This window comes from Malaclemys terrapin, chromosome 3 (genome assembly GCF_027887155.1).
Source record: "Malaclemys terrapin pileata isolate rMalTer1 chromosome 3, rMalTer1.hap1, whole genome shotgun sequence".
In the NCBI taxonomy this organism is placed as follows: Eukaryota; Metazoa; Chordata; order Testudines; family Emydidae; genus Malaclemys; species Malaclemys terrapin.
In genome coordinates, this window is record NC_071507.1 from 31,763,858 (window position 1) to 31,908,036 (window position 144,179).

Genomic DNA, 144,179 nt, shown 5'->3' on the forward strand with positions numbered 1-144,179 from the left:
ACGTCTGCTCTGCAAAAACCTCAGACTTTGACTCTTATTTAAAAAATCCACCCAGAGGCAGTGTTGCCAACTTAGCAATTTTGTTGCTAAATTTAGTGACTTTTTTATTTCCCTAGCGAGGAAATATGTGTCAAAGCAACCAGCAACAGATCTAGCAGCTTTCACTGCCGATTACAGTGATACTCAGAGAAGGAAGCCACCAATTTGTTGCTGGCAGCCCTCAGCCCTGAGCTGTGGAAGAGGGAAAAGTCTCCGGACCAGCAAACCCACTGAGCTGAGGGAGGTCTAAGCAACGGCAGCCAAGATGTTGATCCGCAGGTGCAGCAGGGCCTGGAGTTGCTGCATCTCCAGCAGATGAACAGCTCGGTGCTCCCCCTGTCAGTCCTGGGAAGGCCAGGATCAGGTGAGGAGGGAGGAGGCTGGGGAAGGGAGCTGCTCAGCTGAGTAGACATAGCAGAACCAGAGCAGAGGAAATTACCTTGAATGACCTTGAGTGGTCAATGCAGACTACGTGGCTCTGGGAAGAAGGATAAAGGAGTTTGAGGCACAAGTCGTGTTCTCATCCATCCTCCCCGTTGAAGGAAAAGGTGATTGGGGGAGGTCCCGGATGTTTGGGAAAAGGCGAATATAGTGCTCATCTTTAAAAAAGAGAAGGAGAATCCGGGGAACTACAGACCGGTCAGCCTCACTTCAATCCCTGGAAAAATCCTGGTTCAGTATTCTTGCCATCAAGTTAAAAGAGTATGGATTGGATGAATGAACTATAAGGTGGATAGAAAGATGGCTAGATCATTGGGCTCAACAGGTAGTGATCAATGGCTTAATGTCTAGTTGGCAGCCAGTAACAAGCGGCGTGCCACAGGGGTCAGTCCTGGGGCTGGTTTTGTTCAACATCTTTATTAATGATTTGGATGATGGGATGGATTGCACCCTCAGCAAGTTCGTGGATGACACTAAGCTGGGGGGGGAGAGGTAGATCCACTGGAGGGTAGGAATGGAGTCCAGGGTGACCAAGACAAATTGAAGGATTGGGCCAAAAGAAATCTGATGAGGTTCAACAAGGACAAGTGCAGAGTCCTGCACTTAGGATGGAAGAATTCCGTGCACCGCTACAGACTGGGGACCGACTGGCTAAGCAGCAATTCTGCAGAAAAGGACCTGGGGATTACAGTGGACGAAAAGCTGGATATGAGTCAACAGTGTGCCTTTGTTGCCAAGAAGGCCAACGACATATTGGGCTGCATTAGTAGGAGCATTGCCAGCAGATTGAGGGAAGTGATTATTCCCCTCTATTCGGCATTGTTGAGGCCACATCTGGAGTATTGTGTCCAGTTTGGTGCTCCCCCACTACAGAACGGATGTGGACAAATTGGAGAGAGTCCACCAGAGGGCAACAAAAATGATTAGGGGGCTGGAGCACATGAGTTACAAGGAGAGGCTGAGGGAACTGGGGTTATTTAGTCTGCAGAAGACAAGAGTGAGGGGGGATTTGATAGCAGCCTTCAACTACCTGAAGGGGGGTTCCAAAGAGGATAGAGCTAGGATGTTCTCAGTGGTGATAGATGACAGAACAAGGAGCAATGATCTCAAGTTGCAGTGGGGTAGTCTAGGTTGGCTATTAGGAAAAACTATTTCACTAGCAGGGTGTTAAAGCACTGGAATGGGTTACCTAGGGAGGTGGTGGAATCTCCATCCTTAGAGGTTTTTACGTCCATCTTGACAAAGCCCTGGCTGGGATGATTTAGTTGGGATTGGTCCTGGTTTGAGCAGGGGGTTGGACTACATGACCTCCTGAGTTCCCTTCCAACTCTAATCTTCTATGATTCTATAATAAGATGGTGTCTCAGCTGCCACCTCCCAAGGTCTGGGAGAACCAATGCCTTGCGGGCACCATGGCAGCTGCCTTCCAGTGAGTCCACACACCCCTCCCAGGGATACTCCCTTGGAGATGCAATAAAAAGTGCCCATCTCACATGAGGGCAATATCTCTCCCCTCAATGAGCGAGGGGTGCCCAGGACAACATCAGAGGGAGGGAGTCTCTCCCACTGTGGGCAGGAGGGAGCTGGGGTAGGTGAGCTGGGGGTCAGGGCTGGGTTTGTGTGAGGTATCTCCCCTCCAGCGAGGGAGGGCAGGGTAATGGGGGGGACTCCCTCACATGGAACCTGACCCACCCACCCCAGACTCTGCCCCAGCTCACCCCATCCGGGGGAGAGACTCCCTCACTCCAGTGTTGCCTTGGGTGCCCCTTGCTCATTGAGGGGAGAGATATTCCCCTCATGTGAGATGGGCACTTCTTATTGCATCTGTCTGAAAGGTTCCCTCATATAGGTTACATAGCGACATCTAGTGACTTTTCAGGGTTTCTCTGACAACTTCCTGTTATGTGGAGTTGGCAACAGACAACCAAAAAAGAGGACATGTCTGGGAACCCTACCAATGACTACAGGTTTAGCTATCATAAGGTATAATATAGATGCCCATATTTCAAGTAAGCATGTGACTTTGGTGGAATTCCAAAAATATGCTGTAGCTCTACAAAGATATGTGAAAACAAATGTTTGCAGTATTGCTAACTCCAAACATTCAAAACATGAGACAGGCATTCAAAACTAATTAGACTGGCATACAAATCATGAGATTAGTTTTTAAAATAATAAATTTTGGGTTCTTTTATTTCCCTTCTGGTTTCTGAGCCCTTGGGTTCCACTTGCTTTATGTTCTCAAGCTTTTCTCCACAACCATGAGGGTTGGAAACAAACATATTTTAAAAATGAAAGGTGAGATTCTCATGCAATCTCTTGATTCCAACAGCTGTGGCTTTTAAGAAAAACATTAAATACTGCGAAAGTCACAATAAAATCGTAAGAGTTGGCCATGCTGGTTTGATTAAATTTTCCTACCTATGCATGTGTCTACAGCTCACCGGTTAATATATTTTATAATGAGCAATTCAAAAGGGGCCTTTAGTTCTGGACCATAGCCTTTGGCAGCACTGAAAAATACCAGATATTGCTGTGCTCCAGCTGTGCTTACTCAGTACTAATATAATTCAGGGAACTACCATGTCACAGCAATGAATGCAGTGTTCAGTGGAGATACAACACTACCAATCTTACCTCAGCCCATAGCATACAAAAGTAAACACTTCTGATAGCATTACAAATGCAGAATAAGCAGCATACAAGGCTTACCACAGCCCTATCCGTGCATTAGCTAAGGCAACCAGGACGAACAAAGTTAAATGTGTCCCTATGAGTCAACAGCCTGCATGGATTCCTGGTACCCTTTTCCATCACCCTCAAGGGCTTCATGAATAAAGATAAGATAGACAAACAAACACTCTCCATCTACTTTTTCCCCAACACCATTGCATGTGCACACTTAATAAACGTTCTTATCTCTTTTGGTAGGAATGACCTGAAAGAGTCAACAAATCCACAGCTTGAATAGTTTAAAAATACCCAGACAAATATCTGAGAAAAATGATAAGGGGATGTTTAGCTGACATTGGCAGATCAACATAAACTTATCTTTAGGAAACAATACAATCAGTGAATGTAGGATGTCAACAACAACAAAAATTCCATCGTATAACAATCAAACAAAAGTTACCTTGACTTTTCTGTTTGGCATGCTATGATTTGCAATGAAATGCTGGCAGGTATGAAAGAACCAAAAAATGCTGAAAATATTCAAGACTTGCTATCATTTTGTAATGTATGGATTAGGGTTTTAAACGTAACATGAGTTTTAAGATTTGGATCAGTTCATGCAATTTGGTATAAATTTAAGTAGAGCATCAGTTTAACATTTGAAACATAGTCCATCTGGAAAATATATCATGTGTTTTCAGGGATATAATCTCAGGGGTCTCTTCCATTTATAGCTTCTATGACCTGTGCCTATGCAACTTCTGCAAAGCAACCTATCTCACTGCAAACAAACATACCATTAGTATGAACAGAAAGGGAGATGAAGGAAATATTATACTTCTCTACAGAGTTACATCAGCATTTGATAGTCTGATTTTCAGAGTGACTCAGCATACACAAATCCCACTGAAATCAACAGGACATAGAGGTGCTCAATATCTTTGAAAATCAAGCTATGAGTATTCAAGTCAGGCTCAGGGCCTGACTTGAATACTCTCCTAACTCTCCTGGTGGGCCTGGGGTTATTAGACTTTGTGGGGCCCCTGAAGGTTTGGCGTGGGGGAGTGGGCTCAGAGCTGGAGCAGGGGAATAGGGACTGGAGGGGGTGCAGCTCCAGCTGGGGGGAGGAGGCTCTGGGGTGGAGACAGGGATGGGATAGGGGGTTGGGGTGTAGGAGGGAGTGCAGGGTGCAGGATCTGGCTGGGAGGCGCTTACCAGAGATGGTTCCTGGTCAGTGGTGCAGCAGGGCTAATGCAGGATCCCTGCCTGCCCTGGTGTAGGCCAAAAGCCTAATGGGAAGAAATTGTCTCAAGTAAATTGTACTCCATTTTGCTTATTTTCTTTATACTCCATTTTGCTAGCTTTGAATTAGTAAGAAGGAATTGTAGCCTTGAATTAGTAAGAAGAAATTGTTTTGAGGTTATTCTTTACTGATTGTGTTAATGACTGTTCTTAGAAGGACAGAAGTTTTATGGCTGTAATTATTGCCTTATTTACTGTTTGGTATGTGAATGAAGAATATATGGTAATTAACTGAGAAAAAACAGCTGGGCCAGATGGTCAAGAAGGGAATGAAGAAGTCGAGAGGCACCAACTTTATTATCAGAATCACCGGATGGCAGATTGACGACCCTAAAGCAAAGGCATACACCCCAAGGACAAGATAAAGGGTGGAGCCAGAGGGACGAGATAAGAAACAGCTGCGGATACTCCCAGTAACAACCCAAATAATGCTGATTGGGAGCAACCCTGACTACCTCATGATTAATAGCTCCGGTGACACTGCAAGGTCCATAAACTTGTATGGGAACTTATTACTATAAAAGAAGGGAGTATTGCCATAGCACTTTGGGTTCATTCTGCATCAACATCAGAGCTTTGAATGTATTCGACAGAGGCTCAGCTCCCCTCCCTGGTGTGCAATTTCAGCTGGCCACTGGAACTGAATGAGTAACACTAAGGACTGGTAACTATAAAACTCTGTCCCCATATCTACTCTGGCAACAGCATCAGAGGACCCAACCACATCAGCCACACCATCAGGGGCTCATTCACCTGCACATCCTCTAATGTCATATATGCCATCATGTGCCAGCAATGCCCCTCTGCCATGTACATTGGCCAAACGGGACAGTCCCTCCGCAAAAGAATAAATGGACACAAATCGGACATCAGGAATGGTAACATACATAAGCCAGTAAGTGAACACTTCAATCTCCCTGGTCATTCTATTACAGATTTAAAAGTCACTATCATTGAACAAAAAAACTTCAGAAACAGACTTCAAAGAGAAACAGCAGAACTAAAATTCATTTGCAAATTCAACACCATTAATCTGGGCTTGAATAGGGACTGGGAGTGGCTGGCTCACTACAGAAGCAGCTTTTCCTCTCCTGGAATTGACACCTCCTCATCTATTATTGGGAGTGGACTACATCCACCCTGATTGAATTGGCCCTGTCAACACTGGTTCTCCACTTGTGAAGTAACTCCCTGCTCTCCATGTGTCTGTATATAATGCCTGCATCTGTAACTTTCACTCTATGCATCCGAAGAAGTGAGGTTTTTACTCACGAAAGCTTATGCCCAAATAAATCTGTTAGTCTTTAAGGTGCCACCAGACTCCTTGTTGTTTTTGTAGATACAGACTAACACGGCTACCCCCTGATACTTGACACCATGCAAGGCACTAAATTTAGCCGTATGGAGTGGAAATCCATCAACCTCAACAAAAAACTTGCACAGATACAGACAGACATCATCTTCCTCTCCAAATGCAAACAGATGGACATCATACCAAAAGGACTGAAGGTAAAAAATCCATTGCAATCAACATACTACACTGAGTATGGTGAGAGACTGTGCCACACACTCTCAAAGAAACAGAGGAACCACCTGATCAGCATCCTGTACAGCAGACAGGAGAAGATCAAGAATGAGCTCTCAGAACTGGAGACTCTCATACAATACCAGCCTTCTACACAAACTTCCACGTGGCTGGATTTTACAAAAATGAGACAAGCCATTTACAATGCACACTTCACTTCTCTACAGAGGAAAAAGGACTGTAAGCTATCTAAACTAATACCTGCCACTGGGGGCTATAACAATGGTACCCTCAACTCATCTAACAACATTGTCAATCTTTCCAACCACACACTTAGCCCAGCAGAAGAGTCTGTCCTATCTCGGGGACTCTCTTTCTGTCCCACCATCCCCACGAACATGATACAGTTCTGCGGTGATCTGGAAGCCTACTTTCGTCGTCTCCGACTCAAGGAATATTTTCAACGCACCACTGAACAGTGCACTGACCCACAGGAACCCTCCTACCAACACTACAAGAAGAAGAACTCTGCGTGGACTCCTCCTGACGGTCGAAATGACAGACTGGACCTCTACATAGAGTGTTTCCGCAGACGTGCACAGGCTGAAATTGTGGACAAACAACATCACTTGTCCCATAACCTCAGCCGTACAGAACGCAATGCCATCCACAGCCTCAGAAACAACTCTGACATTATCATCAAAGGGGCTGACAAAGGAGGTGCTGTAGTCATAATGAACAGGTCAGATTATGAACAGGAGGCTGCCAGGCAACTCTCCAAGACCACATTCTACAGGCCACTATCCTCTGTTCCCACTGAGGAATACCAAAAGAAACTACACCATCTGCTCAAGAAACTCCCAGCTACAGTACGGGAACAAATCTACATGGACACACCCGCAGAACCCCGACCAGGGGTATTCTATCTGCTACCCAAGATCCATAAACCCGGAAACCCTGGACGCCCCATCATCTCAGGCATTGGCACTCTGACAGCAGGATTATCTGGCTATTTGGACTCTCTCCTCAGACCCTATGCTACCAGCACTCCCAGCTATCTTCGAGACACCACCGACTTCCTAAGGAAACTACAATGCATTGATGTTCTTCCTGAAAACACCATCCTGGCCACCATGGATGTAGAAGCGCTTTATACCAATATTCCACATGAGGATGGACTACAAGCTGTCAGGAACAGTATCCCTGATGAGGCCACAGCAAGCCTGGTGGCTGAGCTTTGTGACTTTGTCCTCACCCACAACCACTTCAGATTTGGGGACAACTTATACCTTCAAGTCAGTGGCACTGCTATGGGTACTCGCATGGCCCCACAGTATGCCAACATTTTTATGGCTGACTTAGAACAACGCTTCCTCAGCTCTCGTCCCCTAATGCCCCTCCTCTACTTGCGCTATATTGATGACATCTTCATCATATGGACCCACGGAAAGGAGGCCCTTGAAGAATTCCACCTGGACTTCAACAATTTCCACCCCACCATCAACTTCAGCCTGGACCAGTCCACACAAGAGATCCACTTCCTGGACACTACAGTACAAATAATTGATGGTCACATAAACACCACCCTATACCGGAAACCTACTGACCGCTATACGTACTTACATGCCTCCAGCTTCCATCCAAGACACATCACACGATCCATTGTCTACAGCCAAGCCCTAAGATACAACCGAATTTGCTCCAACCCCTCAGACAGAGACAAACACCTACAAGATCTTTATCATGCATTCGTAAAACTACAATACCCACCTGGGGAAGTGAGGAAACAGATTGACAGAGCAAGACGGGTACCCAGAAATCACTTACTGCAGGACAGGCCCAACAAGGACAATAACAGAACACCACTGGCCATCACATACAGCCCCCAGCTAAAACCTCTCCAGCGCATTATCCACGATCTACAACCTATCCTGGAAAATGATCCCTCACTCTCACAGACCTTGGGAGGCGGGCCGGTCCTCGCTTACAGACAACCCCCCAACCTGAAGCAAATACTCACCAGCAACTACACACCACACCACAGAAACACCAACCCAGGAACCTATCCCTGTAGCAAACCTCGTTGCCTACTCTGTCCCCATATCTACTCTGGCAACAGCATCAGAGGACCCAACCACATCAGCCACACCATCAGGGGCTCATTCACCTGCACATCCTCTAATGTCATATATGCCATCATGTGCCAGCAATGCCCCTCTGCCATGTACATTGGCCAAACGGGACAGTCCCTCCGCAAAAGAATAAATGGACACAAATCGGACATCAGGAATGGTAACATACATAAGCCAGTAAGTGAACACTTCAATCTCCCTGGTCATTCTATTACAGATTTAAAAGTCACTATCATTGAACAAAAAAACTTCAGAAACAGACTTCAAAGAGAAACAGCAGAACTAAAATTCATTTGCAAATTCAACACCATTAATCTGGGCTTGAATAGGGACTGGGAGTGGCTGGCTCACTACAGAAGCAGCTTTTCCTCTCCTGGAATTGACACCTCCTCATCTATTATTGGGAGTGGACTACATCCACCCTGATTGAATTGGCCCTGTCAACACTGGTTCTCCACTTGTGAAGTAACTCCCTGCTCTCCATGTGTCTGTATATAATGCCTGCATCTGTAACTTTCACTCTATGCGTCCGAAGAAGTGAGGTTTTTACTCACGAAAGCTTATGCCCAAATAAATCTGTTAGTCTTTAAGGTGCCACCAGACTCCTTGTTGTTTTTATAAAATCCAGCTGCAGAACCTTTTTTGGTGTGTGTGTGTGTGTGTGTGTGTGTGAGAGAGAGAGAGAGAATGGAAGCATATGCTGATTTTAATTCTTAAATTGGACTCTCAATAAACACGGTGTATTGCCTTATCCCCTTCCAAAAAAGATTACATGTGCTTCTTATGAGCATAACACTGGCTCTGCGCTACTCTGCTCCTCAAGGTGGCTGGCATGTCCAGCCCCTAGGCAGAGGGACCAGGCTGCTCTGCACGGTGCACGCTGCCCTTGCCTGCAGGCACTGCCCCCGCAGCTCCCATTGGCCATGGTACCTGGCCAATGGGAGCTGTAGAGCCAGTGCTGGGGGTGGCGGCAGCACGCAGAGATTCCCTGAACACCCCTCACCTAGGGGCCGCAACGGCACATCAGTGAGCCAGCACTCGTGGCTACAGCCTCGGGGTGGGGGGGAAGCTGAGGCTCGGAGACCGGTGTCCGGATCACAGCACGGAGACTTGCCATGGGTCAGATGAAAAGAAGCAGTGGGCCGCATCCAGCCAAAAGGCCTGCAGAGCTCCCCTTAGTCCAAGGCCCTGGGCTGCAGCCCCTAAAGCCCCTGCATTAATCTGGCCCTGCTCAGGCTGGAGAGTGAGGAACTTGTAATGGTAGTTTTTCAAGATCCAGTGTTTTTGCATGAACAGCTTCTATTCAAAATCATGCTGAAGCTTTCCTTTAAGAATATCTTTGAGGCCAGATTTTCAGAAAAATTTTGTACCCAAATGTTCCCATCTGAGGACCTAAATGAAGTGTCCAGGTTTTCAGAAGAGCCAAGGACCAGTAGCTCCATTGTTTTCACTTAATATAGGTGCTTAAAAGGCAACAGCAGCCTAACAATTGAGAACATTGGGAGCTGCTAGGGGCAGAACACTTTAGAGCAACTGGTCCTTTAAGTCGCCTCCTTTTGTGTAGCTTTAATTCATGCACATTTCTTTGCATTCCTTATTTATTAAGATACATTTTCAACTTGAAGACCTACAAAGGCATATTTTCAGAAGAGCTCACTCACAAAATAAATACCCACATCTTTTCGGAAATATCTAGAGCAGTGGTGGGCTTTCCGCAGCTCCTCTTGGCTGGGAATGGCGAACCGTGGCCACTGGGAGCCTGTGGACAGTCAACTTCAGCAAAATGTCTCATGGCCCGCAATCAGATTACCCTGATGGGCTGCATGTGGCCTGCGGCCTGCAGGTTGCCCCCCCACTGATCTAGAGTGCCTTTGTAACATGACCAAGGCCAGGATCAAAAGTTCTGTATGCTCAAAAGTCCCCATGGAAGGCATTAATTATTTTGAAGTCACTTGAAGTTACTGGGTGCTTGACACTTTTGAAAATCACATCATTTATTTAGGAGCCTAAATATGGATTTAGGAGCCTAACTTTAATAGCCTCCCTATTGTTTAAGATTTTGGCCCAGGGTGATTCCGATCCATCACCTAGCAATTAAAATTAGGGCAGGTACACAACAATTGACTTTTTACATTTTACTCCCTTTAGTGTATGTGTTATATCTCTTATGTTCAACAGACTTGAGGGTGTCGTGGGCTTCTTGTCCATTTTCATGTAGCTGGCACCTGCTCTCCTTCCTTGATTTATCCTAATTGCTTAGAGTGTTACTTTAACTTGCAAGATTCCTTTGGTACAAGCTCTTGTTCTCCTCCAGAACCCAGACACTATAGCTTCTGCTTCTTCCCCTTCAGCTCTCAATATGCTATAAAATATTTGCTTCTATGCTACTGACCCAGCATGATGTGTCACAAGTTGCCACGAATATGCTCCTTATGACCTGCATCATCAAGACAAGCTGTCAGATTAATTGACAACCTTTTCCTCCCTTTCTTGTCACTAGTTTATTACTGAGTCTCTGTCATCAGATTCACCTAAGTAAGTACTAAACAGTGCAAAGCCCAAATGTCATAGATGGAGATGTGCTCCCTGTTCCCATTCGGAGTTTTCACATTCTGGTATGGTTGGGGGATGCATGTGGGGAGGGGTGAATGGAGAGAACAGAAACACACATTATCTGTATCTATATAAAAACCTTCTCAGCTCTAAAGACTGCTGAACATCAACCCGCAGAAAATGCTATGAAAGTAATTACTGAAATACTGGAGAAGTCAGGCAGAAAAAGTAAAAAAAAAAAATAATAATAATAATCCTGCCATCATATCTCAGGAAGAATGAAACATGCAGGATGTAAAGTGGAGCAAAGCAGAATGGCTTGAGGGAGCAGACAATAGATCCAGGACCATTGATTAATCTACATGGGGCCAAATGCAGTATTAATTAGTCGGATCAGTCATCACACAGTGTGCATGAAAGCGGGCATCAAAAGGAGGGGAGTCAGCTGCTTGGAAACCAAGGTAGCCATGAAGAGGCCATAGTAATAGCACTGGAGAGACATTACAAATCAAAAGTAGGGGAATTGGAGTTAGATCGAGTTTAACAGTAGAAATACACCAGTTTTCATGACCACATTCATTCTATATATCTTTGAATGGATACAGGCTACCAAACTAGAAATGGTGCTGGCCCACCTACAAGTCAGTGCTCTCTCTGAGAATTCACCTAGCAACACATGAGTAAGGCACTAATCAGTCGCTCCTCTGTGCTTATCCACTATGGAGCATCAAGACTTTTGCCATGTTAACAGTCATTCTCAGAACTACCATCACCATTTCAAATAGTGAAGAACAGGGATTGAATTGTTCATCATGGCATGGTTCATGGGTAGCCATTTGGATACAATTACTTAGCCATACCAAAGAAGCAGTTCATCCATCACTTCTACAAAAAAATACCACCTCTAGAAAGATCTCAGGAATCTTCTTCAGTGATGTGAATCCTACACTGATAGCTAGCAATTTATAAATAAACCTCATAGGCAAAATATCCCATCATTTTTCTGACCTCCAGCACCCATTCTATTTCATAAGCTTCTGGTGATCAATACTGCACATTAGGCCCAACTCTACTTTACACCTGTCAGGTAAAAGGAGATTTCTGCATGTCATGAATTATGTATGAGGACATCTGATTTTTCTTTAATTGAAGAGGTAGCCTGCCATTTATAGGTAGGAGAGAAATACATAATTGAATTATCATTTCTGAGCTGGATCAAATGGAATATATCATTGTTAAAATTATATTTATTGAGAAGAATCTTAGAAACAATTGCATGTTTCATCATCAAAAAGAAACATAATTGCTCTTACAAAAAAGCTTATTTAATCAAATGAAATCAAGAAAGCTGTGGGGAAAAGGACGTTTTGCTCACTGCATAGGGGCAGATATATTATTTTAGCCAGCTCAAAGAGGTTCTGGAAACCATAAAACACACACATTTCAGAACTACTGGAGAGTTCTTGAAAAAGATAAGACACAAAGCCATTTAAAACAATTTTGCTCTGTCAAAAGTGAAATGAACTAGAAAGTATCTCCAGGTGTGACATTTTTACTGGGATCTTTGTGGAAGACAATTTGCCTCTGGCAGCAGTGAGAGCAGATCCTCTGTAGCATTTAATGAAGTATTTAGTCATCCCAGCCTGGTTAAGCTCTCTTGCCCTTAATTGTCAGGCTGATATTGCATTTGTGTGAAGCCATTCCCAGCCCTACACAGTAACAGTACATACACGTCTCCAAGGGTACAGCTACACAACCCAAAAAAAGCAACAACAAAAAAATCCCACAGCAGCAAGTCTCAGAGCCTGGATCAACTGACTCAGATTAATGGGGATCACAATACAAGGCTAAAATTAGCTGTGTAGACATTCTCATTCAGACTGGAGCCCAGGCTCTGAGACCCATCCCCCTTGCCAGGTTTCAGAGCCCGGGCTCCAGCCAGGCCAAGTTGGGAATGCCTACGCTACTATTTTTAGACCTGTAGCACAAGCCCTTGTCAGTTGACCTGGGCTCTGAGGCTTACTGCCCCATGGGATTTTTTGCTGCGTAGACAAACTGTGATAGACCCAGGCCAGTTGGGTACAGCAAAATAGCAGAAGGCAGAGATACTGGCCACTGGATTAACAGTTTTCTGTTCCCTGACCAACCAGCACAGGGGCTGCTCCAGGCTAATGAGAACACCTGACTCCAATTAACCTGCAAAGAGTCTGGTGAGGCCATTAAGCTAATGTGACCACCTGACTCTAATTAAGGCCTGCTGATACTATAAAAAGGGCTCACTCCAGTCAGGGAGAGGAGAGCCAGGGGAGAGGAAGTGTGGCTGAAGGGCTGGTTAATGAAGACACCTGCAAATTATTGATAAGGGAGCCCCAAGGTAAGGGTGAAGAAGAGAGATGCAGGAGAGCTGTGGGGAAGTGGCCCAGGGAAAGGTAGCAACTCTGGCAGTGAAAGGTTGGCTGCCAACAGCTGCTACTATTATGGTCCCTGGGCCGGAACCCAGAGTAGAAGGCGGGCCCGGGTTCCCCCCAACCCACCACTACAGGAATATCTCCTGGGAGGGGAAGTCAGGCCCCTGTCAGGACAGGAGGCTAAACTGTTCTAAAACAAGCCCCCTAGAGACAGCAGAGACTGTGGGAGTTATCTCACCAACCTCCTTGCTGGCCTATGATGAAAAGGGCTCAGTAGACTGTAACCCTGGCCCTAGAAAGAGAAGGGCTACGTGGAGGGTCACAGTGAGCCACTGAGGCTAGCATATACCGCCTAGAAGCACAGGACTCACGGGGGCAAGGTCAGAGTTCTGCCACATAAACATAAAGGTTTTTATTTCTTTTTAGGTGTGTGCCTGGCCACAAACCCATGGATGAAACAAACTTGGGACCCAAATGCTTTATTGCTATTAAGGCTAGCTATTTAACCAATTCTACCACAAATTGTGGTGGGACAATGGAGATTAAAACAGTTGACTTGTTTTGGGGCATTTTTATTGTGCTTCGCTGATTTGAAGATGCTTTTCCTTTCATCAAATTTCATTTTGAAATGATGAGGTCACAATACGATGGGCTAAATCCTTCCTTGTGGTCAGAGAGCCTTTGCCCTGCAAAATGCACTTGCACAGAAGCACCAGAGCAGTATACGTAACAAACACATGGAGGAGCAATATGGTCCAAAACCTATAGAATTTAACTGAAAGACTTCTACTGGCTTTAGTGGGTTCTGAACTAGGCTCTGTGACCCCAAACCCCTTTAAAACCAACTGGCAAGGGCATTACAGAAATGTCCTGATTCTGGTATGCACATTCTAGTTCACCTAGGAGAACAGGATGAAGGAGGCCTCAGGAGCAAAGCTAACTGCCATGATGCTAAAAATTTCTGCACTCTGCCGCAACTGCAGCTTAACATGCTAGTAATAACACTTAGAGCTGCACCCACACTATACACCAAATATAGATGGGACTTGGCAGATTACATGGGCTCTAGATGCGAGATTAGATGCTCAGGTCATTGGTGCAGTACAGATCTATAGACAGCAAGATATGACCAGATAGGGAAGGGGAAAGGTGATTGGAGATTGTATTTTACAAAATAAGAATAAAGAGTACAGGTCAGCCAAAATGCAAACAAATAGGGACATTTAAAATACCAGCTACATATTCTCTCCTTCAGACACGAAAAGGTGTGAAAGGAGTAGGACTACCCTCTGAAGATGTGCCTCTCCTACCAGCAGATAGAACCTGTTCTGTTGCATCATCCCCTCTGAGAGACGGGTCCCCAGCAGTACAGAACAGGTTAGGGGAATGTGGAGGTTGGGGTACCACATGAGCAGCACACATCCCCTTGGCCTTTGCACATGTCTGGCCCCTGATCTGCACATTACAAAACTGTCCACATGGTTTGGCTCAACTCTGCATTATTTTTAGACTTATCTTCAGGGAATCTCTGTACTGAGATGAATGTGGTTTGTTGTATACTAAGCTTTGGAGGAAAAGGAGAGGGCAATGTGTAAGGAAGCACTTCCTTGCATTGCATGTGCCTCTCAACAGCATTATCAACCTCTCAGTTTTCTGAGTACTAAAAACACATGCTTTTTTTCTTTTTTTTTTTTAAGAAGACAAGAAAACAGTCCAAAGAAAGCAGCCCAAACCAAATCAAACCTCTAGACCTGAACAGCCCTGAACTTTGGAGAAGTTCAGATCTGGATGCTAACTTCATAGCTTGGCTCCAACTCTGCTTAAAAAAAAAAAAAGACAAGATAGACACAAATAACACTTGGCTGAGTTCACCATAGAGTGCATTCTACCTTCTCCAACAATTTATTCTTGAAAAATTTCCTGGGCTTAGCTCTAGAACAGTAGTCCCCAACTTTTTTCATCTGGCGGGCACCAGATGATGAGCCATGGAGGACCATGGTGTAGGAGCTGGATTTTATAATGTACTATGAGAATTAATGTATGATTTGATTTCATCCTGTCAGCCACCCTTTTTGAATAGCAGAAAGGAATGACAGACCAGAACAATCCTTATAACTAATTATGGTCCCCCTTTTGTTTTAGGATAAGTTATAATGTCTACTATGGTTTCCTATATGTATTACAAATTAGGCACTCTAGTTAAATATACATTTCTTTGTTTTAAGGTTTTAGTAAGTAAGAGACAGGATCTTGTATTGTATCTATGTTAAGGAGATTAGAGAAATGTTGAGGGCCTGAAGCCCCAATGTAAACTGTAGGCTTGATACACTCTGCTGAATATAAAATGCTGTCTGTATACCTTTGAAGGTTTCTGTAAGAGATCGTTTGTGTGAATGAGGAATGCATGCATCAGGAAAAGATAAGATTTGAAGGCCGTTGTTATAGCCAGATGGCCAAGGAAGGAGTGAAGAGGGACATCAAAGGTGTGTGTGTGTGTGTGTGTGTGTGTGTGAGAGAGAGAGAGAGAGACTGAAAAGCATATGCTACCTGTTGTATTTTCAATAAATGCTGAGTATTTGCCTTCCTCTATAAAGATCCCGTGTGCTTTGTATGAGAATAACAGAGGTGGTGGACGAGCATCCGCCGAAATGCTGCCGACAAGCGGTGTCATCCAGAGGCGTCGTTCGGCGGCATTTTGGCAGATGCTCATCTGCTAGCCAGTACGTGGGCACACTTAGCCGCCCTGGCGGGTGCCACGGCACCCATGGGCACTGCCTTGGGGACCCCTGCTCTAGAAGGTACTAGCATGCCTTTGAACATTGGAGAAATTAGAATCTTTTTCTAAGAGAAAGTCAGACTATGTATGTGTAGGTTGCCTATGTTGTTTTGTTAATCTCATCTGAGTGCTTGGGAAGGTTTATCCATCTGCCTTGTCTGTGGGCAATTTTTAAAATTACATATTATATACATTCTATGTAAATTGTTACAAGCTCAAATGCAGAACTAAGGCCTGGTCTACACTAGGCGTTTATGTCGAAGTTAGCGCCGTTACATCGAATTAACCCTGCACCCGTCCACACCGCGAAGGTATTTAGTTCGATATAGAGGTCTCTTTAATTCGACTTCTGTACTCCTCCCCGACGAGGGGAGTAGCGCTAAATTCGACATGGCCATGTCGAATTAGGCTAGGTGTGGATGGAAATCGACGCTAATAGCTCCGGGAGCTATCCCACAGTGCACCACTCTGTTGACGCTCTGGACAGCAGTACGAGCTCGGATGCTCTGAACAGCCACACAGGAAAAGCCCCGGGAAAATTTGAATTTGAATTCCTTTTCCTGTCTGGCCAGTTTGAATCTCATTTCCTGTCTGGACATTGTGGCGAGCTCAGCAGCACTGGCAATGATGCAGAGCTCTCCAGCAGTGATGGCCGTGCAATCTCAGAATAGAAAGAGGGCCCCAGCATGGACTGATCGGGAAGTCTTGGATCTCATCGCTGTGTGGGGTGATGAGTCCGTGCTTTCCGAGCTGCGCTCCAAGAAACGGAATGCAAAGATCTACGAGAAGATCTCTAAAGACATGTCAGAGAGAGGATACAGCCGGGATGCAACGCAGTGCCGCGTGAAAATCAAGGAGCTGAGACAAGGCTACCAGAAGACCAAAGAGGCAAACGGACGCTCCGGATCCCATCCCCAGACATCCCGTTTCTACGAGGCACTGCATTCCATCCTAGGTGCGGCCGCCACCACTACCCCACCAGTGACCGTGGACTCTGAGGATGGGATATTGTCCACGGCCGGATCCTCGGACATGTTAGCGGACGGGGAAGATGAGGAAGGAGAAGAGGTGGACGAGGCAGTCGACAGCACTCACAACGCTGGTTTCCCCGACAGCCAGGATCTCTTCATCACCCTTACAGAGATCCCCTACCAACCGTCCCCAGCCGTTACCCCGGACACAGAATCTGGGGAAGGATCAGCCAGTAAGTGTTGTAAACATCTAAACATTTATTTTTAACAGAACAGGAATATTAACAATTAAAAAAATGGGTTTCTCATGATTAGTTTGCCCTAGGCGCTTAACGGTTCAGTCATGGGCAGTGCAACTATTGAAAAAAAAATCTAGCAATGTCCAGTTTTGCATGATTGTCCTGCCCAAGCCGCTCTACTGTTTAGTCACTGCTACAGCAGCTACAGTAAAATGCGGTCTATATGTCCGGGGATGGAGCAGAAATCTTCCTGTGACATCTCAAGGAAGCTCTCCTGGAGGTAATTGGAAATCCGTTGCATTAGGTTCCTGGGGAGAGCGGCCTTATTGGGTCCTCCATAGTACGACACGTTGCCGCGCCATGAGACAAGCAAGTACTCGGGAATCATTGCTCTGCACAGCAGGGCGGCATACGGCCCTGGTCTTTGGAGGCTTTCCCGGAGCATTCTCTCTTTCTCGCTGTCAGAGATCCTCATGAGGGTGATGTCGCTCATGGTGACCTGCTTTGAATGAGGTAGGGGAATGTTAGTGTTGGGACTGCTTTACCGTTCCTTTACAGAACTGTAACCGCTGGTTTGCAGCCACGCGGTGGAGGCGGGAGAGGGGCAGCCGAAAGGGATCGTTCCCGGGGACAGCCGCGAGGGTGTGGGACAGGAGCAGAGTTCCTGCTTGCCGGATTGCTGGCAGCAGGGACCGACATTGATTTCAATGTGAAATGAGGCCATTGCTAATATAAAAGTTTTAAGCTGCCACGAGTCTACGGCTTACCATGTCTGCCTGCAACAGAAATTCCGTTGTCCTGACACGGTTCTCAAATGTGCTGTGCAAGACCCCAGGCACTGAATGCGAAGGCCGAGAATTCGACCTTGTGCTGAGTGCGCATGTGATAGGTGCTGTGCATGGTCTTGTTCACAGAGAAAGACTATGTTCTTTGTTCACAACTACATTTATCTTTCTGAGGAATTCACTCCCTTTTTCCCATTCCCACAGCCCCATCTGCGACTGTCTCACAACCTAGCCTGGCATCACACTCCCAGAGGCTAGCGAGGATTAGGCATAGGAAGAAGAGGACACGGGAGGACATGTTCTCAGAGCTTATGGCCTGCTCCCGAGCCCAGGCAGCACAGCAGACCCAGTGGCGGGAGAACTTGTCCCAAATGCAGCAAGCAAACATGGATCGGGAGGAGAGGTGGCGGCAGGAAGACCAGCAGGCGACTCAAACCCTGCTTGGACTACTGAGGGAGCAAACGGACACGCTCCGGCGCCTTGTGGATGTTCTGCAGGAGGACAGAGCCCCACTGCAGTCCATCTCTAACCGCCCTCCCCCGCCACCAAGTCCCATACCCCCCTCACCCAAAGTGCACAGAAGGAGAGGCGGCAGAGTCCACGCCAACTCTCACTCCACCCCTGCAGAGAGCTCTAGTAGCAGAAGGCTCTCATTCCCCAAAATTTGACAAGTTCTTTCCTTCCCGCCTGACACAAGCCCCCGTCCAAGTTTCACCTCCCAGTTCCATGTGTAGTTGATAATAAAAAATATGTTTCTGTTAACTAATGTTTCCATCATGTTCTTTTGGAGGAGGGGGGGAAAGGGGGATGGTAATTGGACAGGACAGTCACCTTTGGCAGGGTACATAGGCGGGGGCAGGTACAGCAGCAGGGCACATACACAGTGCAGTGACTAGTTGCCCTGGTCAGTCTGGGAGGTGGTTTTCATGTTCTGTAGTGGGGGGTGGGTTGCTCTGTGACTTTGTGGCGGGGGAGGGCAGTTACAGATCTTAAGCGGCGGTCCTTATGCAGGATCACAGAGCCACACAGCAGGAGATCTGTAACCGTCCTCCCCCTGCCACAAAGTCACATAGCCCCCCCATACACACAGTCCCGATCAGGAGGGGTGACAGGCTCCGTTGAAAGAACCAGCCCACCACAGCGGAGCCTGTCAATCCTTGAGTTTAGAAGCTTTCTTTGCGTCACTACACTACACCCGCTCCGCACCACAATCCGCGTCCCAGTTTTAAAAAATTCCCGCGAAAACAGTAGTAAAGAAAACGGTGTTCATTAACAAAGTAGAACTGATTTTATTTCGAAACGTGTGTTGGAAGGGGGGGAGAAGGGGGTATGTAACTGGAGAGGATAGTCAACATAAACTGGGTAAAGAAACGGGGGCAGGTTCGGCTTCTCTGTACACAAACTTTACAGTCACAGGTTACCCTGCTCACTCAGGAACTTAGCTTTCAAAGCCTCCCGGATGCACAGCGCGTCCCGCTGGTCTCTTCTAATCGCCCGGCTGTCTGGCTGTGCGTAATCAGAAGCCAGGCTATTTTCCTCAACCTCCCACCCCGCCATAAAGGTCTCCCCCTTGCTCTCACAGAGATTGTGGAGCACACAGCAAACTGCTATAACAATGGGGATATTGGTTTCGCTGAGATCACAGCGAGTCAGCAAGCTTCTCCATCTCCCCTTGAGACGGCCAAAAGCACACTCCACCACCATTCTGCACTTGCTCAGCCGGTAGTTGAAGAGTTCTTTTTCACTGTCCAGGGTGCCAGTATAGGGCTTCATGAGCCAGGGCATTAGCGGGTAGGCTGGGTCCCCGAGGATGACTATAGGCATCTCCACATCCCCAACAGTTATTTTGTGGTCCGGGAAGTAAATACCTTGCTGCAGCCGTCTAAACAGACCACAGTTCCTGAAAACACGAGCGTCATGAACCTTGCCCGGCCATCCGACGTAGATGTTTGTAAAACGTCCCCTGTGGTCCACCAGTGCTTGCAGCACCATGGAAAAGTAGCCCTTTCTGTTAATGTACTGGCTGGCCTGGTGGTCCGGTGCCAGGATAGGGATGTGAGTTCCATCTATGGCCCCACCGCAGTTTGGGAATCCCATCGCTGCGAAGCCATCTATGATCGCCTCCACGTTTCCCAGGGTCACTACCTTTGGCAGCAGTACATCAATGATTGCCTTGGCTACTTGCATCACAACAACCCCCACAGTAGATTTGCCCACCCCAAACTGGTTCGCGACTGACCGGTAGCTGTCTGGCGTTGCAAGCTTCCAGAGGGCTATGGCCACTCGCTTCTGGACAGTCAGGGCTACTCGCATCCGGGTGTCATTGCGCTTCAGGGCAGGGGACAGCAACTCACAAAGTTCCAGGAAAGTTCCCTTCCGCATGCGAAAGTTTCGCAGCCACTGGGATTCATCCCAGACCTGCAGCACTATGCGGTCCCACCACTCAGTGCTTGTTTCCCGTGCCCAGAATCGCCGTTCCACGGCATCAACATGACCCATTGCGACCATGATGTCCTCGGCGCTGGGTCCCCTGCTTTCTGAGAGGTCTGTGCTACTCTCGGACTTCAGGCCATCACCGCGGTGACGTAGCCTCCTCGCCTGACTTATCTGCATCTGCCTCAGGGAAAGGTGTATGATAAGCTGCGAGGCGTTGAGAGCGGCCACAACTGCAGCGATGGTCGCAGTGTGCTCCATGCTCGCAGTGCTGTGGCGTCCGCGCTGTCACTGACTAGAAAAGTGCGCGAACTGATTTCCCGCCGGCGCTTTCAGGGAGGGAGGGCGGGAGTGATGGACGGATGACGACAGTTACCCAAAAGCACCCTGGACACATTTTTTTTACCCAGAAGGCATTTGCGGCTCCACCCAGAATTCCAATGGGCAGCGGGGACTCCGGGAACTGTGGGATAGCTGCCCACAGTGCACAGCTTCCAATGTCGACGCTTTCCCCGTTAGTGTGGACTCACAAAGTCGAATTACTGTCCTTAGTGTGGACACACACGTTCGACTTTGCAATATCGATTCCAAAAATTCGATTTAAGTAAAATCGAACTACTCTCGTAGTGTAGACAAGGCCTAAGTAACTTCAGCAACTTTTGCTGTTAAATGGAAAATAGAAGAGGGCAAAAATATACACACATTTTCACGGATTGTTAAAAAAAGTTGTTAAAACATTTTTATTTGCCTTGAGCCATCATCTATATCTTCTATGGAAACATCCCCAGTTACACAAGATAACACAGATACTCTGAGACACGTAGACCAGATTCTGAACCTGCCCAGTTCGTACTGACATCAGTTAAGAGTTTTGACACAAATTTTGAATGGGAGCTGGATCCAGCCTCAGTTTGGGCTTCAGTGCTCACCTTTGCCTTTGTCTGCATAATGACTGAATTCTTTTCAAAGTAATGGACTCTTCCAAGCAATATTTTTAGTCATTTTAGGATCCGTTTTGATTATTTTATACTCAGCAGAGTGACTTTGTGCAAACAGTATCTTCTTTTTCAATGTAACTGTCCCACATGTCTGAGTCATAGCTACTTCCTTACAAAGGCAAATATTGTTACTAAACCCCACTAGACCAAGCCAGATTCTGCCTCAGGTGTCATCAACTGTTAAGTTCTGTTTGAAGTCTTTACTAGCAGTGATGACATAAGAGGCAGAAAGAACATTGTCTGATATTTCAGGTTGGGTTTGCAGTTAGTTTCATTGTAAACTTGACTAATTTAACATGAGAGAGAATAAATATTGCACTGCAGTGTGCTATTTTTAGGGACTCTTTATTGACTATCATCATACTTTGAGACATTCCTGTAACAAACAACTTCAGGCTCAGTCCTGCCCTTTCCACCACAGCAGCAGCACAAAGGAGATCTAAAGCTGGCAGCTGAGGATTCCTCCAGCACAGTGGAATCTTAAATTGGCTCTGCCACCTGCCCTCCAATAGCAGATGAGGAGGGACTGTGCCATGAAAAAGGGGACCTTCATTCCAAAAGGCAAGTAGACTTGCTAAGTGATAGCAGTGTACATACCTACCACAGAGACAAAGTGGGTGAGATAATAGCTTTTGTTGAATCAACTTCCGTTGGTGAGAGACACACTTTCAAGCTACACAGAGCTCTTCTTCAGGTCTTCTTTTTCTGTGGAGCTTGAAAGCCTATCTCTTTCAGCACTGAAGCTGTCCTAAGGTGCACTGTGATACTAGCAGGATGGGCCGGTGTGCTTGTGTGTAAAGGTCACTTAAAAGCCACCTTTGAACCCTTCCTTCCCGAGCTGTGCTAAGCGCTGCTCTGGCCTTGCCCATTTACCCCACCCCACCATATATTTCTGTTGGTTCAAACCAGGGTGACGGAACGGGGGGACAGAGGGCCATGGGCCCATCACTTTTTACTGGCCGTAAGGGGGAGGGAGGGAGAGGAGTGAGCAGGGGGGCAAGTCTTGTGGGGAAGAGGCAGCGCGGGAGCAGGGCCCAGGGGAAGGAGCAATACGAGGGCAGGGCCTTGGGGGGAATAAGTGGCATGAAAGCAGTGGCCACAGTTTGGGCGACAATGGCCCCCCATTTTTACAACGCTTCTGCCACTCCTGGTGCAACCCATGTCTACAAAACACATTTTAGCAATACAGTTCTAATCTGGCTTTGAAATAGATCCAGTGGGAGAAGCTGTACCAAAGCAGAGATATAAGCAATCCATTTTAAGAAACTAACAACTGTCTATAAATTTCCTCACACAAGAAAACAGGACTTGAATGAGAACTTTGAAATAATATTCCTGGATTTAACCAGAATATTTCATTGCATACATATGTGTGTGTGTGTGTGTGTGTGTGTGTGTGTGTGTGTGTGTAACAAAGCTCAGTTTCTTCATATTCATCTCAAAACATTTTCATATTGTTGCTGCATCGCCACATAGAGTAAGCTTTGTTTGTTCACTTGCATGTCCCCACAGTGAACACTCTAGATCACAGCAGAAAAGTCCTTTTTTTTTTTTTTTTTTTGTGCTGTATATTAAGGTGGTGCCTTATTTAATAACTGCTGACTCCCACAGACAAAATGGGGAGCTCAGCTGGGGGGTCCCCACACCGCCTGCAGTGACTAGGCAGCTGCAGGGGAACGCTAGGAGCTCCAGGAGTCCCACCACGCATGGCAGCCAGGAACTGCAGGGTAACTTCCGGCCACCATAGGGGGACCCTGCAGCTCCCAGCTGAAGTCACGGAGGTCACTGGAAGTCCAGTTTCCGTGACTTCCACAACCTCCATGGAAAAAAACGTAGCCTTATATATAATCTCTCATTGACCTTCCTGAAGTCATAACCCCTACAAGATCTAGCAGTAGCATCCAATATTTGACAGTGAGTTCTTCATTCTAGCAGACAAAAATATAACAAGGTCTATGGTTGGAAGATGAAATTAGATAAATTCAGACTGGAAATAAGGCATACATTTTTAGTAGTGAGGGTATCTATCAATTTACCGAAGATCATAGTAGATTCTCCACCATTGGTAATATTTAAATCAAGATTGGATTTTTTTTCTAAATGATACTATCTAGTTCAAACAGGAATTATTTTGGGGAAGTTCTGCGGCCTTTGTTATACAAGAGGTCAGACTAGATAATCACAGTGGTCCAGTCTGGCTTTATATTCACAGATTCTATGTTTGCTTTTAAATGTATGTCTACACTGCAAGTGAAGGTGTGGTTGTAGCATTGGTAGACATTCCCATGCTAGCTTTTATCTAACACAGGTAACAATAGTGAGGATGTGGCAAGACAAGCTTCAGATTGTGCTAGCAACTGAAGTATGTACCTGGGCTTCCGCTGGGCTTGAACTTGGGTGGCTCACCCAAATACAAGCCCATGTCATCATGTCTTCACTATTAATTGTTACCCATGCTACCTAGATTAAAGCTAGCATTGGTATGCCTACCATTGCTACAATCACTCCTTCACATGTTGTGTTAGCATACCCTCAAACTGAACTTTTAACTTTCAATACCCAATACAGAAAACAAGTCTGGGTAGATTTCCATTTTAGAGTTAGCAAGCAGGAAAAATGGCAATTGACAAAGAAAAGATTATATTTAAAGTAGAAGAGTAATTTCGTATCTTGCTCCTTCTTACCACTTTTCATATGGAGGCAAAAATATGTGTTTTCATTCAGTCAGGCTCTCATAATCATCTTGCCATTTGCAGCTCATCAGGGGGGCAATCTGCTTCAAAGAGGGAAAAGAGGAAGATGGAAATAAGTAGCCAGAGGCCTGACTGGAGATACAGAAGTGTTTAGTAATATATACTCATTAAAAAAAGCTCTGCAGAAAAACAGCAAGATAAATTCTTTTCAAATGATATGTAGTCAAATTACAAAAAAAACCCTAAAAGTTAAAAAATTATAATTATCCACATGCCCCCAAATTTTAGTATTGTTGTACTGTGACTAATAAACCACTTAAAGCAAAACTACCTATGCGTTACTCATTAACTGCAGTTTTCATAGTTGTTAGAAAATGTTTACATATTACCGACTTCATCTTCAGCCACAGTCTTAACTATGAAATCTTGTAACAAACCAAAAGTTTGTTCCTTTTCTAGTTAAAGGCACAGTCACACTACATAAAATACAGACAACTTCTAATTAAGCTATTATAGAATACTCCCATACAATAATGTACACTATTCACTGGCTATTGCAGAAAGCAGTGTCTCACTAAAGGGTTTTAACAGAAGAAACAAAACAAAAAACACAAACCACACACATGCATATATGTAATGCCACACACTTCAGGTCCATTGGTGGAAGTTCTAATGTAGACAAGGTTCCAGTGTTTAAAGTGCAAAGAGTCATTATTAACATATATCAAATCACATCAACCAATATTTATATATTTTCCAGTATATGACACAAAACTGGCATATGCTTTCCTGAATGTCAATAAAGTTAACAAAGTCCAACTGTCCAAATGGACAGTTCTGATGTTCAGATTACCTTTCAGTAACATGAATATTATGTACTGCAGTAATTAGATAGACTGTACTAAATATATCCTAGGGAACTAAGTTATGACACAGTTGCACAGGAAATACCATGAGGTAAAGGATCGTGTTCAACATGTACATGAACCAAGAAATCTGATTAATTTGCTGATCAGCCAGAACCCGCCTGATAAATTAGGTGTTTGTATTGTTGAAATTAGTGGTGGCTAATAAGCCTGCCACTAGATATTCCAAGGGGGGTTAAACAAGGAAGTCAAGCTTAATGGCTAAAACTCCATAAGAAAATCCTGCTCCTTTCCAGTTAAGGGAAAGCTGAAAATACAAGGGTGAATTCAGCTGGCACACTTCTCCCTGCAGCTTCTGAGCAACCAATTATTAAAATGACCAGGACTAGCAAAAAAAAAACCCAACACCAAAATCAGCTCCACCAGAAGGATTCAAGTGTGCAGTTTCAGCTGCCAGGGAATTCAGTTTTATTTCCGTTTGCTGCCTCACTTACAGAGAACCTCTCCTTGAGGAATGATGCACTCAAAGGAGAGAAAAAAGAGCAGGTAGAGGAAAAGGGAGAGAGCTGAGCAAGCAGTTCAGTCACAAGAGCAGGAATTGGAAACTCCAGGTCCTGTCCCTTTACAAAACTCAGGCCTGTAGGAGGCGCTAAATCTGCAGGCCTTACTCAGTCAAATCCACAGAAGATTGCTAATAACATAGTGCAATAATCAAATAAACTCAGCAAGTTCGTTTTGGTCAAGGAATCTAATGAGTAACAAACCATGGATCTATCCCACTTTGTCCCAGCAACAACGCCTGTTTTGAGCATGAAGGAGGTTGGGAGGAAATATCCGGCTACCAGATGAAATGTACAGAAAGCATAGCCAAATTAGAAGACCCTTCAGGAAAAGATAGTGTATGTCTTGTTTAATTATGCAAAGAAGCTTTTCATCTGTCCACATGATTCTCCATTTTCAGAGCATGACATCAGGTTTAACAACAACTAAGGTGCTAATGGGTCTCCCCAGAACCACTTGGTTAGCATATCACCACATTTGCCAAGTTAGCTTAGAACATAAGAATGGTCTTTCTGGGTCCATCTAGCCCAGCACCAGATGCTTCAAGGGAATGAACAGAACAGGGCAATTATCAAGTGATCCATTTCCTGTCAAGCGCCAGCTTCTGGCAGTCAGAGGCTTAGGACACCCAGAGCATGTGATTGCATCCCTGACATCTTGGCTAATAGCTATTGATAGACATACTCCCCATGAACTTATCTAATTCTTTTTTTTAACTCAGTAATGCCTTTGGCCTTCACAATATCCCTTGGCAACAAGATCCACAGGTTGACTGTGTGTTATGGGATGAAGTACTACTTTGTTTTAAATCTGCTCCCTATTAATTTCATTGGGTGACCCCTGGTTCTTCTGTTATGTGAAGGGATAAATAACACTTCCTTATTCACATTCTCCACACCATTCTTATGTTTATAGACCTGTATCATATCCCACCCCCCTTAGTCATCTCTTTTCTAAGCAGAACAGTCCCAGTCTTTTTAATTTCTCCTCATATGGAAACTGCTTCATATCTAATCATTTTTGTTGCCCTATTTCCAATTCTAATATATCTTTTTGAATTGGGGCAACCAGAACTTTAAACTAGGTTTGACGGGGACAGGTGAGCAAAGCCCACAGGTAAGTGAGGAACATGGAGACCTGGGAGATGGGTCGGAAATGAGAGGGAGTGTGGGCTATCTTGGCAGAGAGAAAGGAGGGTCAGGACAAAACTGGGAGGAAAGATCAAACCAGTATCTTAGATGCCTATATACAAATGCGAGAAGTATGGGTAATAAGCAGGAGGAACTGGAAGTGCTAATAAATAAATACAACTATGACACTGTTGGCATTACTGAAACTTGGTGAGATAATACACATGATTGCAATGTTGGTGTGGATGGGTACAGCTTGCTCAGGAAGGATAGACGGGAAAAAGGGAGGAGGTATTGCCTTATATATTAAAAATGTACACACTTGGACTGAGGTAGAGATGGACATAGGAGATGGAAGTGTTGAGAGTCTCTGGGTTAGGCTAAAAGGGGTAAAAAACAAGGGTGATGTCATGCTAGGAGTCTACTACAGGCCACCTAACCAGGTGGAAGAGGTGGAGGAGGCTTTTTTTAAACAACTAACAAAATCATCCAAAGCCCAAGATTTGGTGGTGATGGGGAACTTCAACTATCCGGATATATGCTGGGAAAATAACACAGCGGGGCACAGACTATCCAACAAATTCTTGGACTGCATTGCAGACAACTTTTTATTTCAGAAGGTTGAAAAAGCTACTGGGGGGAAGCTGTTCTAGACTTGATTTTAACAAATAGGGAGGAACTCATTGAGAATTTGAAAGTAGAAGGCAGCTTGGGTGAAAGTGATCATGAAATCATAGAGTTTGCAATTCTAAGGAACGGTAGAAGGGAGAACAGCAAAATAGAGACAATGGATTTCAGGAAGGCAGATTTTGGTAAGCTCAGAGAGCTGATAGGTAAGGTCCCATGGGAATCAAGACTGAGGGGAAAAACAACAGAGGAGAGTTGGCAGTTTTTCAAAGGGACACTATTAAGGGCCCAAAAGCAAACTATTCTGCTGGTTAGGAAAGATAGAAAATGTGGCAAAAGACCACCTTGGCTTAACCACAAGATCTTGCATGATCTAAAAAATAAAAAGGAGTCATATAAAAAATAGAAACTAGGACAGATTACAAAGGATGAATATAGGTAAACAACACAGGAACGCAGGGGCAAGATTAGAAAGGCAAAGGCACAAAATGAGCTCAAACTAGCTACAGGAGTAAAGGGAAACAAGAAGACTTTTTATCAATACATTAGGGACCCTTGGGAGACACTGCTATTTTCCTCTCTCTATTCTGAAAACTGACTATTTATTCCTATTCTTTTTTCCTGTCTTTTAACCAGTTACTGATCCATTAGAGGATCTTCCCTCTTATCCCATGACTGCTTAGTTTGCTTAAGTGCCTTTGATGAGGGATCTTGTCAAAGGCTTTCTCAAAGTCCAAGTAAACTATATCCACAGGATGACCCTTGTCCACATCTTTGTTGATACCCTCAGAGAATTCTAATAGATTGGCGAGGCATGATCCCTTTACAAAACCTGTGTTGACTCTTCCCGAACATATTGTGTTCATCTATGTGTCTGATAATTCTGTTCTTTACAACAATTTCAACCAATTTACCTTGTACTGAAATTAGGCTTACTGGCCTGTAACTGCCAGGATCGCCTCTGTAGCCTTTTTTAAATATTCGTGTCACATTAACTATTCTCCAGTCATCTGGTACAGAAGGTAATTTAAATCATATGTTACATACTACAGCTAGTACCATGGTTGGATCTTCCAGTGTCTACTGCACCTTCTGGCATCTCTCAGGGGTCTTTGAGAAATACCTGCCACTGACAGAATAACTCTGAGGTAGTATCTAGATAGGAGTATCAACCGCTCTGTGCCTCAATATCCTCTTTAATAAAATATGGATAATCATTTTTATGTACCTCTGAGAGGTTACATCAGGGTAAACTAGATGTTTGTAAAGCACTCTGAGAACATTACATTGCTGATGTTTATAGTGAGATACTATCAGCTGTAGTCAGTACAGAGATGTATAGACATAATTAATAAACTCCCAAGGCAGTTACCAGAATGCACTGGGCATATATTAAAACATGGATATGTTTTCTGGAGCCACTCTCTTCTTTGGTTTCTCTCAACTCTTGGTTGGGAATATTGTCAGGATATTACATATGTCTTTCTTGAAGGATGGAGGATCCTGCTGCAATATCAACATCACCTTTGAAAAGTGCATTGCCAATTAAGCTTTGATATGGGGCTCATGGCTGAGTCAATATCCAGTTTCCCCAAAGTGTACAAGAAAGCAAGTTCCCATTCTTAGGAATTACATTCACATTATGTCCTCTTGGCCCTCTGATTCCTATATAAAATGAACATTTTATTCTTTAAAAATGGCTTTTAAACATGCTTTAGTTATAGAGCTGTCAAAAACAGTATTATGTAAAAAAGAAATCAGTAGCTTCAGACAAATATTTGACTCACTTTAACTAAAAATGGCTCTATATTTCTTTGTGATCCACTCCAGCAGTCCCTGAAGAATCTATTTTTACTCAAAGATATTCACTCTAACACTTTCTGCTCCTTGCAGCAACAAAGCAACCATTTAGAGGGAGAAAAATAATGGAAATAGACATTTAAAAAGGGAACTGGTGTAAGCTTTTTGAGATTCTCAAGATAATCTTTTAAGCATCTCTCTAATGCAGTAGAAATAATTCTCCTTGGACATCATCATCTGCCCCCTTGAGAATTACATTTCTCCCACCAGGGGAGAATAGCACCCCTTTTGGCATCTGTTATTCTCTCTCTCTAATACATTTGTGTCTGATAGTTTGAGCTTCATTACCCTTTCCTTCTGTTTGCATAACTCCTCTACCTTAGAGAAGTGAGTGATGTATTCTCTTACAGGACAGTTATTATGTACAATATCTTCAACACGACTTCCCTCTGTGCAGGAGACACTAATTATAAGCCACTTTTAATTAAAAAAAAAATATGGTGAAAGTCTACATAATTCTTAAGTGGTGCTTTAGACTAGCAAACACGAGTGCTAAATTGCAACATCTACATTATGTACATTGCAAACGTTATGTTTTATGGTTTGTCTATTGGATACATACACTAGTAGAATAGCAGGCACTAGTAAAATGATAATAGGCCTCATGGTTAATCAGGGAAAGTAAAAACATAAGTCTTTGTGCAGCAGTCTGCCAGGTTTACTTACCAAGCTGTAACTGCCCCATGGCATAACAGCAAGTAACTGCCCTGTGGGTCACTGTTTTCTTTGAAAGCACATGCAAAGCCTTTATTTTGCAATTACCAGACTGATTTGTAGTAATCTGGGGAGCAAGTCCTTTTATTCTATCATCATTTTGTGTAGCATTTACAAGAGATGTACATGTCATAAGCTTCTAAGCCAAGGTCGCTCTTGTAGGTAGGCGGACCCACACAGCTGAAAAGGAGGCCATGCAGGAGGGAGAAGCACCTGAGTCTGACCCCCACCCTAACGCTTCTGAACCAGTAGAGTCAACAGAGACTGGGCCCCTAGATCTTGGGCAGATTAGCCCCGGGAGAGGAAATTTTGGATGGGACCAGGCAGAAGACCCAAGATATGACAACATTAGGAAAGAGGTGACTGAAATAGATGGGGTCCCCATGGAAGGACCAGGACCCTACCTCATAATGAAGAAGGATCTCTTATACCGGGTTGCACCAGTACAGGGGCAGAAGGTACAGCAGATCCTAGTACCTCAAAAACACCAGAACGCTGTATTAAGTCTGGCTCATAGTCCTCTTTTTGGGGGGCATTTGGGGGTAGGGAAGACCCTGGCACGAGTCCTACGACAGTTCTTCTGGCCCGGAGTACATGAAGAAGTGCGGAGGTATTGTGCCTCCTGCCCGGAGTGTCAGCTGCACAGTCCCCGTCCCCACTTGAGGGCACCTTTAGTACCCCTTCCCATCATAGAGGTCCCCTTCGAGCGAATAGCCATGGACCTAGTGGGACCCCTGGAGAAGACGGCTCGGGGCCACCAGTATATACTTGTTGTTTTGGACTATGCTACTCGCTACCCAGAAGCTGTCCCCCTGCGGAACACGGCCTCTAAAACTATAGTCAAAGAGCTGGTGGGGATCTTTGCTCGAATGGGGCTACCGAAGGAGATATTAACCAACCAAGGAACCCCATTTATGTCGAAGCTAATGAAGGATCTCTGTATGCTACTCCATATACATACCCTGAGAACTTCGGTCTAACATCCGCAGACTGATGGGTTGGTAGAAAGGTTTAGCCGAACCCTCAAGGCTATGATAAGGAAGGTGGTAAGTTGGGACGGAAAGGATTGGGACACCCTACTACCCTACCTTATGTTCGCTTTCTGGGAGGTACCCCAGGCCTCAACTGGGTTTTCCCCCTTTGAGTTATTATACGGGTGTCACCCCCATGGCATACTAGATATCGCCAAAGAGATCTGGGAAGAGGAACCCAATGAGGGGAGAAATATAATAGAACATGTAATGCAGATGCGAGACCGGATAGCCCGGGTTACCCCTATTGTACGGGAACATTTGGAGAAGGCCCAGGAGGCCCAGCGAACCCATTACAATCGCCAGGCAAAAGTGCGACAGTTCCAACCAGGGGATCGGGTTATGGTGTTGGTACCCATGGCAGAAAGCAAGCTTCTGGCCCAATGGCAGGGGCCCTATGAGGTGGTTCAACCCGTGGGGGAAGTAACCTACAAGGTGCGGCAGCCAGGACGCAGAAAACAAGAACAGATTTTTCACGTTAACCTTCTGAAACCCTGGCATGCACAAGAGGCATGCACAATGGTCCAAAAAGACCTAACCCAGGAAAACAAGCCTTCCAAACAGGTGAGAGTGTCTCCCGATTTACCACCAGACCAGAAGAATGGGGTGTCTGAGATGATCTTCCGGAACCAAGATGTGTTCTTGACAAAACCGGGTCGAACAACTGAGACATATCACCACATCGTCACGAACCCTGGGGCCATTTAACAATGAGGCCCTATCAGATGCCAGCGGCAAAAAGGGAGGAAATAAAAGCAGAAGTAAAAAAAATGCTGGAGTTGGGGATCATCGAAGAATCCCACAGTCAGTGGTCCAGCCCAATTGTGCTGGTGCCCAAACCTGATGGCACCACAAGATTTTGCAACGACTTCCGGCGTCTAAACAAAGTATCCCAGTTCGACACGTACCCCGTACCTCGCATAGATGAGCTAGTGGACCGTCTGGGTAATGCCGGTACTTGACTACCCTAGACTTGACAAAGGGGTACTGGCAGATTCCCCTTGCAGAAGACGCAAAGGAAAAGACTGCGTTCTCTACACCAGAGGGTCTTTTTCAATATACTGTCCTCCCTTTTGGACTACATGGGGCCCCAGCTACCTTCCAGCGCCTCATGGACAAGCTATTACGCCCGCATAACAGTTAGGCTGCTGCCTACTTGGACAATGTGGTCATTCATACCCCAGTCTGGGAAACCCACCTGGAGAAGGTGGAGGCAGTCCTCGATACCTTCAGATGAGCTGGCCTTACAGCAAACCCTGCCAAGTGCGCTGTAGGGTTTACAGAGGCGAAATATCTTGGCTACATTGTGGGAAAAGGTCTGGTAAAACCCCAAGTGAACAAGTTAGAGGCCATCTAAAATTGGCCCCAACCAAGTCGCAAGAAACAAGTCCGGGCGTTCCTAGGTGTGGTGGGGTATTACCGATGATTTATCCCCCACTTTGCCACAAGGGCAAGCCCCCTGACAGACCTAGTGAAAGCCCGTGGACCTGATCTGGTGAGATGGTCTGACGCAGCAGAGGACGCATTCACAGACCTACAGACTGCCCTCTGCAGTAACCCCGTACTGATAGCCCCTGATTTAACCAAGGAGTTTATCCTGCAGACGGATGCATCGGAAGTAGGGTTGCGGGCCGTTCCATCACAGATGGTCGGGGAGGAGGAACACCCAATTCTATACCTCAGTTGGAAACTCCTTCCAAGGGAACAAAAATATGCAGTGGTGGAGAGAGAATGCCTCGCTGTAAAATGGGCCATGGAAACATTGTGCTACTACCTGCTCGGGCACAGATTTGTCCTCATGACCTACCATGCCCCCTTCAATGGATGCAGTGGAACAAGGAGAAGAACACAAGGGTGACCAGATGGTTCTTATCCCTCCAACCTTTCCAGTTCCGTGTGCAACACAGATCAGGGAGCCGTCATGGCACTGTCTGGCGTCCCAAGCTGCCCAACCCCTTGGCATTGAGCAGGGGGAGGGATATGTGACAGACCCAGACCAGTGGGGTACAGGAGTCTTGGTAGAGGGCAAATATACTGGTCACTGGATGAGTAGTTTTCTATTCCCTGAGTGACCAGAGCAGGGGCTGCACTAGAATAATCAGGAACCTCCTAGAACCAGTTAAGGCAGGCAGGCTAATTAGGACACCTGGAGCCAATTAAGAAGAAGCTTCTAGAAACAATTAAGGCAGGCTAATCAGGGCACCTGGGTTTTAAAAGGAGCTCACTTCAGTTTGTGGTGCGAGTGTAAGGAGCTGGGAGCAAGAGGCGCAAAGAGCTGAGAGTGAGAGGGTGTGCTGCTGGAGGACTGAGGAGCACAAGCATTATCAGACACCAGGAGGAAGGTCCTGTGGTGAGAACAAGGAAGGTGTTTTGAGGAGGCCATGGGGAAGTAGCCCAGGGAGTTGTAGCTGTCATGCAGCTGTTACAGGAGGTACCATAGACAGCTGCAGTCCACAGGGCCCTGGGCTGGAACCCGGAGTAGAGGCCCGGATTCCCCCCCAAATCTCCCAATTGACCTGGACTGTGGGTTCTTCCAGAGGGGAAGGTCTCTGGGGTGTTCCCCAAACCACATGGTGAATCTCTGAGGCAAGAAAATCCGCCAATAAGTGCAGGACCCACCAAGATAGAGGAGGAACTTTGTCACAACACCCTTTGCAAAGAATTTTAAATGTTAATGAAGCTGCCAGTATAATTTGCATATCACTGCTTAACACTACATTTTGCTTTGTAATTTTTGCCTTGATGATTCAAAAACTCATATTCCAGTAGTCTGGCTTTTGACACAACTTGCTCATGTAGGTTTGTTGGTCACACCAAAATGAAGGATTCTCACACTTCCATAAATGATCACAGTCCAATAATTCCTTGTTTAAAAATGACTCACTTCTCATTGTGCCCATTAACAGTGATGAATCAAAGAGGAAAACAAAATCTTTTGAAAAACAGAGGAGCACATATGCAATAGAAAATAATGCACCTATTCAAGGGAGAAACACAAATTTCCAGTAAACAAATTAGAGCAGATTAGGAACAACCTTAAAATGAATGTTATTCCTTTGACTGTGATGGGTTGGATCACAGAAACCCCCTTGGGAGCTGCCACCCGATGTGCAAAGACTACCGCTGCTTCTGTTTTCCCTGCCAGCTCAGGACTCCAGCACCCTGTCTTGCTGAGCCAGACACTCCCGTCTGGCTCCAGCCACAGACCCAGGGTCTGAATCACTTGCCCCAAAGCTGCAGGTTTACCTGAAGACAGCTCACAGTAGTGTGCTTGTCTTTAGCACTCAGATGCCCAACTCCCAATGGGGTCTAAACCCAGATAAATCCGTTTTACCCTGCATAAAGCTTATGCAGGGCAAACTCATAAATTGTTCGCCCTCTATAACACTGATAGAGAGATATGCACAGTTGTTTGCTCCCCCAGGTATTAATACATATCCATTAATACATACTCTGAGTGAATTACTAAATAAAAAATGATTTTATTAAATACAGACAGTAGGATTTAAGTGGTTCAAAGTAGTAACAGACAGAACAAAGTAAGTCACCAAGCAAAATAAAATAAAATGTGCTAATCTATGTCTAATCAAACTGAATACAGATAATCTCACCCTCAGAAATGCTTCAGTAAGTTTTTTCTCAGACTGGACACCTTCCAGGCCTGGGCACAATTCTTTCCCCTGGTAAAGCTCTTGTTCCAGCTCAGGTGATAGCTAGGGGATTCTTCATGATGGCTCCTCTCTCTCTGTTCTCTTCCCCCCTTTATATATCTTTTGCATAAGGCGGGAACTCTTTGTCTCTCTGGGTTTCCACCCCCCCTCACTGGAAAAGCACTAGGTTAAAGATGGATTCCAGTTCAGGTGACATGATCACATGTCACTGCAAGACTTCATTACTCACTTGCCAGCACACACATATACAGGAAGACTCACAGGTAAATACAGCCATCTGCAGACCATGGGAGTCATCAAGATTCCAAACCATCATTAATGGTCCACACTTTACACAATTACAATAGGCCCTCAGAGTTACATTTTATATTTCTAGTTTTAGATACAAGAGTGGTACATTTATACAAATCAGATGATCATACTCAGTAGATTATAAGCTTTGTAATGATACCTTACAAGAGACCTTTTGCATGAAGCATATCCCAGTTACGTTACATTCACTTATTACCGTATTTTCTCTAAAACTATCTCAGTTACATTATATTGACTTATTATCAAGTTTTTATAAAACCATATAGACTGCACAACGTCACTGAATGTTATTCCTTTGTGTGACGCTATACTGTATTTACTGCTCTGGAGTGCATTAACTGACTCTACAACAGTCCGTGCACTAGGAGGTGTTCAGATACTAAGGCGATGGGTGTCATTAAAAAAAATCCAGATAGATGTTGGAGATCACTAGTCACTGTCTTCTTAACAGCCAGTCAGGTGTTGAGAGAGTCCTCCATGTTCTGAATTATAGCATGGAATAAGCACACCAGGCCCTTCACGGTCTCCCCACAAAATCTTAGTTATATTCATTCTTTAGATTAACCTTTTAAAACAAAGCCATTTTGTGTACATGTGCTGAATAGCCAAGTAAATGCCTAACTCGGTATGTGTGTAACTTTTGTGCTTTGTTCCATTACCTACTCTGTGCTGTTCGTCTTCCTTTATAACATCACAACTTTATTAAGGCCTCGATCCTGCAAGGAGATCTGAAGGAACAGATGCTTCCTCCCGGGCAGAGTCTCAGTGAAGTCAATGAAGAATGTTTGCAGATCTCTGTACGGAATCAGAACTTGGGACTGTAAAGGGGTCAGTAAACATTTGTTGTTGACTGACTTCACTGAGATCTTGCATGAGAGAACCAGAGCATGGGACTGTAAACTGAGTGGGGCAGGGAGTTACTCTTTTCTAAGTCTGTAAAACAACTATCATGCTATAGGAACTATCCAAATAATAGTAACCAAATGCAGTTTTCAGATGTACAAATTAAGCCCCTGTTGCATTATTTTGTTGCTTCTAATGTCCTCTCTACAGCTCTTGTGAAAGTGAATCCTCATTGCCTGGTGAGAATAGTAGAACTGTAGGGCTGGAAGGGACCTCGAGTCATCAAGTTCAGCCCCTGCACTATGGCAGGACCAGGTAAACCTAGACCAACTTTGACAGGCTTTTGTGCAACTTGTTTTTAAAAGCTTCCTATGATGGGCACTCCGCGACCTCCCTTGATGTTTGATTTCTAGCTGGGGGAAAAACCCAGGCCCGCCCTCTACTCCGGGTTCCAGCCCAGGGCTCTATGGACTGCAGCTGTCTATAGTGCCTCCTGTAACAGCTGCATGACAGCTACAACTCCCTGGGCTACTTCCCCATGGCCTCCTCCAAACACCTTCCTTATTCTCAGCACAGGACCTTCCTCCTGGTGTCTGATAACGCTTGTGCTCCTCAATCCTCCAGCAGCACAGCACACCCTCTCACTCTCAGCTCCTTGCGCCTCTTGCTCCCAGCGCCTCACACTCACACCACAAACTGAAGTGAGCACCTTTTTAAAACCCAGGTGCCCGGATTAGCCTGCCTTAATTGATTCTAGAAGCTTCTTCTTAATTGGCTCCAGGTGTCCTAATTAGCCTACCTGCCTTAACTGGTTCTAGCAGGTTCCTGATTACTCTAGTGCAGCCCATGCTCTGGTCACTTAGGGAACAGAAAACTACTCATCCAGTGACCGGTATATTTGCCCTCTACATTCTCCTGTACCCCACTGGTCTGGGTCTGTCACAGTGTGTGTATGTAACAAATATATATTAAAGCAAGTGGGGATTGTTTTACAAATGGCAGAATTTCTACCAAACTCCCAAAGATCAACTAAACATGATGGTTAGACAATAAAACAGAAAACAATAAATAGAATATTATCAAGATCTCAATTGCCAAGACTTATTTTAAACCTACAAAGAATTCAGTCTACATTTATTTGCAGATTTTAAAAGATACAAAATGAATTTTAAAAAATCACACCACCACATAACATGAAAATAATCTAACAAATAGAAATACAAAACTAACCAGAATTTTGGAGCCCTATTTTTTATAAATCACATGGTTTTCTGATAACTATTCATCTGGTCAGTCGGGAATTTTTGTCACCCAATTCCAGTACAAAACTTCTAGCTCTACCTATTTATGCAGGAATAGGCAGAGGATTTTAGAGAAGTAGGCAAAGCAGATATGGGGCATATAGGTAAAACTTAGGAGTCACAATTTCATCACCATGACAGCCAAGGAGTTTAGCTTCCACATGACAATATTAAATTTATCCAACAACTTCAGGAAAGTAAAACAAAAATAAAGATCTGAAAAAATAAAGTTAATGCACAAGAGAAATATTAAGGGCTTAAGCCTCCTCTCACTTACATCAGCATAAGTCAGGAGATCAGTAAGAACTAGATTATGTACCTTTAGGCACAGCCCTGACCAGGGGAGCATCTGACCTGAAGGACCAGCCCCAGGAAGCATTGTTCAGACATACCTGTAAGACACAATTCCTCTCCTGCTTCGTCCTGCCTGGGGGTGGGAAGTAGTAAATTGATGTTGGCAGCAGTAAATTACTATTTCCTCTTCCCTCTCCCCTCCACTCCCAAAACTAACTCAGTTACTCCAGCAAAGGCTCTGCCCACTCCCTGACCCTTCTCTCTGGGGGAAGAGTACGCTAGCAAACAGTTTACTTCAGCACACCTCAGGTATGGGTAGTCCACATAGAGATGCAAGGAGGGCCTATTACTGCTCCTTTGCACAGGTATGTAGTACAAGACAGAGTAAGGTCTAAATCTGCAAGAGGAGAATAAGACTAAGCATGTGGTCCATGGATAAACCTATTACCTTGTTATGCACTAGCTGGATAAGTTAATAGGCCTTAACATGAAAATGCCATTAGCTATTTGATCCTCAGCTGATGTGTTATTCCTGGGGGAATTCCATGCCAAAAATAAAAAATTCTGCACCAAAACAATAAAAATTCTGTGCATAATATTTTAAAATGCTGCATATTTTATTGTCAAAATGGTACAATATAGTCATGCCAGTTTCAATTATTTTGGTAATTTATTTCAAAATACCCGTCAGCAAGTATGTCTGTAACAATACACCTCTACCCTGATATAACGCTGTCCTCAGGAACCAAAAAATCTTACCGCGTAATAGGTGAAACCGCGTTATATCGAACTTGCCTTGATCCGCCGGAGTGCGCAGCCCCGTCCCCCCTCCCCCCCGGAACGCTGCTTTACCGCATTATATCTAAATTCATGTTATATCGGGTCGCGTTATATCGAGGTAGAGGTGTACATACAAAAAAAAAAGATTCAGGAACATTTTTTTGACAAATAGAGTCCTTACCAGGCATATTAATATAGAACTTTGAGTAATTCATTTAAACTACAATACAGAACCATATTTCCCACACCACTCAGAAGTAGTGCAAAGGCTTGTTGGAGTCAGGAGTAATGAGGGAGAGGGAAGGAGCCTGGGAGTGAACCTTGAGGGTTGTTAGGTGTGTCCCTGCAGCCCCCCTCCACCCTGTCCCCCTGTGTCCATGCACACCCCTCCCCTATCCCTGTGTCCCCGAAGTCCCCTCCCCCATCCCCCTGTGGCCCTGCACCCCCTACCCTCCATCCCCATATGGCTCTGCAGCCCCACTTCCATTCAGCTCCTGGCTTAATGCTGTCATCCCACTAGCTCCTGAGCCTGCACCCCAGTCTGTCCCCCCACTAACCCTTCTGAACCCCAGTCCGTGACCTCCGAAGCAGCCCCATGTGCCCCCACTCTATCCATCCTCTGCCTCCTCACCTGGTGCCTCTGTGAGGTACACAGCCTCTCCAGCTGGCTGCCCTCTCTTCTGGTTCCACAGCAGCCCCAGGTGGGTGGAAAGTGTAACTGCAGTGCCTCTCCATCAGAATCTATATTCTGTGAGAGAGAAAAAAATCTGTGGGGAGACATGAATTCTGCATGTGTGCAGTGGCACAGAATTCCCCCTGCAGTAATATGTAGGCAGCTAAGCCAGGCCATCACGCACACCATAATTGCTAAAGTGTCACAGGGAGAGAGAGAGAATTTATTACTTAACTGGGATTACAATAAGCCCAGGTGTAGCTTGATACTGGTGTCCTACTCTACCACTATTCTACACGCTAATCTTTTACACCTCTGCTTCTGTCCTCCTGCATCTCATCTTTTAATGCAGAGGATGCATTTAATGTAGAGGGGTTCATTAATGCAGAGGAAGCAAAAAACTGGTAGAAGTCTTTGCAAAATGGAGAAAATAGAAGGTCAATATCTTCTGCTCTGTCAAATCTCTGTGCATGTTAGATGTGTGGTCAGGTGGCATCTTGGGGTATGTCTACCCTGCAGCTGGGAGTGTTCCTCCCAGCCTGGATAGACAGACCCAGGATGGAGAGGGTAATCAGGAGCTTTCCCTGGACCAGGGCCTGTTGCAGTCACAGCCCCTGTGATCAGAGGATTGTAGGGATAGCATCTTGTGTGCGTGTCCCCCCTATTACCATCACCACAAGGAGGTAGGTTCTACCCTATCCCTATCCCAAAGGATGGTGAAGTTTGCAAACACATTCCCCTTGCACAGTGGGGACATTCCTTGAGGAACACTCCTTCCATGAGGAACACTGCTTCCATGAGTTCCTTTGTGGGGATAGGGTCTGCACAATCCCTAATGCAAGTCAGTGCCGCTCTGACAAAATGCAAGTCAATGCCCCTCTGCCCCTCTGAGCCCGAATCTCAGAGCTCATCTGGCTGAATAGATACAGTCAAAGTGACAAAGCAGGAGGACAGTTTCCACATTGTTTAGAATGTGGATCAACCCCCACTCTCCGAACATATGGAGCTGTGCTCTCACACACACACTTCACTCATTCTGAAGTCTATTTCAAGCAACATTGTATGTCACCTGTCAGAGTAAATGCAGAGAGTCAAATTGATTGACCTGAAGGGATAAATGTAGTACAAGTTTTGGGCAATATCCTGTTTCAATGACATTGGTTTGATTAGAGAGACAAGATGGGTGAGGTAATATATTTTATTAGACCAACTTCTGTTAGTGAGAGAGACGTGGTCACGGGGCTAAAGATAACCAAGCTGATTGTGATGAGTAGGTGTCCATATAAATCTATATACTGGTAATCCAAACTTCACAAAGAGGCAGACCCTACCAGGGAAATACAGGAGACCAGCATACAGTGAAGCCTACAGTGAGCAGGGGGTTGGACTAGATGACCTCCTGAGGCCCCTTCCAACCCTGATATTCTATGATTCTACACCTTCCTGCTCCCTTGCCTAGCTGCATGCTCCTTATCCACCTCAATCCTTTGGTCACTCTGTGTCTCTCCTTCCCCTTAACAATCTGCTGTGGGAGGAGGGAGAAATTGTATCTCTGCACTGGGGCTAAAGAATACAAGATGCAGAGCAACTGATCTCAGTGTCCCATCACAGGCTCACCGGCAGCAGAGCTCAAGAACGGTGGGCAGGAAAGCAGGTCATCACTCCCTCGTCCCTTCACTTCATGTCTCCTACCTGCTCCTTCCGATCTATTTTGGAGGGCTGCTTCCTCCTCCCTCCAAGTTCCATGTAAGTAGCTACACTCCTGCCAATAAGAACATAAGAACTGCCATACTGGGTCAGACCAAAGGTCCATCTAGCCCAGTATCCTGTCTACTGACAGTGGCCAATGCCAGGTGCCCCAGAGAGAGTGAACCTAACAGGTAATGATCAAGTGATCTCTCTCCTGCCATCCATCTCCACCCTCTGACACACAGAGGCTAGGGACACCATTCCTTACCCATCATGGCTAATAGCCATTATTGGACTTAACCTCCATGAATTTATCCAGTTTTCTTTTAAATGCTATTATAGCTCTAACCTTCACAACTTCCTCAGGTAAGGAGTTCCACAAGTTGACTGTGCGCTGTGTGAAGAAGAACTTCCTTTTATTTGTTTTAAACCTGCTGCCTATTAATTTCATTTGGTGACCCCTAGTTCTTGTATTATGGGAATAAGTAAATAACTTTTCCTTATCTACTTTCTCTACATCACTCATAATTTTATATACCTCTATCATATCCCCACTTAGTCTCCTCTTTTCCAAGCTGAAAAGTCCTAGCCTCTTTAATCTCTCCTCATATGGGACCCTCTCCAAACCCCTAATCATTTTAGTTGCCCTTCTCTGAACCTTTTCTAATGCCAGTATATCTTTTTTGAGATGAGGAGACCACATCTTTTTTGAGATGAGGAGACACGCAGTATTCAAGATGTGGGTATACCATCAATTTATATAAGGGCAATAATATATTCTCTGTCTTATTCTCTATCCCCTTTTTAATGATTCCTAACATCCTGTTTGCTTTTTTGACCGCCTCTGCACATTGCGTGGACATCTTCAGAGAACTATCCACGATGACTCCAAGATCTTTTTCCTGATTTGTTGTAGCTAAATTAGCCCCCATCATATTGTATGTATACTTGGGATTATTTTTCCCAATGTGCATTACTTTACATTTGTCCACATTAAATTTCATTTGCCATTTTGTTGCCCAATCACTTAGTTTTGTGAGATCTTTTTGAAGTTCTTCACAGTCTGCTTTGCTCTTAACTATCTTGAGCAGTTTAGTATCATCTGCAAACTTTGCCACCTCACTTTTTATCCCTTTCTTCAGATCATTTATGAATAAGTTGAATAGGACTGGTCCTAGGACTGACCCTTGGGGAACACCACTAGTTACCCTTCTCCATTCTGAGAATTTACCATTAATTTCTACCCTTTGTTCCCTGTCTTTTAACCAGTTCTCAATCCATGCTCAAACCACTGAGCATTGGCCTACTAAACCCAGGGTTGTGAGTTCAATCCTTGAGGGGGCCATCTGGGGCAAAAATCAGTACTTGGTCCTGCTAGTGAAGGCAGGGGGCTGGACTCAATGACCTTTCAAGGTCCCTTCCAATTCTATGAGATAGACATAATAATCAGAGGAAACTTTCCATTGGCATCTTTGGGCCGTGGGTCAGGCCTATAGCAACCATTTTGCAGCAGAGGCAGGCCTTCTCCACAAAAATCAGGTGAGTCTGAGGGACATTGACATGGTTGCATTTTATTTTTATTAATGTTTTCTTTTTAAAGCGCTGTAGGCTGCACCATGACCTTCATTTTCATGCAAAGTAAGAGTTACCAACAAAAGATTCCAGTTAAAAATATAAAATCATTTTTAAAGCCAAAACCTGTTCTATTTCTCAGCTTCTGAGAGCTTTTCATCAAACATATTAAAGGGCTATGTTTCAACAGAATCATAATGTCACTGTTAGGAATTCACTCTTAGGAATGGTCGACTGTCTTACTAATCTATTAGTGTAAGTAGATGTCGCCCTAGCAGACATTTGTTTTTCCATTTCCCATGGTGGATGCTAAGGTTCTCTGCTCAAAAAATAATAATCTCGCTCCAAATGCTTTGTGATGCCCTGAAGGTATTGTTCATTAACTTAAAATGTACACCTAGTAACAAGAGACTCTTGTCAGCCTTGTAATATATTCTGCTCCTCAGAGATCTCCAAGGGAAATGGTACACTAAAGCGGCCTCTGTGTTAGAAGTGAAATTTTTTGGCAGTTGGTATATGAATATTCCCTAAAAATTCACGTCATTTATCCACCTGTGCTTCCAAGTCAAGCTGAGGTAAAAATAACTCTTCTTTGTCCTACCTGGATCAATATCTGTGTCACCTTATTTAACACTGTCACAAGGTGAGTATATGCCTACACTGAAAGGGCATAAATCTATGAGGCTACTGAAGGAGGAGATTCAAATATTCACAAGCTATCTCTACAACAGGAAATTGAAGCACTGGTAGTTGAACCAGTGCGATAGCACCAGTCTAAGTATCAATGGTGCAGTGTTTCCACATTAAACCAAAACAGCATTTCTAAGTTTTGCCCTGCCATCAATACTAGTGCAGTATTACACCACTTCAGTTGCATTGGTAAATGTGAAGTGGTCTTTCTTCCCAAACCTATCACCTTTCCTCTTGCTCACTGTTAGTCACTCTGCCTACCCCTGAGGCCTGTAACTTGTGGGTAACTTTTGCTCCTCTCCCTCCTTTTCCCCTTCCTCATTCACGTAGTCATTAAATCCTGCTAGTTCTTCCTCTAGATTTCTAGAACCTGCCCTTTACTCTCCATTGCCACCACCAAACCCTTGTCCAGGTGCTGGTTATGTCTGAGGTAGTCCACATGAATCTCCTCCTGGACTCATAAATGGCCCTTTCAACCTCCCTTCAATCTACCCCCAGTTTTGTCCAAAAAATAAAACCCTTTTATCCCGCCTAGCACTCGGCCCACATTGGTCCACTCCTCAAATCCCTTCCCTGGCATTCCAGAGACAGTGCAGCAAAAAACCTGTGCAGAGGTGGGCAAAATAAAAAAGCAAATACAACGTTACAATGTAGAAGAAAGGAGATTGAAACATAATACTGGAAATGCTATATATGCCATTCTATTCATAACATGCTGCACCTGGAAAGCTGTGTGGACTTCCCAGCACCCTTTCTCAGGAAAGAAACAGCAAAAATTGGAAGAGGTATACAAAGAGGCAGTGAAAATTAGAGATTTGGAACTTCATTGTGGGAGAGAGTGAAAAGACTGGAGCTGTTTTTTGTTAGAGAGGAGACATATAAGAGGGGATATTATAATTAATGTCATTAGGGTAAATCGGGAGCTTCTATCTACCCTCTTTCACAATACAAGATCAAGGGGACAGTCAACAAAACAGAAGTAAAAAGAACACTGATAAAAGGAAATCCCTCTTCACACAATGTATAATCACCCTATGGAACTCACTGTCACAAGATATTACTGAGACCAAGAGCTTAGAAGGATTTTTATGACTAGCTATTTATATGGAGAATTAACATCCACAGTTACATTAGACAGCATTTAACCATTTTTAGATGGACTATAAACTCTCATGGCTTTAGGGAATAACCCAGCCTCTATGGTATGTGCCTGAGGAAGAGACTTTCTCTAAGGACAGATTTTATGCTAAATGTCCTTCACAGGATTTCCTGCACCTTCCTCTGCAATACCAGCTACCAGCCACTTTAAGAAAAAGAATACTGGATTAGAGGCACCATAGGCCTGTTTCAATGGGTCTACAATCTCTGAGCATGCCCCCTTGTTGCATAGCATGCCACTGCAGCCCCTGCCTCCTGGAATTAATTCAGTCACAGAAAAGGTCTTTGGAAACAATATTCCCACTCTTGTGGGGGTCTAATTTATTCAATATCATTCAGCTCCCAAAAAGGCCCCTTTCCGATTACTCCTCAGGTTTATGATTCATATTCCCCTAACGTCGGACTGTGGCTTTAAGTCCTGGCTTCCTTGGCCCATAACTCACTCCTCAAGTTTAGGATCTCTCAGTTTTCCTTCTTGGAACTGTGTTTCAAATCCTGTCCTGTAGACCAGGACTGTAAAACCCTCAAGTTTAGGGTTTCACAGCCCCCCTGCTTCGAGCTGTGTCCCAGCAGAGTTCTCCCTCTCAAGAGTACCTTCTGCAGCTCTCTCCCTGACTGGGCTTGGAGCCTCCTTTGGAGTCACCTACCTAGTTAACTAATCAGTCTCTTGATACTCCCTAGATGGGTCTAATAACCCCCAAAGACTGTCTGCACTGGCTGGGAGAGACGGGAACCTTGCCTCCTCACACTACAAGGTTCCTGGTCCCAGGTCTCTAAAGGAAAGTCCTATACCTTCCCTCTTCCAGACACTAATTGCTCCCCAGGACCAACTTCCTCTTTCCCAATGCTACTTCATTTCCTTCCCTGAACAGGTGGAATGGTAACCACTCTCTCAAATCATTTCCTCAGGCCAGGGGCCCAGTATACTCTAATAAGATATATTCCTATATTCCACATCAAAAATAAAATTCTTGTGCCAGCCCTGGAGCCCCTGCAAAGCCTGCTCCTGCCTACTTCTCTGTTCTCATCTCACCCTTTTCATGGCACATAGTGAGTTCTTCATGTCTTTTTCCCATTATTGAGCATAATCTTGGACTCACCTAAGTCAATAGCAAAACTCCCACTGACTTCAGTAGGGCCAAGATTTAACCCCTTGCATCCAGGCCTTTCTCCCCACCATCCCTTCTGCCTGAAACTCGTCCCCATCTCAGCCCACAATGCTTCCACCCTCTTCTCTTTCAAGACCCTCTTTAAAACACATCTTCCAATAGACCTATAAACCAAGAGAGAAACATAACCTAAGAGAGAAAAATCCAAACAAAATTAACAGCGCTAGCCAGACTCACTGTTCTATCCCATGGTTTTTCATTGCATCCAATCATAGTGCGGCCAACAATCTTGATTTTTATTACAAGTTTTACAATATTAGATGTTTTTCTTAAAACTCCAACTCCAGCAGTCACAAGAACAGGTGAGAATCATCTGTAATTAAAAAGAGGTTTCTAAGTCTTTGTGTTTGTGGAGAACAGTTTGAAAGTGAACCATAAAGGTTCAAAGCTAGAAGGTTAATAAAAAGAAATACATATATTTAGCCCATCTCATGATTCTGGGGGACATGATGCAGGAATTTTTTAATCAATTGGGGTTGACAGTGTTGCAATTCTCCTCCCCTCATTTGCACATAGTTTATGTAGGGCCTGATCTGCAAAATATACTCTTGAATGTAATACTGATCTACTCACAGTAGCAAGGTTTTACACCCAGTAGTAAGCAGCTGAAGGACTGAGCCCTAAAGGTATGTTACACTGCAGTTGGGACTATGCTTCCCATTTTGGGTAGACAGACATACCCTAGGTCTGGTTAAGCTAGCATGCTAAAAATAGCAGTGTAGTCAGGGATACCATGGATGGCAACTCAGGCTGGCCACCTGAGTCCAACATCCCAGATATACATGCATGAGGTTAACCCAAGCCACCACCCATGTGTCTGCTGGCCACCTGGCTATTTATAGCACACAAGCTTGTGCAGACCTAGGGTATGTCTACACTACGAAATTAGGTCGAATTTATAGAAGCCGATTTTATAAAATGCTCTAAGTGCATGAAGTCAGCGGACCGCGTCCACAGTACCGAAGCTAGCATCGACTTCCGGAGCGTTGCACTATGGGTAGCTATCCCACAGTTCCCGCAGTCTCCGCCACCCATTGGAATTCTGGGTTGAGATCCCAAGGCCTGAATGATGCAAAACAGTGTCGCGGGGGGTTCTGGGTACATGTCATCAGGCACCTCCCCCTCCGTCAGAGCAACGGCAGACAATCGATTCGCACCTTTTTACCTGGGTTACCTGTGCAGACAACATACCACGCCAAGCATGGAGCCCACTCAGCTCAGCTCACCATCACCATATGTCCTCTGGGTGCCGGCAGACGTGGTACTGCATTGCTACACAGCAGCAGCTAATTGCCTTTTGGCAGTAGATGGTGCAGTATGACTGGTAGCCTTCATCAGCGATCTGGGTGCTGGCAGACGTGGAGCTGGCAGACGTGGGGCTGCATTGCACACAACAGCAGCCCCTTGCCTTTTGGTAGAAGATGGTATATTATGACTGGTATCCGTCGTCATCGTACTGCAGTGGCTGTGAATCATGGGCACCTGGGCAGTCTCAACGATGATGGCTATCAGTCGTAGTATGCTATTTTCTGCCAAGCGCCCAGTATTTTCTGCCAAGCACCCAGAAGATGCCGAGGGCTATCAGTCATGCTGCACTGTCGTCTGCCAGCTTAAGATGTAAAAAATAGATTTGTTCTGTATTCATTTGCTTCCCCCTCCCTCCGTGAAATCAACGGCCTGCTAAACCCAGGGTTTTGAGTTTAATCTTTGGGGGGGGGCCATTCTGTGTGACAGTTGTTTGTGTTTCTCCCTGATGCACAGCCACCTTTGTTGATTTTAATTCCCTGTACCTGTACGCCATGTCGTCACTCACCCCTCCCTCCCTCCGTCAGATACTAGTTTTGCGCCTTTTTTCCGATCAGATGCCATAGCACTGGGATCATGGAGCCCGCTCAGATCACTGCGACAATTATGAGCACTATGAACACCACGCGCATTGTCCTGGAGTATATGCAGAGCCAAGACATGCCAAAGCAAAACCAGGACCAGCCAAGGAGGCGATTGCAGCGCGGCGACGAGAGTGATGAGGAAATTGATATGGACATAGACCTCTCACAAAGTACAGGCCCCAGCAATGTGCAAATCATGGTGTTACTGGGGCAGGTTCATGCCGTGGAAGGCCAATTCTGGGCCCGGGAAACAAGCAGACTGGTGGGACCGCATCATGCTGCAGGTGTGGGACGATTCCCAGTGGCTGCGAAACTTTCGCATGTGTAAGGGCACTTTCATGGAACTTTGTGACTTGCTTTCCCCTGCCCTGAAGTGCCAGAATACCAGGATGAGAGCAGCCCTCACAGTTGAGAAGCGAGTGGCGATAGCCCTGTGGAAGCTTGCAACGCCAGACAGCTACCGGTCAGTCGGGAATCAATTTGGAGTGGGCAAATCTACTGTGGGGGCTGCTGTGATCCAAGTTGCCAGGGCAATGAAAGACCTGGTGATATCAAGGGTAGTGACTCTGGGAAACGTGCAGGCCATAGTGGATGGGTTTGCTGCAATGGGATTCCCAAACTGTGGTGGGGCGATAGACGGAACCCATATCCCTATCTTGGCACCGGAGCACCAAGCCACCGAGTACATAAACCGCGAGGGGTACTTTTCAATGCTGCTGCAAGCCCTGGTGGATCACAAGGGACGTTTCACCAACATCAACGTTGGATGGCCGGGAAAGGTACATGATGCTTGCGTCTTCAGGAACTCTGGTCTGTTTCGAAAGCTGGAGGAAGGGATTTTCTTCCCGGACCAGAAAATAACCATTGGGGATATTGAAATGCCTATAGTTATCCTTGGGGACCCAGCCTACCCCTTAATGCCATGGCTCATGAAGCCGTACACAGGCTGCCTGGACAGTAGTCAGGACCTGTTCAACTACAGGCTGAGCAAGTGCCGAATGGTGGTGGAATGTGCATGTGGACATTTAAAAGCGCGTTGGCGCAGCTTACTGACTCGCTCAGACCTCAGCGAAAAGAATATCCCCATTGTTATTGCTGCTTCCTGTGCGCTCCACAATATCTGTGAGAGTAAGAGACATTTATGGTGGGGTGGGAGGTTGAGGCACATCGCCTGGCCACTGATTACACGCAGCCAGACACCAGGGCAGTTAGAAGAGCACAGCAGGGTGCGGTGCACATCAGAGAAACTTTGAAAACGAGTTTTGTGACTGGCCAGACTACGGTGTGAAACTTCTGTTTGTTTCTCCTTGATGAACCCTCCGCCCCACCTCCCCCACCCAGTTCACTCTACTTCCCTGTAAACCAAAAACCCCACCCTCCCCTCCCCCTTCGAGCACGGCTTGCAGAGGCAATAAAGTCATTGTTACTTCACATTCATGCATTCTTTATTAATTCATCACACAACTAGGGGGATAATTGCCAAGGTAGCCCAGGATGGGTGGGGGAGGAGAGAAGGAAAAGGACACACTGCAATTTAAAACTTTAACTCTTATTGAAGGCCAGCCTTCTGATGCTCGGGCAATCATCTGAGGTGGAGTGACTGGGTGGCCGGAGGCCCCCCCACTATGTTCTTGGGCATCTGGGTGAGGAGACTATGGAACTTGGGGAGGAAGGCTGTTGGTTACACAGGGGCTGTAGCGGCGGTCTCTGCTCCTGCTGCCTTTCCTGCAGCTCAGCCATACGCTGGAGCATATCAGTTTGATGCTCCAGCAGCCGGAGCATCGACTCTTGCCTTCTGTCTGCAAGCTAACACCACCTATCATCTTCAGCCTGCCACTTGCTCTGTTCATCCCGCGATTCAGCCCGCCACCTCTCCTCTCGTTCATACTGTGCTTTTCTGTAGTCTGACATTGACTACCTCCATGCATTCTGCTGTGCTCTGTCAGCGTGTGAGGACATCTGGAGCTCCGTGAACATGTCATCCCGAGTCCGCCGTTTTCTCCTTCTAATCTTCACTAGCCTCTGTGAAGGAGAAACATTTGCAGCTGGTGGAGGAGAAGGGAGAGGTGGTTAAAAAGACACATTTTAGAGAACAATGGGTACATTCTTTCACATTAAATTTTGCTGTTCACATTACACAGCACATGTGCTTTCATTACAAGGTCGCATTTTTCCTCTTATATTGAGGGCCTGCCGGTTTGGTGTGAGAGATCACTCACGCAGTGCCAGGCAACAGATTTCGGCTTGCAGGCAGCCATGGTAAGCCAGAGTCCTTTGGCTTTTTTCACCTTCTTAACATGTGGGAATGGTTTCAAACAGTAGCTCCCTCATTTCCCATACCAAGCACCCATTGGTTTGGCCATTTAAAATGGGTTTGCAATGTAAAAGGAGGGGCTGCGGTTCCCGGTTTAACATGCAGCACAAACCCAACTAACCACCCCCCTCAACACCCAATTCTCTGGGATGATCACTTCACCCCTCCCCCTCACCACGTGGCTAACAGCGGGGAACATTTCTGTTCAGCCGAGCAGGAACGGGCACCTCTGAATGTCCCCTTAATAAAATCACCCCATTTCAACCAGGTGACCGTGAATGATATCGCTCTCCTAAGGATAACAAAGAGCAATAAGGAATGGATGTTGTCTGCATGCCAGCAAACACTGGGACCATACGCTGCCATGCTTTGTTATGCAATGATTCCAGACTGCTACTGGCCTGGCGTGGCAAAGTGTCCTACCATGGCGGACGGAATAAGGCAGCCCTCCCCAGAAACCTTTTGCAAAGGCTTTGGGAGTACATGAAGGAGAGCTTTCTGGAGATGTCCCTGGAGGATTTCCACTCCATCCCCATACACGTTAACAGACTTTTCCAGTAGCTGTACTGGCTGTGATTGCCAGAGCAAATTAATCATTAATCATTAAACACGCTTGCTTTTAAACCATGTGTAATATTTACAAAGGTACACTCACCAGAGGTCCCCGGTGTGCCCTCAGAGTTTGGGAGCACGCTTTGGGTGAGTTTGGGGGTTACTGGCTCCAGGTCCAGGGTGATAAACATATCCTGGCTGTTGGGGAAATCTGTTTCTCCACTTCCTTGCTGCTGTGAGCTATCCACATTATCTTCATCCTCCTCTTCCTCGTACCCCGAACCCTCTTCCCTGTGTTTCTCCAGTGAAGGAGTCATAGCACACGGTTGGGGTAGTGGTGGCTGCACCCCCTAGCATGGCATGCAGCTCCGTGTAGAAGCGGCATGTTTGCGGCTGTGCCCCGGACCTTCCGTTTGCCTCTCTGGCTTTGTGGTAGGCTTGCCTTAGCTCCTTAATTTTCACGCGGCACTGCTGTGCGTCCCTGTTATGGCCTCTGTCCTTCATGGCCTTGGAGACCTTTTCTAATATTTTGCCATTTCTTTTACTGCTACGGAGTTCAGCTAGCACTGATTCATCTCCCCATATGGCGAGCAGATCCCGTACCTCTCGTTCGGTCCATGCTGGAGCTCTTTTGCGATCCTGGGACTCCATCACGGTTACCTGTGCTGATGAGCTCTGCGTGGTCACCTGTGCTCTCCACGCTGGGCAAACAGGAAATGAATTTCCTGTCTACCTGGTCAGTGCATCTGAGTTGAGAGTGCTGTCCAGAGCGGTCACAATGAAGCACTGTGGGATAGCTCCCGGAGGCCAATAACATCGCATTCCGTCCACACTACCCCAATTCCGACCCGCTAAGGCCGATTTTATCGCTAATCCCCTCGTCGGAGGTGGAGTAAAGAAACCGGTTTAAAGGGCCCCTTAAGTCGAAAGAAAGGGCTTCGTCGTGTGAACGTGTCCAGGCTTAATTCGATTTAACGCTGCTAAAGTCGACCTAATCCCGTAGTGTAGACCAGGCCCTAGTGAGAGTCTGTCTACCCAAGCTGAGCAGCACCTCTCAGCTGCAGTGTAGACTTTACCTCAAAATACTTCAGTCTAACAACAGTAATCTATAAAGGTGGATCAAAGTTTGGCTCTTTGGATTTTTTTTTTTTAATGCTGTGTTTAGATCTCTCCAAGTACTAGCGAACTTTCCCATTTCTACAGACATGGGGGGAGGGGTTGTTGTTGTTGAAATTGATCTAATGACTTGGAAACCTCATGTGGATTGTACTTTAATGATTCTGTGTATTTAAGGGCCCATTAAAATGTCAAAATTGTCATAAAACTTGTGAACACATGGTTACCACCATTGGTTTCAAATAAATACATTATTTATTAAACTTTGATTCACAGTTGCTTTACTTAGTGTTTGACAAATACCATAAAGTGTACACTGACTGGAGGTGCACAAAGTACAATATGTTCACATTACAATACAGGATTTGTATACCAAAGAAACACTTTGTAATGAATTTGTCTTACAAGCAAAGAAAATTGATTTATGGGATGGCTTCTTTCAAAAAGAAAAGAAAGGATAATTGACATTATTATACAGATGACAAGTTGAGTTACTAATCAGAGTTCACATAGGGAAAAGATAGAACTGCAGCTAGAAGCCAAGGTTATGGTTTCAGAAAACTTGTAATTAAGTAGAATTATGAATTTCACACCTGACAGAGAAACATTTAGCTATATTCCAGGTTTGATATTCTTAGCTCTGTTCATAGATAAAAATATACTTTAAAAAAATTAAATACATAACATCCTTAATTTCTCTTCTATTAATAGTTGGATTTCAACAACTAAGTTTGGATCAGAATGAACGCAAAATTCAGTGGTGTTTTGATCTGGGTATTTGGTTCCACCCATTAGAAATAATAGCAGGCCATGAAGTCAAATCCGAATTGCATGCTATTAAATGGCTTATCACCATTTTACAGCATGGCTATGCCATGTTCATATTAGGATTTGAAACAATAAGATCATACACTATCAAAACTGATATTTGGGGGAAACTGTCCTATAACAAGAACTGCTTACGGAGGAAAAACAGTATTTTTTTGGAATTTTTACTAGTTTTTTAAATTTAAAAAAAAATCAGAAGTTTTGATTGTCATAAAATATCCACCAGTTCTACAACTGGCTGAAATCGCTGAAGTTTTTTGACAACTTTTTTTTTAGAGAGTTGACTGGGTTTCTTTGATTATTTGGAGAGGGGAGGTTGTCAAAAACTCAAAATTTAGGAAAATTTTGCTCAGTTTTATTAATAACAAAAGAGCTCTCTTGCCTAGGTAGAGGGGTATATTATAATCATGCTGCAGCCCGGGTTGACAGTCACAGTGTTAGTGTCACTCAACAGGAATCATTTTTAAACCTGGTTTTGAACTCAAGTGGGGATAGGACTTTAAAATGCCAAATTTCAATATTACAAGTGAAAGGAAATTACTCCATACTCCATATGTTGCATAGACTGAGCTTGCTACCAGTGTGTTTCCAGAAGCAGTTAAAGATGTTCATTTTAATGCTTTGTATGGTTTGAGTCCTGATCATCTTTAAGCCTATGTAAACTACAAGCAGAACTGCATCCAAGGGACCCAGTTACAAACAAGGTGTCTCTTGACCCACTGACAATGTGGTTTAACTTGTCACATGATTCCAATCCTGTTCCTGACCCAAGCTAACTCCCAGGACTTTCAAACCCTACCTTATTTTCAAAAACCATTAGATAAGAGACATTTTCACAACTCATTTAATCATTCTCCTTGTCAGTCAGGTCAAGACCCTGCACCATCCGCAGCAGGAATCATTTCAAGCCATCTCACCCCACCCCATTCCAGTATAAGATCTCTTATTTAAACAAATTCAATTTATTTTATGCTACACAGTAATTTACACTTTTCCACTTTACTAGATTTTGGTGCTGAAGATACAATACTGCCTTAAAGAAGTTGCTATGGGGAAGCTGGAGGTTTTGATAGTTGGGCTATTTGCACCTGGGAGACATGAGCATTTGGTGTCTTTTGGAACCCAGGTGCAGGGCCAGTGCAACCCATTAGGCGAACTAGGTGGTCACCTAGAGTGCTAGCATTTGTGGGGCGGCATTTCGGGTCCTTTGGCGGCAACCACAGTGGCCGGATTTTTGGCCGCCTCGGTTGGCGGCGGCATTTAGGCGGAGGGAGCTGGGTCAGGGTGGCGCGGGGAAAGCCACCTGCAGCAAGTAAGGGGGGGGCAGCACGCAGGCGAACTCCCCGCCCCAGCTCACCTCTGCTCCGCCTCCTCCCCTGAGCATGCCACCCCGCTCTGCTTCTCTCCCTCCCAGGCTTGCGGCGCCAAACAGCTGATTGGCGCCACAAGCCTCGGAGGCGGGAGAAGTGGAGCAGCAATGGCGTGCTCGGCGAGGAGGTGGAGCAGAGGTGAGCTGGGGCAGGGAGCTGCTGCGGGGGGGGGCGCGTCAGGGCGGAGGGAGGGAGCTGCTGCCGGGGCTGCCTCAGGGCGGAGGGGGGGCAGAGAGCTGCCACAGGGCTCGGGGAGGGGCGGGGTGCAAGGTGGAAGTTTCGCCTAGGGCACGAAACATCTTTGCACCCGCCCTGCCAAGGTGGAATTCAAGGCTTTATGTACTGGGAAGAAAAGAATACCTCACCTCTTTGTCTCCCCATTTCAAGCACAGGCAGAGGAGACTTGAAAGATCTGAAAGGGGTGGGATTGAATTCTATGTTTTCCACTGCAGCAGAACTTGGCAGCAACTAGCAACTCCATCTCACCCTATCCTAATGTCTACCACTAGAGCCAATAAAGATGGCACTTTAGTTTAATGTTTCTGCTAAAATGATCACAGTAAATAATCATCACAAATAATGTCTGCATTTCAAGTAGCATAATTAGGCTTCAGAATTAATATAAACAGGACCTCTTAGAGCTGTTGTTTCAGGTCTCATGCAGGACCAAGAATAGGATACTTCATTGCTATATATTTGTTTCACATTTTGAAGGGGTAGAGAGAATTTTTTTAAAGGAAAGCTTAGCTCCTGGAGCACAATCAAAGAATCATAGACGATTAGTGTTGGAAGAGACCTCAGGAGGTCATCTAGTCCAACCCGCTGCTCAAAGCAGGACCAACACCAACTAAATCATCCCAGCCAGGCCTTAAAAACCTCTAAGGATGGAGATTCCACCACCTCCCTAGGTAACCCCTTCAGGTAGTTGAAGGCTGCTATCAAATCCCCCCTCACTCTTCTCTTCTGCAGACTAAACAAGCCCAGTTCCCTCAGCCTCTCCTTGTAAGTCACATGCCCCAGACCCCTAATCATTTTCTTTGCCCTCCACTGGACTCTCTCCAATTTGTCCACATCCCTTCTGTAGTGGGGGGACCAAAACTGGACACAATACTCCAGATGTGACCTCACCAGTGCCAGAGAGGAATAATCACTTCCCTCGATCTGCTGGCAATGCTCCTACTAATACAGCCCACTATGCTGTTAGCCTTCTTGGCAACAAGGGCACACTGTTGACTCATATCCAGCTTCTCATCCACTGTAATCCTCAGGTCCTTTTCTGCAGAACTGTTGCTTAGCCAGTCAGTTCCCAGCCTGTGCAGTGCATGAGATTCTTTCATCCTAAATGCGGGACTCTGCACTTGTCCTTGTTGAATCTCATCAGATTTCTTTTGGCCCAATCCTCCAATTTGTCTAGGTCATTCTGGACCCTATCCCTATCCTCCAGCGTACCTACCTCTCCCCTCAGCTTAGTGTCATCTGCAAACTTGCTGAGGGAGCAATCTTTCCCATCATCCAGATCATTAATAAAGATGTTGAACAAAACCGGCCCCAGGACCGACCCCGGGGCACTCCGCTTGGCTGCCAACTAGACATCGAGCTGCCAACTAGACATATATGTAGCTATGCACTCATATTGCACACAGGGCCCTGCCCATGCAACTGACAGGCTAGAAAAGAGCAGTCTGTCTCTGAAGCCCTAGATGTCCATCGGCAACTTAACCTGGCACATCTGTAACTGCACCCATGTCCTGAAAACTTGACTATGATATCCTATCAAGAGTACACTGAATGTATTGATGAATACCACCATCTCTGTAGCTGGCTGTGTATTCTTCACCAGGCTGGATGGCACATTAGATTTTTTTTTTAAATCCACTAACTTCATGGTTCAGTGTTTCTTAATTGCTTCTCCACACACTGTGACATGTCATCCCCTCTGCTGAAGCATAGAATATCGTAGAACTATTTTGGTATCTATTTAGTGGGTTACTTGACAGCTACACAGTTAAGCAACTGTTTTGTTTTCTCATAAGCAAAAAGAGCTGTCAGGGTGAGATAGCTGTCCCATTGTTTAAGTGACAATGGACTGAATTTTGCTTTTGTGTATGTGTGTGTGTGTGTGTGTGTGTGTGTTTGGTACCTCTTGATCAAGCCTTCTTTACAGGGGTTGCAAATCCCAAGTAAATATTAACAGCAGTGAGAGTCATGCCATATTGATGATCAAGAAATGTGTTGCAAAATATGGTATGGGATGAATTCTCTAAGGATTTCCCAGTTCTTGAAAATATGCCAATGTAGCTACTACAAGGACAACTTCTTGTGGTGCTGTACTAAGAGAAATATATGTTCCAGCTGTTGTATCAACAGCTACCATGCTAATTAAGAAATACTTGTATACCTATCTCATAGAACTGGAAGGGACCTTAAAAGGTCATCAAGTCCAGTCTCCTGCCTTCACTAGGCAGGACCAATTTTTTTGCCCCAGCTCCCTAAATGGCCCCCTCAAGGATTGAACTCACAACCCTGAGTTTAGCACACCAATGTTCAAACCACTTTTCTAACACAAGTGTATAGTGAAAAAAACAATGCCTTTACCAGCTCACCACATGATGCTGACATGGCCATAAGTGAGACCAGTAAGATCTAATGGGATTTGTCTGATAATGTTGATAGAGGGGAATAAACAAATGACTACATGGAAGTGACACAAATTAGTAAACCCTAATTATTCCATATATGCTTGTTGCTTCCTTAGATTTCATCATCTGATAATCTCTGAGAGTAACTAGTTTTTATCCATAGGTGGTTTGGACCAATTTCATTTTGATGGGTGCAAAACTTTACCATTTTCTTTTTATACTTAATTCCTCACACCTGTTTCTCTTTAGAATCTTTGTGCAATAAAATTGCCTGCAGAGTGTTTGCCTTGCATTCTCCCATACCCAGCATGTCCTCAGTACTGGTACAACGGTTTAGGAAATACAATTAAACAAAGCTGACCTGTTCTCAAAAATATAATAATATTTCATTATGATACTGCCTATAGGGCCAAAGAGTTTAGCATATAAGGAGAGAAAACAGGTAGAGAAAAAAAAATGCGACAGGTGAGAAGGACAGTTGTTTGGTCCAAATATAGCAGTCTCAACCAGGGATGGCCAGAAAACAAGAATTCCATTTCTTGAAAAATGTTGAGGTTTCACTACAGCTGACCAGAAAACAAGACTCAGACTTTAAGGACAGAAGAGACCATCATGATCATCTAGTCTGATCTCCTGCACATCCAGGCCATAGAATCTCAGCCACCCACTCCTGCAATAGGCCCACAACCTCTGGCTGAGCTACTGAAGTCCTCAAAGATTCATTTAAAGAGTTCAAATCACAGAGAATCCACCAAGATTTCTATTTCATGAAGATTCTTGAGGTTTCAATATTTGGCTTTGTTCCACATTGGGACAAAGCTCAGACCTTTCAAACTTTTTCATGAAAAAAAAAAAAAAAGCCCACTGAGGTGAGCCAATAGCCCAATGGTTAGGACACTTATCTAGACTATAGGGGACTTGTGTTCAAGTCCCTGAAGCAAGTGTCTGGTTTTGATCACAAATTTCATCAACAAACATTTTGTCAAAACTTGAAATGTTTCCTGAAAATGTTGATTTTGACAAATTGACATTTTCTAAGAAAAAAACATTTTGTTTCAACCCCTCTGCCTAGCGACTGCTGAGTGGTTTGTAGGTATCAGGGCAGAGAGATTTAGGAGGATGGTGTTGTAGCTTTCCAGATTTTTTATAGGGTGCTTCCTGATGCATTAGGGGCAGTGTTGGAGAAAGCATGAATGTGCTTGAGGGAAAGCTGAATTAATAGGCAATGAAGACTGGCATCATAATTGGTTTGGCATAATATGGTTTCCTTCAGATTGAAAATGGCTCAGCATCTACATCTCATTTGTTTGTGCATGAAGAAATCCCTTAAAAGCGAGAGTTTCCTTTGTATTTTTTACCTCCTTGTTTGTAATCTGCAATGAAACAGTCTGCTAATCCATCTGCACAGATGGGCTGTCAAGACAGTCTCACAAGATCATTTTTAGACAACTCTCCATGAAGTTTTGTGTTTTACCCAGTATATTAGAGAAACTTAGTACTCTGTTCCTGACAGTTAGGAGATTTGAGGGACATAATGTACATCCAGGAAAACATTTAGAGCCATTGCACAAAAGTGACTCTATATTATTATTATGTATCTGTACTGCAGTAGCAATCAAAACCATCAATCAGGATCTGGGCCCCATTGTGCTACAACTACACAAACTCATAGGAAGACGCAGACCCTGCCACAATGAGCTTATAGTCTAAACAGGAAATTACAACAACGCCTCTTTTTCCTCTCCCTCTTCCACCACTAGTTCCACCTTCGCCATAGTCTGACTCGGATATTTCCCTTTTATGTGTCTCTAATTACTCAGCTTATTCTCTTCACCCAGTCCTCTTCGGACCTCTTCTCTAATTCTCTCCATCTCCCTATCTCTAATTACGCTTCCTCCCTTGCCTCCCTTCCATCTAGTTACTCCTGTTGTCTGAATGCTCTTTCTGAAAATAAAATATCTCCTTTGTAAGACCTGCCACTAACTTCCATGCTGTCTGTAAAGTCCTATAACTTGCTACATATTGCCTAGAATTCTAGGTCCAAATTCAGAAGTCTCCCTCTGCCTGCTGTTTGGGAAAGGCTGTCAGCACTAAATCCTAACACGGAAAATCCACTAAAGCAAATACTGCAATTTAAACAAGCAACTGAACATCTAGTGGCACTGATCCTGGGACATAGGCCAGTTTTCTTCACTCCACCAGCTCTAAAGAGCCCTAGGATCATAGGTCCAACCTCTGAAGGAGCGTCCCTATATTGTGGATGTCTCATGTGGCAGAGAAGCATCAACAGCTTCTTCTGCATTCTACTCAGCTGCTGGTGTAGGGGCTGTTAGCTGGGGGGAAAGGAGTATTTCCAAGGAAGGGAGTATAGCTGTTGCTCCCTTATGCTCAAGTGATCAATGGAGACTATATGGTCTCTTAGGGCTGCCAGCAACTGGCACAGACAGTAGGCTACTGTAAGCTAAACTAGAGGACTGAACTGGTTCAGACTGGCTCCAGGATGAGAAAATGCAAAGGACACCTTTGCAACCTATATCAACTGCTCCTCAGCCACAACTGATTTTTTTCCAATTCAGTTCACGTTTTGGATTTTGACATGAGTAGACTTTTTTTTTTTTTTTTGGAACTGCCAGCAAGCTGAAGAAATCAGTTATAATATTATAATAGTATGAATCAATGCCTCACATAGCTCTGAAGTTCACGTTTTCATTGGGTCAAAGTCTTCAGTCATTAGGCAAAACTCTTATTGATTTCATATTTTAAATATATGCAATGAACTGTTCACAAATAATTGGCAGACCGGGAATTCTTGGTAGAAATTCGTGAACATTTTCAAACACAAACACACGTACACTGTTCACAATTTATGACTTGAAAGAAAATGAGATTTTTTAAATAAACGTAAAGATTATTCATTCAGCCAGAGTTTAAATGATTGTTTTTCCTCGAAAAACCTGCCAAACACCTGATTTTCAAAAGTGACAAGTGAATTAGGGTGCCTAACAAGACACCTTAATAAAGTATACATTTCATCAGGTAGTTACTGAGCACCTTCTAAAAAAGGAATCTTTAGAGAGTATTTAGAATGGGTCAACCAAAAATGGAGGGACTCAATCACCAGTCACTTCTGAAAATCTTGGCTCTGTCAAGAACCCAAGTATTATGCAACTCCCATAATTCCTCTGCAGTATAACCTGGCACCGCAGCACTTGCCAGCTCTGCTACCTCACTTTGACATTCCAAGAGTCTATTTTATATTTGTGACCTCAGTTTTGTTACCAAACAAATTGCACCAAAGACTAATGATCTTAAATATATATGAAAATCCCCTCAACAAAATAACATAGGTGAAAGCAAAAGTGGTATATAGGTATACAGCCATATGGTAGTATTACAATTAAAGCTGGCATATTCTATCTGGCATATTTATAAAATTCACAGTGTCAACAAAGGGAATCTTGACATTATGTTATTAATGTATTGTCATTTACAACGATTCATCACTATTCCAAAATGTACATTGTAGTGTCACTTACTAAAGAGACTATCAGCTAGAGCAGGGGTTGGCAACGTTAGGCACGTGGCTCGCCAGGGTAAGCACCCTGGCGGGCCGGGCCAGTTTTATTTACCTGCTGACGCAGCAGGTTTAGCTGATCGCGGCCCCCACTGGCCACGGTTCGCTGTCCCAGGCCAATGGGAACGGCGGGAAGTCGCGGCCAGCACATCACTCGCCCACGCCGCTTCTCGCCGCCCCCATTGGCCCGGGACGGCGAACCACGGCCAGTGGGGGCTGCGATTGGCCAAACCTGCCACATCAGCAGGTAAATAAAACTGGCCTGGCTCACCAGGGTGCTTACCCTGGCGAGCCGCGTGCCGAACGTTGCCAAGCCCTGAGCTAGAGGTTGCTGTATTCAGTCTTCAGTAATCATTATTATTTTTACAGGCCAATGGGAATTGTGCAGACTGTTTTCTTCCATGAATACATTTTAGCATAACTGGTTATTTTACCACTCACAGTGGACATTTTACCAGCCCACACACAAACCTGTATTTTCTGGAACAGGATGTCTTAATGTAAGGAATTGGGCTGCCTGATTCTCATTCTGAGCTTACCTGAACTGTTTTAAAGCTTGAATTTAAAGATGCGAAAAGCTTTTTAAAAGCAGCTTAAATTCAGCATTCTAATAGGCTGAGTGTTTTAGGGAGCAAAATGTATCAACAATACATTGCAGAGGATGGCAATACAGGGCTTACCCCTGCAGGCCTCAACCAGATGCTGGAGGGAACATCTCTAGTGGATCAGAGTACTTTAATATCCATCTTAATTTAATCTGCCAACGAGGGGTGTCAACCAGGGACAACTCTGTCTCCCCAGGTTCTTGACACCAAGCAGGGATTTTTAAAAGACACCTGGTTCCATTGCCCTCTGCAGTCCCCATCCCACAGGAGGGGGATCCATGGAGTTGCTGCCCACCTGGACAACAATGATTATCTCTCTACCTGTTCAGAATACTTCATGGCTGGGCCGAAAGGCAGACAGACAGCTCCACTTAATGTCTGCAGGATCTAACTGGTCTCTAAATTTTATTTGAGGAACATGGCATCTTCTTTTTTCAAGGAACTAATCAAACTAAGTTATTGCCTTTCTCAATCAACCCTCAGTGTCCTCTGGAGCTATCAACACAGGGAGCATAGACGTTCCCTATACAGGTGAAAGCGAAATACTCAGGGTCTGATTCTCTGCTGCCTTGCACCTTGTGCAATGGTGTCACTTTACTCCTGTGCAAAATGAGCCACCAAATCAGAATGGTGGCTTAACCTTGCCAAGGGTAAGTGACTATACAACAGGCAAGGCAGTAGAACTCAGGCCTCAAGAAATTTAGAAACAGATTTCCATATATTTAATGAATGACAGGTATAAGGGCTGTCCCCCACTACAAAGTAAAGCTCTCCAGTGCCATTGAATACTACAGTTCTAATGATCTAATGAAAATGAACCATAGTACTGTTGCATGAAGAAGATTTGAGAATACAAAATCCTGTTTTATTATAACTCATACTCTGTACATTCATTACTTCTGTACTTTATTTGCAGAGTAAGAATAAAAAAATGCCATAGCTTCATTGTAAAGACAGCACCTGTTATATATTTCTGAACCTAAATGTTTATACTTTTTAGAAAGGTTAGTCAAAAAGGATTATAATCATTATGCATCTCTAGTAATAAATTAGAAGCATTCTGAAAGTTCAGAAAAAGTAGTAATATTCATGACATGAACTATACTTGAACCTGAATATGGAATAAAGAGGATTTAAACAGCTGGAGTGAATTGCATACTTAAGAAATAGATACAAGCCTGCTGAATTATTTTATGTTAGAATCTTAGAGTTATTGTAAAATCTGTATCTTTTTCTAGTTCTGATGTCTAATGAAATTCACATTTTGAATATAGTAGAGAATACTGGTGACCTACTCCTTCAAACTCCCGTTTCTTGTTTTTCTAAGTATTTCTAAAATTGAATATATCAAGATGCTTCATACTGATAATGAACAGGCTGAATAGGTACATTCATTCACTGCTAGAAAAAAATCAATAATAGTAAAAAAAAATGTGTTTGCTTACAGTACACTAATGAATTCTCAGTGCAAGCCAAAACAGACACATTATCATGATGCTGAGAATCTGAAAGCTCTGGCTTTGATTGCTGATTTCCAAAGTGTCAATGAGAGCTCTCAAGTGGGTTTATTTCTTTGTGAAAAACACTACAGAAAACTGTTTAACAATAAAATCTGCCTCTTATATGAACATTACTATCAAATTCTCCAGTTATACTTGAAGGACAGATAGAAGTTGCACTTGCCATAAAACTCAACTACATATTGACAAATTAGATTAAGTTACAGGATCCAAAGTAGTTGTATAGCAAGAACGGACCAGAATTTGAAAACCTATTCAACCCCATAAGGAGTTTAGCATTATAATCTTCTGCCTTTTGACAGTTCAATTCAGTATGACATACAATAATGGTGAATGGGGAAATACTCTAAGTATGAGAATGATTTTTCAGCAGACAGCAAAAACTACTAAAGGTCTTCAAGAAGAATACCAGTCTTTGGTCTATTACTTAAGTTATTACTCTAGACATGGTTGTGCATGGCAGTTTTACACTCATAAGTAGTTTCTGGACTAACATAGGAGATAACTCTTGATAAGGTTGATTGCCATAGCACACTGTGTGTTAAAGTGAAATGGGTATAATGGATTTTGTAATGGGAACAAGAGTACCCTAGAAGGAGGGGTAACCTTCTCCCACAGGTTCTCCCTGCTACAAAAGGAAGCTAAGAAACCATTCTTCAGAAGCCATCATTTCAAACAGGGAATGGGTATAAATAATGATATACCATTTTAGTAAAAGTAACATGCCTTGCTGATAAGGAGCAGTGCTCTCACCTGATGAAGGCTCAAAGAAGCATTTTCTGTTTTCACATTGAAAGAGACCTGGGGCCAGATTCTAATCTCACCCCAGTATAAAGTATGAGCTACTCCATTGATATCTGTGGAGCCACAGCAGTGTAAATGCTGCCTAAAGTGAGGTAAGAATCAGGCCTCTGGTGTGCAAGAAGTATTTTCTTTATGTTTCAAAACAATTGCTATATAAGCCAGGTCTAGTGCACAGAAAAGTGCAAGATTTACTTCACTAGTAAGAATGGTTCAGTAAGTGGTGAGTCTTGCATCATTCCCTTCCTTTGTGAAACCCACAGAAGGGCACTCTGCAGGAGGAAACCTCCAAGTATCCTCCTCAGAGTTCCATCCCTACTATTCCATCAGTGGGGTGGGGCGTATGGGCTTAGAAAAAACCACAGGGCCTTCCCCCGTATCTGGATGTTCCCATGTCTGTGCAGCATCTCTCATTGCAGACTGACACCACTTCTCTCCTCACCATTGTGCAATTCCACTGGAGTTGCACTGCCAGTGACTTTCCATGTCCACAGTTGCCTCCCAAGATTCCTGAGGGAAAGGGGAGAGTAAGTGGAAAGGATGATGCAAAATGAGGATGTTTTATCTTTTTCTGGATAAGCTCCATTCTGCCATAGGGGAGCAGAGTAGAGGCAGAGACTGGGAGCAGCAGAGGGGGAAAAAATCATTAAGAAAGAGGTTTTCATTTTTTGCTTTTTCTCATTTATTAATCCACGGCTTTTCTGCACACTGAAAAAAGGGTTAGTGAAAGACTTATGTTTTAAACTTTTTTTATTATTTAAAGTTGTGCTATCTGGGGCTGTTCTATTTAAGAACACTTCAATTTTACACTAGTAATACACAGTCAATTGTGTGTTAACATGCTGTATTGTAGCAAACATTTCTGAGTTATGCAATATATAGCCTCTAAAAAAATGTATGGCCTGCCAATCATTTTAGTGGATTTTGTGGGCCTCTGCAACCTTGAAGTTGCCCATCTCTGCTACAGAGCGTCCTTCGGATCTGCAATCGGGGATATGGGGGCTGTAGAGGTCTGCATATACTTCAATGTATACCCCAAATTTAAAAACACAGTAAAAGAACTAAAAAAGAGCCACCGTGGCTTAACAACCATGTAGAGGAAGCAGTGAAAGATAAAAAGGCATCTTTTAAAAAGTGGAAGTCAAATTCTAGTGAGGTAAATAGAAAGGAGCATAAACACTGCCAAATTAAGTGTAAAAATGTAACAAGAAAAGCCAAAAAAGGAGTTTGAAGAACAGCTAGCCAAAAACTCCAAAGGTAATAACAAAATGTTTTTTAAGTACATCAGAAGCAGGAAACCTGCTAAACAACCAGTGGGGCCCCTGGACGATTGAGATGCAAAAGGAGCACTTAAAGACAATAAAGTCATTGCAGAGAAACTAAATGAATTCTTTGCTTCAGTCTTCACGGCTGAGGATATTAGGGAGGGTCCCAAACCTGAGCCGTCCTTTGTAGGTGACAAATCTGAGGAATTGTCACAGATTGAAGTGTCACTAGAGGAGGTTTTGGAATTAATTGATAAACTTCACAGTAACCAGTCCCGGGGACCAGATGGCATTCACCCAAGAGTTCTCAAAGAACTCAAATATGAAATTGCGGAACTATTAACTATGGTTTGTAACCTGTCCTTTAAATCAGCTTCTGTATCCAATGACTGGAAGATAGCTAAGGTAACACCAATATTTAAAAAGGGATCTAGAGGTGATCCCCGCAATTACAGACCGGTAAGTCTAACGTCGGTACCAGGCAAATTAGTTGAAACAATAGTAAAGAATAAAATTGTCAGACACATAGAAGAACATAAATTGTTGGGCAAAAGTCAACATGGTTTCTGTAAAGGGAAATCATGTCTTACTAACCTATTAGAGTTCTTTGAAGGGGTCAACAAACATGTGGACAAGGGGGATCCAGTGGACATAGTGTACTTAGATTTCCAGAAAGCCTTTGACAAGGTCCCTCACCAAATTAAGTGGTCATGGGATAAGAGGGAAGATCCTTTCATGGATTGAGAACTGGTTAAAAGACAGGGAACAAAGGATAGGAATAAATGGAAACTTTTCAGAATTTTCTAGTTTGTATGAGACTTAGATTGTGATTGTTTGATTTCCTGCTTGTTATCACTTAAAATCTATCTTTCTGTAGTTAAGAAATCTGTTTTATGTTTTATCTTAACCAGTGTGTTTTTGAGTGAAATGCTAGGGAATCTTAGCTCTATTAATGAAGGCTGGTGCATATCTTCCCCACATTGAAGGGGGAGCAGACTAATTAATGAGCTTGCACTGTACAGATCACTGTGCAGTGCAAGACAGTATAATTCTGATTTTATACTCCAGTAGGGTGCAAAGCTGGGGAGCTGGGAAATTGACTGGTGCCTCCATCCCTGGTCTATGAGTGGTTTGGGTAAAGCACTCAGGTGAGTGTTTGGCGCCACCTGCTGTCATGTTGGGTGATAACTGGGCCTGGAGGGCTGTGTGTCACCAGCAGGGCAGAGTGAGAGGCCAACCCAGCTGAATAGTTAGAGGGCACAGCAGCTCCAACAGCTTCCAGGCTTCACCCCGTGGGAACATCCCGTCACTCCCACATTTGAATATTTTGACATAAGTGACGTACCCAAGATCACACAGAAAGCATGTGGGGACTAGAATCCAAGTCTGCTGACTCCCGGTCCTATGCTTTAGCCACAAGTTCATGCTTCCTCTGAATGATTCCTACTGTGAGATGCATTAGAAGAAATGATTAGTCTGTATCATTAAACCCATGCTCTCATTGTTGTTTTTATTCTGATGCCAAGAGGCAATTCTAAAGAAGGAAAGGAAGATATTAGTAATGGGGAATAGCACATAAATTTTTTAAAAACGTTTATTTGCAAGATATTATAATATGCAGAGAGGACATTTTTCTATCATATCACCTTTCATTAATAAAGTGTTTTAATTCCTATTCTCTTCTGGGTTTTCTTGGAGACTCTGTTTCTTTTTTATGTGTATAATGCACTTATCTCTCATTGATGACTGTCTGACTTTTATGCTGCTGTAGGAAAATAATTTGATTAATGTAGACAGTGATGACTCCTTTGTTTCAGCTAATTAATGTTGTTTTGAAGGGGAGACAGTGTTAGTTGGGACATTATTCTTTTTAATGATCAATACATAGTGTGCAAATGTATATGGATATAAAAATGTGCACACTGGTTACATCTCCACTGTTTGAGCTATAGGGAAACTAAACACTGACTCTCATATTTTGCATTGACCAGGGAGTCTTTTATACAAAGAAAAATGAATAACTATATTACTGGAATAAAACTGGTAGCTATACACTGCTTAATAGCTTTGTATTTGGGTGACATAGTATTGTATTTTATCTAATACAAACATTTCCCTACAATTATTATTTCAATATATTCAGATTTGGGGAAAGTGTCTGGCTTTAAAATAAATTATGCTAAATCTCAAATGCTAGCTATAAATTAACCAGAGACAAAGAAGTCACCCACTTTTTCTGGAGGGATAACAAATTCTATAAGGCACACAGGAATTCAAATCTCAGATACCAAATTAGGGTTGTCAGACTGAGCTCCATTTTTATACTATGACCCATGGGCCTGGTTAAAAGTTTAGGACTCCACAGAACCTTCAAACCACAGAGAAACTTGGACAGATGTCAGTGAGAGGGTCTCACAGAAATCAAGAATAACTATGCCCTTTACGTAATAACTTAACCCAATCTATGTTAGCATTAGTTAGCTATTGTTCAGTACCTGAGTGTCACAATCAGCACCACTCATTGGGGATAACATGCTAACCATTAGGACCACTACTCTTTCTGCCATCTCTCATTCTCCTTACTCAGTTTCTCCCCTCTTTCCAATCTTTTCCTCTGCCTTTTTTTCCCCTGCAACAAATCCCAATTCACATTCCTCATAGGCTTCATGGTCACCCCATTTCCATTCCCTCTGCTAAAATGATCAGCAATAAATTAGTTAATGCTAACATTTTAGGTGTCATCATTAAGCATTGAAGTTAACATCACAGAGAGATCAATGTGTGCAGGGCCGGCTCCAGGCACCAGCTTGCCAAGCAGGTGCTTGGGGCGGCCACTCTGGAGAGGTGCGGCAGGTCCAGCTGTTCGGTGGCAATTCGGTGGATGGTCCCTCACTCTCGCTGGGAGCGAAGGACCTCCCGCCGAATTGCCGCCGCAGATAGCGATCGCGGCTATTTTTTTTTTTTTTTTTTGCGCTGCTTGGGGCAGCAAAAACCCTGGAGCTGGCACTGAATGTGTGCATCTGGGCAGGGTACTTCACACCTCTCAAAGTTATTAGATCAGGCTGTTTGCAAGTTCAAGAAGACAACGCTGCATTGGTTTACACTCGTGCACATATGGAAGGATATCTTTGCAACCATGAGAGCTAGAAACTTAATATTTGAAGATTCTACAGTATCTGAGCATCCCTTGCAAGTCATCTAAATGTATTGAGCAGGCAAAGAAATAGACATCTCTGGCATACAGGATTTGTCTATTATTTAAATATCACACCTGTGCCTTCAGCAACTGAAGAGTTTTGGAGTGCTGGAGAACTATGCAATTTCTTAGTCAGGGAAAATAACCATGGTCAAGAGCAATATTTTGCTTTGGATCTCTTTTTATTTTTTTTAACGTTTCTTATAATCATCCCAGATAAAACTTTAGCAAATGTTAGAACATACATGGAATTACAAAAGACCAAGAGTGAGTGCAGCTACTTTATCAAGACCCACTCAGCAGTGTGGATTACCTGTCATGGTACTTATCCAAGGAGCCAGTAACAAGAAAATTGGAGTTACGTGAAAAGAGCTGGGTGAGAAACAGTTTTCCCATCCTATGAATACTTCAAGAGTTTGAACATTTCCCCCCCTCCCGCATCTCGAATCATTACCAAAAAGAAATATAATCAAAATCTCAAAATATTCATGAGCCAAAAAAACTTTCATTTTGTGTCAATGGTAATGTTTCGTTTTGATAATTTCAAAACCTTTTGTTTTGATTTTGACTTTTTTAGCCTTTTTTGCACTCTAGTGTAAATTTCACAATGAAAAAAAGTCATTGCAAACCAGAAAACCAGAATTTTTAATTTTGATTATTTCTAAACATTTTTCTCTACATTTTAAGTTGGAAAATTTGTTGAACCCAAAGTTGACAAGTTTCAGCTTTTGACAGAAAAAAAAATTCATCCAAAAATTCCTGGCCGGCTCTAAATGTGAACATTTCTAAATCACCATTGAGTAATTAAAAATAAAATAAATAGAAATAGAGAGAAAATAATTTCCCATCACTAGTGACTCCTATTCTGAAAGAATTCAGACTAACTCAGATAATAAACTGGAAAATTTTAATGACCCACTGTAACAGGGTGCACACCATACCCCATTGGCTTCAGCCCCCTGGGCCCTGCTCCTTAAAGGCTGGTGCAACACCCGTGCTCTTTATTTTGTGTCCGTTTCCCACCACAGGTTTCCCACTATTTATAGGCTATTTACACAGCTTGTCCCCACATCGGCCTGACCAGCAACAGACTAGTAGGCTCTTTCCTACCTCTGAGCCGGGCCGGGCCGGGCCGGGCCTTCCCCTCCAGGTCTCCACCCCCCTTATTCCACTTCCTCCCAGCCTTTTAGCTCCTGCTAATGAGGCTGGCAGGTGTGGTCAGTTCCCAGGCAAGCACTGGCTATTTAACCAGCCCCAATCCATTCCCCTAATTGGGGCTAGGGTGGCAGTTGCTGATTAAGGGTTTTCCTACCAGTGCCCTGCCACACACTTCCCCCTTAAGCAACTGCCAGGGGGGACCTAGTTCGGCCCCTTCTCCCCCTGCCCTGGAGGTTACTTCGGGGACGCCCACTTCCCCCCGACTGGGAGGTCCCCGTGGTCTTCCTCACAGGGTTTGTCCATCCCCCGGCCATAAAAGGCACACTGGGAAGGGAGTGGACTGCCCCACATATCTACAGCTACCCACTGGTCCTTGCACCACTCATAGCCTTTCAGTCGCTCTACCGGCTGCTCCCTCGTGTTGTCTGGCAGGGGAGCCTGGTGGGTCTGGACCTCGCCCCGGCCTCCCGGGGCCTCAGGCACAGTTGTCTGGCCCAGGGGAGTCTGGCCCTCCACTACTAGAGGTTCCACCTCCAAGCATTCCCTGGGGCCTTCCCCCCATTGTCCTTGGACTGGGCTTTGTTGTCTAGGATTTTGCTCTGTCCTCAGGGGACCTGGGTCCTCCACCTCAATGGGGCTAAGGGCTGTAGGGGTTTCCCCTCGCTTCAATGAGGTCTTCCCCCTCTTCCTATCAGAGGGTCCCCTCCCATGGCCTCCTTTCCCCTTTGGGATGGGGTCCCAATTTGTCCCCAGGACCACGAGGTACGGCAACTTCTCTATCACCCCTACCCGTTTTCAAGCAAACTGGCCCCCAACCTCCAGGTGCACCTGGGCCACGGGGCAGGGCCTCCAATAACCTTGGATGCACTCGAGCCTCATTCGCACCCCAGGGATAAGCCATTGTGGCTTCACCAGCCCTCTTTGAATGAGGGTGCAGGCCAAGGCTTTATATGTTACCAGTACATTCAACTGAGGCATAAAGGGTGAAATCCTGGTACAAGTTAGGGTTACATTAATGGCAAAAATCCCATTGACTCTAGTCTAATGGAACAAGGATTTCACCCTAGGTCTTTCAACTTTTCTAGAAAAGTGTTTTATATAGGACACAAACTTGAATAAGTCCCAATACTGTGGCCCTTACTCATATTGAGTAGTCATAGAATATCAAGGTTGGAAAAGACCTCAGGAGATCATCTAATCCAACCCCCTGCTCAAAGCAGGGCCAAATTCCCAGACAGATTTTTGCCCCAGACCCCTAAGTGGCCTCCTCAAGGATTGAGCTCACAACCTTGGGTTTAGCAGGCCAATGCTCAAACCACTGAGCTATCCCTCCTCCCTTAAAAAAAAAAAATAGGTGTGTGCATGCCCATGTGCACAGTCGTCGGTGATTTTTGCCTTAGTGGTATTCGAAGGATTGGCTGTGGCACCCCCTTGAGTATCTTATTCCATCCCATTGATTTCAGTGAAACTACTTGGGGAGTAAAGTACTATTAAATATGAATACAGGTTGCAGAATCTGGCCCACAGAAGCAATAGCTTCTAGACTGATAGGAAACAAAAGAATAGCTAATGTATATCAATATTTCTGATACTTCCTTGCTCGGGAAGTTGTCCATAATGATAGAATGGATAGCAAGTTATGCTGATGAATAAGCTTTGATCTGAAGTATGATAAGAAAAAGATGCTTAATATACTATTCAATGGTACTTTACATTGTGTATGTGTAAACACATGCACACAAACTGGGTTGGCCTGTTAAAGCAGTGGTCCCCAAATTGTGGGGTGCGCCCATGTGGGGCATGGAGGAATGTTTGGGAAGGCGTGGCGGGACCCAGGCCAGCCCCCATGGGGGACAAGAAAGAAGTACCACCCAGCCCTGCTCTGCCCCTAGCTCTGCTCCACCTCCAGGTCCAGCTGCAGCTCTTGGCCTCAGCCCCCAGCTCCAGCCCTGGCCTTGTCCCCCAGCTCTACGCCTCAGGCCCCTGCTGTGGCCCTGCTCCCAGCCATAGCCTCAGACGCAGCTCTGGCCCCAGCTTCCAGTCTTAACCGGGCCCCAGCCACAACTCTGGCCCTGGCCTTGGCCTCTGGTGCCCAGCTCCGCTCCCAGCTGTGACCCCAGCTCCCGACCCCAGCCATAGCTCCAACATCAGCCTGGCTCCAGACCCCAGCTCCCAGGGGGCACAGACAGATTCCATTATGGTGGCTAAGGAGGGCGTGACAGAAAAAGTTTGGGAACCACTGTGTTAGAGAAACTGAAGGAAAGAAATGATTGGGGCCTGATCCAAAGCTAATTGAAACCAGTGGGAGACTTTACACTGACTTCAGTGGGCTATGGATAAGGTATGTTCAGTTATTAAAGAGAAATAGGGTGCAATTTGTCACCAATATTTCAATTTGTTAGATATTTTATAACTAAATGATCTATTAATGATCCTTTAGGGGCTTCCTCGTGGAAATCGTCTAACTCAGGGAAATAGTTCTAGGCCCCAATCCAGCAAATCACTTAAGCATATGTATAACTTGGAGCTCACGGATAGCCCTATTGATTTCAACAATGGTATTAGTCCTTAAAGTTACACATGTGCTTACATGCTTTCTGGGAACAATACCTTCATCTCTCATCTGTTAGTAATTACTAGATTATTTGTAGATTCTCTTTAGAAAAGAAAAAAATAATCCAAAATTAGAAGTGATGGCTCAAAAAACATGAAATGCTTCTGCTATGAAAAATTAATGTACCAAGTGCATATAAGCAAAATAGGCAAAGGGCAAATACACCTCTACCCCGATATAACGCTGTCTTCGGGAGCCAAATAAACTTAACGTGTTATAGGTGAAACCGCGTTATATTGAACTTGCTTTATTCCGCCAGAGCGCGCAGCCCTCCCCCCCCCGAGCGCTGCTTTACCATGTTTTATCTGAATTCGTGTTATATCAGGTCATGTTATATCAGGGTAGAGATGTAGATACTCTAATATTTAGTTACCATTTATGTAGTATACTTTCCATTAAAAAAAAAACATTTGAAAAGTTTCTTTGAATTCTACTAATATTTATAAAGGTAGAATTGTCTTTCAATTTAAGAACATATCCAGAAATAATGTGCCATGGTTATGTGGGGAGGATCATCCTGTACAATATTTCTCTAAAGAAAAAGTGATATGTTCATTTTTGTGATAGTTTGTATTTTATCATTGATGCCTGAATAATAGTGATTTATAAAACTGCTCAGACTTCTGAAACAAACAGTTATAAAGCATACATTTGGTTGTATCCCTCTCCCTCCATATGTCAGATGTCTTCTAAGGCCCCAGTCCTACAAACACTTACATACTTGAGTAATTTTACTTGTGTGAGTCGTCTCAATGAATAATTATGTGTGTGTGCGCAAGGGCTCATCTACTTAAGGAATCTGACCTGAATAGCTAACCCTGTGTGGACATAAGAGTGACTCTATTCAAGAACAGATTGGCCTCTCAGGGAGCTATCCTGGAATAACTAGTCAGGTCAAGTTCCCTAACTATTCACTGGATCTGGACTCCTGGGGCCAGAGATAACACAGCATCTTTGCATGTGTTTGTAAATTACCTTGCATAAAGGAATCCCAAATCTGATTATAATAGAAATATTAAATAATAATACTAGATGCAACCACATGAAATTTTAATCTGAAGGAAACAAGTCAAGACCAACTTTTTAATATAAACAAACAATATTCATTAAATGGTGTTTGATGACGATAACTTCCTAGCTCAACATGCTGACTGGGGAAAGATAACATATTTTAAATGATTTTGAAGACAGAATAATTTGATTCTACCAAATATGAGTTATGCTTATAAATATCTTTATTTGCATTTATTGCACTGTGCCCTAACAAAGCCAACTGCACATGGACAGCAGGAAAACAAAATTGTAAATTGCTAAATAAACTACAAGTGCGAGCAGAGCATCATCTGCTGACTAGTAGAAATGAAGCCAATTAAAATTCTGCTGATTTTCACAGGAATATCGTCTCATGTGACTGAACCCATAGAACATTTTTAAATGGAAATATTTGTAACACATATATTAGAATACACACTGAAATCCTCAGCACTACGGTACTGATAACATGGATATTACAGCTTAAAATAGCTGGCAAGTTTCATCAGAGAACATCCCTGTGTAAGGAAGAGACCCTGGTGGCATAAGATGGACAGAATGGCACTACACCACCCACACCCTTTATCATCCCCAGCACAAAAAGACTAAATTCTGGACCTGAACTCAACACCTCTGCAAGATCCAGCGATGCCTGGTTGAAAGCCTGATCCAGCAAGGTGCTGAGCACTGTGCACCCAGCTTGGTAAAGCACGTGCTTAACTTTAATCATGTGTGTAGTCTGATGTCAAGAGTACTATTTACATGCTAAGTGCTTTGCTGGATCAGGTGTACAGTGTTCAACTCCTTGCATGAGCAAGCCCAAGAAGAGCCCACAGGCTGCCAAGCCAGCTTAAAAGACAGCTAAAGCTTTATTCTGCATATAGGAAAACAAAATCGGTACACAACATGATAATTTAATATTCTTCCAAGTTCCTCTAGATGTAAAACTTAGTTAATAACAAAATAACCCTATATGGAAAATATCTAAACCTTATCAAAATTTGCATTTGTTCTAACCACACATTTGAGCTACTGTATGTCATGTCAAGTTTTGTCAGCTGCACATCATCAGATAAACCTACTCGTTTCCAGAATAGAGATGTGACCGAGTTGCAAAACAAAGGCTTCTCTGTACAACAGGCATTAGCTGCTGACTCAAATCAGAGCAAGAATCTGAGTGTCCCCAGCAAAGATTGCTCATACACAAAAAAGTTCCAAAACTTGTTTTAAAAATTGCCAAAAATTATTAATTTGGAGTTATTTAAAAGTACAAAAAAAGACATAATCTTTTCAAAATGCATTTCTCTAATCACAGTTCTGCAAAAAAAGGTATCATTATTTTAAATGCTATGTCATATGGTGACAAATCTTGTCAGGTGATATCTGTCATGCGAATGCAAAGAGCTTTTACAGAGCACCAAAATTCACTGAGCTCGCTTTTCATGTTCTCGTTCATAACAACTTCCGTTACTTGTTTTTATTAAAAGTAAAAATTCCCAGTTAACTGTCCATTGCTCTTTCTCTCTCACACACACACATAAGGCACCATGGAAAGTGTAACATACCAAGGGCTGTCTGGGATTTCACAATCATTGCTATCCTGCACACCATGGACACAGAGAAATTCTATAGAAATCAGATCTGTCATTTTAAAATGTGTATATTTGTCATTAGATACTTTGCTCCAAATACACAGATGTCTTGAGCAGAGAGGAAGAGAAAAGTCTCTTTTAGCTGCAACACTATTATGGCTTATGATATTCACACTTGAACAGGTCTGACATTCCATTCAGTAAGAGAGTAGTGGTACAATTACAGTAACCATTTTTAAAACCCTGCTGATTTTCCTTCACTAAAGAGTCAGTGTTACCTCAGTATTTTGCAATATTCTCTGTACTTTTCTGATAGACTACAGGAAATACCTTGATTTCTGTAAAATAAAATGGTCACATCATTATATTGACTGAGACAATTGGGAAGCTTTTAAGGATGACCCATGTACATGCAACCCAGGACATTACAACAGATGTATCATCATCATCATCACGGCAAATCCTAAAGGAAAGTAGCCTCCTTGCAGATCAAATGCCACTTAGATCACTCTCTAGTTAGGTCCTTAAGGTAGTCTGGCTGGATATTCAGTTTTTGTCCATCACTAGTGATACTCTTGCATCACCAAAGCTTTTGGTGGCTGTGCAGCAACATTCCTTGGTAAACAAACTTCATAATTCTTTGGTCTTCCATCCTAATGATATGTCTGTACCAAGAAAGGTGCAAAATCTAACCAGTGCTGATGGAGATAATTGCTAGGTCTGGCTATGAATAATCTTCATTGTTGATCTTGTCCTGCTACTTAAAGTGGAACAGCTGACAAAGATGATGAGAATTAAAAACATGAATCTGCAACTCTTTGGCCTTCATCAGTGCCCGCCTTTCACTGCCATACAGCAGAGATAATATCACAGGGGTATGTAGCAAGTTTGATGTCACAATGTCCCCACAAAGTCACCAAAACATGGCACAGCTGCTGCTTTGTGAATGTCCACATCTTTCAGGTATCCTCCAGCACAATCAATCACACTTCCAAGTATTTGACAGTTGCCACCTGCTCAGTGTCTCATCCAGACAGGTTAATACTAAGCTGGTTGTAATCTGGAACTGGAGGCTGCTTGATGGTAGTGCCAAATGACTAAGTTTTATTCAGTTTAATAACCAGACCAATGCACACTGTTTCTGGCATGACCAGATCAGCCATCAGCTGCAGACTGAGACAACAAGACAATATCATTGATGTATTTGAGATCTCATAGCAGAAGGTGTTCAGTTCAATGCCACCAAGAGCTGCCTCCTCAAGCTTATCCATCAACCAATCAATGCAGATATTGAACAATGATGGTAGCAGAACACAGCTTGCTGTGCTCCCACGGAAACCATGTTGCATATCTGCCATTGACTCAAACACAGCTTTCCATTCCATGATAGAGCTCTTCTATCAATGACACTCTCTTCCCAGGGGCACCAAGTATCTTGTCAGATCCCTACAAACTTGCTCAATGCACTTAATCAAAGGCCCGATGGGAGACTATAAGAAGTACTGTATATAGAAGTGTAGAGGAAACATGATATCAAGTATGACAAAGTTCTGTTGGCAAATATGTCAGTGACAACCAGTGATATGAAAAAATCTTATTGTGAAATACCTTGTGTATGTGTATTAGAGCATAAGCTTTCGTGGACTACAGCCCACTTCTTCGGATGCATATGCATATGCATAGTGGGCTGTAGTCCACGAAAGCTTATGCTCTAATAAATTTTTTAGTCTCTAAGGTGCCACAAGTATTCCTGTTCTTTTTGCGGATACAGACTAACACGGCTGCTACTCTGAAACTTGTGTATGTGTGTATCACAACTGGAGCTGTCATTACATGCTAATATAACTCTACCCAATGTAATATATTGGAAAAGAGACGACTAATGGGGGGAAATGATTGAGGTCTATAAAATCATGACTGGTGTGAAGAAAGTAAATAAGGAAGCATTATTTACTCCTTCTCATAACACAAGAACTGGGGGTCACCAAGTGAAATTAATAGGCAGCAGGTTTAAAACAAACAAAAGGAAGTATTTTTTCACACAATGCACAGTCAACCTGTGAAACTTCTTGCCAGAGGATGTTGTGAAGGCCAAGGCTATAACAGGGTTCAAAAAAGAACTAGATAAGTTCATGAAGGATAGGTCTATCAATGGCTATTAGCCAGGATGGGCAGGGATGGTGTCCCTAGCTTCTGTTTGCCAGAAGCTGGGAATGGGCGATAGGGTATGGATCAGTTGATGATTACCTATTCTGTTCATTCCCTCTAGGGCACCTGGCCTTGGCCACTGTCAGAAGACAGGATACTGGGATAGATGGACCTTTGGTCTGACCCAGTATGGCCATTCTTATGTTCTTAATATACTGTTCAGATAATAAAATATGTGGTATGATAGAATTATTTCACACAGTCATGAGTGGAAATTTTCAAATGCACAAAGGAAAAGTTTGGTACCCAACTCCCACTGAAACCCGATGGATTGAGCACCTAGCTAGCTCCCATTTTTGCCTTTGAAAATCTGCCCCCAGAATGCATCATCACATTATAGAGATAAACTAGAATACCTGACAAGAATGTTATACAGCCTGGGACCCAGTCTTCTCAGAGATTGCCTCTTTCCCTAGATCCTGCTTCAAAAGGGATGTGCCATGCTGTGTGTGTTCAAAGTGCCATGCATTAATCAAATAATAATAATGAATTAACAACAGGTGCCAAAACACCACAATGATTACTTCATCAATGAGTTCTCTCCATCTGCCTGTCTGGGAAAGTTTTAATCAAAATGATCAACTTCCCCCAGTACTGTCCCTGGTAAGAGGCTAAATCATAATGAAGATCTAACAGATGTGGTATGGCTGTTCCACAATCAGAAAATGAATGTGTTAAAACTTTTTATTTTTAATTATAGATTTCAGGACACCATAAAAACTGAAGAAAAAAGAATCAGTGTTTTTCTTGCTTCTTATATCACATGTGGAATCTTGAAGTGAGACTTGAAAGAAAGAAAAATTGCAAATATTAAATGTGTGCATCCTTTCTCTAAAACCCCTTGTAATTCAGATCTTTTCTAACCCCTGAAACTACAGGCAGTTCCCATTAGGTCTTGAGACAGATGGTAGCATGAAGAGGCACGTAACATAAGATAAATAGCCATAACAGTCAGAACCCCACCTTGCAGCTTTTAAGACTCTTGCCACCCAGGTTCTTCTCATCAGTCGCCTTGAGAAAAAGCAACAGTTAAAATATTTCTCTAGTTAATGAGAAAATTTTGCAATGTTTCCAGAGGTCCCTTCTGAATGATCCAGTCCCTGCATTTTAATTTAAGTTTTTAGTTTAGTTTTTAACAGAATGAACTATGCATAACAACACACTTCATAATATGAAACTGAAAGCCCTTGATACACTTGGTCTACTGAAGGTTTTAATTCTAAATCCGGAACAAATAAAACCAAGTAAACACAGCAGGGCTTTAACTTCACTCTTCTAACATACAATAATCTTATTTGGGAATGGGTTTTAGCAAAGATATGGGAGACGTTGTAACAGCAAAACACATGAACTCTGAAAGGAAAAAAATAAGGTATTTAAATTTCATTTTTCCATGTTTGTAGTAAAATAATCCTTTTACAATTAACTGTGATTATCATCTAATCTACAGAAGACTCTTTCCATTACTGCATATAAACAGATTTTTCACATTCCTTTGAAAACACTTATTGGAATGCTAATTTGAAAATAATGGGCCATATTTTAAGTAGCAGAATGTAGCTCCTGTATAGCCATTAGGAGCTCATCAATGGACAAATTGTTGATGCAGGAAAATCTACTGTCCCAGTTTGACATCTGGATCCTGTAGTCATAGTCTGAAGAGAACCAGAGATACTCCTGGGGGGATTCTGCCTGACTGCGCACCTGCAGAAAATGGCTCCCCCGCAGATTTCCTGTGTTTCCTTGCAGAAAATGGCAGGGAAGCAAAGAGAAGCCACGTGGGGGGATAGTGCGGGGGGGGGGGGAGGACCATGGGCGCAGTTTGGGGAGGGATTGCCTCCTTCCAAACAGAGGCGAGGCATGGGGGGGATACACGGGGTTACATGCCACTACTCCCCCGCTTCATTCTGCAAGTGCGGAACTGCCCACTGTCTGGGCTCCCCTGACTCTGCAGCTGAACATGTCCTGGGTCCTAGTGCCAGTCGTGCTTCCCTTCTGTGTGCCGGGAGCCTTCCTGTTTTCTATTCTGTGCAACAGTGGGTGCTCGCAGTGGGGCTGCGTAAGGAGGAGTGGGGGAAATGAGGTACGGGGGGATGAGGGGAGAGGCAGCGGGGAAGAAAGGGGAGGTGGAATAGGGCAGGGGGAGGGGAATGTGGGAGTGAGGGGCAGGGCCGGCTCTAACTTTTTTGCCACGCCAGGCAAAAAAGAATAGCGCCTCCCCGCCGTAACACCCCTCCCCCCCCAGCGCCGCTGACCCCCCGCCGAGCGCCGCGCCGGGCTGCTGAAACCCCCGCCCCCCCCCCACCCCCAGTGCCGCGCCGGGCCGCCCAAACACACACACCCCAGCCCCACGCCGGGCCATCCAAACCACCCCCCCAGCGCTGCGCCGCCAACCCCCCCCCACCCCAGCGCCGCGCCGGGCCACCGAAACACCCCCGCGCTGCCCGGCCGAAACAAAACAAAACAAAAAAAAAAAAAAAACCTCGAGCGCCCCTCACCACCCCAACATTGGCCGCCCCTTCTGAGGTGCCGCCCCAAGCATGTGCTTGGTCAGCTGGTGCCTAGAGCCTGCCCTGGTGAGGGGAGGGGGATGGAAAAGAAAAGGTGATAGGGGAATCATGGGGGGGAGTGAGAACCTGGCATGCAGCATCTCCTCAGTAACAGCTGCGGCTCCCTCATTAAGCAGGCCCATCGAACCCTCACCCTGACAAGCCCTACCCCCCTACACATGGACCCCTCTGACAAGCCCCCCAGACCCAGATCCACACCCCACTGATCCCCAATCAGCTGCACCTGGACCCCCACCCCATCAAGCCCCACTCCCCCAGCACCCAAACCCCCCACTGAACCCCCCACAGTCTCCCCCTGCTGGCCCCAATCACCTTGACCTGGATCCCCTGCAGAATTCCATTGCCCCGGAACCTGGAACCCCCCAACGAGCTTCTCTGCATCCGATCCCCCACTGAGCCGCCCACACCCAGATTGCCCCACAGAGAAACCTCTCACCCCACATCTGGATCCCCCCACACTTGGATACCCCCACACTAAGCCCCTCCACACTTAGATCCTGCTGGGCTGAGCCTGCCCACCCACAGCTGATGAACCTAGCGCAGAGGGGCAGGGCCCCGGGGTGTTTCTGGGGCAGGCCCAGCCCTTGCATTGTGTCAGGGTCAGGTGCAGCCTCACTGTACCTGTACTGGAGGAGGTGGGGGCTTCAAGGTGATCTCCCACCTCAATGCAGCCAGTGGCCTGTGCTCCCCACTGCCATGCTAGAGCCACATTTATATTTTGACAAATAAAATTTGCAGACTTTTAAAATATTGTGCACATCATTTTTAATTTTTTGGCACAGAATTCCCTCAGGAGTATGAGCATTAAGACAGGTACATTAGGGTTACTATATTTCAATCCAGCAAAAAGAGGACACTCCACGGGGCTCCGGCCCCGCCCCAACTCCGCCCCTTCTCCGCCCCCCCCCAACTCCGCCCCCAGGGTGACCAGAGCAAAAAAAAAAAAAAACCAACCCCCCACCACCACCACCATTCCTCTTCCCTCCGCAACTTCCGCAAGCACTGGAGGGAGGCCCGGGAGACGCGGGGGGGAGCGCGAGGCCGGGGTGAATGAGTCCGGCCTGGCCCCAGTGCAGGCAGGACTCGGGCTGTACCTGGAGGGAGAGTAGGTGGGCGGCCCGTGGGGCCAGGCAGCGGCTGTTTGTTCTCCCTACCTGGGCAGCCGGACTCGGGAGCAGCCGCTGCTGCAGCTCCCACTGCCGCGGGGGAGGAAGCGGCCAAGAGCGTGGTGCTCGGTGGCTGCTGCTCTGGCGCCCGGGCCCGAACCCTCCGAGCCCGGGCCTGCTGTGGGGACCCAGCAGCGCGCACGCTGAGCCCAGCCCCTGGCCAGTTGCGTCTGGGCTGGCTGCCCAGCTGGTGCAATCCCGTGGGCGGCCCCGGGGCGGAGGCATCGGCATTCGGCAGCCCCGTTTGTTCTCCTGTGGGACCCGAGCAGGACAGGGGGGCTGGGACCTGCTGCCCCCAGTCCAGGGCCACCCGCAGGATTGCACCAGCTGGGTCCCCGCAGCAGACCCAGGCTCAGGGGGTTCACGCCCCGGGCGCCAGAGCCGCAGCCGCCGAGCGCCACATGCTTGCCCACTTCCCCCCACGGTAGTGGGAGCTGCAGCAGTGGCTGCTCCCGAGTCCGGCTGCCCAGGTGGGGAGAACGAACAGCCGCCACCTGGCCCTGGAAAGTTGGAGCCCAGGGAGGAGGCGGTCCCCTTACCATGCCTCCCTATTTTCCCGGAGATGTCTTGCTTTTTGGAAATTCCTCCCGGATGGGGATTTGAGGACCAAAAAGCCGGACATGTCCGGGAAAATCCGGACGTATGGTAACCCTAGGTACATAGACATCAATGAGTATTTTGATAGCAATTCTCACTCTCTGAAGACAGTCCTCGTGGTTAAGCAATCTTTGGTAGCAGGATGGAATTTTTTGTAGTTAATGACCTGACATCTGAACAACTCGCTCTAGGACTCGATGTGTAGTGCATGTCATTTTACCTTTGTAAGGCTGTTTCTTAAGTACTGCACCTGTAAATGTAAAGTGAGCTACTCCACCAGTCTGCACTGTCACTCCAAGTGCATTAGATCAAGACAGCCATTGTTACAACATGCTGTCTCACAGAGATTTTGTATTTCCTCTTTACTTTCTCCGTTTCCTTTCATCTAAAGCAAGCTATCTACCCTGAGAGCTCCTTGTGGCTGGCTCCTGCTGGTCATTGTTTCTGTGGTTTCTCTGGCAGTTCTGGCTACTTCTTTGGAACCTAGATGCTCTCACCAGATATCCTTGTTTAGCAAAATCTCTGTGTGCAGTTGGCTACTCTGCCTCAAGAGCAACTGTCTTTCAAACATACTGGGCCTGATTCTCCATGGCTTTGCACTTTGTATAATCACTCATTCCTGGGCACAAGGAGTGTTCTTTATGCCAGTGGAAATGACTAAGAGGCAAGGGAATGGAGAATCAAGACCACTGTTCTGCAGCTTCCACTCTCCAAGTCTTAATCAAAGCATGCTACAGTAGTTGTTTGAGTGATTTCATTCGCCCTTTGAACTATTTAAGACCAAGTACAGGAACAGATTTTCTATTTGTGTTTTCTGGCTACCTGTCATCCCTTCAGACATGGGGTGCACGTGTTCAGACTGTCTTCCAAAGTTCACAAGCATAGGGGAGTTCAGCTCTCGACTCCTAATCCTGGAGCTCTTCTTTATCTCTTTTAAATTATACCAAGATATCATCTGGCTCCAAATTAACCTGTTCATGAATTATGTCATCCTCACTGGGCTCTTTACATTCCAGTGCAAGCTGTGATGGGGTGTCTGCCCAGCACTGGCCCTGATAGGGTTAAAACCCAGCCTTGGGGGCTGCAAGGAAACAACCAATGAGGGCGGTGGCTGGACAAACCAATCAGGGCCCAGCCAGTCCATATAAAAGGGAACTGCAGGCCGGAGCAAGTCAGTCTGCTGCAGGAAGCCCAAGGGTAGAGACTGACTTCCTAGAGGGCTGTAGAACTAGCACCATGAACAGGGCTGCTATGGCTTGCAGTCCTGAGGCCCTGGGAAGAGGGTGATGGAGCCAGAGGCAGGAGCTGAAGGTGCTGGGGCTGTGGGGAAGTAGCCCAGGGAATTGAGATAGACTGGTGGAGAAAGAAAGGAGGGGTAGTGGGAAGTTGTTGTTTACAGGGTCCCTGGGCTGGGACCCAGAGTAGTGGGCAGGCCTGGGTCCCTTCTCCCCCCCGCCCCCACACCTCTCACTGTGAGAAGCAGCTAGACTGTTGTGCAAGGAGTCCACTGGATTGTGACACTGCCGGAGGGCGGTGCCATGAAGCAGAGGCAGTGAGATTGGAACTGCAATGGATCTGCAGGTGGAGACAAGGATGGGAGAGCCACTACCACCACACCTGCTGACCAGAGCTAATTCCCAAAATGGCCAGAAGGAGGTGCCAGTGTGATGAGTAACCCTGTGACACTGTCCCTCTCTCTAACTTAAACAAATAACTACCTTTCCAGCTTGTAGGCTTATTTATACCTAGGCACTCTGCACAGCTCAGATTTCACCCACTGAAATCTAAATTCTCCTACCTTCATTCTCAGCCTTGCAGTGCCTTTGTACCATTTGAGCAGATGCACTATTAGCAAAAAGAACTGCAAGACTTTAGTGTAGATACTCAAATAAATGGGGAGGGGAAAAAATCTGGGATTTGAAAATATACATCTAGCAAGCTGGTGACATAGTGTATTAATGCACTGAAAACTGCAAAATATGTGACTTAAAAAACCCTGCAATGTGGTGTAATCAAAGAAAAGAAAAAAAAGACAGCTCAAAAGTAATGCCGAACTGGCACCCAGGGAACTGTGGGTGTAAAATTGATAAGTGTTTGAACACCATCTGCCAAGATATTAAAAATGCAATTCCAGGCATAGAGGGAAGCATAACAAATTATAGAACCCTCTGAGTATAACTGTCCTGAAAGTCTAGTTTAAAAGCAGAAGAAGAAAAAAATATTCACAAGTTGGGAAATGCATTTCTGATTGTGAGGTTCTATTGCAAATGTATATTTCTAAAAACTCAGTGTATGAATAAAAAAGCAAATTTCAATTTTTGAGATGCATTATGATATTTATTTTTTGAAATGCTGGTATTTGCCAGTAGGAGTAACTTCTTATCATCAGATTAAAAAGAGTGGGGAACTCAGACATCAGTAAATATCCTGGTTTAGAAATGTGTTCAAGCAGCCATGACAAACTCTACTGGCCCCCTCCCTCAGGGGACGTGTTTCTATTCTGTACTTTGTACAAATGGCCAGTGTACAGCACCTTAAGCACAACTGATTTGTATATGTTTAAAATTAAGTTCTAGATAAAGCACATATGTCCCCTGTAAATCAATGTGGACTCCATACATTTTGCAATTCCTTTTATGTAAAATCTAGAAAAATTCTAATTTAGAGCTGTTGTCATTCGTGTGCTCAAAACAAAGGATAAAATGTAACTTGTACATCTAAAACAAAAAACATCAGAAAAAAAATTGTCTCCTGATAGTCATGTGAAGATATGTACAGAACGATGATTGTTCTTCATTCTGTTTCCATCCCACTTTTCCAGTTTGTAAAAATAGTGTCTATTTTAATAAAAAAAAAAACACCCTAGGAAAATAAATCCCATTTCAGTTATTGATTTGTAACGCATATTTCAGCCAGGAGAGATTATGTTGTTTAGTGAACGCCTGCAATGTCAAGATGGCTTTTAATTAATCAGTTACTAATTCATGAAACCTACATAGTTGTGTCCACAGCTACCATTGTAATGCATGGCAGCGACATCCTTGGAATTACATTACATTCTGCTCCTAGTTATAATGTTTATTTACCCCATTCTCTATCACCCTACATTTAGTACCCTGAGTAACTTACCTCTAGCATTATTTTTCTGTTAAGTCAGTGAGTGCTATTCTTCTTACTGAGATGATCTCAGCACTAAATTAGGGCAGAGAAATTTGGGAACAAACTACCTTGTCGCTTGAATAGCCTAGCTGTGCCAGAGCTGTGTGTGCTCAGTGGTTAATGGATTTAGATACTTGCTGAATTGGTGCTACTAGCACTTAGGTGCACATCAGGTGGTCCCAACACTGATGGTATCTGTCTTTTCATCTGCCTCATCAAGAACTTTAATACCCCTATTAGCTTAGTAGTACAGTACCTGCAAAGGAACCCTTTGAGCAGATTTGCAATGATATTCTTACCAGACCACCACAATGTGCCCCTTTTCCCTATTGCTCCTAAGAGCCCTGAATTCAGTGGAGTAATTTTTACTCAAAAGTTGGGAGTGGGAAGTGGGGAAGGAGCTGAGGCCATAGATGAGCTCTCCTTGCAAAACCACTATTAGCACCATGTTCTACATATATAGCATAAAAGTGCGTGAGTGTTGAGAGACAGTACCTGTGTGCACGCCAACCCATGAGTGTACATGTTTAGTGGTCCGTATCCCTGGGCCCAGGTCCACCTGTCACCCCAGTATTTCACACCCCTCCACCAGCATTCTGTTACCCCCGGGGCTCTGCTCTTAACTCAGTGTTCTCTGTAACCATGGATACATTTAGCTTGTCCCTACAGGATAAATGTCAGGATGTTGTTGCTGCACAGTACTATTTTGTAATTAAATTAATGAAAAATATATGGGCCCAATGCCTCATCTGATGCAAATCAGTGAAACTCCATTGACTTCTAAGGAGGGTCACCAATTGACAGCATGTGGAGATGGGGCAGAATGAATGCAGGCCTCCCTAATATGCAGCAATTAATTTTAAGAATAAACTGCATCAATTCACCTCATTTTAGACTGAAAATGTCATTGATTATTATCTTATCCTATACATTGCTCATATATTTCTTGTCCCAAGGTAAATATTATTAACAATATATAATATTCTCAAACAAAAAACTACATGAAGCTGGAGTGGAGGTTCAGAGCATGTATCAGTAAATTAAAGGCAAAAAGAACATTGAAGGGATGGTGGTATTATCCCAAAACCAAGCATTATACACTCAGGAAATTCAGAGTTATGGTCACACTTAAATTAAATGCAAACACATTACGGTATGGAAATGCACAGTGAAGGTACCCGGGTAACCTTAACTCTGACCTGTAGTGACAGCATGCAGTAGGCATATGATTGTAATTAAGTACTTAAGAGTTTGTCATCCCAGATGAAGTAATAATGTACAATATGTATAGATGCCTTTACACTTAATATTCTATTTTTTATTTATTTATTTTCACCATTGCAAGTTTGTGGCACTCATTACAAACATATCTGTTATGGTTTAATAATACTCACATTTGTACATTTCCTGTCTAATCATGTGAGCTCATTTAATCTTCACATAGCTGTTCTTATAATCACATTTTTCAGTGCTTCACTTTCCCACATCCCCCAACTTATAATTTTGTTTATTTCATTTTTTTTTGGAGTAATAAGATTTGTTTTTTGAAAATGTTAAGACTGAACACTCCTGTCCTATCATTTAAGGGTATAGGGAGCTCCCACACACCTGGGTCCTCCAAGAAAAATCTCCCACAGAACAGAGAAGATCAAAATTGCTATCCCTGATATTTCTAAAAATGAAAAGGAGGTATTTACCTTTCAACCTTCTTTATATAAAGTAGTGGAGGAAGGGAATGCGCACCATCCACTTTTAATCCAAGCTGTAGGTTCGGCCACCAGTAGCTCCTGCCTTTCACTTTGGAGAGCTCAGGAAAACACTGAGTTGTGCTTTAATGGTATTTTTATCCACCTATCTCATCTCCAGGATGTGGCCACCCATTTACAGAACGGAGTTACATAAGCGTCTGCATTAGTGTAAGACCAGATAGAAATCAGGAGAGAAATCACTTTTAAGGTGTCTTTTTAGGCTATGCCAACAGACTAGCTTTGCAAGAAGCAATTGCTTGGAATGCCTGGAGCTTATAACAAACATGCATTGGGAGCCTGCACCCAACAGCCCTTTTACAAGAACCAGTTGTAACCCCAGGGACCAAGTCTTTAACTCAGGTCCATCTGAACTGAAGAAAGAGACCAAGGCCTTGTCTACACGACGAGAGTAGTTCGATTTTACTTAAATCGAATTTTTGGAATCCATATTGCAAAGTCGAACGTGTGTGTCCACACTAAGGACAGTAATTCGACTTTGTGAGTCCACACTAACGGGGAAAGCGTCGACATTGGAAGCTGTGCACTGTGGGCAGCTATCCCACAGTTCCCGGAGTCCCCGCTGCCCATTGGAATTCTGGGTGGAGCCGCAAATGCCTTCTGGGTAAAAAAAATGTGTCCAGGGTGCTTTTGGGTAACTGTCGTCATCCGTCCATCACTCCCGCCCTCCCTCCCTGAAAGCGCCGGCGGGAAATCAGTTCGCGCACTTTTCTAGTCAGTGACAGCGCGGACGCCACAGCACTGCGAGCATGGAGCACACTGCGACCATCGCTGCAGTTGTGGCCGCTCTCAACGCCTCGCAGCTTATCATACACCTTTCCCTGAGGCAGATGCAGATAAGTCAGGCGAGGAGGCTACGTCACCGCGGTGATGGCCTGAAGTCTGAGAGTAGCACAGACCTCTCAGAAAGCAGGGGACCCAGCGCCGAGGACATCACGGTCGCAATGGGTCATGTTGATGCCGTGGAACGGCGATTCTGGGCACGGGAAACAAGCACTGAGTGGTGGGACCGCATAGTGCTGCAGGTCTGGGATGAATCCCAGTGGCTGCAAAACTTTCGCATGCGGAAGGGAACTTTCCTGGAACTTTGTGAGTTGCTGTCCCCTGCCCTGAAGCACAATGACACCTGGATGCGAGTAGCCCTGACTGTCCAGAAGCGAGTGGCCATAGCCCTCTGGAAGCTTGCAACGCCAGACAGCTACCGGTCAGTCGCGAACCAGTTTGGGGTGGGCAAATCTACTGTGGGGGTTGTTGTGATGCAAGTAGCCAAGGCAATCGTTGATGTACTGCTGCCAAAGGTAGTGACCCTGGGAAACGTGGAGGCGATCATAGATGGCTTCGCAGCGATGGGATTCCCAAACTGCGGTGGGGCCATAGATGGAACTCACATCCCTATCCTGGCACCGGACCACCAGGCCAGCCAGTACATTAACAGAAAGGGCTACTTTTCCATGGTGCTGCAAGCACTGGTGGACCACAGGGGACGTTTTACCAACATCTACGTCGGATGGCCGGGCAAGGTTCATGACGCTCGTGTTTTCAGGAACTCTGGTCTGTTTAGACGGCTGCAGCAAGGTATTTACTTCCCGGACCACAAAATAACTGTTGGGGATGTGGAGATGCCTATAGTCATCCTCGGGGACCCAGCCTACCCGCTAATGCCCTGGCTCATGAAGCCCTATACTGGCGCCCTGGACAGTGAAAAAGAACTCTTCAACTACCGGCTGAGCAAGTGCAGAATGGTGGTGGAGTGTGCTTTTGGCCGTCTCAAGGGGAGATGGAGAAGCTTGCTGACTCGCTGTGATCTCAGCGAAACCAATATCCCCATTGTTATTGCAGCTTGCTGTGTGTTCCACAATCTCTGTGAGAGCAAGGGGGAGACCTTTATGGTGGGGTGGGAGGTTGAGGAAAATAGCCTGGCTTCTGATTACGCACAGCCAGACAGCCGGGCGATTAGAAGAGACCAGCGGGACGCGCTGTGCATCCGGGAGGCTTTGAAAGCTAGGTTCCTGAGTGAGCAGGGTAACCTGTGACTGTAAAGTTTGTGTACAGAGAAGCCGAACCTGCCCCCGTTTCTTTACCCAGTTAATGTTGACTATCCTCTCCAGTTACATACCCCCTTCTCCCCCCCTTCCAACACACATTTCGAAATAAAATCAGTTCTACTTTGTTAATGAACACCGTTTTCTTTACTACTGTTTTCGCAGGAATTTTTTAAAACTGGGACGCGGATTGTGGTGCAGAGCGGGTGTAGTGTAGTGACGCAAAGAAAGCTTCTAAACTCAAGGATTGACAGGCTCCGCTGTGGTGGGCTGGTTCTTTCAACGGAGCCTGTCACCCCTCCTGATCGGGACTGTGTGTATGGGGGGGCTATGTGACTTTGTGGCAGGGGGAGGACGGTTACAGATCTCCTGCTGTGTGGCTCTGTGATCCTGCATAAGGACCGCCGCTTAAGATCTGTAACTGCCCTCCCCCGCCACAAAGTCACAGAGCAACCCACCCCCCACTACAGAACATGAAAACCACCTCCCAGACTGACCAGGGCAACTAGTCACTGCACTGTGTATGTGCCCTGCTGCTGTACCTGCCCCCGCCTATGTACCCTGCCAAAGGTGACTGTCCTGTCCAATTACCATCCCCCTTTCCCCCCCTCCTCCAAAAGAACATGATGGAAACATTAGTTAACAGAAACATATTTTTTATTATCAACTACACATGGAACTGGGAGGTGAAACTTGGACGGGGGCTTGTGTCAGGCGGGAAGGAAAGAACTTGTCAAATTTTGGGGAATGAGAGCCTTCTGCTACTAGAGCTCTCTGCAGGGGTGGAGTGAGAGTTGGCGTGGACTCTGCCGCCTCTCCTTCTGTGCACTTTGGGTGAGGGGGGTATGGGACTTGGTGGCGGGGGAGGGCGGTTAGAGATGGACTGCAGTGGGGCTCTGTCCTCCTGCCTCCGTTCCTGCAGAACATCCACAAGGCGCCGGAGCGTGTCCGTTTGCTCCCTCAGTAGTCCAAGCAGGGTTTGAGTCGCCTGCTGGTCTTCCTGCCGCCACCTCTCCTCCCGATCCATGTTTGCTTGCTGCATTTGGGACAAGTTCTCCCGCCACTGGGTCTGCTGTGCTGCCTGGGCTCGGGAGCAGGCCATAAGCTCTGAGAACATGTCCTCCCGTGTCCTCTTCTTCCTATGCCTAATCCTCGCTAGCCTCTGGGAGTGTGATGCCAGGCTAGGTTGTGAGACAGTCGCAGATGGGGCTGTGGGAATGGGAAAAAGGGAGTGAATTCCTCAGAAAGATAAATGTAGTTGTGAACAAAGAACATAGTCTTTCTCTGTGAACAAGACCATGCACAGCACCTATCACATGCGCACTCAGCACAAGGTCGAATTCTCGGCCTTCGCATTCAGTGCCTGGGGTCTTGCACAGCACATTTGAGAACCGTGTCAGGACAACGGAATTTCTGTTGCAGGCAGACATGGTAAGCCGTAGACTCGTGGCAGCTTAAAACTTTAATATTAGCAATGGCCTCATTTCACATTGAAATCAATGTCGGTCCCTGCTGCCAGCAATCCGGCAAGCAGGAACTCTGCTCCTGTCCCACACCCTCGCGGCTGTCCCCGGGAACGATCCCTTTCGGCTGCCCCTCTCCCGCCTCCACCACGTGGCTGCAAACCAGCGGTTACAGTTCTGTAAAGGAACGGTAAAGCAGTCCCAACACTAACATTCCCCTACCTCATTCAAAGCAGGTCACCATGAGCGACATCACCCTCATGAGGATCTCTGACAGCGAGAAAGAGAGAATGCTCCGGGAAAGCCTCCAAAGACCAGGGCCGTATGCCGCCCTGCTGTGCAGAGCAATGATTCCCGAGTACTTGCTTGTCTCGTGGCGCGGCAACGTGTCGTACTACGGAGGACCCAATAAGGCCGCTCTCCCCAGGAACCTAATGCAACGGATTTCCAATTACCTCCAGGAGAGCTTCCTCGAGATGTCACAGGAGGATTTCTGCTCCATCCCCGGACATATAGACCGCATTTTACTCTAGCTGCTGTAGCAGTGACTAAACAGTAGAGCGGCTTGGGTAGGACAATCATGCAAAACTGGACATTGCTAGATTTCTTTTTCAATAGTTGCACTGCCCATGACTGAACCGTTAAGCGCCTAGGGCAAACTAATCATGAGAAACCCATTTTTTTAATTGTTAATATTCCTGTTCTGTTAAAAATAAATGTTTAGATGTTTACAACACTTACTGGCTGATCCTTCCCCAGATTCTGTGTCCGGGGTAACGGCTGGGGACGGTTGGTAGGGGATCTCTGTAAGGGTGATGAAGAGATCCTGGCTGTCGGGGAAACCAGCGTTGTGAGTGCTGTCGACTGCCTCGTCCACCTCTTCTCCTTCCTCATCTTCCCCGTCCGCTAACATGTCCGAGGATCCGGCCGTGGACAATATCCCATCCTCAGAGTCCACGGTCACTGGTGGGGTAGTGGTGGCGGCCGCACCTAGGATGGAATGCAGTGCCTCGTAGAAACGGGATGTCTGGGGATGGGATCCGGAGCGTCCGTTTGCCTCTTTGGTCTTCTGGTAGCCTTGTCTCAGCTCCTTGATTTTCACGCGGCACTGCGTTGCATCCCGGCTGTATCTTCTCTCTGACATGTCTTTAGAGATCTTCTCGTAGATCTTTGCATTCCGTTTCTTGGAGCGCAGCTCGGAAAGCACGGACTCATCGCCCCACACAGCGATGAGATCCAAGACTTCCCGATCAGTCCATGCTGGGGCCCTCTTTCTATTCTGAGATTGCACGGCCATCACTGCTGGAGAGCTCTGCATCATTGCCAGTGCTGCTGAGCTCGCCACAATGTCCAGACAGGAAATGAGATTCAAACTGGCCAGACAGGAAAAGGAATTCAAATTCAAATTTTCCCGGGGCTTTTCCTGTGTGGCTGTTCAGAGCATCCGAGCTCGTACTGCTGTCCAGAGCGTCAACAGAGTGGTGCACTGTGGGATAGCTCCCGGAGCTATTAGCGTCGATTTCCATCCACACCTAGCCTAATTCGACATGGCCATGTCGAATTTAGCGCTACTCCCCTCGTCGGGGAGGAGTACAGAAGTCGAATTAAAGAGACCTCTATATCGAACTAAATACCTTCGCGGTGTGGACGGGTGCAGGGTTAATTCGATGTAACGGCGCTAACTTCGACATAAACGCCTAGTGTAGACCAGGCCCAACATTGGTTTCTCCCCATTGCAAACAGGAGCATTGCATTGCAACTACAACAGCATGACAGAGCAAATTGCCCCTGGGAACAGAAGACCCCCATGGGCAGTTACGAAGGGCTTAAGCTGGAAGCACATCAGTTATATTAACTCCCCTTCCCTGAAGCCTAATATGTAGCCCCACAGGAAAGTGGAGGAAAGCTAAGAAGAAACTAGCTATAGATACACCTTGTTCTTCTAGCCACTTACAACAGAAGGAGAGACCTGGACATTCTTACCTTAGGGGAATGAGTCTCTAGTTGTCTAGAGCAAGCATTGCTTTTTTACTGCTAGATGACATGATTTAGGAATTATGGCCCAGATTTTTAAAGTATTTAGATTTTGCTGTGCTCAGCATTGCAATGCCTGACTGATTTAGGAAACTAAGACTCACTTTCCAAAGGGATTTAGGCACTTATGAGACTAAATCCCATTGACAATGTGCCTATATCACTTTTTAAAATTAGTCTGTCTTTTTGTTTTGTGTTTGTACAGCACCTAGCACAATGGGGTCCTGGTCTGTGATCAGGGGACTTAGGTACTATTATAATACACATAGCACATACTAGTTGTGCATTGAATCCAAGTAGCTTGTGATCCTTGGAAACAAGCCTCCCTGTTGCAGTTACATGCTCTGTCGTCTCCTCCCTATTACAAGCAGTAAATGCAGGATGGTTTTGCATCTAGCCGATATATCTACTTTCTGAAGTATTATTAAGGAGCTTCTCCTATTATCTCCTTAATGGGTGGTCCAGGAAGTAAGTTTGTTTCCACTCTTTTCCAGTCTGAGTGGAGCTGTATCAGCTGCAAAATATAATTGCTCCTTGTAACATTACCTGGCGTACACCCTTAAAAAGTCAGTATCTATCTAACCGTTATCACACAGAGGGATCTGAGATCACTTATTTCCAATTCTAAGTACATGGGGGAAACGTGATGGTTTAGGTAGCAGCGTGTTGTAATTGACAAACTTTGACCCTTTAATAGCAACCACTGCAGTTAGCTGCTATGAGCTTTACTATTAAGTTGTATCTCACTGGTTTTGTACAAGATTTTTGACATACAGTGCCACCTATATAACTCCTCTTTCCCATCTCGCCAACCCTCTTCAGACAATACCCACCAATGTTAGCATCCCACTGGTTTCACTTATTCCCAACTAGGTCACACTTGTCATCATTTAGTAGCACTTACAGTGCATCTTGCTTATTGCCCCATCAGCCCTGCAAGTTTGTTTACACACCTCTTAATTTTTAATCTTCACCTTTCACTAAAGAATAGTTCCAGCTTCTTCCCTTTAATTCACATGAACTATTTGCCAGGCATCCAAGCATTAAGAAAAACCTACCCTTGGGCAGCTTTCTTTCCTAATTAAAAGCCTGTTGAATTAGACACAGCTGTTTTCGAACTTGGAGGCTAGTATCCCCACTGCTTAAATGGAGATTATTGAGCCAAGTCCTCAACTGGTGTAAACTGTGTAGCTCTGTTGAAGTTAACGAAGATTACCAAATTTCAGGAGTTAAGGACCAAGCCCACTGAATGCAAACAAATATTTCTCATCAGAGAAGACTAGCCCGTGCTCTGTCAACTCTATACCAGCATTTCTCAAATGCGGCCACCAGCAGATTTTTTTGTGGCCATGACAGCCTCCAAAGCATGGACAGAGATCGGAGAGGGGCAAAGCAGCACCCTCTCCCTGCAGCTCCCAGCTGTTGCTCCTGAATAGCTGTTACCAAGGGCGGTGAGATGTGCTGCCTTAGTGTTTGCAGTGGCCAGAGGCAGCTCTTGTCAGTAGAGACGGCTGCAGTATTCAGTCACCAGGGCACTCTCCTGGGCAGCTCCCCACACCTGCCCAGCCAGGGCATGGGGAGCCTGGGACTCCGCAGGTGGCTGGAGAGATCCCAACCCACTGTCCCCGGGGCAGGCTCTCATCACACCCCTAAAAAACAATAGATGCCTAAGGGCCTTTGAAGATCCACTCCACAAACAATTAATAATACCTAGGTAATAATAATATCTTTCATCAGTGGATCTCAAAATGCTTGTCAAAGGTCAGCATCATTATTTCTATTTTACAGATGGAGAAACTGAGGCACAGAGAGGTGACCTGATAATCCAATTGTACATAGAAATTGTGTTCAAATGGCCAGGAAGATGCCTAATTGGAAAGTAGCATTTCCAATTACTCAATTGGTATGTGCAGCTGGGGTAACTGGGCATTCACATTAGTGGACCAGTCCTTCAAACTCTCTACACTTGGATTTCCCATTGATTTTCATTGTAGTTCTGGGCATAGAAGCCTGGCAAGATCAGGTTCTAAGCATATAGTTGCACTCAGTTGCATAAATAGGGGAATCTCAAGTAGGAGTAGAGAGGTTATTTTAGATCTGTATTTGGCAGTGGTGTGACTGCTGCTGGAATACTGTATCCAGGCTTGATGCCCACAACTCATGAAGGATGTTGGTAAATTGGAGAGGGCTCAGAGAAGAGCCACAAGGATCAGAAAATCTGCCTTCTAGTGATAGATTCAAGGAGCTCAATCTCCTTTGAGCCATTTATCTCAGCAAAGAGAAGATAAAGGGGTCGCTTGATTAGCCTGTAAGTATCTACATGGGGAACAACTATTTAATAATGGGTTCTTCGATCCAGCAGAGAAAGGTATAACACTATACAATGGCTGGAAGTTGAAGAGAGACAAATTCAAACTGGAAATAAGGAGTATACAGGTGCTGGAACTAAGGGTGCTGGAGGTGCTGCCACATCCCTAGCTTGAAGTGGTTTCCAGCATATACAGGGTTTACAGTTTGGTTCAATGACTCTCAGCACCCTCGCTATACAAATTGTTCCAGTGCCCTGGAAGGTGTAAATTAACCTTTGGAACAATTTACAAAGGGTCATGGTGGATTCTCCATCACTGACAATTTTTAAAAAGAGATTTTTCTAAAAGATATGACCTAGGAATTATTTGGGGACTTTTTATGGCCTGTATTATACAAGAGATAAAACTAGATGATCACAATGGTCCCTTCCGGTCTTAAAATCTATGAAATTCATGTTTTTGCATGCAATTATTTACTTGTCTTAAGAATCTGTCCTCAAGTGTTTTGTTTTCATTCTTGTTTGGATTAAAAACTGTTCCCACGTTGGACATTTTAAGTGAAAATTAACTGCGGAAAATGGGCATGGTGATGTGAGAAATTGTAGTCAAAATGTGTTGGGCAATGGTGGTGGTTCTGTTTTACTTTTATTTTCATTTCTCTTTTACAGCAAGGATTTCAAAGATTGTTTTGCCCCATTCTTAGGTCCTAATCCTGCAGTGAGATCCATGCAGGTGGACCCTCACGTCTGTGTGGAGTCGCTTGGGTCCATTTGCGTGGCTCCAGTTGCAGGAATGGGGCAGTATTTTTGAAAATGCTCAGTGTTGGCCTAACTCTTCTCCTGCTGAAGTCAAGGAGAGTTCTACCACCAACTTCAGTGGGAGCAAATGTAGGGAAAATCTGAGCACTTTGAAAACACCTTCCTTTATCGTTTTCTTCAGATGACTTTAGGCCCACGTTAACCAGTCTTTGTTCTGTTAGATAAATAACTTTGTTTCAAACATTAAAAACAAAGTAGTCCTCATTTGTAAATCTATCCTGTTACGTTATCACTGCCATATTGAGCTAAAATGGAAATTCTCTAAAACTAAATGCAAATTACATATTAATACAGAGACTGATTCTTCACTGCATTACTCCAGTTATACATCAGCACAGTTCCATTGAAATTGACTGAGTTACACCCGTATAAAACAAGAGTAAAACAGTGGCGAATCGGTCTCATAAAATTGTGTGCATGGGGGAAAGGCAATATCGTACTTTAAATTTTGGCTATTTGGCAATGAGTTCCTCTGAAACTATAGAGGGTCATTAATATTACATGATATTATACATAGCTCTTGTACAATACTTCTCATCAGTAGCTCTCAAAGCGCTTTACAGAAAAAGTGTATTGCAAAGTGTTTATACAGACAACTAATATTTATTTAAACGGAAGTCCTGCATTTGAAGCTAATTTCTGGCATGCCAAATGTGACATGAGATAGTTACTCTGCTATTCATATAAATCCTTCATTAGCCTATTGCTGTTTTTGCATAATTATGCATTTCATTTATAAAAATCATTTCATAGAGACTACGCCCCATGATCACCTTCTAAATATCTGGGTATTACTAATTTATTACAGGTTTTTATTTTTGTGGCAATAGAGGCAACCTTTCATTGGATTTAATACATAAGTAGATTATGAGTAGCAGCTATAATGTTAAGGGTAGTATTTATATGTTGTTTAGTTCCCTTCGTAAATTTTCTGAACCAGCACTCTTTTCCAGCATGCATATATAAGTTTAAAGCCCACTATAGGTTGTACTCAAAACTGCTAGATAGACAAATGAGGATTTTGCCATCTAATTCTATAGAAGATGCCCCTCAAACATAATTAAATGTGATCTCTCTCACTTGAAGTCAAATGAATAATTCATGGGGTTTAGGCATAATCAGGTTGTGTGCTTTGTGAAATTCTCAGGTGTGCAAAGGTTAAATTTTTTATTTAAAAAAATAGCTCAAATGGTTCTATCCCCAACACAAAAATGCAGGTTGCCTAGGATACCATATTAAATGGGCAGAAAGGTTCAGGATGTGTAGACATTCCTTTACATGAAGTCAAATACTTTCCAGTACTTATTTAATCCAATATGCTTATTTATATACAAAAAGACTTGTCTGATCAAGTCTTTTTTTAATTTTTCAGAAAAACAACAATACAAAAATGGAGAGGAATGGGGAGACTAGAGCAGAATGAAGGTGAAGAAATGTAGTCACTCAATTAGACAGAGGGAGAAGGAAAGAGGAAAAAGTAAGACAAAGGAAAAATAAATAGATGCTTAGGAGGTATAAAGAAACCTGATGTAGACAAAGGTGAATTGCACTGATCGATCAGTACACATATATGTTACATATAAGGATTACAAGGTCTGATGTCAATTTCCTTTTACTCTGTATAGCCAGAAATGCCATCCAGATGTTTTCAAAATGTTGGAGTTTATTCTGCCATTTGTTGTAGGCTAGTCTCTCCTAAGATGCCAGATCACAAGTTCAATACATCAGCTCTCTCCATGTGGTGCTGCAGCAGCTGTCTATCACTGCAAAATCATTTCCTTGGCTATCAGAGAAGAATCCCTGCCTCTATTCCAAATCAAATGGTCCTAGAAATCTAGATCCAGATTCTCAGCTCGAGTAAATCATATAGGGAGAAATTCTTTTCTGTTGCTCCAATCATTTTTGTTCTGCTCATGCCCTAATTGACAATCGGAAAATTCCTCCAGCATGGGCATAGCCCCTACATCAATTGTTCCCTCTTCCTGCTATGGAGGGCTCGAGGGGATGGGGTGAAGTATGCCTGCATTTGGCCAGTTCTTAAATGATATATAGTTTCTTAGTGACTGAATCAGCTGGCATAAATTAAAGCAGCCCCTATGGTGCTCTAAATTATGCCATCGCCAGGGTAGTTTAAGAATCAGGGAGTCCTGTTATCTCCTCCACCTCCTTCTGGAACTGAATGGATCTTGGCACAGCAGAGAGTCTTAAACATCTTTTATTCTTTGCCTGTACTTATATGACTCTGCATTTGCGCTGTTTAAAATCTGTGACTCTGTAGCTCTTGTTTACTCTAGAAAGCCTTTGGGGCTAGAGTTTCTATGAAGGATGCAAAATAAATGTATTGTAGATGGTTGATGCATAAGAGCTGATTAGATTTACCCTCCTAGTAAGTAAGTTTTCCAGAAGAGAATCATCTAGTAACCCTCTATACTATTTCTACTAGTCATTTAAGAGCATGAGTCCCATTGAAAAATGATTGGTTAATCACCTGAGTGCTGATTCTTCTCCCCTTAAAGTGAATGGGATGTGTGCCACTAAATTCAGTGGGAGCTGTGAACATTTATTGTTTTATAATCTAGAAACTTCATTGCAAATATTTGGACTGAAGACAGAAATAAAACAGCCTGCAACTGGCTTTATGCAGGGGGACCAATTGACTCCAGTGGCTGGATCAGCAAGTATGGAGCTAACTGGGGCCCCAGATAGGAAGAAAAAAAGCTATACCTTTTTTTAAAATTGAATTAAAATCCTTTTTGATTTGAGGGACTTTGCAAATGATTTTCCTTTTCCTACTAGTAAGCAGAATGAAGATGCACTAATGAATGTGTGATTCTCCATTCTTATTCTGAAAAAGTAGTATCTTGGGGATAACTCTTAAAGTAAGGTACTACCTAACATGCGTACGGGTGGCAAAATCAGTAACAATTCTCAAAAGCCAAACTACAGTCACTGGATTTGCTGGATTCTTGAAAGTACAGTTGCCTCCCAACATTTAGACACTGGGCTGGAAATGAGAAACTCCTGCTTTATGCAATCCTGCAAGGTGCTGGATTGAACCCATAGCATAAAGGGTTCAATGTCCCCTGACTTCAATGGGCCCTATATTGTTCTCCTCGTGTTATTTATTTTTATCAGGTATTATAGGATGCAAGTATCTTTTAACTGCTTAACTGGAATTGTAAAGAAAGGCTGTGATTGAGCACATGATTTTAGTCATCCACAATCTGACCAACAGGGAGGAACTGGTAGAGAATGTGAAGGTGAAAGGTAATTTCGGTGATAGTGATCACCCAAGGATTCTAAGGAAAGGAAGGAGTGAGAACAGCAGAATAAGGAATAATGGACTTCAAAAGGGCAGACTTTAACAAATTCAGAGAACTGATAGGTAAGGTTCCATGAGAAGAAAATCAAAGGGAAAAAGGAGTTCAGGAGAGCTGGCAGTTCCTCAAGGAGACAATATGCACAACTATGCAGAAAGGCACACCTACAAACTATTCTGATATACACAGAAAAGACAGGAAGAATAGTAAGAGGCCAAGATGGCTCCATCAGGAGCTCTTCTATGACCTGAAGATCAAATGGGAATTCTGCAAAAATGTGAACATGGTTAAATTGGTAAGGAGTATAAAAGAACAGCACAAGTGTGTAGGGACAAAATCAGAAAGGCTTAGGCAAAAAATGAGTTATGCATGGCAAGAGACATAAGGCAATAAGAAGAGGTTCTGTAAATACTTTAGGAGCAAGAGAAAAACAAAGGGAAGTGTAAGTCCTTTACTTAGTGGGGAAGGAGAGCTAATAATGGATGGCAACAAGCAGGTTGAGGTGATTAATGCCTGTTTTGTTTCAGCCTTCACTAAAATAGGTTAATGATGACCAGATACTCAGCATAATTAATAATGATAACCAGGGGAAGGAATGCAAACCAAAATAGGGAAAGATCAGGTTAAAGAATATTCAAATAAATTAGATGTATTCAAGTCAGCAGGCCCTGATGAAATTCATCCTAGAGTACATAAAGAACTAGCTGAAGCAATCTCAGAGCCATTAGCATTTATCTTTGAGATCTCCCTGGAGGATAGGAGAGGTCCCAGAAGACTGGAGAAAGGTACGATGTTTGCCTATCATTAAAAAGAACAAGGAGGACCTAGGGAATTATAGATCAGTCAGCCAAACTTCAATACCTGTAATGACCCTGGAGCAAATTATTAAACAATCAATTTGTAAGCACCTAGAATAAACAGGGTTATAAGGAATAGTCAGCATGGATTTGTCAAGAATTAATCATGTCAAACCATTGTAATTTCCTTCTTTGATATTACTGACCTAGTGGATGTGAGGAAGCAGTAGGCATGGTATACTTTGATTTTTGTAAGGCTTTTGACACAGTTCTGCATGACATTCTCATAAGCAAACTGGGAAATGTGGTCTAAATGAATTTAAGGTGGGTGCATAACTGTCTGAAGGATCATGCTCAAAGAATAGTTAGCAATGGTTTGATGTCGAATTGGGTGGGCATATCTAGTGAGGTCTCCAGGGGTCAGTCTTGGGTCCACTACTATTCAATATTTTCATTAATTACTTGGATAATGAAGTAGAGAATATGCTTATAAAAAAATTGCAGATGACACCAATCTGGGTTGCAATCACTTTGGAGGACGGGTTTAAAATTCAAAATGTCCTTGACTAATTGGAGCATTGGTCTGAATTCAAAGATGAAATTCAATAAAGACAAGTCAAAGTACTTTACTTAGGTAGGAAAAATCAAATGCACAACTACAAAATACAGAATAACTGACTAGATAGTAGTACTGGTGAAAAAGACCTGGGAGTCACAGTGGACCACAAACTGAATATGAGTTGTCAATGTGATGCAGCTGCAAAAAAGGCTAATATGACTCTGTGGTGTATTAACAAGGGTGTTGTATGGAAGACACAGGAGGTAATTGTCCCACTCTACTCAGCATTGGTGAGGACCCAGCTGGAGTACTGTCCAATTCTGGGCACAAGATGGATGTGGACAGATTGGAAAGAGTCCAGAGGAGAGCAACAAAAATGATAAAAGGTTCCGTAAACTGTCCTGTAAGGAATGGTTGAAGAAACTGTTCATACTTAGTCTTGAGAAAAGAAGACGGAGGGGTGACTTGATACGTTTCCAATATGCTAACAGCTGTTATAAAGAGAATGGTGATCAGTTGTTCTCCATGTCCACCAAAGGTCAGACAAGAAGTTATGGTCTTAATCTGCAGCTAGGGAAATTTAAGTTACACATTAAGAAAAACTTTCAAACTACAAGGATAGTTAAGTTCTGGAATAGGCTTCCAAGGGAGGTCATGGAGTCCCCACCATTGGAAGCTTTTAAAAACAAATTGGACAAACACCTGCCAGGGATGTCTAGGTTTACTTGATCCTGTCAGTGTACAGGGGCTGGACTTGAGGACTTCTTGAGGTCCTTTCCAGCCCCACATTTCTATGATTTAATGACAAATACAAAAAAACATTAGAAGTGGATAAATTATTTATTTTTAGTTATCCTGTTCAGTACTTTGCTTGTGTGTCCATCTACCATTTACTTTTTTACATACCTTGAAACCTCACAACACTCTTGCTACATTTTTGTTTATACATTTCTTGCAAATTGAAGACAGCTCCTTCCAAGTGTCCACGATACATTGCTTGAATTCATTTTTGTGCTTGTAGGGTTTTTTAATTACTGCTTTCTTCAATTTACTCCACATTCCTGTATTAGTTTCAAATTAGATGTCTGTGATGACCAAGGCAGAAATCACTTGAAGCCAAATTCACTCATGGGGTAAGGCTAGTGTAGTCAATAGTATTACACCAGCAATGAAGAACTTGGCCTGTGATCCTTTTCTTCAAGGTTTGAGAGTTTTTTCAATATGTAGATTGGGATGTTTTTCTACTGAAAACTAAAGTCTTCCAATATTCCTTCCCCTTGGGATAACATTGACTCAGTATCTTAGGTAGGGGTAAGTGAGAGAATACATTTTCCTTTTTAGCTTTTGGTAACTTAAATAGTAGAAAAAAGTAATTTTCATTGACAATATATTTAATGCCCTTCTGTAATTAAAGTGACCATAGGCCCAGTCTTAGTGGGACAACCCCAGTTTTTCATATTGTTTCATGGGAACTTCTTTTTGGACACTTGAAATGTTCCTATTTTTCATATCATCACTGAAAATGCTTTGTCACTTCATAACTACAAACTGTTGTTTCAGGATATATTGCTCTACTAGGAGAGTTTGCTCTGGGTTTACTAGGAACAAACAGTCCAGTGGAACAAGTGTTCAGTGCACTAAATAGTGTTTTGGATTGAAGAGCAAAGCCAAATGAGTTTAGCCAGTACCAAAGCTGTTGTTCTGCTCAAAGTGAATGTTAACAACACTTGTTCAGTGTTTCCTGATGAAGTCATTTAAACCACTATTTGGGGGAGGGGCAGAAATCCTCCATTTTGGGAAATATATTTGTATTGGTGCAGAGTCAGAAGCTGGCAGATGTGATACTAGCACATATCTCAAAAATAGTGTACGTACTTTTGTCTCTTGTATATTTTATGACCTAAAAAAGTTGCCACAAAAGTGTCCAGGATTTTGATGTAGAAAATATGAGGTTGATGTTGAAATGTCTAAATTGCCACTAATGAAATGCAGCTGCCCAACTGTAATAAATGAAGGGAGGGGGTAGATCCCTTTTATGGACACCCAGCCAGCCAGTTAGCTATACAATCCCTCTTAGTAGCTGTTCTCTCATTGCTGTACCTGTAAAGGATTAAAAAGCCTCAATGCTATGCATAGGTAAAAGGAAGTGAGTTGACACCTGGCCAAAAGAGCCAATGGGAAGGCTAGAACTTTTTAAAATTGAACAAAGACTCCCCTTTTGTCTGTCTGTCTGTTGTTCTCCCAGGGAGAGGCAGCCAGGCCAGAGCTATGCTGTGAGAAGTTTGGGGCCAGGTATGAAAAAATCATCAGTATCATACCTAGAAACTACTCATTTAAAACCCCAGATATGTAAGTAGATCAGGAAATGTCTAGGAAGATGCCATTAGGTTTATCTCTTTTTATTTCTTTATGGCTTGTGGACTCCTCTGTGCTAACCCCAGGTGCTTTTGTTTTGCTTGAAACCATTAAGCTGCACCTCAAGAAAGCTATTCTTGGTGCTTAAACCTTGTATTTGCTCTTAAAATCTAACAATAGCCTGAGTTCCCAGATGTATTTTCTTTCTTTTTTTTATTAATAAAATTTACCTTTGTTAAGAACAGAATTGGATTTTTGTGTCTTAAGAGGTTTGTGCACATGTTTAATTAGCTCGTGGCAACAGCTGATTTCCTTTTTTCCCCCTCTGCTCTTCCCCAGACTGGGGGTGAAAGGGCTTGGGAATTCCTTCCTGTGGGGTACCCTCAAGTGCACCTTCCTGGGCTCTCAAAGAAGTTCTGCACTTGGGTGGTGACAGCATCTACCAATCCAAGGTCAGAGAAAAGCTGTAACCTTGGAAGTTTAATACAAACCTGCAGTGGCCAGTATTAATTTTTAGAATCCTTCTGCACTCAAAGTGCCAGAGTGGGGAATTAGTCTTGACATGGTGGCACAGTGGTGGGATCATTTTGAACCAGAGGCACAGACCTCAGGATTTTAAAAGGACACATTTTTCCTTTTGGCAGCCTGCAAAGCCAAGGTGTTTTTGTTTTGTTTTGTTTTTTGTTTTGTCTTTTCTTTGCTGCCTGTGGGGGAACAGGCACACAAAGGGTTCAGCCTGAAAAACCAGGCAGTCCAACAAGCAGTTTATTTTTTTTTCTAGCTTCATGGGAATGAAATAGCTAGGCGAGAGTAGGGTAGCCCTGTGCATGAGGTTGCAGTCAGGCACTGAAACCCTAGAGCAACCAGTCTTCCCAAAGCTGCACGCCACGGAGAAGTCAGACCCAGATCAAGCCCAGACATCCAGCTCCATGACAGGAATGCAGGGAGGGGATGGGGGACCAGAGACTCCCCTGGAGGGAATGGTCAGCCCTCCCCAACCTGAGATCCAGGTGCCAAGATGGAGGGATGCCCTTAACCCAGACTGAGTTCTAACTGCAGAAGACAGGAATTTTTTCCTATAGATGAAGCACTTGGAGGCAGAAATGGAGGCAAAGCACTTAAAAGTGGACACAGAGCTGAGGTGCTTAGAACTGGAAAGAGCTAAGCTGAGTCAGCCAGGTAGCCCTAACAGACCTCCTCCAGGTACCGCTCCCCATTCCAAGAAATTCCCCAAGAAATACAAGGTAGGCAATGATACAGAGGCCTTCTTAGAAAATTTTGAAAGGGCCTGTCTTGGATACAACATCCCTACAGACCAGCCAGGGCGACACCAGATCCCACCACCCTACACTCCAACCACCCATCTTGCCCCAACCCCCAGTCAGCTGGGCGATGCTTTAAATGTAATGAGCTGGGGCATGTGAAGTCCAACAACCCCAAGAGCACCAGCCAACTGCAACTCATCACCCCGGGACCCCACTGAGAGCCTTCAGGCCCAGATGCCTCCCAAAACCCACAGAGTGAAGGGAAACTTTGAGTGTGGATGGGAGGAAGATTACTGCCTGGAGACACACTGGAGCACAGGTGTCAGCTATCCACCAATCCCTGGTGGACCCCAAATTCATCAACCCAGAGGCTCAAGTGACAGTGCAACTCTTTAAGGCCAACTCTTTTAACTTGCTTACAGCCAAGTTACCTGTCCAGTACAAGGTCTGGTCAGGAATATGGACTTTTGCAGTCTCTGACGATTATCCCATTCCCATGCTGCTGGGAGAAGACTTAGTCAACCATGTAAGGCTAACAAAAAGGGTGGGGATGGTCACCCGCAGCCAGACTAAACAGGCCTCAACATCTAACTCCATTCCTGAGCCTCCTAAAAGGACTCAGTCTGTGTCCCCTCATACCACAGGCCCGGGGACCCAGCCAGAGGTGGTGGAACCAGACCCCAGACCAGAGTCTATGGCAGCAGTTGTAGATCCAGTTCCTGGGACCCAGCCAGAACCAGCCCAAGGATCGGAACTGGCAGAGCAGTCAGCACCAGAGCCCATGCTTGCAGCCCCAGCAGAGTCAGGGGAGCCAGCACCAGAGGGTGCCACAGAGCCTGCACCTGCAGCAGCAGCTAAACCAGCACAAGAAGCTCAACTGGCGCCTGAAATACAACCTAGTGCACCAGCGGAGAGCGGTTCACAGTCGACGGAGACACCCCCATCACCTGCATCGCTTCCAGCGGGACCAAGTCCACAACCCAACAAGAAACTAATGTCTCCAGCATCAAGGGAGCAGTTTCAGGCAGAGCAGGAAGCGGATGAAAGCCTCAAGGGAACTTGGATGGCAGCATGTAGCCACCCACTGTAGAGATGCATAGCTCCCGAATCGCCAGTCCACAGGCGCGGCAAACTGCTCCCATGGCTACGAGGCAGGAGTGACCTTCAATCCAGCGTTTGTGTTTGGGAAACTTATTTGGCTGATTTGATTGTACCCTCGCAGCTGGTGTTCACGCGCTCAAGAGATGGGTTCGTTATCTTATGTGCATGTATACTGCCTGGCTCTTCTATGAGCAAGAATGTAACCACTAAGAAGAGTTGTAAACAAAGTAAGGAGAGAAATAAAAACCCCAGGAAAAGTTTTCCTGAGAGGCTTTTTGCAAGAGGCTTGTAAAGCTCTCTAGCTACCACAGACCTGGCGTTCTGTTTCCTTTCCTGCGTCGTCACCACAGCTGGTGACCCCGACGTGATACCCCTCTACTCACCGGCTGGATACGCCGAGCGCGCCCGCGGCTGTTTGCCGCCCCTTATTCGTGAGTATGGGGGGGAAACTTTCCAGTGCCCAGAAGGAGCACGCAAGAGAGTTACAAGAGATTATACGACAGCGATCATGTGTCGCTGTCCCGGTCGCTCATATTGAGGACCTCCTAAGGGAAATAGATCGCCAGTGCCCCTGGTATCCAGACTGCGGGTCATTGCAGCTTTTTGATTGGATACAGATTGGGATCACCTTGTATAGTAAACCCCGTGCCCCAGTTCAGTGCCTGCTGCTCTGGCAGCGTTGTAAGGAGGCACTGGAGGGGATCGGCCCCAACAGCCCCAAGCCGGTCCCCCTTTTGCCCCCAGGTGATGGGCCACCCCCCTCCTGCCCACAGCTGACCCTCCCTGCGCCGCCGCCCGTGGCGGCGCCCCCCTGCCTACCGGTCGGGCAGGGGGGCGCTGTCGCCGCGGCGGTGCGGCAAGCGCGTGAGGCCGGTCTCTTGACCGATGAGGAATCCAAGTGTGGGTTCGAGGCGTTTCCCGTCTCTTGGCGGGATAATGGAAATGGGGGGCAGATAGTGGACTGGGAGGCTCTCCCCTACTCAGTTCTGCGCGAGTTCCGCAAGGCAGTTCGTGAGACCGGGGTGCGGTCCACTTTCACCCTGGGGATCTTGGAAGGTGTGTCAAACGGTTACTTCTTGCTCCCCCAAGATTGGAAAGACATGTGTCGCATGGTGCTGTCTCCCGCGCAATACGTTGTGTGGGATAGCGAGTACCAGCGAGAGGCGCTTGCAGCAGCAGCGCAAGGTGGGGGGGCTTATCTTGCTGAGCAGTTATATGGCACAGGGCAGTTTTCGAGCATCCCCGAGCAGGCGGCGGGCACGCCCCGGGTAGCTTTTCCCATCATTGGCCAGTGTGTCCGTCGCGCGTTCCGCAGGGTCCCCGCTGCAGGCGAGTCCTCTAAGTCCTTTGCGGTTACTCGGCAGGGTGCCACCGAACCATTCCACCAGTTTATTGACCGCCTCCAAGAGGCAGTCCAGAGGCAGATTGATAACCCGCAAGCCCAGACTGAACTAATGATAAAATTGGCTTACGAAAATGCCAATGCAGACTGCCGCCGTGCCATGCAGGCAGTGGTCGGGCGCCCCGGGTATACCCTGGCAGAATTGCTGCAGGCGTGTGCTGACGTAGGCACTCAGACCCATCAGATGGCCCTGCTGGCAGCTGCCCTGCACAAGGGGCAGAAGCCTCAGGGGAACTGCTTTAACTGCCAGAAGCCCGGACATTTTTGGCGGGAGTGTCGGGCCCCTGCGGGGGGCATGTGTAAAAACAAACCCAAGCCCCGGACAGACCAGAGGCCCCGCACGCTGTGTCCGAAATGCAAAAAGGGCTACCATTGGGCTGCGCAGTGTCGCTTGGCCGGGGGTGACAGCCGGGTCTTGGCTGCTAACCGAGACAACCCCCCGGGAAACTAGTAGGCGGGCCTGCGACCAGCCCGAGACCCAAGGCCGCGCCCCTCTCCGTGCACGACGCCCCCGCCGCCACAAGGGGCAGTGCGGGGATTGACCTTGTTAATCAGGAAAATATGGATATCACTCTCCCCGGGGAGGTCCTCCTCATGCCGTCCCAGATTCAGGGCCCGCTGCCGGAGGGCATGGTGGGCCTTGTCCTACCCCGCTCGTCCGCCAGCAAGCAGGGCCTGTTTGTGGTGCCTGGGGTGGTGGATTCGGACTATGGTGGAATTATCCATGTTCAACTGTGGAGTCATCTCCCGAAACGGCTGTTTCAGGGAGATGCCTGGGCGCAACTCATACTTGTGCCCTACTCCCTTCCGGCAGGGGGAAGAAACGTTCCCCGAACCGGAGGCTTCGGCTCCACCGACCAGCGCACTATTCACCCACAAGTGGCAGCAGTTGTTAAAGACATTGGAGCACCCCAACCCAAACGCATTTACTGCCTCAACGATCAGCCGTTCGAGGGTGTTATCGACTCTGGGGCAGACATTACCGTCATTGCCGCTGCGCAGTGGCCCGCCCATTGGCCCACAGAGCAGGCTCCGGCAGTTTGGGGTGTGGGCTGGGCACAGGACTCACAACGAAGTGCCCGATGGTTGGAGGTTAGGGCGCCCCAAGGCATCCGCCGCGCCCGTATCCGGCCTATCATTCTCCCCGTCCACCTCAACCTGTGGGGCCGTGATTTATTGACACAGTTCACTGCCACCATCCATATCAATGATTAGGCATACGGCCCTCCCCCTCCGTTGGCTCACTGACGAACCCGTATGGGTTGCGCAGTGGCCGCTTCCTTTAGAAAAGCTGGAGGCCCTCCAGCACTTGGTTAATGACCAGCTGAAGGCAGGACGTTTGGAGGAGTCCACTAGCCCCTTTAATACCCCCGTGTTTGTGATTAAAAAGAAATCTGGCAAGTGGCGCCTCCTGCAGGACCTTCGCGCCATTAACAAAATTATACAGCCTATGGGTCCCCTGCAGTGTGGTACCCCTAATCCCAACCTTATTCCCTGTGATTACCCCTGCAACAGCTCCTTTCCTCCCGCTCTAGCCCACTGTTTGTGGCACACATTCGCAGTCACACCACACTACCGGGCCTATTAACAGAAGGCAACACGGTGGCCGACCAGGCGGTCAAATCGGTGGCCTCAATTTTTTCCTCCCCAATCGAAAGCCACGCCTTTTTTCATCAATCCGCCAAGGCCCTTGCCAAGCAGTTCACTCTCCCATTGTATCAGGCGCAGGCCATTGTTCGCCAGTGTGACCTTTGCGCTTCTCTCTCCAATAGCCCGGAGGTAGGGGTTAACCCTCGTGGAACCTCGGCCAACCAGCTCTGGCAAATGGATGTTACACATTTCCCTCCCTTTGCCCCCTGGCAGTATCTTCACGTGTGTGTAGATACCTTTTCCCATTATGTGTGGGTCACCCCCCAGAAGGGTGAGGCCTCTCGTCATGTTATTAATCACATGATTCGCGCTATGGCAATCATGGGTCACCCATCCCATCTTAAGACCGACAACGGCCCCGCCTACTGTAGCTCGGCCTTTGCCTCCTTCTGTACCACGTGGGACATTGTCCACACGTTTGGTATCCCGTATAACCCCACAGGCCAGGCCATTGTGGAACGAGCCAATCGTGCGCTCAAACAAGCCCTGGTCCGCCAAAAACAGAAAGGGGGGATTCCTGTAGGCCTTCCTCCCCGCCAGGAATGGCTGGCTGCAGTGCTTTTTACCCTGAATCATTTGAATTTGACTGACAACTACTCTGCAGCAGAATGTCATTTTCGCAGCTACCAGGCCTTGCCCCGCCCCTTTGTTAAATATCGCAAGGCCCCAGACCCTCAGTGGCATGGCCCAGTGCCCCTTATAACGTGGGGACGAGGGCATGCTGCCGTTTCTCTTCCTACAGGTCCGTTGTGGGTCCCGGCGCGTAACGTCCGCCCGTGGCACGGCGATGGCCTGGCACCAGGGACTATCGAACCCCATTCCACAGTTCAACCTACATCTGCAGGATCCCGAGCGTCCTCGCCAGCGCCCCCCGCGGGGGCCCCCGCAGCGCATAACCTGGGGACAGGTTAAAGCCCTTTCATTGCAGGCCGAGCAGCTGCGAGTGCAGCAGCAGCTAGAACCTACCGCAGAAAATTACCTTGTGACATTGTTAGCTTGCCTTAATGCTAATTCACTCCTTATTTTGTGTGTATTGGGGAGTTTCCTGTTGGCCCCTAGCTGCCAAGGCGAACCCCAGATGGAGCAGCGGCTGCAGTTTAACACCTGGGTCCACCTGGCAGAAGTATTAAATCAATCTGATTTCTGCCTGGCCGTTGCCCCGGAAATGCAAGGTCTGTTAAGTACCTGCCTTGTTCCTGTCTGTAAACCACCCAGCAACATCTGGGGTGTGAGACAGTGAAAGAAATGTGCTGTTTTAAGCTTGCTGATAATAGTTTTGTATGCAATAGCAAATTGATATGCTGAAATGTTATGTTTAAGTCATCCGCCAAGACGTTTTTCTTCCTTGGTAGGATTATATTTAGTTATAGCCACCCTTAGAGTGGATGAAGACCCTTTTATAGTATGGGGTCCTAGTTTTGATGTTTGACGTTTTACTTTGCTGCTTTGTTTAATGTATACCCAATCTAGTGGCATTGTGTATGCTACCCTGCGAGAGTGTTTTGTTTAAACACCGCATTTATAAAATAAAACAGGGGGAGATGTAGAGATGCATAGCTCCCGAATCGCCAGTCCACAGGCGCGGCAAACTGCTCCCATGGCTACGAGGCAGGAGTGACCTTCAATCCAGCGTTTGTGTTTGGGAAACTTATTTGGCTGATTTGATTGTACCCTCGCAGCTGGTGTTCACGCGCTCAAGAGATGGGTTCGTTATCTTATGTGCATGTATACTGCCTGGCTCTTCTATGCGCAAGAATGTAACCACTAAGAAGAGTTGTAAACAAAGTAAGGAGAGAAATAAAAACCCCAGGAAAAGTTTTCCTGAGAGGCTTTTTGCAAGAGGCTTGTAAAGCTCTCTAGCTACCACAGACCTGGCGTTCTGTTTCCTTTCCTGCGTCGTCACCACAACCCACCACCTCTCAGCTTTTCTAATAGGTCCAGGTCTGTTGTAGAAGGAGGACTCTTATACAAGGAAACCCTTTCTGGTGGGCACAAGGAGGACTGGCATCCTCAGAGACAGTTGGTAGTTCCAACTAAGTATAGGGAAAAGCTCTTTAGCTTAGCACGATCATCCTAGTGGCCATGCTGGAGTGAACAGGAACAAAGACCTCTTGGGAAAGTAATTTCACTGGGAAGAATGGGCAAGGATGTTTCTCCCTATGTCTGGTCTTGTGAGGTGTGCCAGAGGTGGGAAAGCCCCAAGACCAGGTCAAGGCCCCTCTCCAGCCACTCCCCATAATTGAGGTTCCATTTCAGCATGTAGCTGTGAATATTCTGGGTCCTTTCCGTAAGAAGACATCCAGAAGAAAGCTGTACATATTGATACTGACCTTCATGGATTTTGCCACCCTATGGTGGAAAGCAGTAGCTCTATTAAAAAAAGTGGGGGCTAAAAGCGTGAGCCAGGCATTGACAGACATTTTTGCCAGGGTAGGTTGGCCCTCCAACATCCTTACGGATTCAGAAATTAACTTTCCTGGAAGGGACCATGAAACGTCTTTGGGAAGCTCATGGGGAGAACCACTTGGTTGCCACCCCTTACGACCATAAAATGAATGATCTAGTGGAGAAGTTTAATGGAACTTTGGGGGTCATGATATGTAAATTCATGAATACGCACTCCAATGATTGGGACCTAGTGTTGCAGCAGTTGCTCTTTGCCTACAAAGCTGTACCACATCCCAGTTTAGGGTTTTCACCCTTTGAAATCGTTTATGGCCATGAAATTAAGGGGCCATTACAGTTGGTGAAGCAGCAATGGGAGAGGGTTACATCTTCTCCAGGAACTAACATTTTGGACTTTATAACCAACCTGCAAAACACCCGCAAGGACTCTCTAGCCCTTGCTCAAGAAAACCTACAGGATGCTCAACAAGAGCAAAAGGCCTGGTGTGATAAACATGACAGAGTGTTCCTTCAGAGTAGATGACCAAGTCATGGTCCTGAAAGCACTCCAGGACAATAAGATGGGATGGGCCATTTATGGTCCAAGAACACCTGGGAGCTGTTAATTATCTCATAGCGTTCTCAGACCCTACCCTAAAACCTAAAGTATACCATGTTAATTCTCTAAAGCCCTTTTATACCTGAGAAATCAAGGTTCTCCAGTTTACAGCCCAGGAGAGAGACGACGCTGAGTGGCCTGAAGGAGTCTACTATGAAGGAAAAAGCAACAGTGGCATAGAAGAGGTGAGCTTTTCCATAACCCTTGGGCGTAAGCAGCGACAGCAAATCCAGGAGCTCTTCACCAGCTTCACACCAATGTTTTCAGCCACCCCAGAATGGACAGAACAGGTGTACCACTCCATTGACACAGGTGATGCTCGCCCAATTAGAGCTCAACCCTACTGGATGGCTCCTCAAGCCAAAACCACAATAGAAAGGGAGATGAAGGACATGTTACAGATGGGTGTAATCTGCCCCTCTGAGAGTGCATGGGCCTCTCCAGTGGTTCTGGTTCCCAAACCAGATGGGGAAATCCACTTTTGCATGGACTACCATAAGCTAAATGCTGTAACTCACCCAGAGAACTATCCAATGCCACATACAGATGAGCTATTGGAGAAACTGGGATGTGCCCAATTCATCTCCACCTTAGACTTAACTAAGGGGTACTGGAAAGTGCCGCTAGATGACCCAGCCAAGGAAAGGTCAGCCTTCATCACCCATGTAGAGCTGTATGAATTTAATGTGCTCCCTTTTGGACTGCAAAATGCACTCGCCATCTTCCAGAGGCTGGTAGATAACTTTCTGGCTGAATTTGGGGAATTTGCAGTCACCTATCTTGATGATGTAGCCATATTCTCAGATTCATGGGCAGAACACCTGGAACACCTCCACGATGTCTTCCAGTGCATAAGGGAGGCAGGAATAACTGTTAAGGCCAAAAAATCAAATAGGCTTAAACAGGGTCACGTACCTTAGACACCAGGTGAACTATCAACCCTCTTCAGTCTAAAGTAAATGCTATCCAAAATTGGCCTGTCCCTAAGTCAAAGAAGCAGGTCTAATCCTTCTTGGGCTTGGCTGGGTATTACAGATGATTTGTACCACACCACAGCCAAATTGCCACCCCACTGACTGACCAGGAGAAAACAGCCAAATGCAGTTCAGTGGACTGAGAAGTGTCAGAAAGCCATTAACCAGCTTAAAGCAACCCTTACATCTGACCCTGTACTAACCTTTCATCGTAACCACAGATGCGTCCGAGTGTGGTGTAGAAGCAGTTTTAATGCAGGAAGGACCAGATCAACAATTCCATCCTGTCATGTTTCTCAGCAAAAAACTTTCTGAGAGGGAAAGCCACTGGTCTGTCTCGGAAAAAGAATGTTATGCCATTGTGTATGCTGTGGAGACGCTACGCCCATAAATTTGGGGATGGGGTTTCCACCTGCAGACTGACCATGCTGCACTGACGTGGCTTCACACAGTCAAAGAGACTAACAAAAAACTTCTTCGGGTTGAGTTTAGCTCTTCAAGACTTTGATTTTGAAATACAAAATATTTCAGGATCCTCCAACAAAGTGGCGGATGCACTCTCCCGAGAAGGTTTCCCAGAATCAGCCAGGTAAAAATGTCCCTGTATTCTAAGTCATTGTAATCCTTAAAATGTGGAAAATATTGTTTAGTTCTTTATGTAATTAGTAGTAAAATTAGAGGTGCATGTATCTTATTAACTCTGTTTTCCTAAACCTCCAGGAAGAAATCCCAGCTGGTGTGGACCTGACCTGAACCACTCTGGCCAACACCATCTGTGATTTTTGGGGGGACTGTGATAAATGAAGAGGGGGGTAGCTCCCTTTTATGGATACCCACCCAGCCAGTAGCTATAAAATCCCTATTAGTAGCTGTTCTCTAATTGCTCTACCTGTAAAGGGTTAAAAAGCCTCACTGCTATGCATACGTAAAAGGAAGTGAGTGGGCACCTGGCCAAAAGAGCCAATGGGAAGGCTAGAACTTTTAAAAATTGAACAAAGATTCCCCTTTTGTCTGTCTGTTGTTGTTCTCCCAGCGAGAGGCAGCCAGGCCAGAGCTATGCTGTGAGAAGTTTGGGGCCAGGTATGAAAAAATCATCAGTATCATACCTAGAAACAACTCATTTGAAACCCCAGATATGTAAGTAGATCAGGCAATGTCTAGGAAGATGCCATTAGGTTTATATCTTTTTATTTCTTTATGGTTTGTGGACTCCTCTGTGCTAACCCCAGGTGCTTTTGTTTGCCTTGTAACCTTTAAGCTGGACCTCATGAAAGCTATTCTTGGTGCTTAATCCTTGTAATTGCTCTTTTAAAATCTAACAATAGTCTGAGTTTTTTTTTCTTCTTCTCAACTCTTCTCCGGAGGGGGGGTGAAAGGGCTTGAGGGTACCCCACAGGAAGGAATTCCCAAGTGTGCCTTCCTGGGCTCTCAAAGAAGTTCTGCACTTGGGTGGTGGCAGCATGTACCCATCCAAGGTCAGAGAAAAGCTGCAACCTTGGGAGTTTAATTCAAGCCTGGAGTGGCCAGTATTAATATTTAGAATCCTTGCAGGCCCCCACCTTCTGAACTCAAAGTGCCAAGGTGGGGAATTAGCTGTGACACCAACACTGTTAAAAGATTATAGCGCCACACTATGGGCCTTGTCCTGAAAGGGGTATCTGTCTCACTGAAGTGAACAATTGCTATTCCTGTATTTTTGCTTGTATAAATGTTGACCTTGGTGAGCCAATAGTTTGGCTCACAGCCTCTGAGAATCATTTGATGTTATGCAATTAACGCATTGTGCCTTCTGCTATACATTGCAGGAACTAGATCATTGCATTTCGTTGCATGTTATTTATTCTTTACATTGCAGTATTGCCTGTAGGCCTCAACCAGGTCTGGGCCCCATTGGACTAAGTGGTGTACGACTGTTTAGCAAATGACAGTACCTGCCCAAAGAGTTCACAGTGTAAAGGCAAGAAATGACAAGTGAATTAAACAAACATGTGAGAGGCAGGGAGAGAGGAAGGAGTGGGGATGATGGGGCAACAAATAGATTTAAAATACTTTTTTATTTAAAAAGTCTCTTAACACTTTGAGGCACTGTGAAAATTAAAATTAAAGTAATTTTACAGATGGGTGAACAAGGTACACAGCAGGTAAATGAATTGCTCAAAGTCACCAACTGAATCTATAGCAGAGTCAAGCCTAGAACCCAGAAGTCCTAACGCCAGTCCCTTGTGCTAACCAGTCACACTGCCCTTCTAGTCAGTGACATCCAGAGTATTTGGAATTATTTTTAAAAAGCGTGAACAATTTTTTCCATGTCTGAATGTTTGTGTCTAGATCTCCCATGTCACTTCTTCCCATAATTCCCCAGCAGAGCTGAGTGTGGTCCTTCAGAGTGTTTTTTCTCATTATTAGTCATTTTCATATCTGAGCTGAAATATTATAATTTAAGGTCCTGATGCCTTATTGTTACTTACCACATTTTCATGGATAACTGCATTTTTCTTCTGCCACAGCACTTGGTGGTAATAAATAATATACAGAATACGTTGAGTTCTGAGATATCCCAAAGCATTGTGAGAAATCATTTACTGCTTTGTGTGTGCTCTATTATAGCTTTCTGCAGCAGAGGTGAAACAGTAGGAAGGGCTGGAGAGCAAAACTTTATTTCCCATTACTTGTACATTGACTAACATTAGCATAATACTTTGAACAAAGGGTAGAAATTACAGCAAATAAAAATACCATGTAATCAGTTAATGCAATCTTAGGCTGAGTTCATAATAATTGAAAGAATTCAAAGCCTGAAAGTATTGCTTCCCTGCATTATCCTAGGCTTTCAAATCAGTAGACCTGCACTACAAATGAGCACACAGGCAGGGGGTGTCTTTTTAGCTTACTCCTGGAATGCAGTGTTACATTTTCTTCTTCTATATCAAATTTTTCTCTGTCTGGGAGGAGAAAGGATAGAGATTTTTGTAAAAACTTATGAAGCTTTAGTATTACAGGGCAAGGTGGGGCAGGGGGTGGGGAAGAATTATATGAACTTAGACTGCAGTCTATTTCCCAACTTTTCAGTTAGTGATTCAGAAAGGAATGTCACAGTTACCACTGTTCCTAATTTTAGTGTATAGATTATGTCCAAAAAATTATGCTAAAAGAATGTAAGTGTTGCATAGCGGAGTACTCAATAGTTCAAAAATGCCAGAATAATGGATGTCCATGGAATCTTAATTTGACTTCCTTATAAGCATATGATAATACTTAGTTACATGATCATACTCTGTTTTTTCCACAAGTCCCCTGCCTTGTTCACTGAATGAGTATGTGATGGGCTATCTACCCCACAGTTAATGAAAGAGTGTACCAGAGCAATTAGCATACCTGGAGGTGGGCTGGGCCCCACTGAAGATGAAGCCCAACCAGTGGAGGAGCTGGGCGGTAAGCATCAAGGGAGGAGGTTGAAGGGAAAGAAGAACTCTGTGGTCCCTCTCTGGTTGCTATAGGGTGGAGGAAAGGCCAATGTACAGTAAACGTAGGGAGGAGATGTGCGTAAGGTCCTAAAGGAAGGCCAAGGTAGGAAAATGTCCAGGAAGACAGTGACAAGTCTGAGGGAGCAGACTTAGATGCTTCCCCCAGCACCCCTGGACTGGAGCCCACTAGAGAGAAGGCTGCGCTCCTCTGCTGGCCCACTGAAAAGGTGTGGAAACACCTTGGTGCACCAGGGAGAAGGGCTGCTAAGTTTGGTGCTGGGCATCCAAGGAGAAAGCCTTGGAAGTGTTGCGCCCCACAAGAGCAGGAGGACAGTCCTTCAGGGTCCAGGAAGGTGTGAAGAGTCTGCACCAGAGAGAGCCTGGGTAGGGGCAAAGAGTTTTGTTTATCTGAGTTTAGTTTATTTGACTGTTTCCCTGGAAGGGGTGGGACTAAATGTGACCTGGCCAGAGGCTGAGTTACAAGAAGAGGCAGAATGCTACAGGGCTGGAGCAGCTGTTGGCAAGGACGCTAGCGAAGGCAAGCATGCTGTGCTGAGGCTGGCCATGAGGGGCTGTGTCAGCAGTGAGACTACTCATCTACAGAGTAGTTATTCAATATTTCCTATCCTCCTCATTCTGTCTGTAGTCCTAGGCCTCCTTTATCTCACACCATTCTCTATATCGCATGAAAACAGATTAACTTCCCAGTGCCTATGATGTTCTGACTATAGCCTCTGAGTGCTCCATAAATATTAGTGACGTTACCTTCACAACAAGCCTGTGTGATTAGGTGGTGGTATTATTATTCCCATTTTACAGCTGGGAAACTGAGACACAGGAGGTTGGGATTCACAAGGAGGACTAGGGTGTCCTGCCACCCAGTGGACTTCTCAATCCAGTGTAAAGGGAGTCTAGGCATTTAACTATGCATGGGGAGAGTTTGACACCTAAAAATGGGATCCACAAAAGTCAGCAGTCTAAGCAGTGAGCTGGGAGCTGCCCAAGCTAACCAGTAGGCAATGCTGAGGACAGGGGTGTGGCCTAAAGCTCCCTTCCCTCTCAAAGGGATGTAGATGCCTAACTCTAAATTTCCAGCTGCGAACCCTCTCCTGCAGTTAGGTCCCTAGGCCATGTTAGTCCTTTTTCAAGAAAAACTGAGAAGGAGGAACCACCTCCCTTATAGCTCTTAGCACAATGGATGATACACTCACCTAGCTCAGTTTCCCACCTCTGCTTGTTGTGGAGAAAGGATTTGAACTTGGGGCTTCCACCTCTCCACTAACCACTGGGCTATGGGGTACTTTGGGGCACAGCTGTCTCAAGATCTTTCAGTGAAGCTGTTCCGCTTTGTATAACTGTGTGTTGGGCCAAGGACAGAAATAAAATGAATTTATAGTCCAGAAAAAAGTAATGTATGATCATGTAACTAAAGACTATCATAACACACACCCACAAGGGGGCCAAATTAGAGATGCACTGCAGCCCTATTTCTGGCATGTCCTAACTTGTGAGTGCTTTACTTTGCAACGTTGATGTGCTTTTGACAGCGGTTTTTTATTCTGATGTAATTTCCTAACTTTAATTTCTTTATCACGTGGAACCATATTGACCTCTAGCTTAAGTAATCAGCAGGGTTCAGCTCTTTATATCTACATCAGACCTCTGCCACTTGTGCTAATAGAGCACCTGGTAGCAGGAACAGGCTGTTTAGCCTCTGTACAGAGGTGAAAATAAGCTGGTACGCTCTGGCAATTTAAAGGGCCCGGGGCTCCAGCTGCTGCTATCACACCAGACTTTTGGGCCCTTTAAATCGCCACTAGAGCCCCAGGCCGCTGGTGCTCCTGGCCACCACTTCAGCTACCGCTCCAGGGGTGATTTAAATGGCCCTGGGCTCCCAGCCACCACTACCATTTTGAAGAGCCCCGCCTCTTCCAGTTGAGGCCCTGCCCCTTCCAGTTAAGGCCCCGCCCCCTGCTCAGAACTCCAGCGTACCAGTAAGTCCATTAAGTTAGTTTCACCCCTGAGTCTGTGTAGACCATCCCGTAGAGTGGGAGGAGGCACATTCTCTGCCATTCGGTGTCACAGCTATTTGCTAAGAGTAGGGGACTCCTGGGTTCAATTCCAGGATCAGGCATGGAGTGTGTTCTAGTGATTATAGAAGCTTGTGCCCTCAGCCTGCCCTTTCTCCTGCTCCTATCAATGCACCCTGGCTCCTGTTTCTCTCCTCATCACTATCTGGTTCCAGTAACCTCCCCTCCATCCCCACCCCCAATTCCCCACCTCTTTGCGTTCAAATCAGGCCTTTTTTTCCCTCTTCCTTGCAGCTTGGGTGCCAGCAGGGGGAATACTGAGTACAAAAGAGACGGCTTCTCTGCTGTCAGTTTCAATGCCTAACATCAAAGTGGCCCCTGACTTCCACTAGGAGCAATTGCAAGTAAAGACCTGTTCCCTCCTTGTAGCCCTTCCATGAAGCATGCTTAGTCACTCTGAGGGGATTGCTCAAGCAGAGACCAGTCAGCATGTAGGAGCTGTGCAAAGGTGGTACTCTGTGCAGACGGAATCATAAGAGAATTTGTTGCCATACTCTAACAAGTCTCTACTGAGCATCTGCAAACAGAGGTTTTTTTCCCAAAGGCTTAAACTTGGACAGATTTACATCAGATTATGCAACCAGGGATGGGGTTGGGTCACTAGTGGTGGGCTGGAGAGTAAGCCTGCCCTGGACTCACCTGTCAGAAGTGGCTCCGGTCCTGTGGTGCTGAGTCTGGCTCCTCACTCCAGGAGTTGCAACCCAGTACATGGGGTTGCAGAACCATTCAGGTTTGCCCTGGCTTCCCCTCTGTCGTGACTACATTTAATCTAGACCACCTTTTTCTAGTTTGCTTATGAGACTGTTATATGAACCTGTGTCAAAAGCCTTACTAAAATCAAGATATATCATATCTACAGCTTCCTCCCTGTTCACTAGGTCAGTAACCCTGTCAAAGAAGCAGGGGTGGCTCCAGGCACCAGCACAGCAAGCGCATGCCTGGGGCGGCAAGCCGCGGGGTACGGCCTGCCGGTCACTGTGAGAGCAGCAGCAGTCAGGCGGCCTTCGGCGGCATGCCTGCGGGAGGTCCGCCGGTCCCGCGGTTTTGGCGGGAATTCGGCGGCGGGTATGCCAAAGCCGCAGGACCGTTAGATCACCCACAGAAACACCGCCGAATCCGCGTGACTGTGGACTGCCCGCAGTCATGTCACCAAAGGCCACCTGACTTCTGTGCTTGGGGTGGCCACCTGACTACCGTGCTTGGGGTGGCATAGAGCCACCCCTGCAAAGAAGGAAACTAGATTGGTCTGGCATGATCTGTTCTTGACAAATCCATGCTATTATTAAAACCCTATTATCCTCTAGATGATTAGAAATTAATTGTTTAATTTGTTCTGGAATCTTTCCAAATATTGAAATTAGGTTGACTGGTGTATAATTCTGTGGGTTCTCTTTGTTCCACTTTTAAAAGATAGATACTATGTTTATTCCTCTCCAGTCCTCTGTGACACTACCCATCCTCCATGAGTTCTCAAAGATAATTGCTGACATTTCTGAGATTGTTTCAGCTAGTTCCTTAAGTACTCTAGGATGAATTTCATCAGACCCTACTGACTTAAATATTTATTTAAATATCTTTAACTTGTTCTGTCCCTAATCTGGCTTGCATTTATACCCCCTGTTCATAATAATTCTGTTGAGTATTTGATCATAATTTACCTTTTTTAGTGAATGAAAACTGAAACACAATAGGCATTAATCACCTCAGCCTTCTTGATGACATCCGTTATTAGCTCTCCTTCCCCGCTAAGTAAAGGGCTTACACTTTCTTTTGGTTTTCTCTTGCTCCTAATATATTTATAGAACATCTTCTTATTGCCTTTTATGTCCTTTGCTAGAGGTAACTTATTTTGTGCCTTAGCATTTCTGATTTTGTCCCTAAATGCTTGTGCTGTTCTTTTGTTTTCATCCTTAGCAATTTGTCCATGTTTCCACTTTTTGTAGGATTCCTTTTTGATTTTCATGTAATCAAAGATCTCCTGATGGAGCCATGTTGGTCTCTTACTATTTATCCTATCTTTTCTTAGCATAGGGATAGTTTGCTGTTGTGCCTTTAATATTGTCTCGTTGAGAAACTGCTAGTTCTCCAGAACTCCTTTTTCACTTAGTTTTTCTTTCCATAGGACCTTACCTACCAGTTCTTCTTCAAGTATATGTCCCTATGGGTGTTCCACTGTAGGATGTTCATGCACCCATGCATTCTTGACTGATTTATGTCAGCCGTGTTTGTGGTCTGTCTGCAAACTATACAGCCTTCTGTTCCAGAGTGAGGGGATATGGCAACTAGTGAACCTGCTGCCACTCCAGTTCCTTCTCAACCACAGGTGGCTTGAGATAGAGCAAATGCAGCATCTGCTGCTTCCTAGAAACTTCTTCTGTTGCCTTTTTACTTTAATTTTTAAAAAAAAATTTAAAGTGTTTAATTTTGGCACACGTTTATGCTTAAGACCCCTCGTCCCTCCACTCTCCAGCTGGGACCAGTTGCTTGACCCTTTTGCTCAGCAGCCTAGTTTCTGGGGTATGGCAAAGTCCCCAGGATTCAAAGCCTGCCAGACCTGCCATAGGCTTTCCCCCCAGAGTGACAGGCACTCCAGCTGTCTCTAGTGAAAGCTCCCACACCCCTTCCAAGTGCAAGGTTTGCACAGGGTCTAAGAGCAGGTCTCTCAAGGAAAAAGGTGAGATTAAAGCTCCTCACGATGGAGCACTAAGGTCCATGGGATCTGAGTCCCTCCAATTCCTCCTGAACTTTGGCCTCTTCCACTCAGGCCATCCCAGTGATGTAGGCTGCCTCAGAGATGAAGTGCTCTAAGGAAAAAAAAATTACAGAAGAAGGGGTAAGCCAGAGCTAACTCCAAGGATACCTCATGTCCCGAAATAGGTACCATTGAGGCTCCAAGAGACCCCAGCAACAAGGTGTCAGTACCGCCTAAGAAGATATTCCACCCCGATAAGTCTGCCAATAAGCAGTGCCACGGGCACCATCCACAGTATCGTCTACCTAGACTTCCAGGCATTGAGCCTGTATTGCTCTGCTCTGCATACTGACATCTTCTGGTGCTGATTGTTCCCTCTTTCTTCTTGGATCTTTATGGCTAGCCAGCTGGATGTTCACCATCAGCTGCCTTTGGAGGCTGGTCTGTTTGGTATACTATCTACATTTTAACATGTATTTAATACCAGATGCAGCCAATGAAATGGGCTGTAGCCCACAAAAGCTTATGCTCAAATAAATTTGTTAGTCTGTAAGGTGCCACAAGTACTCCTGTTCTTTTTAGATGTTATACTGTTATCCCAATGCCACCTAATAAAGTAGGTGAACATTGTTTATATCATATTGTATCGTTATTTACAATTCTTGCTGTGCTTACAAGTCTTGCTGGGGCTTCTGTAAATCTCATTGTTTTTTAAAGGTCCACTCGATACTGCTAACAATGCTTTAAAGTCTGACCATTATTTCCCAGGAGGGGAACCAAATTCAAATGACCACTTCCAAACCCACTTTTATGGTTTTATTTGGGATTAGTTTCAAAATGCTTTCTGGTATGGAAGCAGCTAAAAACTGCAGTGATAACCTTGCTAATCTCAGGACATTTCTGTCATTTGGGGCTGAAGGGTAAAGTTTTCAAAAGCATATTTTTAAAAAATTGAGACTTAAGTTCCTAAGGGATGTAGCTACCTAAATCCACCATACCTAACGCCTGCCACTGACATTCACAAAACCACTGCTAAGCTGCTGCCTAACCCTGTAGGTGCTTAGAGTCTCTTAGGTGCCTAAATTTCTCCTGGTGGGAATGCACAAAGCTTCCTAATTCCTGATCCCACCCCATGCCTAATGAGCTGCTTGGACCCCTGGCTCATGCTTAACCCCTGCTACTATTCTCAAAGGAGGCATTTTCTCACCTGTGGGACCTGATTGGTAGCTGTGCTCAGAGCATGCCTAACCAGCACAAAAGACAGATAGGGTGAGCAGTTCAGGCTGACAGTGTCTGTGTCCCACCCAAAATACCCACTTGCCTAGTGGTTTAGGTATTCACTTGACATCTGGAAGGACCAAAGTTGAATCCAGACTCTGCTTGCTTTGGAGTAGGGACTTCAACCTTTGTCTCCTATGTTCCAAGAATGTGCCCTAACCACCAGGCTATTGGGTCTGCTCGGGTGGGGCTTTTTCAATCTCTCCTGTTGAAGCTGTTTCATTGTGTATAAATATTAATTGGAGCAGCGAGTTGAACCTGATGCTCCTACATGCTAGGTGAGTGTTCTATTCACTATGAGTCAGCCTCTTACTTTTTCTTTCTCTAGTCCAATGAATAATTAATACAAAGTGGAACAGCTCCAGCCGGAGAGATTTAAACCCCCACTGCCATTGTACCCAGTAGCCTTGATGGTTGGGGCATGTCCCAAGGATCTGGTAAGCGGAGTTTAAGTTCCTGTGCTGAATCAGACAGAACACAAATTTGAAAACCGGTCTCCCCTATGAGTGCAATAATGCTGTGGCTATTGGCTATAACTGGGTGGGGGGCTTGCTCTCTGCCTTTTTTGCAAGAAAGGGCTGACCTTGACCAGGTCCCTAACTCCAGAAAAGGGTTCATGGCTTTTCATCCCAAGCATAGATAGACGCCTGACTGAAGGTACCTAAGGCCCAGATCTGTGGGAATTAGGCACCTAAGTCCCTCTGGAGACCTGGATTCTAAGTCCTTCCCCTTTCTTTGACATTCACTGTTGGCTGGATTAGGTGGCTCCCTGCTCAGTTTGCTAGCTTGTGAGAATCCCTGTTAAGCACTCAACTCTCCCCACACAATGCACAAGGAGCTTGGGTGCCCAACCTGGGGCTGTGAATTCCAGGGGGCAGCACGGTGCCCACAAGTTAAGCTGAATCTTGAAATGCCAAAGTGACTTAGGTGATTTTGGAAGCTTTAGTTGAAATCTCATGAATACAATTTGTCATATTTCAGTGCAGTTGAACCTGAATTCTGAACACCTCAGCCTGCCCGTACTTCACATACTACTTCCTTGCCCTTTGAATGGGTCTCTGAATGGCAAAGTTTTAGATGTGTTTTGGGTAGTACTATGTGGGGCCGTGCCGGAGATTTTCTCTTTCCCAGCCTGAGTTTCTGGTTCCGCAATTCAACAACATTGTATTAGCTCCTGATTAAAGGACATAAATTGGGTCCAGACATCTCATCTCACTTGACTTATATGACCTTTGAGCCCAGACTGCCTGTAGCTTGTTTTAATCTTCCTTCAGTAGGTTTCAAAGATAATCCTAGTATGATTCTGAACATCAAAAAATATTCATTGAGGCTGGGTGTATTTTATATGTAATAAAACATTTATATGTGGCAATGTATTCAGTTCATCAGTATCTTATCCACTGAGGAAAGAGAGAGGTTCATTGGGAGAATGAGTAAGACCATAGAAACAGCAAGAGATTTTGATAGCATCAGAGTAAACATGCAAACAAAGTGTAAACATGTGTAATGTCTTTGAGCCCTTTGACATGAATATACCACTTTTCATAGTTTCCTTGCATTGTATTTTATATGTTTGAATACTTGTTGGAAAAAATATTTTCTATGCAAAATGTCCTCCTGCATGTTTATGTTTACAGTTTATTAGATATTGTAGTAGTAAGGGCTTTACAGTTCTCTTTTACACTTACAATTTGATTTCCAGACAGTTGTATTGTGGTACTGTAGGACTGATAACAGATGACTCAGTCAATTGGAATACAAATTGTTTTAGTCCATTTTCAGACTGCAATGCTTTTCATTAATATAAAATTTTTCAACTTTGTAACATACCTCGGAAATAAAACCTTTTGTTTTTCAGCAGCTGATAGATTTTTGGCCAGAGCTGTGAAATATGTAAACAATGATACATAACAAGGCATGCATTTAGAGATGATCAAATTTCTTAGGTCATCTGTGATCCAGATAAAGAACACCAAGAAGAACAAAAGAACTCTGTAGTATGCCTGGGATGTTCCATTTAATTTCCGCTGAGTCCATGTGGATCCTAATGACATGAGAGAGGGAGAATCAATAGAATCAAAGATAAATGTAATACCATGGGAAAACAACTAAAGACAGAGTCAATGCAAGCTAACTTCTTGGAAGTCCATCTGGTGCCAAGTGCAGGTGAAGAACAGAGAAGGCTGACACTAGAGACCACCCAATGGATGTGGATGATATAGAACAGGGGTTCTCACAAATCTTTTGGTGGCTTCAGAGTGCTCCCACCAACTCTTGCTGGTGGCCTCGCTGACAATTTTTCCTAAAATACTTAATTAACTGTAGGAAAAACAAATAAATATGCATATATACGTGACCAAATCTTTGTAATTTACTTATGTAGTAGGAAGGCGGTAGGAAGTAGAGCTCCCCATTCAGCGCATCCGGACTTCGCTCCTATTCTTGTGCTCAGAGCATGTCACGGAGCAGCCCTGCAACAACCCAAAGCTGTGGTAGCCACCGCAACTGTAAACAGCCAATGTGGCCCCAGGTGAGGGAAGAGCCAACCTGTCTCTGTATCCTGGCTTCCCGCAGCTCTGACGTGCCAATTATGCGTTTAAAACCCTCCCCCTGTGCCTTTTTGCACACACTTCGGTTTTCAAAATCAGGCTGGGATTTTCAAAGCAGCATTAGGGAATCTGAAGACCAAATATCCCTGAAATTCAGTAGGAGCTGGGCACCTAGCTCTCAGACTCTTTTGAATATCTCTACTCTAATGACTGCAGTTGTATTATTCCAAATTACAATTTAACTTCGTAAAATTCATCTGAGCCTGAGAAACTAATGTTGTTCTATATTTGTTGCTAACCATAACTCTTGCCAGACCTCTGCATTCACTGAATGTCTGTGTTATCAGAAGGAAACAAAAAAGTTGGATTTCATTTTTAGGTTTCTGCTTGCCCTTTAAATGGCATCGCGTGTGAGAAAGCAGAGCAGCTGTTTGTGTGTAAAGCTCACGCACACATTTCTATAAATAGGATTTAGCTGGTATCCCATGATGATTTTGAGCCAGATCAATATATGAAGAAAACTAGGATGCCTGAAACATAATGAAATATTTAATATTCCCTCCACCACGACTGGAAAAAATGGGTTAGTAAGTGACATGAATGACTATTAGACATGGGCCAAAGCTGCAAAATTCAATCTGAGTAATGACTCACCTACAAAGTTTGGGGATTGGGCCCCATGTTTAATAAATATACGAGGCAAAGATTTTTCTTATTGGTATAGATGAGGCCCCTTTTTTTAGCATGGTAGCCTGAAGTTTGGCAACTAAATCTTAAATCAAAGTGGCCTGAGTTCCAAAAGTGTTGAGCACCCACAGATCCCAGTGAAGTCAATGAGAATTTCAGGTGTTCAGCAAAAAAAAAAAATCATCCCACTTTGCTTTAGTGCCTCAATATTTAGGAGACTAACATTAGGCACCCAGGTTTGAACATTTTGGCCTAAGTAAACAGAGATAAAATAGTCCCTTCACAAGGGAAAATAAGAATATAAAATACAATGGAAATAGGTGGCTTGATTTTCCACTCATTTATCTTAGTGACTCCATGTGACAGAGTGCTGGGAATCAACAGCTAAGACAGCACTCTGATCACTTAAACACTAATTAACTCCCCCAGAGTGGACTGACAGTATCTAATTAGCAGATTAGTATGGGCTGGGGAGGCCAGAGAGCTAATTAGCCCATTAACACAAAGGGTAGAAGCAGGCACAGAAAAAAACACTTTTGATGATATACAGCGCCTTAATCAGACCATGTATTGGCCATGGCTGCCAAGCTTTTAGAACAGCATCAAAATCAGAATTTAAAAATTTTGATTTAGAACAAGCCCAGGCACTACGAATTGTGTGCAGTGCATTTATTACAATACCTATATGCACACTACAGAGAGCTGCTACTGAAATGCCATTTACACTACGAATGAAACTACTGGACCTAACTTTCTAGGCCAAAGTTAATGGGAACTGCAGTGATGAAAGTACCAAAAAAATATAAGAGGATTTGTGGGAATTCAAGAGGTGAACTATAGCACACAATGTGAGAACTCCACATGCTGTTTGAGCTTAAGTGTGGATGTAGGAATTGAAAGACAAGGAAGAGCTGAATGAGGTCAAAACTTTTAGTCATGGGAAAATCAGTTATGGATGGAAAGTTGCATGTCCAAACATGGATTCAGAGTTATTCTATAAATTTAAGGGTAAAAAAGACACTATGCATTAAAAAAGACGTATGCTAGTATATACATGAAAAGTGGAGTCAGTTTTATCAAATATATAGAGATGGGTCCCAAAAAAAAAAAAAAAAAAAAATCAGGAAGACTAGGGACAGAAAATTGTATACCAAAATTGAGAATTAGTACATCTAAGAGAATATCTGATTACATAGCTGTCATGACAGCTGAACTAGTAGCAGTAATGCTAGCATTAAATTGGATCTGAGATGTCCACTCAGCAATGAGGGTCATTTTTTCACATTCTATCTCAAGACTCGTGGTGATAAAAAAGGGTGTCTCAGAATGTAGAAGTCATTTAATCAATTAAATTATATTTCTAATAACAGTTAGTACAGATGAGGATACATGTAGCATTAGCTTGGATCCCAGTGCATTTGGGGATAACAGGGAATGAAATGACACATAAAGCAGCTAAAAACGCTGTAAGAAATGAAAGCGTTGATACAGAAATACCCTTTTATTAACAAGAATTCAAAGCCTTCTACAGAAAGATTTAAAAGAGGAATGGCAAAAAAAATTGGATTAACAGAAAAAAAGGAAGAAGATTTTTTGAATTGTGCCCTAGAGTTGAGCATAACGACATACTTCATGGCCTGGAAAGGACTAATGAAGTGCTTTATTTTAGAGTACTAACTGGCTTAAACAAAAACCTTTTTCAAATAACTAGACACAAAGATGGACTCTGCGCTCTGTAAGGTGGAAGAAACAATTGATCACCTTTGATGGATATGTAAGGGCTGTGATTAAAAAAAGGGAAAAGCTTTCTGAGGAATTCAAATGTCTTAAGGTAACAAAAATTACATTGTTATTTAGTGAAATCAAAAGGGTATTATTAAAAAGGCCTTGTTACATGACCTGAAACAGAGCGAGAGGATATAAACCGCTACATATTGAGGAATTGTAGCTGGTGGCGGCTATAGACTATTCAGTCAAATCTGCTTCAACATAAACAAGAGAGAAAAAGAAAACAAACAAGGCACAGGAAGGAAGTGATGGGGAGAGAAAGACTAGTGGACCCAAAACCGAGGCGGATCTCTGGGTTGAGAGCTCTCTTCCTGCTCCTCTCCTCAGCAGAGGGCTGAGGAGAAACTACTCTTATAAATGATGTGTTATATGGGTCAGTAGAGGTGGTGGGAAGAGCAACGGTCCGTGGTAGTGTTTAACACTGAAAGGTCTCCGAATAGCCTGTGTAAACAAAGAAGAAGACAGGAGAGGGATTTTGCCCTATTGTACTCCAGTGAAGTCAGTAGATTTACACCAATGTAAAGCAGATGTAAGAGAGAGGAGAATCAGACCCAGAGTGTGTACATCTGACTTCAAATCTGAAACAGTTTTCAGTGTAAATGGAGGAATAAATTCACACAGAAGGCATGTTGGAGATCAGCAGAAATAACCTTTATGCAGTTTGGGGTTTTGATCCATGGCCCTGTTTTTAAAGTTTGGGGTTTTGATCCATGGCCCTGTTTTTAAAATTTGAGGAGGAGGAGGAGGTATATTTGGTTTTAGGGGTTGTGGTAGGTTTTTTCCAGTCCAGCCTCTTACCACAGAGATCAACACCAAAAAAGGAAGGAAGAAAGAGCTTACCTGCTCCAGAAAAAACAAGAGACTTAGGTATATGTATGTGAGCATGGGTGGAAAAATAAACATGGCTCTGTGTGCAGGCTATCAGCATATCCTACAAATATACAGATTGTTATTCTTAAAGAAAGAAAAGAAAGAGGGAGTTAATAGGTCTGTATTCCCCTCAAACACAGTTGCCCGTCTGACTTTTTTTTTTTTTTTTTTCTTCTTTCTTTTTTTTTTTTTTTTTTTTGGTAAGCTTATAAACAAGAGAGAATGGAAACCGTTTACCTCTGCCAGGAGCAGGAAGCAGTGAGGGAGTCTTGAGCAGGGAGGAACTGTAGGTTTTCTTTGCTGGCAGAAATAGAAGCTTCAATTTCTTGTTGGCTGCTTTTCTATTTATCAGTGTCTCTTCCTGACTGCCTAAGTACCTGACTGCTCAGGGTCAGAATTTGATTTTGTTGGGGAAAGTCAGCAGATTTTAGCTGACTTTAGCCCCATTATCTACCCCAGCCAGCTGTATCATGTTATCCACCCTGTAATGCAGCAGTGAGTCTGCTTAGCCCTCAGGAGGGACTTCATGCCGCATTCTGTTATGGAAGAGACCCTGACCCTCAGCTGGGTTTCAGTTAGGGAATCCCATTTCCCAGGGCTTTGTTCAGTTTCTAAAGAGGCCAGCATCCTCAAGAAAGAGCCCACAATGCACTGTTCTCAGCTTTGCTCTGCTCAGTGAGCTTAGAGCCCATTTCTTTCTTATGAATTTTTTTTTCTGGACTGTAGGAACTGCTTCCTCTAAATTTGGTCTCAAGGCAGTCACCATTTGGAGCCCCCATTCAACACAATGGCTGAAATCCTGGCCTCATTGAAGTAAATGGCAAAACTCCCTTTGACTTTGTAGTGAGGCCGTATTGGCAAACCGGGAAGTGGGCGGGCTTAGCCGCCCACTACTAAAGGCCCCTCCCCCAGCCTAGCGGGAGGGACCACTGGACCCAGTACCAAATGATTACGTGGGACAACTAATAAAAAAAACAGGGAGCGAGGTGACGGTCAAAGGTTCAAAATCAGGGAACCAGATGGGGACACCGAGCAGAGAACCCCGGACAGTGCCCACTGCTCCTCGAAGGTGGCAAGGGAGCCAGCGGACGCTGCCCAGTGAAACTCCGCACGGAGACGTGAAACCAAAGAGGTGTGAAAGTAGGCCCCACAGTCGCAAAGCACCCCCTCGTCCAACATCTTCTCCCTGGTATTATAGATGGTGAGTTTGGCCAGGGCCAGGAAGAGGTTGACGAGGAGGTCTCGCGACTTAGTGGGGCCACGGACAGGGTGTGCATAAATAAACAAGTGCGGGGAAAAGTGTAGCCAGAACCTCAACAAGAGGTTCTGGAGAAGCCGGAAAAGGGGCTGCAGCCTGGCGCACTCAAGGTAAGCGTGCGCCAGGGTCTCCCTAATGCCACAAAATGGGCAGGCCTCAGGAATAGGGGTGAACCGCGCCAAGTACACGCCCGTGCTCACGGCCCCATGAAGGAGCCGCCAACCAATGTCCCCGGCGGGCCTTGGAACTAAGGTGGAATAAAGGCTGGCCCACCGGGGCTCCTCACCCTCCACAGGTAACAGATAGTCCCTCCACTTGGTGTCGGGGCGGGACACGAGGGTGAGGTGATGCAACGTGTGAAGCACGAGCGCGTACAGATAGTCCCTAGGCGCGGTTCGAAACTGGACCGGCTGCAAAGCGCGCAGCCGGCTCGGGTTATGGGAGCGGGAGAGCCGGGGGGGCTCATGGAACAGGGGCCCGAGAAAAAGGTCCGGAGGGCCCGGGGTGAGGGGTGGGCGGGGAACACCCTCCCGCAGGGCCCGCCACAGGAAGCTGAGAGCAGGAGGTGACAATGCAGCGCCCACCTCCTGGAGTACACGCAGAGGGGTCGCGAGGGTGGAGAGCCCCATGCGCCAACCAAGCACGCGGGGATCCACCCAGTCCCCTCTGGTGTAGTCCAGGAGGTCTCCGACCCTGGTGGTTTCCGCCAGGACCAACCTCCGGCTCACCGAGGGCGACTCCGCCACCTGCACACGAAGATCGGGATTGTGCAGCAGGGGCTCCGCGAGGAGATCCGCGCCCTCGGTGGCCACAATGGACCTGGTCGCCGAGAAAAGCTTCCAGGTCCGGAGAAGGTCCTGGTAGAAGACCGGCAGCTCCGAGAGGTCTCGCGGAAGACCTCTCGAATGAAGAAAAAGGAGCTGCCGGTCGTATCGGAGCCCTCGGAGGCGGCGGAGGAAGGCGTGCGCTAACGTGCTCCATGCCGGACTACCTTCACCATAAAGGAGCCTCTGCAGGGCCTGGAGGCGGAAGACATGGACCTGGCTACGAAGGCAGACCAGGCCCTGTCCCCCCTCCTCCAGGGGAAGACTCAGAACCCCCGCAGAGACCCAGTGCAGTCCAGGCCAGAAGAACTCCAGGGCTATCCTCTGGAGCCTGGCCAGGAGTCCCGGGGTCGGGCTCAGGGTGTTGAGCCGGTGCCAGAGCATGGACAGGACAAGCTGGTTCAGCACCAGCGCCCTCCCCCGCAGGGAGAGACACCGGAGCAGTCCCGTCCATCTCCGCAACCGCTCACGCACCCTGGCCTCCAAATCTAGCCAGTTCTCCGGCGGAGAGGGATGCGTGGCGGAAAGATAAACGCCCAGATAGAGAAGCGGGCCCGCGCTCCACCGAATGGCTTGAAGCGCGGGTGGGAGGGAGCCCGCCTGCCAACCGTCCCCGACCACCAGGCCAGAGCTCTTGGCCCAGTTGACCCGGGCGGAGGAGGCGGTCGAATAAACGGCCTGGCAGGCCTCCACCCGCACCAGATCCTCAGGGTCCTGGACCACGAGGAGCACGTCGTCGGCGTACGCCGACAGGACCAGCCGCAGCTCCGGCTCCCGGAGCACCAACCCTGCTAACCTCCGGCGGAGGAGGCAGAGGAAGGGCTCGATCGCCAGAGCGTACAGCTGGCCCGAGAGGGGGCACCCCTGCCGTACTCCCCGCCCAAAGCTGACCGGCTCGGTCAGGGTCCAGTTGAGCCTGACCAGACACTCCGCCTCAGCGTACAGCACCTGGAGAAAGCCCACAAACTGGGGCCCGAAGCCGAATGCCCGCAGAGTGCCCAGGAGGTACCCGTGGTCCATCCTGTCGAACGCCTTCTCCTGGTCCAGAGACAGGAGGGCGAACGACAGACCATCCCTACGTCCCAGCTCTAATAGGTCCCGGACCAAGTACAGGTTGTTAAAGATGCTCCGGCCCGGGACGGCGCAGGTCTGGTCGGGGTGGACCACGTCCGCCAGCACGGACCCCAGCCGCAGCGAGATGGCCTTCGCTACGACCTTATAGTCCGTGCTGAGGAGCGAGATGGGACGCCAGTTTCGTAAATCGCGGAGGTCCCCCTTCTTCGGCAACAGGGCGAGCACTGCTCGCCTGCACGAGAGAGGGAGGACCCCGCTCTGCAAGGACTCGGCCCAGACGGTGACGAGGTCTGGGCCGAGGACGTCCCAGAACACGCGGTAAAACTCCACGGTCAGCCCGTCCATGCCTGGAGATTTGTTAGTGGGCATGAGCCGGAGGGCCGCCGAGAACTCAGCCAGAGAAAGAGGCAGCTCCAGCCGGTCTCGGCCGCCCGCGCTGACCGTCGGGAGCTCGGTCCAGAGCACCCTGCAGGCCTCGGCGTCGGTCGGATCTGGGGAGAAAAGAGCGGCGTAGAAGGCCCTGGCCCTGCCACGCATCTCCTCCGGATCCGTGAGGGGGGCGCCGTCCTCCGCCAGGAGGCAGGTGACATGCTGTTTGGCCCCCCTCCGTTTCTCCAGAGCGTAGAAGAAGCGGGAGCCGCGATCCATCTCCCGAAGGAGACGGATGCAGGATCGAACAAACGCGCCCCGGGCCCGGTGGTCTTCCAGGGCCCGGAGCTCCTCCCGCTTCTCCCGGTACGCCGCGCGGAGGGGTGGATCCTCGGGGCCGGAGGCCAGACGCCTCTCCAGCTCCAAAACCTCCCGCTCCAACTGCCCTAACAACGCATCCCGCTGCCGGCTGGCGCCCCGGGTGTAGTTCCGGCAGAAGAGCCGCGCGCGGACCTTCCCCACATCCCACCACCGCCGCGCCGAGGGAAAGGCGCGTCGCTGCCCCCGCCAGGCCAGCCAGAACTCCCGGAAGGATGCCACGAAGCCCACGTCCTCCAGCAAACTATTATTAAAATGCCAATAGGCCGGCCCCGGCCGCTCGGAACTGAGAGAGGCCGTCACGGTCACCAGGTGGTGATCTGAGAACGGGGCCGGCCGGACGCTGGAGGCATGGGCCCGCGCCAGATGAAAACGGGACAGATAAATGCGGTCCAACCGGGAGTGGCGCGACCGGTCGTCCTCCACCCGGACATAGGTGAAGGTGGTGTCGTCGTCCGGGTGGTGGTCGCGCCAGACGTCCACCAGGGAGTGATGGTCTACGATCTCCCTGAGGACGCCCGCGGCTGCCTGGGAAGACTCAGGCCCGGAGCGGTCCCGGTCCTCGAGGGTGGTGTTAAAGTCCCCGCCCAGGACCAGGCACTCGCGAGAATCCAGAGTGCCGAGGAAGGCCGCCGCCCGCTGATAGAAAGGCACGCGTTCCGAGCCCTTGGTCGGGGCATAGACGTTGACCAAGTTCAGAACCAGCCCCTCCACACGGGCCCGGATGTGCAGCAGGCGGCCTGGCACGACCTCGGCGACCCCCAGCACCTCAGGCCGCAGCCCCGGGGAGAACAGGGTGGCCACTCCAGCCGAATGGGCGCTGAGGTGGCTAAAATAAACCCCGTCTCCCCACTCCAGCCGCCAGCTAGCCTCGACGGCCGGAGCCGTGTGGGTCTCCTGCAGGAAAATCACAGAGTACCCCCCTCCCGAAGGAAGGAGAGCACCTGGCTCCTGCGGAAACCCACCCTACAGCCCCGGGCGTTCAACGACGCAAAGGTGGTAGCTGTCATACGGAGGGCTGGGGCAGATCCTCAAGGGCGGAGGGATCATCGGCCCCCAGCGGGCCCCGCAAGATCCCGGTTTCGACTCCGAAGGTCAAAAGGGAGTCGCGGAATCTGCGGGCCCGCCGATAGGCCGCGATGTCCCGCCGACCGGACCCCCGCCCCTCCCCCAAAAGCGCCTTCACGGCCCGGAGGACGAGATGGAAGTCCCCCCAGCACTGAAGGGCGAGCTGCACCTTACCCTGGGAACCACGGGAATCCGATAGAAAGAGGCGCAGCTCATCCCGCAGCGCGGAGGGGGAGGCAGCGGCCAAGCCGCCGCCATCCTCCGGCGGGGCCCCTGAAGGGTCCTCGCGGCCCACGGTGACGGACAAACAAGGGGCCGAGCTCCGGCGCTGCTGCGCTGGGCAGCCCGTCCCCATCCCCGGCAAAGGAGAGAGCGGCTGAGGGAACAACGCAGCCCCAACAGTGGCAGGAAGGGGAGACACGAAAACCGCCCCCTGAGGGTTGTCTGCAGGCAACGGAGATGCGACAACCCCGGGGGCGGCAGTAACACCAGAGGTGGCAAAAGGAGACACCTCGGGGACAGGATCTGGGGCAAGGGCGGGAGTAGGGGCGGGGCTCGAGACGGGAACAGGGACTTGGGCAGGAGAAGGGACAGGATCAGGGACGGGAACGGGAACGGGCTCCCCATCTCCCGCTGCCAAGCCGCTAGACTGCGGCTCCCCTCGGCCAAGGTCAGCATCCGAGGGGACGGAGGCAGCAGGGGCAGGGGAAGCCTCAGGGGCAGGAACGATGGAAGGGGCAGGATCGGGGATAGGAACCGGCCGCTCAGCAACGGCCGTCGCCCCGAGGGGCTCGGCGGCCGTGCACGAGATGGTAGTCGCGGCCGGGCTGGCGGGTAGGGCTAAGGGTTCTCCCAGGACTAAGTCGGGAGCGGCAGAGTGGGGCGAGGAACCAGGAGCAGGAGAAGGGGGCGGGACTAAGCCAGCACCCGGATCGGGGCCCCCTGGCAGAGGGTCGTCCTCCCCTTGGGTAACCGGGGTCAGACCCAGGGCCTCGATCTCATCGAAAATGGAGGCAAAAGCGGTCCCCTCGGCCCCGGCGACCTCCCCGCCAGTCACGGAGACAAAGGCCGCCCCGGCATCGGCGGCGGCGGCGGGGGGCACGGACGGAGCAAGGGCCGGGAGAACCGCTACGGAAGCCTCCTCAGGTGTGGGCTCAACAAAGGGGACAGAAGTTTCCCCAGCCACTGCCACGGCATCCACGGTCTCCATGGCCGGCACCTCCTGCTGGGCACCGTCCGGGGGCGCGGAAACAGAACTAACAACGTCGGCCCCCCGCGGCATCTTTCGGGGGGCCTGCTCTCCCTCCTCATCAGAGGGGAGGGAGAGAGCCCGCGACCTGCGGGCACCGCGCTTCCCCCGGACGGTCACCCAGCCCCCCGAGGTGGAAGAGGAGGTGGAGGGCCGGTCAGCAGGGGCAGGGCCAGAGGGCAAGGGCGATGGCTCCGGGGCTCGGGGCGGCAGGGTCGGAGGGACAGCAGGGGCGAGGGAAACCTCCCCCTGGGGCGGGCCCTTCCCCGCGGCCGGCGGAAGCTGCCCCGCCCTCTCCTCCACATGCCCCGCCGATCCAGGGTCGGCGACGGCAAGGCCCGCCCGCCCGGCCGTCTCCGCGGCCAGAGCGGGAACCGCGGCAGAAGGAGGAGGGGCGGCGGCAGCAGCAGTGTCCGAACCGCCAGGGTTGCCGGCGATGACAGGGCCGGCACCCTCCCGGGCCCCGGGGGTCTCGGACGCCCCTCCAGGCCGGGCCAGGGGACAGTCCCTCCGGACATGCCCCGGCGCCCGGCAGAGGAAGCACCGGGCCTCCCCCGTCGAATAGTGGACCCGATAATGGACCCCCCGGTAGGGCACCAGGAAGGACCCCTCGAGCGCCACTCCGGCACCCGCCGCCGGTGGCAGCTGAAGCTGGACCTGCCGGCGGAAAGACAGGATGTGCCGGAGGGCAGGGTCCTTACAGCCCAATGAGAGAGAGCTCAGAATGGAAATGGGCTTCCCCAGGGTGGAGAGGGCCGGCAACAGGGCGGCGTTGGGGAGGTAGGGCGGGACGGAGGTCAAGAGCACCCGTACGCCCAGGTCCTCCAGGGGTTCCAAGGGCACAAACACGCCTCCCACCGCCAGGCCTCGTTCCACCGCCTCCTGCGCAGCGGCCACCGACGCCAGGAAGAACACGGCCTTCCCGTACATCTTGGAGGCCGCCACGATGGCCGTAGGCCCCACCACCCTCGCCAACGCCCGCACATAGGTCTCAATGTGGGGCGAGGCAGGCACCAAATGGCAACGGACGCCATGCCTCCTAGTCAGCGAGGGGAAGGGGCCGTGGTCACCAGGGACAGGCCCAAAGGCGGCGGTCGGGGCGGACGACGGGGCGGCACGCAAAGAGGCGGCGGCCACCTGGGCGTATGCTCTGGGGGCCGGAGGTGGAGCGCCACCAGAGCTGGTGGAAGGGACGGCAGGAGAGGGAGGGGCCGCGGCCGGTGTCGGGGCCGCAGCGGGGACCGTAGCCCTGCCCGCAGGAGGTCTGGCTCCACGGGCGGGGCCCTTGCCCTTCTTCCTCCCTTGGCCCTTCCTGCCGGTGGAGGGGGCAGCCGTGGCAGCGGCGGTATCCGGGACAGGGCCAGCCGAGGGGCCGGCCACTGGGGTGGGCGGGGACGACGGGGCAGGGGCAGGGGCAGGGGCAGAGTCCCCCGCCATCACAACCTGCAGCCGCTCCTCCCCTCTAGGCAAAAGACAACACAAAGGAAAGGCAACCACTCCCCCCCGCTAGGCTGCAGGCTGGGGAGGAGGGTGCCAATGGAGAGGGCACACAGGAGCGAAAAGAGAGGGGTGGGGCACAAGTGCCAAAAAAGGAAAGCCGGCTCCCCCGGCTACACTAGGGCGGGGGGGGGGACTACAACAACAGTAAAAGAGGGGGGTGAACAGTGCAAAAGGGGGGGGCAACAAAACGGGGGCACAAGCGCGCGCGGGGGGGCGAAGGGGGGGGGGTGCACCGGAGCAGCGGCTCGGAAACAGAATGGAATGTCCAGCCAGCTGCAGCCCAAGGACAAGGAGGGGTAGGAGGAAAAACTCCAGCCAGCCGCAGCCCAAGGACAGGGCCGGGAACACAGCCAGCAGGCTAGGAACCGAGGGGGGGGGGGAATGGGCACCAAACAAAATAAACCGAAGGGGCTCAAAAGGAGTGGGGTAGGGTAGGGCCAATTAATACAAAGGGGGCTACAGGGAGGGGACCCCACCAGCGAAACGTAGTTGGGGGGCAGGAGAAGTCCAGGGCGAAGGAAAAGGTGCACCCACAGCGTTCGCGAAGCGCAGGCTCCGCCGTTCACTGCTGCAAGTAAACAGTCCCGGACGATGGAAATGGCGGGGGGAGCAAACAGCCCTGCCGAGGGGCGAAAAGCAGGTCCAGGTGGCACGCAGGGCGGTGGAGGGGTTGTCGGCAGCTGTCGGCGGTGGGGGTGGTGGTAGAGGGGGAGTAGATGAACGAAGGGGGGGGGCACCGCACCCCCCCCGCACCCCCTTCAACAGTCCGCTACGGGGGACGGGACAGCAGGATCCCAAGTCGACCTCGGAGCTTCCTGGCAAGCGACGGCTTCCAGTCCGAGGAATTACAAACGAGAGGCTCAGTACCGTCCACACTCCTAACGCGACTGGGGGCACCACCACCCCAGGAGCAAAGATGGCAAAGTCACTCAAAACACAGTCCTCAAACAACCCCCTCCACAATCTCCCGAACCAGGGACGCAGTCTCTTCGCACTCCGCGACGGAGGCAGCGGCTCCCACACAGGAACAGCAGCAGCAGCGAGCGGCAGTCAGCCGGCCGGGCAACCGGCCAGGCAGGCAAGCAAGCAGGCAGGTGGGCCCCCAGATGGTATCGGTGTTGGCGTTGGGGGGCCGATGCTTCTCCCTCCTGAGGCAAGGGCGAGGGGGGGGCAGGCCGGCAAGGCCCCCCCCTCCGCACTCCTCACTCACGCACGCAGCAGCAGCAGCGGCAGCAAAAGCAGCAACAGCAGCAGCAGGAAGGGGCCAGGGAGAACGGAGGGAGAAGGGAGCACAGAAAACTCCAGCCGGCTCCCGACGGCCCCTGAGGGAGAGGAGCCTGAATTGGCGCCCAAGTGGGCGGAGCCACCGCCACCTGTTCCCGCCCCCCGGAAGTCAAGGGGCGGGACAGGAAGTATAAGAGCCAGGCCCCAGCTCTCAGTTGGAGCCCAGCAGCCGGAGAGGCCAGATGTGCCGGTGCGAGCTCCGGCTAGACCAAGGCTTCCCAGAGCCAGGTACCCGGACACGGACGGACCGAGCTGCCCCAGAGCCAGATACCCGGACACCGACCGACCGGACCTCCCCAGAGCCAGGTATCCCGACGCGGATTGGCCAAGCCTTCCCCAAGCAAGGTACCCCGAAGTAGCCTGGCCGCACTTGCCCCGAGCACGGTACCCCGAGGAGGGGCCCGACCGCCCCCCTTACCGGAGACCGGAGGAGCAACCCGACACAGACGACCCTCTGCGAGCTGAGGAACCCATGGTGTGGGACCCCGCTGTCGAGCCCAGCGGGGAGCAGGTACAAATGGAGGGGGAAATGGAAAGCAGCCCGGGGGTAGCTGACCCCAGTCTAGCTACAACAGAGAGCGAACCAATGTTGGTGTGTTGCGGTCAGGACCCCACCAACACAGCGGCAGACTGCCGCTCTTAGGGCCCCGGGCTGGGACACAGTGGAGTGGGTGGGCCTGTGTCCCCCCTGCCACCCCACTTAACGGGTGGCAGCCTCCCCCTCCAGCCAGCGCTCTGGCACCGCAACTGAGCTATTGTTTGCTGCCCTGAACGAGTGCTTGTTGCCCCACCCTGACTGAGGGTCTGGGGCGTCCCGAGTTTGTCCGTGCTCAGCTCCTGATACCCAGACCTGAGCCCGAGCCCCTGAACTATTATTTGTTGCCCCGCCCTGACTGAGGGCCTGGGCCTACTAACTCTGCCTGGGCTCAGCCTGCAGGAAGGTCCTGAGCCCCTGAACTATTATTTGTTGCCCCGCCCTGACTGAGGGCCTGGGCCTACTAACTCTGCCTGGGCTCAGCCTGCAGGAAGGTCCTGAGCCCCTGAACTATTATTTGTTGCCCCGCCCTGACTGAGGGCCTGGGCCTACTAACTCTGTCTGGGCTCAGCCTGCAGGAAGGTCCTGAGCCCCTGAACTATTATTTGCTGCCCCGCCCTGATTGAGGGCCGGGCCTGAACTCCTGACTTTACTGCTCAGCCTGAAGGAAGGGTCGGAGCGCCCTGGACTATTGGGGGTTGCCCTCCCCTGATTGAGGGCCGGGCCTGAACCCCTGACTTTACTGCTCAGCCCGAAGGAAGGTTCTGAGCCCCCTGGACTATTGTGTGCTGCCCCGCCCTGATTAAGGGCCTGGGGCGTCCTGAGTTTGTCAGGGCTCAGCTCCTGATCCACGGAGCTGAGCGCCCGAACTATTGTTTATTGCCCGCCCTGAGCTAGCGCGGGGGCTTGACTGACTTTGTAATCCCCAGCTCCGGCAGTGAGGACCGGAGCCCGGGCCTGAGTTACTGCCAGACCCTGACGGAGAGCAGGAGCTCATTGCAGAGGCCATGTACCTTTGGCCTAGCCCCTACCAGAGGGGCGAAACCCTGAGACCGATCCAGGCCGTGTAGTGAGGCGGCCTGGCCCCCGACGGCCCCTGAGAGGGCCCGACCCCCGCACCGGACGTTTACAGACTTCAATGGGGCTAGGATTTCCCCTCCATTTCTCCTTGAGACTTAAGGGTTGGGATGGTGGGAAATGGAGTTGGTACCCAGCCCTTATGCTACCAAGTGAGGTATGAATGAAAGGCACTGTCAATCTACTTTAAACACTGGAGAGTTTTGCTCCGCTATCCAAGTGTTTGTGAGTGAGGATAATTTCCCCATCCATTCCTCTGGGGGGCTGCACAAGACTCACAAAATCTTTTCCTGAGGCTGTGGCTTCCTCCAGGGTAGAAATGGTGGGTTTAGGTGAGTCTGTGAGCTATTGGAGGGGACTTCTTCATGGGAAAGCAGGACCATGAAAGAAGAGTGGGGAAATGGCATAGGCAGGAAGAGGTGGGGTGGGGGTGGAGAGGGGACAGGAAGAGGTTGTGGGGCTGGGAGCTTGGGAGAAGGGGTGGGGTGGGGACTGGAGCAGAGCGAGGGCAGGGGCTTGGGGAAAGAGGGTGGGTGGGGGTGGGGTCTGGGGCAGGGCACAGGGGTGAGCACCTCCGGGCCCTGGAGGAAGCCAGTGCCTGTGATAGGCTGAGCAAGAATTGGAATGCTCCATAAGAAAATCCTACTGAGACAGGAGGATTCAGTCCATGCTACCCATGCTAGCGCTTATTGCTTTGCTTCTATTTCCCATGTGGTGGAAACTAGAGCAAGAGCCTTTGCTTATGTGAGCAGAGACAGGGCAGGACTAAGGCAACTGTGAGCAGTTGTATGAACTAATCCATCACCAAATCTAGGTCAAAAATTAAGATGTGGCTGAGCTCGTGTGTGTCGGAAGTCAGCTAGGCAGGCCTCAGGAAGACAGCTGAGGCCGCATAAGGAAAAACTAACGGTATGTCTACTCAGCGATGAACCAGCCCTGCAGCCTGAGCCCCATGAGCCCGAGTTGGATGGCACGGGCCAGCCGCAGGTTTTTCTTTGCTGTGTAGACATACCCTAAGTGCTCCAGTATGTTGGTGAGGACATCAGCTGACAAAAATCAACAGCCTGAGTCTTATTTGTAGGGATGCATTTACAATGTTTGGACAATTGGGGAGGCAGGGTGGTTGTGATACCCTCTACTCCATGTGACACCCTGTATCCCATGTTCACCAATTTTATATGATTATGTGGTATTTTGTAGAAAGTATACCCTGTGAGGTATGATTTGAAAACCCATAAACTGCTGAATATTATTATCCCATTGAAATGGATGTAACAACACTGCATGTAAAATTATGAAATTTTGCTATATGATTGTTACTGAAACATGTTGTAGTTCTGGATAACTCCCACAAACCAATTTCTCAGAGACAAAGACCAGGGCTGGCTCCAGGGTTTTTGCCGCCCCAAGCGGCGCAAAAAAAAAAAAAAAAAAAAGCCGTGATCGCTATCTGTGGCGGCAATTCGGCAAGAGGTCCTTCGCCCCAGTGAGAGTGAGGGACCGTCCACCGAATTGCCGCCGAACAGCTGGACCTGCCGCCCCTCTCCGGAGCGGCCGCCCCAAGCACCTGCTTTGCAAGCTGGTGCCTGGAGCCGATCCTGACAAAGACACCCCAGCATGCCAGCAAAGTGCTAAAGAGCCATTACTGGCTTAATCGGACACTCTCCATCAGGAGGAGAGTTGCAAACAAGAAATTTACAATTCATCTGAAGGGCAGTTTGCAGCTCATGTACACCATGGAACTGCCTTCCCCCATGACCCAGCAAGGATTTTTCCAGCACAAAGGATTGAGGTATGAGAAGGGAGAAAAAAATTCCCTAGCCACCTCTCTCCTTTCCATCTCTCTGCTCATGACAACAACAATTCTCAAAGAACTGAACAAAGAAGGGAGTGGTCCCAGGTTGGAAAGAGATGAAGCCTGTGAAATTTTACTACTCCTTACAGTGAGACAGATCCTTTGCTTTTAAACCTATTAGCTTTGGTAATGTTTACAAACTAGCTTGCATGTTTATCTTTTTATTTCTTCTGTAACCAGTCTTGACCTATATGCATCTATACTTCTAATCACTTAAAATCTATCTTTCTCTGGTTAATAAACTTGTTTTATTGTGTTATCTAAATATGTTCAATTTGGGTGTTTAAAGTGTTTAGGAAACCTCTACTTAGGACAAAATGCTAGTGCATAAACATTACCCATTGTTGGAATGTTGGATTATCTATGAGTTTATACTGTCCAGGGGACTACTGAGCAGTATAAGACGCACATTTCTGAGTGCAAGGCTGGGACTAGGAATATGCGGGCCTAGTCCTATATGTAATTCACCAATGGCTGGGCATAGCATTCAGTTGGGAGTGACCTTACATGCCAGTGGCTGTGAGTGAACAAAGCCTGGAGGGGTTTGTTGTTCACCGACAAAGCAGTGTAAAAGGCATCCCAGGCTGGAAAGCTAAAGGGACACAGCAGTCTGGATTGCACCCTGGGGAATGTCACAGTGGTCTAGTGAGTAGGGCACTAGACTGGACTTCTGAAGAACTAAGTTCTGTTCTGCCTGACCTGCTGTGTGACCTTGGATAAAAGTCATTTAACCTCTGCTTCCACTCTCATGTTCTGTCTGTTTGGTTTATAACTTCTTCTTGGATTATACATTTCTCACTATAATAAAATAAAATAATATAATATAATAATACCTAGCTCTTCTATAGCACTTTGCATCAGCTGATGTTGAAGCATTTTACAAAGGGGTGGGTATTATTATCCCCACTTTACAGATGGGGACACTGAGGCACAGAGACTTGAAGTGACTCATCAGTGGTCCCCAGCAGGCCACTGACAGAGCCAGGAATAGAAGCCAATTCTCCTGAATCCCAGTCCAATGCTTTATCCATTAAATCAAATTGTCTCTGTGTTTTTACTGTACCTAGTACAATTGGGCCCTGATATCAGTTGAGACTTACCTGTAATGCAAATAAAAAATAACAGTAAATGCTCTCCATGCAAACAGCTGCTTTGCGCTACTACACCTGATGTCCTATAAAGGACTAGAGCCAACATTTTCAATCTTCAGTACCTAAAGTTATTGTAGGCACCCAAATCCACACTGAGACTTTATCCGCATTGGTGAGCAGTTACTCACCTGAATAGTCCCATTGACTTCAATCACTGTTCAACAATGAGGGTAAAGAGGTCGCAATCTGGCCCATTGGTTTCTCAATGAAATGGCCTCATTTTCAGAGTTGCTGAGCACCCACAGTTCCCAATGAAACCAGTGGCTCTGAAAACCAGACCTCTTTTGTTATGGCATCTAATCATAGAGCCTAAATATAGGCACCGAAATGTGACCGTTTTGGCTTGAGTGAATACACACAATTCAATAATTAGTTGGCTTTATTCACCGGTATATAAAATAAATTTAAACAAAAGCACAGCTGTTAAAGCCAGGAAGAGAATCTGAAACTTGCCTTCCTTTTTTTCTAATCTCTTTTTTTCCCATTGCTCACGCCTTACATTTTATTTAAATGTGAAGTCTGCACTAATGCTTTCCCTTAGATTGCCTTCTTGTAGTTTTTCCATTGCTAAACACATTAAAAGGCTGGCGTTTCATTTTAATACTTCATTGTGAAATATTAATGAGCCCTTGATGCATTCTTATGTAACTACAGTATGTGGCTAGACCTTCTGCTTATAGTCACAGCTATTTCAAACCGATCCATTGAACAGGGTTGTGTGTGTGTGGGAGGGGAAATGCATTATTTTCTGACATTAATTTCCTCACTAATAGTGTGGGTCCTGAAATGAGACCAAAGACCAGTTTCAGACATGCAGCCCCATCCGCAAGTGCTACAGGTGAAAACAATTGCAGATGAATGTGGGCTGCTTTTAGCTTTATGTCTCACATGTCCCTTACTGATTGCAGCAATCCACAAGCTCTCAAAAAGTGGGATAAGAGCTTTCAGATGCTAAGGCCAACACTGTAAGATTGGAAGTTGGCCTTGAAAGTGTTTTTGGAATGTTTCTCGGTCTTCCCCTAAAATGAGTTCCAATCTGCAATTCTCCATAAAAGACACCTTCAGTATTCTACTATCGGACATATGAACCCCGTGGCTGCACCATCTCAGCTGTGCTCTCATATAAAATCTTCAATGCCTGTGATGTTGTTGCACTCAAGGACCTCAGTGTTTGGAAACAAATCATGCTCTTTAATTCCCATTATCCACCATAGACATTGTAGGTGGAATTGGTCCAGTTGGCTTTAAAATAACCACATGCTTAAATGCTTTGCTGAATAGAGATGGAAGCATTTGCTGATGTGCTTTTCTAAGTTGCAGCCATGGTGTTCATAGCTTCAGGCTTTGCCCTGCAATCCTTCCAGTCCCAAAATTTCTATTGCAGTCAATGGGAGCCCCACATACAGAGAGTTTAGCTGATCTGGACCTAAAAGAGCCCTTGAGCAGCAAGTCAGGGTTTTCTCTTTATGTGCAGCTAATAAGATAGATTTTTTTCAAAGGAAAATTTCAAATGTTGCCTGATATTGTGGGACTTCTATTTCTGGTTTCAACATTCTAGGTACGGTTGGCAATCATGATTTGAAATAATAACCTATAACAGGAAGCCACATTTTGGAGCCTCCTCTATAATGAATCCAAACATCTTTCACGACCACACCATTTTCACCCCTTCATCATTTCCATGGCTAAGTAATGCCATATTTCTCTTGATGGTAATTCACATGCTGCTCAGTTCATGTAGGTTTAATGAAATTTGAAACACAAAGTGAAGTCCCCCCTTGTATAGAGGACCAGCATGAGTCCTATGCACCACTCATGACCAATTTTGAGAACTTATATAATACATGTGTGGTGGTCACCATCTTGGATAATTCAAGCCTTTGAAACAGGGATGTCCAGAGCTGAAAGCCTGAACCTCTACAGTTCAAGCTAAAGAGCCCGCCAGGCTTTGTAGCCATGGGCTATAAAAGACCCACATCCTGTGCAGATTGTCAGACATAGCACAATTATCTCTGACCACTAGATTACACATGCAACTTGAACAAGCCTTTTGCACAGGGGTGAATTTCAGCCATGAAAAGGAGAGGAGAGGGAAAAGAGAGTTTAGCCTACTTCTTCTCAGTGTTCCCACTCTTTATCCCCAATTATCCAGCAGAAGCAAAATACATCATTGTATCTGGCTGCATAGATTTTACTTTATTAGCCCAATAGCCCGCATTGCAAGCACTAGGTTTCTGGAAAGATTTCACTTGGGTCTGTATCATGAAAGTGTAAATTGAAAAGCAACCCCTCTCTCCCATCATAGCAAAACAGTTGCTATCTTAATAAAATAATTTGATGATAGAACCTGTATTTATGCATATTGTGCAATATACTGTCAAACAATGCTTAATCTCCACGGGGTGCCTAATCAACCTTGCCTGTGGTGTGTGCTTGTTACCAATAGAAGGTTATCTAGCTCCCTCTGCTGTTAAAATATTTTGTATTTTTCCCCTTTTCATTCATATTTTATAAGGGAATTTTTTTCCAGTGTAGAACATACATTTATTAGTATTCTATTGGTCCACATAGTACCAAATATGGCCTTGAGCAGCCTGGATGCTATTGTATATTTATTGATTGTATATTTTCTTTCTGTTGGCAATTCCTACTACATTAAGGTAAAAAGCAAAAGCTTCCAGAAACACAGTGCCAGCAAATTCATGCATTAATTTGACAATCACTCCCTCCCCCAAATTCAGATCTGAAAAGCAGTCAAAACAAGTCAAGGTCTCAAGTCTTTTATATGGCTCTGTACTTTGTAACTTAACTACTGTTGTGTGGCAGAAAATACAAGAATAGAATTTTCAAATTCACAATTCTGCTCTTAAGGACCTTGAAATCCTTTGTTTGCTATTGTCAACAGGTGTGCCTAAAAACCTTGTTCTAACATCAACAAAAACCTTCAAAATTCATTTTCTTGCTGTCAATTTAGAAGATTGATTAATTTCAGAGTAGTTCCAGAATCAGGCAACATGTTAGCATGCCATTCAGACTAAAATATGTAGCACATCAGCCTATGGAATGTATGTATGTACATGTCATTGATTCAGCAGTGATTAAGACCGGCTCCTTGCTATGGCTGTCATGAATCCTGTGATTTGCTCAATTTAGAATACAGTAAAACCAAACACAGTCTCACTTTGCTAAATCCACAAATTTGATAGTTCTCATAAACGGTAGTCAGATGGACAAGCATGCACACCTATACCTGTATGAAGCCCAACAGAAGTCAAAGATATCTTTAGGGCATCTGTGTGCAGAAACAGAGCCTGAAACACTATGGCAGAGATAGGCAACGGCACACAAGCTGATTTTCAGTGGCACTCACACTGCCCGTGTCCTGGCCACTGGTCCGGGGAGCTCTGCATTTTAATTTAATTTTAAATGAAGCTTCTTAAACATTTTAAAAACCTTATTTACTTTACATACAACAATAGTTTAGTTATATATTACAGACTTCTAGAAAGAGACCTTCTAAAAACGTTAAAATGTATTACTGGCATGCGAAACCTTAAATTAGAGTGAATAAATGAAGACTCAGCACATCACTTCTGAAAGGTTGCCGACCCCTGCACTATGGCAAGAAACACTATGGAAAACCCATAGATACAAGTAGATTGGACAGAAAAACCTACAGCATCATACCACTTCTCAGCTAAGATTGAAAGGCAGATAGTTGTAGCAAGATCTCGCGCAATAAAGATTTTACAGAATAGACTATAGTACATTAATTATAATAAAAATACATTCGGCACTTATCAACTTAACACCGGGGCCTCTTTCTAGACTTGAAACCAAATATCAATACCTTAAATTTAAAAAAAGCCAAATTACCGTACAGTATTCTATAAAAACAACAAGGAGTCTGGTGGCACTTTATTCTATAGTAAATTCTATAGCATTCTATAGTAAATCGACCAAAACATGGCAGTACAACTATTACATGATTGCAAAATACTAAAGAATATGTTGGGGTTTTTTTTTAGTATTTATTTGTATTGCAGTAGTACAGGTTAGTGCTGTACTAACTCATATCATTCAGACAACCTCTGCCCAAAGAGCTTACAATCTAAGTATAAGATGAAAGACAAGAAGTGGATGCAACAAACAGATGGGGGAGCACAAGGTAACAATGAGGCACTGATCAGTGAGATAAGCAGAAATGACAGTACACCAGCAGCCTAGCCATTATCTGGTGCTTTGAAGGCATCAAAGCAGAAGTGTATTTTAAGAAGAAATTTGAAGGAGGACAGCATTGGAGCATTGTAGATTTTTATGGGGAGCTCCTCCAAAGCATTGGGGGCAGTGTGGGAGAAAGAGCAAAGGCACTTGTGGGATAATTTGATTAATGCATAACTAAGGCTAGCATTATTGGCAAAGCAGAGGCAGAGATCAACAACTCAATAGTTGACAAAGGAGATGCTGTCGTCATCATGAATAAGTTGGATTACGACCAAGAGGCTGCTAGTCAGCTCTCTAACACCACATTCTACAAGCCATTATCCTCTGATCCCACTGAGGATTACCTAAAGAAACTACACCATCTGCTAAAAAAACTCCCTGACAGAGCACAGGAACAAATCTGTACAGACACATGCCTAGAACCCCGACCAGGGGTATTCTATTTGCTACCCAAGATCCATAAACCTGGAAATCCTGGACACCCCATCATCTCAGGCATTGGCACCCTAACATCAGGATTGTCTGGCTATGTGGACTCTCTCCTCAGGCCCTACGCTACCAGCACTCCCAGCTATCTTCGAGACACCATTGATTTCCTGAGGAAACTACAGTCCATCGGTGATCTTCCAGAAAACACCATCCTGGCCACTATGGATGTGGAATCCCTCTACACCAATATTCCACACAAAGATGGACTACAAGCTATCAGGAACAGTATCCCTGATAATGTCACAGCTAACCTAGTGGCTGAACTTTGTGACTTTGTCCTCACCCACAACTATTTCACATTTAGGGACAATATATACCTTCAAGTCAGCATCACTGCTATGGATACCCGCATGGCCCCACAGTATGCCAACATTTTAATGACTGACATAGAACAATGCTTCCTTAGCTCTCTTCCCCTAACGCCCCTACTCTACTTGCGCTACATCGATGACATCTTCATCATCTGGACCCATGGAAAGGAAGCCCTTGAGGAATTCTACCATGATTTCAATAATTTCCATCCCACCATTAACCTCAGCCTAGCTCAATCCACACAAGTGGTCCATTTCCTGGACACTACTGTGCTAATAAGCGATGGTCACATAAATACCACCCTATACCAGAAACCTACTGATTGCTATACTTACCTACATGCGTCTAGCTTCCATCCAGGACACACCACAAGATCCATTGTCTACAGCCAAGCTCTAAGATACAACCGCATTTGCTCCAATCCCTCAGACAGAGACAAGCACCTACAAGATCTCTATCAAGCATTCTTAAAACTACAATACCCACTTGCTGAAGTGAAAAAACAGATTGACAGAGCCAGACGAGTACCCAGAAGTCACCTCCCAACAAAGAAAATAACAGAATACCACTAGCTGTCACCT